Here is a 128948-nt window from a genome sequence, read left to right as displayed (position 1 = left end):
AATATGCAAAGTGCACCAAGTGTTTGAGCAACCTTGATGCTGGTAACCAGATTATTAGACATTAGCCGTGTGTGTACATTATCTTCTCTTCCATCTGTATGGAGCAGTGTGTTGGTCTATCAGACAAATATGTCAAAGTATGCAAATGGCAGTAGGATGTGATAACTAAAAGCTGAGGCACAGTTAGACCAACGACATCAGGGAAATAAAAAAAATTTAAAAAAACAGAACTTGATGATGGAGGTGAACGTTATTGTGAGGAAAATAATCACTAGGCAAAGTCGTGGCATAATTTTTAATGAAATTACGCTATGAATTTGTGCGCAGCCAAAATGTGTCTTTACTCATTGGACTAAATCTGATCAAACGGTGGCGGTTTGACAGTTTCTCATGCCCACCTTGTTCAGTGGATCAGTTACCATCCACGTTCTTATCTAAACATTACTCTTTGAAGGAAACTACTTCTGACTAGGTTTCACATTTTCCAGCTGCAGCAGTGCAGTCTGTTGGGGCTGCACAAACATGCCAACAAATTTTCAGTGGATCTTGCAGCATCAGTGAAGCAGTGCGGCCTGGAACCCCATAGCTTGCAGAAACCCTTCAGCAGGTGAACGCATTCCTATCATGGGATAGTTCAAGGTGTGGTTTGAAAACTTTTTGTCTTCACAGTATTGATTATATCCAGGAACTGGCCCAACCCAGAAAAAAACAGGACTGGACTAAAGCTTGTTTGCTACCATTACATTTACTTGACATAGTTTCTTTGCTTCAGGAATTCACAAACTTAAATTAACCTTATACTCGGAAAAAGAAAATGAGTGATTGAACTTTTTTAGGATCTGGGGCTTTTAGTTGCTCTAATAAGGATGTCTGTCTCAACACACAGAAATACAAGATAACTTTCCAGAATAGTTCAGATTAACTTCAGAATTAGATTTCTTCTTGGATTCTTACTTAAATTGTGTCCACACAGAAGCTTTGTATACAAACCAGTCTGCTGCAGGTAACTTGAGCTCGGAGGAGCGGCCTTTTTAAGACAGCCAGAGCATTGGCTGTGAGCCTCTCCACTTCTCCGTAGCAACAGCCCGGCCCCCTGATATAAATAAAGCAACAGTTTCTGGGAAGTCAGCTGACGCACAAGTTTATCTTTAACAGGAGTGCTGTGCTGAAAGTTACACGCTTAGAAGTTGTCAATACGCAGAATTCTCCCCCCGAGATGCCAAGATAGAAACCGAGTCTTTGCAGTTTGAAGTAGCACTGTGCTTTTTAAAAATTAAAAACCGACTATAGGTGTTTGCACGTCTTACTTGTGGGGAAAACCTTCCCCAAAAGGACCAACCACTTCATTACCACTAGAGCTGCTCCAGCCGCAGTGAATTAGAGACCTGCAGACTTTGAGCTTCAGAGAGAGAGTCCTTTAATTAAACCTTAGCCTGCAGTCGGTCCCGGCTATTTGAATATATGCTCGTTAATGTATTCGTGCAGACTTCCCTGAGGGCGTCTGCTCAGCTCGTACTTCTATCGGAAAGAAGTGCTTTTGAGCAAAACATGTCTAAATGTGTCCCAAGGAACTGCTGGAAACCAGCACTGTTGTTGGGGGCTGAATGTCGTTTCCATGTTAGGTGCCAAGCTTCTCGCTGTGTGGTCACTTGTGCTCCTGCACCTCACTTCACAGGGTCCACTTGTTGCTCAGCGTAGACTGTGAAGTCAATGTTTGTTTGTTTTTAAGTTATCTCTTCAATTTTATCCTTAAGTAGGTCCTTCTTTATTAAATTTCCCCACATCTGTCGCCGCCATAACCTCAAAATCCCAAATTCTTGTTTTCTTTACAAAACTTAGATTCTGCAACTTTAATCTTCAAAACGACCACTTCTCGGGGCCGTGAGAAGCCATTTTTGTTCAACACAACATCCATTTCACTTGATGCAAAATGCAGAAATGAGCGAATGCAGTCCCTCTGGTGGTTTATGCACCAGCCTTCCACTCATTCCCACAAGTCGATATAAATGACAACCTGTGTAATCTTGTCGGAATGTAAAGCAGACGCGTTCCATCGCTGGTCCTGCTAATGTCCTTGTAAAGGCACCGAAGCAGCTTTTTGAGTTGATAAGCTCAGTATGTGCTTAGCAATAACATCCGACCGACTTCCTGCACGTGCGATCAAACTGATGGCCTGTGTGTCATTTGCACATTAGGCTGCTGTGTACTTAGGAAAAACATATGCATAACCTATTTGCTTGCTGTGAAATACATTCATGCTTGTTGCGAGCACGTTTTTTTACACATGTCTGTAAATGGTCGTATAAGCAGAATGTGAGACTGTCTTTAAAATTGAGATTCGACGGGCAGAAAGCGGCGGGGTTTGCAGGGTTATTTGTCTCAGCCCAGGCTCTGTAAATTGAAAACAAAAACAACACGCAACGGACGTGCCAGCAACGGACGTGCCAGCAACGGACGTGCCAGCAACTCAGGGGTTTTGGCCTCGTGGTTAGAGTGTCAGTCTCCCATACCCGAGGCTGCAGACTCGACCCCCCGACCAGTGCAACATCAATTTGGACGTTCAAACTGTAATGACCTGTTCAAATACAAAACATACAAGTGCACGAGACCGTCTGAAATATTTTGACCTCGCGAGCCAGCACCGAAGCATCTGGGAAGCGAAGCGCGGGAGGACTCGGGGCTCTTCACCATAGATGGCGAAGTAACGAACAAAGACGAGGCGGGTTGTCCACTTCGGTTCACACCGAATTTCAAAGCCAATATCTTGTGTTGTGTTACTCATGCTTGTTTGGCCCTAACCCTAACATTTTATTGCTTTAAGTTCAGTAAATGAACGGTCGAAAATATTGTTAGAATATATTGGAACAAAGTGCGAGACAAGTGACAGCCCTAGTTCTTTGTGCGTCGGCTCTGTTCATACCAATGACTGCCGCTGCATAGCTCTCTATCCAACGCCTTCATGAGCTGGTCACTGTTGAACAGTGTTGTGTATTGTTACAATATGCGGAGGTTTTTAAAAAAAAAGGAGGCTTTAAATAGAGATGTAAATATAGCCTTAGATCATAGGTCATCAGAGCTGAACTTTAAGCTCTTTGCGGTCAGTGGATACTTATATCCCAGATCAAACTGATTCCGCCGTGCGATGTGTCATATTCCAGTCATCCTGTCATCCTTTATTCTTTGACCGATGACCAAAGTGCAGTATTAATACACCATGTTGGCAGTAGTGTCATGCAGGCCCCCATGCTCCTGCAGCTGCTGGTCCTTTTTGTGTTGTTGCTTAAACTGATCGTACTGTTCCAGACTTTTCTTAAACTGAAAATGTTTCAGAACTCGTCTATTTCAACGGTGACTCTTCTTCCTTTTACAGAATATTTCCCATGTGCGACATTTTCTTTTGTTCTGAATGTGTCTCCGGAACATTGATAAGCACACATGGCTGTCAAAAACTACTCAACCAATTTCCTTGAAACTTGTGAGAAGGATGGGTCACGGACCAAGAAAGAACGTTGCGGATAAAAGGACGGATGCAGGACTTTTATTATCACACACAGGTTTTTATTTTCACCAAATTCCCTGTTAGCAATTCAATGAATCTACAGGACTATAATCATATCTATGAGTTGTGCAAAATCTCTCGGACTGAAATGTGGGACTGGTGCCTGCCTTGGCGATTATCTTCTGATTGTTTGGTCCAATTGTGTAAAATGTCGCTCGAGTTTCCCAAACCCAAAGATACATCAGACACATCAGAGATATTTAGTTCACTGTCATGGATGTGCAAAGAAACCAGACAATATTCACATTTAAGAAGCTGAAATCCGATAATTAAAAAAAAAAATTGAACTGATTAATCAGTTTTCAAAATGGTTGCCGATTAATTTAGTAGTTGATTCTTAATCGATTAACTGTTGCAGTTCTAATGTATTCTGTGTGCAATTCTTGTTTTCATGATTGATTAATCTGAAAATGTCTTTTTTATTTATGAATGAATCATAACTATAACACATCTGAAAACAGGGACACGTGTTCATCGCTCCAAAGTGACCTCCAACCAACAAGGCACATTCCAAAGATTTTCAGTTTGCAAAACAGAAGGATCCTCTGACTGAAGAAACTGGACACAGAATGGTTGGAGGCTTTATTGATGGTACGTCTTAATTTCACTTGCAGTCTGTGTGTGTGTAATCACTTTGGGGCTTTTTCTTCATCCCCTGGTGTTATGTAACATTGCATGTGCGAATATGTATGAATGCCTTTCTCTCTTGCCAACTCGCTCTGGCTGCTGTGAGACGGCGGCTACGTGCCGTTTCTTTGCTCGGGCAGGAGTTGCTGCAACCGTCTCTCCCTCGGCACACTGTGTACTCAACAACAGGTCGCTGGAGGCTTTCCATGTTTGGTTTGAACCGCAGAGGACAGAGCAGTCCAGCAACAAGGCCGGTGTTCTGTGGAAGGGGGCGTGACGTTCCCAGCAAAGCTCCCCAGCTCATTACAGAGGGGAAGGAAGTAGCAGGACATTTAGTCTAAGAATAAATACCCAGCGCACCCAGTGTATACATGTTCACCTCCTCAATCCAATCACTGTTTATCTTCCTCATTTTTCGACTTCTCTTCCTTCTCATCAATTCTTATAATTACTTCCTACAGTTTGCTGAGAGGCGAAACTTAGTCCGCGTTGACATTACTGATAATAATCCTCAAGGAGTCGCATTCTCTTTGAACGGCTCTTTATTTGGGAGAACGTACCGTGTGTGTACAATATGGTTAACTCATGTAACAATATGATATAACTAGATTTTGACACAGAGCCAAGATGCAGATACACGATTACTTCCTGCCTCTGCTGATATACTATTTTAATGATACATTGACATTTACATGACCAACATAACTGCAACAGCAGTCTGGTGTGGTGAGAAGGGAAACATCATCGCCAGCAGCTGTGCTCCCATCCAAAGGAACCAGTCCAGACCAGTCCCTGCGCCCAAACTGAAACCACATTTAAAAACGAGTCTAAACTAGAATCGCATTCATTCGAGTATAAAGGAGTGCGTGTACCTGTTGGTTGCAGCTAGTGGGTTCTGCTCCCTACGCGGACCGTCGGGTTCTTTGTGTTGAGCACCTGTGAGGCCGCTACCGACCTCGATCGCCCTGTCGGTGCATTTTTTTCTGATCGAGATTCATCAAACCTCAGCTCAGAGTTGACTCAACAAAAGATCATCAGAGACCGATCAACGCTGAGCCGAGCCGGCTGCCTCAGACCGAGAAGGTGCTGCGGGCCTTTTTCACACAGCATGTTGGTGTTGCAGTCAAAGCTTGGCTTGTTATAACGCCCCCAAATACTTTTTGAGACTCAACAATATCTGTACCTTGACCAGTTACTGTGATCATAACCAGAGCCGCGGGAACGTATTTTGACTTGGGGGTTCGCAGACTTGACAGTGGAGTACAGAGTGACGTCATCGCGGAGAGGTCTCTGCCCTGGCAGTCAGACAGGCCACGTAAGGGAACTGCACTGGCTTACCTTATCGGTATCTCCTGACTGATCTTGGACCCGATTCGCTGACAATAACTGCAGTAAGTTTGCGTTTATGCCGACCCCTTGAGGCGGGTGCGCACTTCCCGCGGCCCTGGTCAAAACAGGAGTCGTCCAGAATCAATGCACGTATCCGTTGTCTCGGCGTGTGTGCACCAAATCGCACGCGCTCGGAGATATCAGTACCCCGAATGTGTCTGCTTTGATTCCATCTAGATCCACCAGTCATTCTGATGGAACTTGGTGAAAATATCACCAAGTCCCGGACCAAAAAGATAAAAATGTATAAGAATCAAACCTATCGAGCTGAATAATATCTCGCCTCGCATTTACAGTACTTCAGCTTTGAGTCTGGAAGAAACCCGATTCCCGAACTCTATTTCCTGCTTTTCAAACCTGCTCTCTCCCGTTAAGCGGAGCCTTCTGCACATGTAAACGTACAGCAGCAGACAAACTCATTCCGGCTTCGAAATGATCCTGACAACACAAACGTGAAGACGACAGGCGACCAAAGGGGGAAAAAAAAGGATCTCCACTTTTTCAGGACTTTTGGAGCATTCGTTGATGGCACAGTTCCATAACCAGTGACGCTGCGCAAGAAACCGCGTGACAGACATGTGAGAAGTAGGTCACCCATTTCCTTTATCAGCACTGAACTCCGTTGAACTCTGACAAGAAGACGCATCGTGTTTGCAGAAGCATTGTAACTTAGGTGCGAGGCGTCGCTTTCCATCGACCTGCGGTACTTCAGGGTCAAACTGTGACAGGCCCGGGCTTGTTTGACCCGAGTGCTCCAAGGTGTGATGTTGTTATGTCTGGATAGACCCTCAGGTGGGTCGAGGGGTCAGCCGGTCGGTGTCGGTTACAGCTCGCCCCTCTTTGGTGCGCGAAACCACGTTTGCCGGCCGTTGGTGGTGCTGCTGTCGGCGTCTGCGGCCTCCTACGGCGTCGGGGCTCAGTGTTGAACCCGAACTGGATGAGAGGCACCGCGCTTTACCGAAACAACAGTTCTGCTGAGAGTCATCCGTTCCTGTATTCATCTGGGGAGGCTCAGCGTGTGGCTGCGCCTAATTCACACGGCCGCTCATCGTTTTTGCCACGGCAAACGGGGAGTCGTGCCCCTCTGGATCCATTCAGACTCATCCAGTCAGCACTCGCTGAACGGATGAGTCTGTTGAAATCGCTCGTTTCAGCTGGGAGACGACTTGAGGACAAGCTCAAGAGATGACTTCATCTTGAGGGGGATAATTATATAAACCCCCGTCCCCCCCTTCCCCCCTCATGTGAAGCTGGGATCAGCACTTGGTCAGCAAAAAACTAAACGAAAGACTGAAAACAGGCCAGAAACATGGCTGTGCAAATCCCAAAAGTTACAACTCGTGCGAAACCACAAATTGAAGGTGGCCAGGCAAAAATCGCTGCTGTCGGGAGGACTAACATGATGACTCATATCCTTAATGATGTCTGCAAAGTGAACAACATGAGTCCGTTTGGACTAGTCTGGGAAGTAACTTAAGAGTCGGCAGATAAAGGCCACATGCAGATACACTGTTTTTTGACCTGCACCATGTTGGGTTTTTTTGCAACCGGATGTAGAGTTGGGGGTGTGGTCTGACGGAGAGCTCGTCCACTGCTGTCAATCACGCTGTGTCCACGCTACGGTGCTTTATGGTATATTTGACACTAAATGGGCCATAACGTACGAAATGAACAGCGACATGTATTGAAGAGGACTTGAAACTAGAGATTAGACCATAAACTCCTCAGGAAGATGTTTACTGACGTTATGAATCAAGCGAGGATTAGTCATTTTCTCATAGAGTCGCCCTCTGCTGGTCAGTACACAGAATGCAGGCTTCAGACACTTCTGCATTGGCTTCATTTTCTGGACGTCCATTTCTCTATACATTCTATGGTTTTAATCATGACGCAGAATTTGTGACGTTTGGAAAGGATGACGCCGTCACCCCCGCATTCACATCCTGTCCGGCTCTTATTGCAACTACCAGCAGTCACGGGCGGCGCAAGGATTTTTTTCACTGCTGTTTATTTTTAGTTGCTGTATGCCAGCATGGTGTTGCTGGTTAACTGTCAAGGCGGTGTACGGGCTGCGATGATGAAATGTGGCTAATTGTCTTGATCAGGGGAACCTCAGCAGTGAACAGTGACGGGAGAGAGCAGGACTTTGTTCCTAGTCCACATTTGATCCTGCGGCTCCAGGTCCTGACCCAGGACGTGTCACGTGACACTCGGCGCAGACTGTTTAAGCTGCGAGTGTGATCGGCAGACAATGAAATGACCCGTTGTCAGAATCGTAGGTTTTGTTCCCAACTCTGATAAACGTTTCACTAACCAGATGAAAATCCCCCTCAGAGCGAACCTACGCTCCTATAAAAAACAACAAAAAAACACTAATGAGGGACTTTATTATAAGCTTTGCTATTGTTTTGTCTCTCAAGGTCTTTCTGTGAATCGGGGTCAGGGCTGGAGTCTTTCATCCTCCCCCATGGGTGACGACTGGAAGGATTACAGCAGAGACAAAATAAGCGCTCAGCTGATAACCAAACACACAAAGAGGTTTGGCAGCTCCAGCCTGTCGCCGTCACATTACACCGAGAGAGAGGGAGAGAGAGAGGGCTGTTTGGTAAAGTGTTGTTAGTCTGTCATTTCACAGAGACAAAGAAAAGGTCGATAAACGCGTTGCTATTTGAAACGATAATCCCCTCATGCCGATCGGATTCATTTCAGAATGATCATAAATATTTGCCATTGTGTTTTTTTGGCGCTGACCGCCAACGGCTTAATCCAGAGTTTTAGGATCCAAAACCTATTGAACTGGAATTCAATCATAGTTCCTTTAGAGCAGCAAAGAGGTTTAGCTGTTCCACAAAAGGTCAGCGTCGTGTTCGGAGTTCCTTTGACAAACACCTAAAGGAAGGGTTGAATTAGGTAGGCAGATAGATAGATAGATAAAAAGCTGCACAAAGGAGTATAAAATGGGAATGTGAGATCAGAACTCAAGTAGTAAAAAAAACCAAGAATATTTGCACATGCATAAGGGAAAGTAAGAATAAAAAACAAAAGTAAAGAGCATGTTGAGATAGATATATTAGTAGTTTCAAAAAAAAAGGGGGGGGGGGGTGGTAACAGCCAGGAAATGTCTGAATATATTTTTTATTGAATATTCTTTATTTGTCACAGAAAACCAACCATCCAACAATGATTAAACACCAAATGAGCCGCACGTGTTCCTCCGTTTCCATTACCATGAACACTCACACTTACGAGGGTTCATTTTGACTCTGTGTTAAGCCTGCTCCCCAACCAATCCTCTTTTCGCTCTCTGAGTGATGTTTACTTTAAACTGCAGTGCCCAGATGTTTCAGTCAACGATTTGAGCTTTTCTTTAAATCAATGAAAGCACTCATATTCTCGAGCCCTGTACGTGGCAACTCGCCGTGACCTCGCCTAGGCCTAGGTTCTCTGGTTTTGAGTTTAGCGTCGCGTTCAGCGCCATCTTGTTTGTCTTTTTTTAAAACCTGATGTTACCATATTTGGAGGAGCGGGGGTGTGGCCTGACTGAGTGGTCGAGGCCAATGCGCCTACACCTGCACTTGCGAACTGCACCCATTGGACGGTACCAGCTGTCAGTCACGCTGTATCCTCCCTCCAATACATCCAGGGGTTTATGGTCTATGTGACTGTAAATTAACCATGGTGTACAAAATGAACATCAAGCTGTATTAAGGGAGACGTGAAACTAGAGATTTAACCATAAACTCCTCAGGAAAATGTCTACTGACGTTATAAACCAAGTGAGAAGTAGAGTCATATCTCATAGTCGCCCCCTGCTGGTCAGTACACAGAATACAGGCTTCAGGCACTATACAGTCTAAGGTAGGAGTTGTGAAAACAATTTTCTTACTGTGTTTTGATAAGGGTTTTACAGTACAAATAACATTAATAAACTATTGCTTTTATTGTTTAACTGCAGGACATTTTAACTGAAAATAGTTAATGATTCATGAATGCTGTTAATTTCCTCATACTTGTAAAAGGTGAACAGTAACTATCAGAAAGATCCACCATAAGCTACACTGTGTTGGGTATGAAAAGAATGGGACCGGAATTCCGGAATTTAATGAATGACAAATTATCTTTAATCCTCGTGGAACGGAATTAACTATGAAAACGTACAAATTGGGTGCAAGTACATTTGCATTCCTTCGCGTTGGCCGAGGACAAATATGCAGCATTAGCAAGAAACCGTCAGCTTAAATCTGATATGGGAATATTTTTTTTCTAAATGAAGCTTATCAAGGCTATAAATCATGTTGATATGCATAGCAATTATGGTGGTTTAGTATCGGTTAACTAATTAGATTATTGAAATGCTTCTTGGATTATTGGCTGTCTTATGTACAGTTTTTTTTCTTAGCCTTACAAAATATATATTTATATATTTATTTTATTGAAACCCTCTGTTGATTGGGAAACTAAACCTGGAAATTATTGACTTAAATCTTTTTTCGTGCATCTGCCTCTCTGCAGCACATGCAGCATGAAATCCCGTTGCGTAGCTGCTGAAGTAAGACAAAAAGTAGATGCATTTTTTTTGCAGTGTATTTTGATGTGACATAAGACAAAAGCACCTGTGAGTCAGGGTTTGCTTTCCATGCTTTCGGAAGCACCGGAAGCACCTGACCAGCTCATTTCACTTTTGTATTAAATGAACAATAGTAAAGTCTCTGCAAAAACACTGGAGCTGCCAGGTGCTGACCGGTAAACAGTAGCGTGATATGTGCATTGTATGCACGCAGTATGTTTTTGTCTTGGGCCTTAACATCCATCTGATCTGAGATTTGAGTGCATTTGCGCAGGAGCTGCTGTTTGCATTTACACCAATTTTTTTTAAAGGTCTGAGCAAAAGCTTTTCATATGCATGTCCTTTGACACCGGAGGAGGAGCTCCTTCTGTTCTGCACACTGAATTGATTTAGCATAATTGCTAATGCTCTTACTCAATGTTCTCAGGGTTCACGTGTCCAATGCCCGAGGAATTACAGAGTCAATAGAATGAAATGAAACCCACTTATCTGGGTGCGTTGACGGACGTCTTGGCAGCACACTCAAAGTCCTGTACAAATAAGAAGATCTGAAGGGAATGTGTTTTCATGTGACTCTTACGGACTGATGACCGTGTCTTCGCGTGCCAGTCATGAGTTGCAGAGGGGAAACGGCAAACACAGAATAAATCATCATAATTCCGCCTCAGACCACAGCAAAGACCGGGGGGACCCTCTGGCCCGCGACACAGAAAATCAAATCCTACACGACACCAACAAAGGGAATTCTCGCACTGTTTACTGGTTGCCGCTGCGTGTCGGAAATAGGCTATAAACAGCCTTCTACTCATGGCTGCACCTGAATAGAACCCTCACAAACACCCGAACACACAAAGAGTGACATACGCTTCAGGGAAACAGGAAGACAACATCACACTTCACAAGCCTGTGGCGTCAGCCCTCCGTTCAGCTCATCTATTTCAACATTTTATGAGCAGGAACAAGTGTAGAGACCACACAGCCGGAACTGTTAACAAGTGCATACCACACTTTCAGACTGTAGACTCTACTCTAGACTAAAATATACATGTACGCACGCATAAGACTTGTTTTATATATCACTATGTAACTAAACAGCATGTTCTAATAAACCCTTAGCGTTGGAGTTTTCTGTGCAGTTTGTCCTGTGACCTCGGTCGCATCTGACTTGATGGCATATTCGGCAGATAAATGAGAGATTGGTTATCTGACCTCTGTGAGAACACACTGCCACTCTGAGTCTGTTTGATCTTGAACGTGCTACGTGGTGCACAAACTGATTGTCGTTGAAATGCACATAATAACCATGTAGTGGCCACGGTTGGAATTGCAGGGCATGTGACACTTACTCACCTTTGTCCTTACCCAATCACAGGAAATGGCTGTAAAACTATCATTGTTTTTTAAATAATGTATTGCATACACCCCCGAAAATAACTCTGCATAAGAACTTTGCACCATCAGAATTTGATCCATTGGGTCCAGTTGTATTTGTAAACTTTTTTCATGACATCGGCGTGTGCAGGTATTCACAGGTGTAAAGAAGCCTAGAAAAATTTGGCGTTAACGCCCATAGAGAAAATCGGTGTATGGGACATTATTAATTATTATAATAATTATCATTTTAAAATTTGCCTTGTTTTCCTTACCAAATCGAATTGGCTAACCTGGAGGTTTGTTGACACCCCATGTTTCTTTGCGTGTTGGACTTTTTAAAGTAGAGTTGCCTCATTCCCAGGTCACATAGCTTTGTTAAAGTTTATGACTCTGTGTTCTTTTTCCACTGTTTTGCCAAATCCTGAGCCTTTCAACCAATCGCAAAACTCTGGACTGTGATTGTGGTGATGGGCTCCTGCCGTAAATTCTGACACAGTCACACCGAGTGTCTTTGTCCGTTATCCGAGGTTTTCCTCCACTTTCTTGGCTTAACGTACGAATCCATGCTGAACATATTCGTCAGTCTTGTTGACTTTAGTGCGGCATTCGAACCAGGCACAAAGATCAGCTTTGACCAATCATACTGTATGTCCGAAGGTCACCGATCAATGAGAAAGGCCCGTCTTTGATACTTTATCTCCTGGCAAGATATTTGTGATAAGGTCTTACTTGATTTTTAAAAAAGGGGAGAGGATCTTCGGGAGCAGGTCAACAAGCCCCCCGAGCCTCCAAACCAAAATATGATCCAGGTTGAACATTATGAATTGAGGAAAAAGGTGTTGACTGAAACTGTATCAGGGTCTGTTGATGAAACACGATATGCGTGAGACGGCGGGGTAGAAGCGTTCCTGAGAGAACTCCCCCACGTGACGACATGGTGCAACACGCACTGATTAATAATAGAGATAAGTATCTGTTCTCAGGCCCGTGGCGGCACGTGACCAAGGTCAAGGAGAAGCCCTGCTCAGAGCTGAAGTCATCATGCCCCCAAAACAAACGAAAAATACTCATTCTAAACCTCCTGTTTTTCTGGTTTCCTATTTCCTCCACACACGTTATATGCACAGAGGCTAAGATGACTGGACCAGCTCAGACAGATAATGTATTTGTCGAGCTGCAGAGATTCAACATTTCCCAGCCTTTTTGCATGGAAAAGCATTTTAAACCATTACTGAAAACCTGAGCTCGCCACTGAAACTGAACAAATAGTTTTAGGTGCAGGCGCACGTGGAAGCTTGAGGTGGAGAAACTCGTTACGCCTGCATGTCATCGACCGTGAGAAACCCCGCTAAAAGATGGAACTGTGATCTCTCAGCATTTGATTCAGTGCCGTCATCATGTCAAAAAATATTTCACTCCATGACCAGATACCTGCAGAACTAGGTCGTAGCCTACACGAGTGGCCCACACGAGTGGCCCACACGGATGCGAGCATTTCTACTTATGAGTTGGTGTATTTGAGTCGCTCTGCAGCTACGCTTCCAAAACGCTAGTTGGCAACAGAGTTTATAAACTGTTACTGTTACTTCAAACAACAGTAACGGAAACTGAATGGATCATGTTGGTGTCGAAGCTAATGAACTTTAAACAACAGTTAAAGTGTGTAATTTTTGTAATTTTCTGGCGACATCTGGTGGTAAAGTTGCAAACCCGCAAACAACTGAGCAGCCGACAGGGGACACCTTATGGGGGCGCACCGCTAACTCCATTTCCGGTTTCCGGCAGCTCTGACAATTCAACGCGAATGCTTGAAATCTGGAGCGTTTTGCGCAACCGCATTCAACGCAACGCTGCAAACATGGAGACTAACACGGAGGTCGGGTCCACCTTGAAATGGAATTGATGGAGTGGATGATGAATCAGGAAGACGGAAACCGTTGATGTCTAAAGAAGAAGTATTTAGTATGAGAGCCCAATATTGAGGCGACATCCGGTTCGCCGCACAGATCAACAGGTTCACAGTGTTTGGAGTCCCATGACAGTCTCCCCAGCTCTGGTGTCTGTAGAGTATTTGGCTTTGAGCAATGTCGTCATCTCCCTGTGACTATGACACCTCGAGTGAGACATCAGCTGCTCAAGGATTGTTTTGGCTCGCCATAGATAAGACGACCTCCCTTGGTGCCTGAGAAGACTCATCTTCTGAGTTGCTCAGGGGAGGATAGAGGAAAATTCCTCAACACACCTCATGTAACTATATTTAACTCATTTAAAGTTGACGCAAACACATTGGTTCTTTGTTGCAGGTGATTATACATACCCATAGTAATGGACAATATAGTCAATTTCTGTGAATAATTTCCTATAAATATTACACACTGTAGCTTTAATTTTAATGACAAAACTGTAGCACAGTTGTCGGAGGAGATTTTGTGTACGACCACACTTGTCTGGTCACTGAGCGACGTGGACGACACATGCTAACAATCACAGTTGTTGCGGTCTGCGTCGCCGTGACCCGTAGGTGCACGTCAGGATACAGCGTTGTCTACGACCCAGGGTAGGCGGCTACGCCCGACCTACGCGGTTGTCAGAGTTGGAGTCCATTCATTTTTCTGTTGTTCTACACCGTGTGTCACTTCTGCATTCCTTAACTTGTGTGGATTGTCATGTCGTCGATGTAGGACGCTTGAGTCCCCGCAGATATTTTCTCCCTCTGGAAAAAGCCTCGAACCCGACCTGTTGGAATAACAGAGCAGTCTGCAGGCGCTGCAGGTGTGTAAACCCACCTCAGGTCTCTGTGGCCTGGATTTCACCTGACAAGCTCATGGTGGTCACAATGCGGGCAGGCTGAAGCACACAAAAACGGCACTGCATTAGCTCAGTGATCCGAGGCGTTTTCAGGCTTCAATAGCGTCCGGCCATGCCCCCGTGAGTCCAGAACAACAAGAGCGTAGCGCAAAGGAATGCAGCGAGCCCTTCGCCGGACCCCGAAGAAGGTCAACGGCCTACATGGAGAGAGGAGGAACAGTGTTGTGTTGCTCTGACGCACTTCGCCCTGTCTGACATGTTTGCATTTGCTTTGTTACTGCACCTCTGGCAAATAGTTACCCGATAGCCTGAAGTGGAGCGAGAAAAAGAAACAAGACAGACCTTCTTTTACCAAATATCAGATCCAAACCTTGAAAACCGTCAGAACGCGGCCTGAATCTGCCAAGCCATCTGTGCTGGGTGGAGAGCACCCATCAAATGTCAGAGGCTTCGGCCAACGCCATTTCTCAAGCACAAGGTATGCGCCTCAGGCTGCCAACATTTAAATAGAAGCCATTTGAGATGATTTGTTTACCAGTCTGAACATATTTTGTCTCTGTGGTATCACGCTTTCTTAAGGCACTGTCATTTCCTCATTGTGGCCTCGAGTCATATCCAGAGAGGCGTGTTGTTCAAGCAGCTTTCCTGTAAGACTGTGTGCTTTGTCGGCGCCCACGGGAAAATGTCCCTGCTTCACCTGCACAAATTTCACACCTCTCAGTTTTTTTGAGTGAGGTTTTGGCTTTTGCCTCCCACGCACACACACACACACACACACACACGTCTGACATAATGAGAGGACTCTACACTGGAGCCTGTGGATGGGGGAAATACACATCTGCGTTTGGAAGATGTGATGTGCTGTTTCTCTTCCCACATTCTTTCACTCGCCCACGCTCTCTTAAAGAAACAGCGCTCCAGTGTCACGTTGCACAGAGCGACACTCTCAGCTGACAAGAGCGGCTGTGGTAAAGGGATATTCCTTTTTTAACACGAAACACTCTGCCACGTCCAACACTGTTGAAAGTTCAGTTTTAGTTTCTACACGTAGAACAGAATGTGTGAGGAGAAATATTTGTTTCTTTAGAATAAAAGATTGGAAAAACTCCAAAAAAATACACAAGACCGGTTCCAAATACCTCAGTCTCTGCACTGCTACTCTTTCCAACTGCCGTTGTTTATTTCTGGAGCATCCTGCTGCCAGTGTTGCTGTTCTCTCTTTGGTCCTGCCACCTAACTGATCGGGTCCAGTTATCTTCAGGTGCATCAGGGTTTTTTCGAACTTTTTGACATCTTTTTTTGGGATTATATACCAATCATACCTCGAAATAGTCATCGCGAACTTTACTTTCTTGTAATTGAGTAACCGACAATAACCTACAGGATTGCTAAGTAAATTTAAGCATTGCATGAGATGAGAATGTGTAAATTGAATGTAAGGTGACTGTACACGGCCTGACAGATCCCCAAAGTGAGGCCAAAAGGTATTGATCGCCCCCGGTGGCTGGCTGCAGTATAGGTTATAAAGCCCGCCTTCTCCATGTTTGCAAAGGAACACACTGATGTGTTTATGATTTTGATAGGGTTTTTTTTAACTCTGTATTTGATGCTAGGTGGTATAGCTCAGTCGGACACACCACTGACTTTGGTTCTGGTTGGTTCGATTCCTGGTCAGGGCGTGGCTAACAGAATACGGTGTAGACCAGCAGGCAAGGCCCTTAACGCTACCTGCCTACCTCAGATATGGCTGGAACCCAATGTAATAGTCAAAAACTTCTAATGGTATGTCGCTTTGAAAATAGGCGGCAGCGAAATTAATGTAATGTAATGTAATTGGAGTGAAAGCTCATGATTGGCTGCTGAGGCTCACTCTCGATTGGTCGAGCCTGTGTATCAGTGGGACCTCGATACCGCGGCTCTACACCATCATCACATGACTCCACATACCGTCCCCAGACCATACCGGAGATATTTTGGCTTCATTTTTTGTACAGTGGGAGGAAGTCGAGACGCGTCATCCATCGTTGTTTTCAGTCTACCCCTTTCATTGGTTGCAACTTCTCTATAACGGGCCTGACAGGGCCACTTCTGGCCCTTTGATTGGTCTAAATTTCTTAGGTGTTTGCAGCCAATGGGTGATCTGGGACAGAGCAGGTCAATAGGGCAAGCCAATTCACAAGGCCGTGTTTGAATTTGTTTCTAGTTGCACTGTTGTGACTACACGCCACACGCTTCTGTGCACGTACACAGAGACCTGACTTGTTCCGGGTAAAGTTTAACCCTAAAGACAAACTTGTGATTCACCTTCTTCATTGTCACTGGTTGAGGATGAGACGTGTCAACTGCATCCCTCTCACGCTCATTGAAATTTCTCAATCTTGTCCTGTGGTCAAGTGACCACGGTGAATCACATTAGTCTGCTGCGGAGAACGTGACTGAATAATGCAGGCGGTGACCCGGTCTGCGCAGGAAGCGGATGACCTCATGCGTGAGTTATATCCGTCGGGTCCCTCACACATTCTCAGAAGGGCAGGTTTTTTTCTTCTTTCTTTTCTGCAGTTTACGGACTCCTGACCTTTCCCCTTCATTGTCATCTGCTTTTCCAGGCAACAGCACAAACCTCTGACCACAGTCACGCTGTTTTTTTGTCCTTTTTGTTTTTTCGCCCGGGTTCCAATTTTATTTCACCCCCCCAAAAAAAACCTTGATGTCATTTACAGCGTGTCAGGACGTCCTCCAAAGTGGCTTGTGCGTTTTTTTATTTTCTCCCTCTGCCTTTTTTTTTTTTTCCCGGCCTGACTATCAGCTGACGTTGTTTGCTTCCTCCTAAAGTAAATTTATTCAGTGATGCGTTTGAAAGCAGACTCACAAGAGCAGGCTTGTCTTTGGCAAAGCCATATACCTGTAAATGCATGTCAGCCCGACAGCCGGCCCTCTCATTCCTACTGTTTCAGCTTTGCCCTTTTTTTGGGGGGGGGTTTACTTCTTTGCCCTCTCCTCACTGCACTTTATGTCTTATTGTGCAGAGCTTTGGTATGTCAGCTGCAAAACCTTCTCAAAGTACAGAGAGGAGGAGGTCTTTGTGGCTGTTCGGGAGGAATGGGAGGAATGAAGATTAGGAGAGAGGCGGGGGGGCGGAGGGGGTTCTCGGAACATTAAGTACGAATAACTCATATACTTGATCAGGGTGTGTCCTACTGGGACTGGATCTCCTGGGTAAAATGAAAAGGGGGGATTGTGTGTTTGTTTGGAGGCTATTCGAAGCCGGGATGGTTAAACAGGAACAGTGAGAGCCTCGACTTCAGCTGCGATTCATCAAAGGCCCTGGCCTTTGTCCCTGCTTTGAATAGCAAGGTACACTTTGATGCACTGTCCTGAAAAAGACAATTGAAAGCCAACCGACCCAACAGCTGGCAACATAACTGCCGTTGGCGTCTGTCAAGATCCAACCTGCTCTCCCTCCTCAGTCACCCACAGTTTGGTTTTACCTGTTTTCCTTTTGTTTTGGGTACACTGTGTGTGTGTGTGTGTGTGTGTGTGTGTGTGTGTGTGTGTGTGTGTGTGTGCGCGCGTGCGCGCGTGCGTGTGTCACGTGCAACCCTGAGGCAACAGCCAGTTCACTGCAGAGCTCCAGTCAATAATGTTCCCACGCATTTCTCCTGAAAAAACGTGGCTCACAAGTGAGCGCCGGCGAGACAAACAGCGTCAGCTGACGGCGGAGGCAAAGCAGCAGCTCAAAGGGAGAGCGACGGCGTCGGCGCGCACATAACACACGTCGGCCTCCAGTTCGAGACGGTGTTTACATCCAGGATTAACTTTCCCCTGCACGTGTGTGCTCAAGCGCGACAGGCAAAATATGTTTTCGTTTGGAGTGAACATGATTTCTTCACTCTACTGCTCATTTTTACTGCTGTAGTTGCAAATGAGGAAAACATAGGAGTTAACTGGAATGGCGCCACATTGAATCTGCTCCATCCAAATTTGAGACACCCATAGATATCGGTCACGAACTGTTTCCATAATCATAGATCGATTCTTAATATTATACATTTGTCCCTCTCCTCCGGTTCTGTGCCCTCAGCTTTGAAAACCGCTGTCATCAAACTGCTGCTATCAAAACTAAATACTGACCCCCAAGTTCTGCATTCATGTACTACTACGCCAACTCGCGCCGGTGCAGAGCAGCAGCAGCGTACCACTCCGCAGATCTTCTTCCGTGTACTCTGGTTCATAAAGGGTATCCTCTTACGTCCACAGAGGATGGCATGTCTTCGCCGCTTTCATAATCACTCATTTTTGTTTCCTTGTGTCACTTGGATCCGCCGCGGTAGCTCTGAGTCGAACAGCTGATCTGCTGCTGTGCACCGGCGCCATGTGGTGTATTAATACGTGTCCGAAGTACGCTTGAAAAAAAGTGCAAAAATAAACGTCTGACTGGCGGCAAACTAAAGCAGTGAAAAAATACATTCTTTGTCGTACAATTGCACCGATAAGGATTTAAAAATTTGCCCTCTGCAACAGTGGGACTCTGACTTTCGCTACATCCGCTTCTCCTCCAAGCTGCGTAAAAAAATGCCAGCGCTGATCACCATCTCCACAAGGTAACATGTTAACTATGCATAAGTAACTCGTACAACCCCACTTCCGTCTGGTTCCTATGTCAGTCTCTAACTGTGCCGGCGGCTTTGCAGGTAGTGTGCAGCAGCGTTTCTTTTACTGCTTCTCCTCTGAAGACGGCTGCCCGCTGCGGCCGATGGCGGCGCCACGAGAGCGCAGTGGACGAACCAGAACAGGAACGCTGTGTGTTTGTGTGTGTGTGTGTGATTTGTAAAAAATAAAAAAAATAAATAGTGGTGGAAACATGTGCACTGGGTCGAACCCACGCGCTTCCCACAGTCTGTATCCATGCTGGTATCTTATCGCTGAATTATGAGGAAGTGATTCATCTTTCAACACTGGCCCTTTGTGCGGCCGGTTTATAAGTTCGGTTAACAGTCAGAAAACTGTGAGTATAAATAGAAACAGCTGACGTTCCTCACACTGTTTTAATAGTAATGATTACCTAGAATAACAACGCAAGGGCACCTCATGCGATATGGCGATCGGACTTCTCAAAACCCTCTGAGGTGTGTGGAGTGTTTCAGACAGAGGCTGAAAGAGGTGCTGCAGGAAACCGATGGGTTTACTGATCGTTAGAGCATGTGAACCTTTTTCGAGGTGACGGGAGGGAGTCACAAAGATATAGGCTACCCAACAAAGACACATCAACCTCCCAGGAAAACCCCAATGATCCCCCCCAACAGTGTTCGTACAAGGGTAAAAACGGCTCTCAGGGAGACAGTGACGACAAAGAAAATTGTGAACAATGACTAAATACTACATGCCATGTTTATGTATTTCCAAAAAAAAGGCACATTTAAACTAAAGACCTGCTCATCTGTGAAGTCAAGCGCTGCAGAGCGTTTGAGTCGGCTGGTTGTGTTGAATATGTTTCGATTTCAGCACCACAGAAAGTGTCGGGGCGGAGCGCCGGGGCTGTTTAGTGGCCCATATCCACGGCTGGTTTTTAGTTGTTTTTTTTCAGCCGAGTGGAAAGTACCCAAATGTTGCTTTCGTTTACAAAAAACCCCAGAGAGAACTGTTGACCGATTCTGAATTGATATATTTGACTGACGAATGATGAAGCTGAGCGTGCCGCAGCTGTTGCCTGAAAGATTGTTTGGCTGCGTTCGGGGTTTGTTATCATCTGAGGTGTGTTGCTTCCTGTAAGCAAATTGAGTAAAAAGAGAGAGAGAGAAAGGAAGGGAGGGATGAAAGAGAGCTGTGTTCATGGTTATACAGGACTATGAAAAGCATCTTTGTATTTTCGTGTTGCTAAATCAATTCGATTTTATTTGTGCAGCACCAAATCGTGAGATGCGTCTTCTCAAGGCTCTTTACATAGTGAGGTCGACACCTCACAATTTTACAGCTAAAACACCACAGTTCCCACAATGAGCAGCTCTGAGACTCTGGAGTGAAAAAAGTGATCTATTGGTATAATATGGAGCTAAGAGCTCTGTGAGATGTGATGGAGCCAGATTATTAAGGGCTTTGTAGGTGAGGAGCAGGAAGCCAATGCAGAGATGCTAACACTGGAGAAATATGATCTATACTTCTAGTTCCTCTCAGAACTCGTGCTGCAGCATTTTGGATTAACTGGAGGCTTTTCACAGACTTATTGGGGAAACATCCTAGCAGTAATGAATTACAGTAGTCCAGTTTAGAAGTGACAAATGCATGGACTCGTTTTTCAGCATCCTTTTGAGATAGGATGTTTCTAATGTTCTTGATATTGCGCAGGTGAAAGAAGGCTGTCTGTCCCAGAGACTTGTTTCATGTGCGAGTCAAAGGACATGTCCTGGTCCAAGGTAACTCCAAGGTTTCTCTCGGTAATGCTGGAGGCCAAGGTTATGACATCCAGGGTAACAATATGATCAGATCATGTTTCTCTGAGCTGTTAAGGGCCGAGCACAATGACCTCAGTTTTGCCTGAATTTAGAAGTAAATAATTATAAGTCATCCAGGCCTTTATGTCGTTAAGACAGTCCCGACGTTTTTCTGCCTGATTAGTTTCATCTGGCTTTATAGATTAATACAGCCGGGTGTCATATGCGAAGCAATGGAAATGTATGCAGTGCTTTCTTATAATATTGCCCAAAGGCAGCATATATAAAGTGAAAAGTATCGGTCCCAGCACAGAACCCTGTTGAACTCCGTGACTAACTTAGGGATTAGCTCAGTGTTCATTGCTGTGGTGTCTCCACGGTGCACCTGTCAATCAGACCGTGTGTGTGTGTATGCAGTGTGACGTCCATTCCCCTGCATTTTCATACGATAAAATCTGGGTGTTGCAGGTGGAAAATATAGAACGTACCACAACACATTACTTCCGGTTAATCTAGAAGATTTCCCCGACCTAGAGACAGTGTCAGCAATTTGCTTCGCACTCACAGTGGGGTAGGCCAGCCGACCAATCAGGGCACACTGCGCTTTTTAGGAGGTGGGCCCAGAGCTAAAACAAAGTATTTCAGACGGCGTACTGTACTAGACAAATGAAGCAACACCAAAGACCTCCTGTTTCAGCCTTTTCATAAAATCAGCTACTTGTGAAAAACCAAAGGTATTTTTTTTACTGTAATTACCTGTAATGACACCACTCATCAGTCCTTCGCCAGCACCTATAGACACAAGTCACGGTTAATCGGGGGTCTGCCGTGTGTCACTGCGGAGGCCGGCGGCTGAGGAGGATCAGGGCTCTGGGTGACAGCATGCCCTCTCATCTCACCAGGAACCGCGCGCTAAAGACCACTTGTGTGAATCGTTGGCCGTCATCGTGTTCCCTTCGACATTTTTGCCCTGCGCGACCGTGCCTCGACTGTCAGCTCCGTGTGGTTTCAAAGGAAACGCAGGGTTTGTCTGCCAATAGCGTTTGTTTTCTGCACGCGGCCCCGGTCAGTGCAGCCGTCGGGGGAACATTTCAAACACGACCAGGCCAAGCGTGTCCGAGGCGCAGTCCGTGTGCAGAGCTGTAAATACAAGAACGTATTAGACAGCGTGTCCGGTGCTGATTTACGATCGTCACACCCCGCGCCGCTGAGCAGCTGACAGAGCGGAGGTGCGTTCTGCCCCGTGAGCGGCGCTCAGGGTCAAGGTTGGTGCCTTCGGACCCGGATGTTTACAGGCCGGATCGGCAGGTTTCTGTTTTTTTCTTTTCATCCTGGTTGCGCCAAACACTGGAGGTGGCAATAGAACACACCTATAACCTCCTTTCAACCTGCAGTTGGTGAATCATTTCTTTTTCTCCCTCCAGCCACTTTTATAAGCCATCATCAATTTCATTCCAATCAAATGTCTGCAGGTATTCTTGTGTGACAGGTGATGACCGCTGGGTTTCCGGGTTTCCGCCGAGGATCCGTGCGATAACTTCTGATTTCGTTCTTTTCGAAAAGGCTCCTGTGGTAACGACGGTCTGCGGCGCCGAAATGAAAATGTCACCTGGAAGAAAAATGAAGAACTGTGACCGTCCACTCTCTGACTGAACACTGTGATTCTACGTTTGGTCCATTAACCAGAACGAAGCCCCCCATGTTCTGAAACTCACACCTTTAGGTACTTTGTCTCGTTCACCCCCGGTTTTTCTGAACAAACATGCACTTGAGCCTATTTGAATGCATCTTTACCTACTTTCCCCTGTTCTCTCCTGCATTTTGCACTGATTTTGCACCTTCTGGTCACTTTTCTCACACAATGGCATCTCACCATTCGGAGATGTTTGGGTTTTAATTGCTTGGGCTTTTGAATATTATGCCTCTGCCCCAGCACTGGATATGGAGAGGGAAATGTGTTTGCGGACATAAAAAATATAAAAATCATCCCTAAACAATGTCCTCGTTCACTGGGGATGATTCACATGTCAGCCTTTTTCACTGGAACTACTTTCTGCTGAAGAAATAGTCCCTGTTAAAGTAAGGAGTAATCAACGGAACACTTGCTGTTGTTTGGTGTGTGTGGTTTTATTGGGGTTTTTTTAAGGATCTTTTTCTACTTTTGGGAGCTTTAAAATATGCAAATGAAATTCAACACATCTCGACGCACATCTTTCATGACCATTTCCGGACGTGCTGTACGTGAGAGTGAGAGCATGTGAGAGTACAGCGGGAAAATGTCGGCGTTCTTCAAAGTACAACAGCAAACGCCAGAAAACGCCCGCACCCTATTTTAGTACATGTCTGAAAGCAGATTGAGATTTCCTTATTTTGTGCTCCAACGCTGTAAAGAAATATTCAATCAACAGTCCTTTAAAGGGTGGTTGTTGAAGAGAGAAGAGAAACATGCAGTATTCAGCAGTATTTCGTTTTATTCAAATTATATCCTTTATTTAAACGGATTAAAAGTCTCATTGAGAGAAAAAAAATCGAATGACTAATGAATAATGATTTTTTATTTTATTCAATATGATTATATCTTATTTGTTTTGATTATTGGCACAATGTTTGTGCACACCGTTCAGACGGCACTTCATATTCATTAACACATGCAATTGTACTTTTTATTTTAAATGATGCTTATTTTTGTTGTGGTGGATGAACAAACAACATATTTAAGATCGATAATCTCAAATATCGGACCGATTCGAATGTTTCAGTTGAAAACCACAATTGTTCTTTGAATATGTTGCATATCACTACGTGGAAATGTTTTTCTGTTCGCACTGCTCTTTATTTTATGGTTTTATTATTATAATGCACTTTATTTTTTCTTTACAGGAGGATTGCTGAGGCCTGAGGAAGAAAAACATATTAAAGTAAATGTTTTATTTTATATTATATTTTGTTCTTTTGATCATCTTGGTGGATTTCATTTGACTGAAGGTTTGAAACCACTAATTAAAAAAGCTCAAACACCAAATGTAGTCTCCTGAAAGGGTCGGGTTACTTTCTGTTTCCATATATTGAAATTGAGAAACAAATTATTCAAATATTGTATTTTTCTCCACTGATGTGAAGATGAATATCTTGGATTTAGTTGTTTGTTTTCATCTCGTATCAAAGCAGCTGTGAAATAGTTTGCGAGTGGAGGCAGGTCCCCGTCAGAAGAAGTGCCATCGCCTGGTTTCACCAACTGCGCCTTTAATTTCACATCCGTGTAGGTGGATGTCCCTTTGTTCCCACGGATGTGTCCATACAAATGTAAATCATCTCTTATCCTCCACTGTGTCGTACCCTTCTTACCAACATTCAATCCCTCCCGACGTCCCAAAGCTGTGATTTTGGAATCAGACATTTTTGGCCCAAAGGTTTTTCTACCTCTTCAAATTCTTTCAATAGAAACCAAAAGCCTGTGGGCGGGTGGAATGATCCTGCTTCTTTCTCTCCTCCTCCTCTTCTCCCCCGACAGTTGTTGAATGTGTCTGGGGAGTCTGCTGGATTACGAGGGGATTTCTGTTGGATTTCAGTGAAATAAAGACGCCTGTTATGCTCTTGACCGCCGAAGGGCTCTTGTATTGCATCAACCAATCCCAGAGCCCGCAGACCTGACGTAGCCTTAAGTGCTGTTTACATGCATTTTTAACAGTAGACCTCTCAGAGTATAAGCTGTGTATAATGGAGTGTTGCGTCACTGAAGTGGAACCAGAATGTCTGTGAGGGAAAATAAGCCTTTTTAAAACGGCCGTGGCCTACTTTGTTATCCGAACGCACAGTGTCACACGATCTACGGGCTTCTGTTGTCCGTGCTGGGGTCGGCAACAGGAGGCGGACGGTGCCGCCGGGCGACCCCAATGACCTTTGAGACACTTACTCTCTTAGTTTAAAAGAAAAAAAATTGAAAATTTGGCGAAATGAAAAGAGACTAAAATCCTCCAGCCACACAAGCATTATGTGAGGCGGTAGCTAAACGCTAACATGCCTATGTTAAGTCTGTAATGTGAAAAGTCAAGGGATCATTAAAGGGATAGTTCAGTGATAATGAAGTGGGGTTGTATGAGTTACCTCTGCACAGTTAACATGTTACCTTCTGGAGATGGGGATCAGCGATGTCATTTTATGGATTTGGGAGAAGCGGAAGAAGCGAAAGTCTGAGTCCCACTGTTGCAGAGGGGACCACCGAATAACGTCTTTTTTGCTTTTTTGAGTTGGCGTCCAAAAAAAACACATCCTTTAGCGTGCAATTGAACGGATAGCTTCTTTTAGGTAAGCATTTCAAAATGTGGGGGAAAAGATGTTTTTCGGTGGACTCAGACTTTCGCTTCTTCCACTTCTCCTCCAACCTCCATAAATGACATCGCTGCTCACCATCTCCATAAGGAAACGTAGTAACTATGCAAAAGTAACTCATACAACCCCACTTCAAAATCACTGAACTATCCCTTTAATGTCTCACTAATGCACCTGATAGTTATTATCGACCTCAACCTAAAACCTTTACTGTATCATAAGATATTTCTGTATGAAGCAAAGTGATGGAAAAACATTACCATTCCCTTTTGCTAAATATTTAGTTTGAATACATTTACACGAAGCAACAAATCGCAACGTGCATCATCTATAAGCACTTTACTACAAGGTAAAGTCAGCTCCTAATATAATAGAGAGAGACAGCCCAACAGTTCCCACAATGAGCAACCACTTGACTTTATAGTTTACAGCAAGAAACCACCAACAGAACCAGACTGAGGGTGTCGGCGGCCGCTTGTCTGCCTCCAAACAAGTTGGTTGTGCAGAAACCAGGGGCAGGAAAGAGGCGACGAACTAATCACTGGCCACAGCGCTGCGTGGACACGGTGGGAGAAGTTGTTTTGGAAGCCCCCCCCCCCGACATTCCTCAGGAGTGCTGCGTCAGTCTGTGGGAACATCTTGTCCTGAATCTGAGGACGGCGCACCGAGGCGGATTCCTGCACTGGACTGAAATGACTTTGTCTTAAAAGTACATGTCCGGACTTGCCAAGGGTTACGCAAGTGCTGGCTGTGATACGTTCAGACGGGACTTGGCTTTACAGTAACATGGACGGAGGTGAGTTGCCGGTGACTGATGGCACACCACGGCAAGAAGACGAGAGGAGCGGCTGCGCTGTTTAACCTAGAATTCATATTGGTAATTGGAAATTCTGCCAATGGAGGTTATGTTTTCTTTAAATTTCCCATAAGATCTGATGCAAGGGAGCAGCCATGGCAAACAAAGAACCTGTCAAAGTTTTGAGCACATCCGGATTGAAGGGGCGGGTCCAGGGCGGTTTCTCTCTGACCCCGTTGACGTTGTGACACGGGGCAAAGGGATTTCCGTCAATTTCTTGAAAACAAAATAACTTTTCTCCACAAACTCTATTGTAAGGGCGCAGTTATCGTAAAGAAGGAACAAGTTGGCTTTTTTTTTAGCTACTTAGCTTAGGCAAAGGTATGCGCTCTAGTTATCTTCTGTTTTATTATTTATTTCCTTCAATCATTTCCGGTGTTGTTTTTGTTGTTCATTTACCTCATTTACTCAGTACAAAGCACCTAGTTAAGATTTTGTGGTACCTGCACTTTACGTGAGCGGCTCCATTATAACTTGTCAGCCACACTTATTTTGCAGACATAGATTTTAGATGCAAAACATATTATGATCTTAAAAAAAATCTATGACATATTGCTATGGAATAAACTGCCAATGAAATACTTAAAATCCTACTATCAAATGGGGCTTACGCTATTAATGTACATATAGTAGTATATACTAGTAGTATTTATAATTTTAAAACAAATAGCAGAAAACACATAATTAGAGCCCAACTGATGTGAATTTTTGGGCCAGATTCAATTAAGTTATTAGGGATTTAAAATTTTCAAACCAATATATCAGCCAATATGTAGATTAAAAAAATGATTCAAAAGATCTTTATCAAACACTGAAATGTTATTTTAGGCTTATGTATTTTTGAATTTTACATTGCGGTGTATATATGACCTTTACATCTACAAACCAGATGAGTCGTTGAAACTAATGCAAAGAAAATACTTCTTGTGTTTTAGGCTGTCTGAATTGGCACAACAAAAAATTATAAAATTATAAAATATAACTTTTTGATATGCCACACCTATGTACGGGATTGGATTCAATGTGCAAAGGTAAAACAAAGTGTAACATCTTAGAGATTTTGGACCTGATAAAAATAAAAGACATTTTTTGGATACGGCCCGAAAAATATACCGTGAGGATTTTTCTGTTTTCAGAAGCAATATTAACAACTAAACTATTCACGTCCGACCAAATACCAAATATCCTTGTATCGGTCTAACCAGCCCCTGTTGAGGTTAGAGGTTGAGAAACTCTGGAGAAACCAATGCATGTTTGACAGCTAACTCCTCTGTCATTCCTTTCGGGCACGTCAAACTGGGCGAGGGCCTGGTGTCTCATCGCTGTTTAATTCATGAGAACATCGTGTCCCAGGCGGGACGACGTTCATTGGATCAGCTGATGAAAAGATGACACGCCTGTGGACAGTAGGGTATGGTTGAGATGCTTTTATTTTGATGATTCTGTTGTTAGGTGTCGCTGAGTGTGACTAGCGTTTGGGTTGTTTCTGTCGATGTGACGTCATCATAGTTCCCTCTCTCATGTTTGTAAGAATCATAGCAAGACATATTTGACTTGCTCCAACCATCGGGGCTTTTTCTGAGCATTTTCTAACATTGAACTCGGTTCAGGAACATTTTCCCGCTGAGTCTGTTGTCACTGGGTTTTGCCCGAGGATTATATATTAACCTGCGCCCTTGTTTTTTTCCTTCAACAGGCTCCTCCTTTCACTTCTCTTCCACACTTTCTCTTTCATTCTCAATCAGCAGTATTATTTAGTCTGGCAGGCACCATGTTTTTACCCCTGTAAAAGAAACTTTCATTTACTGCATCCAAGCAGGTCAATGTCATCATCAGTACTATGGGACTTTAGGTGTTTGGGTTTTTTTAAGTTTCTGTTTGTGTTTTTGTTTTAAAGAATAATGTTCATAGAAATCCCATGAGACAAATTAAAAAATTTCAAAAATATTGCTGCAAACATAGTGTGAATGTTGTTTGTGTCATTTCATACAAGAACATCTCAAATGTGTTTGTATATAAAGCACATACATAAATAGAAATTGAAAGTAACAAGAAATGTTTAAAAATGTTTGAGAGTTAGTTTTACCTCTCAATTTTTCCACATCTGAGACTCCCCCCGGTATGTTGCACATACCTCAACATTGAGATATGTGCAACATCGCGGCAACAAGATGATGATTAATTATTATTATTATTATTATTAATTGGTAAAGCTAGATTCATCAGGGGGGTCAGGATGAACAGTGTTTGCTAATAAGTAAGTTGCTCTTTAAGGTGGAAAATGTCATTAATCTAGGCAGTGAATATGGAAGTTTACGGAGAAAAGATTGGGACCGAGTACTGAGCCCTGGTGTTCTCCTTAAGTGATTGTACCTGCATATTTGGAGGTGTTTCAAAGCTTGACAGTGGACGTTCTGTTGGTCAAACAGTTTAACATTGCCAGTGAAGCTACCCATTAATGGAATAAAAGATGAATAGACCTAATACAAGGCACTAAAATGTCCATACAAGTAATGATAGAGCCCTGATAGAAGAAATATTGGTTGCAATTGCGCTGAAATATTTTTAAACTGTTGTTTTTTTTCATTTGATGTGTATTTTTATTTTCAAAAACATTTCCCAATCGTCCTAAAAGCTGGCTCAGTGATTACCACAGTCCGACCCCTGTTGAACATGTGGGTATGAAGAGGCGGAAGCTCCCGAACCAATAAAAAAAACTGTCGACTGGCAACTGTCATGGAAATGTGGCAGACAGTGCAGATTTCAAAATGCATGAACTCACACAGGGGGTCGGTGCCCTGTGTCAAAACGAAACCAAAAAACCCAATCAAAGTAAAAGATGAACAAAAGAGGATCATATTAAAACAACGCTTCAGTGCATTGCCACACCTTCCCCTTCTCATGTCAATCTGCGATTTGGGTTCATTTGCTTGCGCCTGATTGCACCTGGCTCTACCTGTTTGAAAGAGTATTGGAGCCTGAACCCTGCAGGTCACGCCTTCTGGCCTTTGACTGACTGAACGAAAAAAAAAGAAAACATGAACATTTGACCTATGTATGTTATTTTTCAGCAGTCGTGTTTGCAAGCTGTCTTGCAGTGTATTCTGAATGTGTCCATATTCCCTCAAACTACACCCAGGCTGCCAGTGAGTCCATTTTCTCTGTCTGACCCCCTCCCTCTCCATCCCCGGCCCTGTGTGTGGCATGTGCTCTGGATCCCTGCCCAAAGGACTATTCGGTGTGGGAGAACAAGGCCCCCCAGTGTGCTCTGTTTTCCACATTCCTCGGCCATGACATCAGCACGGCTGCAGGAAGGACGCTGCCTCAATAGCGAAAACGGCTGTGTGCGGGAAGAGCCCCCCCCCCCCCACACACACACACACACACACACACACGACCCAGGCAGTCTGGCTGGCAGGGTGGGGGCCCCACGCCACCTCTGACAGCAGAAGGCCCCACAACAATGCAATCAAAGGCATGCTTCACATACCACATGTTGTTTTGCCGTATATAAATTAGACGGAGATGTCCAGCGGCCGTTAAGATGGATTATCACCCCCCCAATAGACGGGCTGTATGGAAATGTAGGTCACATGCCGAATGTAAATATTATGGTTTGCAAAACTGCAACGTGAAGGCAACTGAACAGGGAGGTTTTTGTTTGAGGCCTGTTTATCGGCCTGCTGCTCACTCGTATGTATCTGACTCAGTCTGTCAAGGTTGGTGGGTGTTTCATTAAAAACACTTTACTAATCAATAAATAAGTCGAATTGATTAGGGGTATGAATCTATAGAACACTAATGAATGAAATACAATAAAAGCACGAATATTTCTCTTCTTCTTCTTCTACTTAAATCGTTTACGTTCGTGCATGGCACCTCACCTTAAATATCGCTGCCGCAATGAATTGTGGGTCGTCTATTTCTCCATTATTAATTGCAATATTTTGACCTGATGGTGGCGCTAAATAAAGATTCAAGTTCAAGGGGGGAAGGAACATGATCGCCTGGACCAAAGTTCATGGCAACAGTTGTCAGGGTCATTTTGCTCAAAGGCACAAATGTTTAACTGCTGGTGTTTCTAAACTACATCCATTTATATATTCATCCATTTCTACCTTGAGCTTTTGTGGTTGATATGCCCGAATCAAAACAAAGGAATGACCTTGTGTTTTGAAGGATCACTACAGAGTAATCACCAGTTTTTTTCTGTATTTTATCCTCTACTGCAGACGTTCATTTCATTTCATCACTTCAAGACAGACAAAGGCAGTAAAGATACGTGATCACATGTGAATAGAAGAGTAGAGGAGTCATAGAGGGGGGGAAAAAGAACAGAGGAAGCCTATTTCATTAAGTCCCGGTAATTCACATGAACTCACACGATGACCCTGATGTTTTAATCATGCTGAGAGTTGATACGGGGGTTATCTGAGAAGCAGAGCTGCTGTTTGTGGGTAGAAACCGACAAGTAGACAAGTGGTGGTTTGTTCAAAGCAATCATTTGTGCACTTTGAGAAAAGTCCAATCGTGTTTTTGCAATGAACTTTTCCCTTATGAGGTAAACACTGCGCTGCATGGTCGGAATGCACTGATGAAGGTGCTTTACTCTCCTCTTTTTTTTTACTCGGATCATTTTCAGCCACGAGCAGCGCTCTGCAAACGTTCTGTTGGACCCTGCAGCTGAGGGCGTCTCTCCAGGTTTGGTCCCGGGCCTGTTGTGTACATTCATGCTGAATGCTTTCCGCATGCGGTCACACGATGAGGTCGTCTGGCCCGTGGCCATGTGTGCGCCTCCAGATGCTGCCTTGTGTCAGGTTTCCCGTAAGCAAGACCAAGTGTGTGTGTGTGTGTGTGTGTGTGTGTGTGTGTGTGTCGCTGTGTGGGAGGGCGAACGGGTCGGCGGGGGGGATGCAGAGGGAGGAGGCGTGGAAGCGTTGGGGGGGGGAGGAGACATCAAAGACCAGGGGGAAATGGTCTCCCCTCGTTCAGACAAAAGCCGGCCGTGGGGTTCAAGTGAAATGCGATCCGCCGTGTGACCGTGAGCGCCTCGCACGCCGCCCCTGTCTGGCTCCATTCAGCTTTCCGCCCATTCAACTTCATCAGGCCCCCCAACGCCATTTGGAGCAAACTTCAGTTGTCCTCTTTTTTTCCATAATTAGTGTTTTGTGGTTTGTGAGTGTGTTCTACATGATTTTTCATTTTCTGTTTTGTGGTTTTGTTTGTTGAGTCTGTGTGTGTGTGTGTGTGTGTGTGTGTGTGTGTGTGTGTCTCAGAGTTGTTCATGGTTTTCCATTAAGTCAAGTTCATGGTTTCAACCAGACTTTTCCGTTGCTCACATGAAACCCCCTTTTTATCATCTGTCTTTTCGGATCTGAACTGCCTATATCCACCACATTGAGTTTCTCATCCTGTACAATACATATGTATATATATATATATATATATAATGTTTATTACTTATTTTTTACTTCAATCCAAACCGCTGCACATTTTTGCCCTCTTTCACGAGGCAGTACTTGCACTCTTGTTTATATCTATCATAGCTATATATAGCTTTTTATAGACTTTTATAGTTGTTCCTTGTATTTTTATTGTACATTTTGTCGTATTTCTACCTCTTCCCCGTTCCCCTATTTGTGTGGGGCAGTGAATTTCCCTGGCGTGGAATTAATCAAGTCTTATCTCATCTATCTTCAAGGTGAACTGTTTAAGTCTCTCTCATTTGAAAGATATTTGCACCGATGTGACGTTTTCCTTTCCCCGTTCAGTTTGATTCCTCTGCCTCAGTAAAATGGGTTTTGTCATACTGGAGACCCCGACTGGGAAAGAATGACGAATCCTTTCGGTTCAATATGGTGCTGAAAGTCTTCAAAGGCGAACATCTGATCCGTCTCGGAGTTTTGCCAAAACCCTGTGACCTCATTCTGCACAGACACAGCCCACACGCTCCTCGGCGACAGCTCATCACAGATCAAGGAGAGGACGGCAGAGTGAAGTGTCATCGCGATGACGCGATCGTCGAGGTTTGTCTCAACGCGTCTGAGCACCTTCTCCTCCGACCGCTGGCCCACCGCTCCTCGTGACCTTTTCCGTTTCGGCCTCGGACTAATGTGTAATTCTACATGACAGGATCTCGTTGTTTGTTCCTCCTGTTTGGTTTCTGCTCATTGTTTTCAACAGCCTCGGAGACTAAATGCTGAGTCGGCAAATTTTTAGGACCCCTTTGTGGTTTTATGACCTTTTCATGGTTTCATTCTCATTTGAATATATCGAAGGGATCTTCAGGTTTTATTTGTGCCGCCTCGATGGCTCCATGTTTCTCGTTGAGAAAGAAAGAACCGGAAACTCCTCAAATCAGCCGAGCGCCATAACTCCACAACTTGTCCTTGCCCAGTTGCATGATCCAACCACATTACTGTACGGCAGTGACTGGCAGCACAAACAGCTAAGTGCATGAGCAAGGGGAAATTATGCAAATGTGCATTTAGACAGTATTTTTGATAAAAGATGTTTGAAACATACCGAGTTTGAGATTTTTTCATTTCAATCCTGATAAGTATTCAATTCCTTTATTTGCCCAAGTAAAAAAAAAAAGTTTTGTTTTTGTCTAGAAGCTGGTGTAAATAATTCTTTTTAGCTGTTTAGCTCCATCTTTGCATTTTCATATTTCACGTCGAAAAAATTGATTATGTTATCTAATACTGTAATACACGATTCATTCTCATAAATAAACCTCTGATTGTTTCATTCAAACATAAACGGCCACGACCAGGGGCGGCAGAAATGGCGGCGGCACATACGAAGCACAACACGAAAATGTAGAATTGATAACACGTCAGTCGGCATATCTGCAAAAGGATATATCTAAAATATAAAAATGATATGTTATTAAAATATTAAGACACGGGATCCCAACCACAGGAACGCTGAGATGGTGGGTTCCATTGTAGAAAACAATGTCCCCGTGGGAGGGAGTCGACTCTTTCCCTCACAGTTCCGGGGCGGACCCTATGGGGCGGACCTATACCGCAGTAAACTGAAGTTATCAGCTCTGTGTTGACTAATAAAAGCATAAACGCGGAGGTATTCGGAGATTAGAATGTACCGATGTGAGAGTCCAGATGAAGCCGAGAAAGGGCCAGGAAGTAAGTAATCGAGTCGTCAGCTCCACTTTGGCCAACAACAATAAAATGACGCTGGAAATATTTCTTGTAAAATTCAATATAAGACACGTTCTGTATAAGTGTTTGTTTATTGCAGAAGTGGTACTGAAACCTGCATTCAGTGGGGTTTTGTCGGGTCACACACAAAGTTGATATGGTGAATGTTTTAGCCAAAAGTTGCTTATTTACATTATACATCCAGATATTATGGAGCGTCAGTAGCATTCATTTGGAGTCATTTTTCTGGCCGCCTAGCAAGCGTAAGTCCAATTTTCACTCTCTTCAAGCTCCGTTTGGGTCTCCACCAACTCCCCAAGGAATAACTGGCTCTTCAACGACTGAGTGTTCCACCATGTTCCCTGTTTGCTGCTGGGCAGGAAAAGTACAGTGCCTGTTGCATCTGGACACGCGGCTCATGAGAGCGGTGTAACTTAGCCAGTGACGTTATCGGATTTTTCACCGCGACACATTTCTGAATATCAATTACTGTTGCAAAATAAGGGAAAATTGAGAAAAACTAAATGATGAAGTTACCAGTAAAATCCATCTTTCGATTTGTTGTGTGCATTTTTTTGTATTCTATTTTGGCAAATTAACTACAATTAAATTACTATTAAATCCTAGCACCTACCATGTTGGAGCACGAACCAGGTAGTTAGCGCGCCGTTGACGGAATTTTTGTATTCATATGATGTTATCGTATGTTTAGTACGAACATGATGAGCAACAATACCAGAAGATCGTGACACCCCTACTGCAGAACTTAAACCAACACAATGAGCTCAAAGATGCTGAAAAGATATGAAGAACTGCGGCTACACCCATACTGCGAGCGTTCTGCCAAGAACGTTTTTGCCAAGAGCCAAGAACCAAACAGGAAGCGAATGCGGGGCGCCATCGTCAGGTGTAGCGTAGACTGGCAGGCGTAAACTGGGCCGCATTGATGTGTCTCACACTTATACCGACCTTCGTCCAGACGAGCGTTTTGTCGCTCCATCGTCAGTGAGAAGGTGTTCATAAGAGCAACTCTACGTTAAAGGTGTGAACACTTCCGCCACCTCCCCGACTTCAATCATCGAAACGTCACCTTGCACAAAGTACACGGGCCAATAATTAACCTCACGATCGACCTCTGACCTATAAGGCGTATGCTGCACCTGTGGCCACACATGCCTCTGATACGGTATCTTCTCATCAGCTGACGGACACTTTCATCCTCCTCTACACTTCAGTTCCTTCAAATTGTTTAATAACCCAATGTAAAAGAAGAGATGGCACCACACGTCGACAGCGCTCTCTCACTGTACAGCTGCGCCTACGCATAAATCCTCACGAGTGTGTGTGTGTGTGTGTGTGTGTGTGTGTGTGTGTGTGTGTGTGTGTTCACTGGCAGTCAGGATAAGGGCAAATTCCTTGGCTGAGCTAGTCTTGGTTTGGTCTGATGGTGGAATGTTTCTCATGTGGTTCTGTTTGATATATCCTCCCAGTGTGTTTGGTGCCAAGCGGGAAGTTGGAACATTACTAACACGGGGTCAAGTCAGCGAAGGACGGGGCCTGTGTTTGCTGTCAACACAGGCTAATGTACTGCTGTCGTCCTGCTGTGATCACACACACACACACACACACACACACACACACACACACACACACACACACACACAACACACACACACACACACACACAACACACACACACACACACACACACACACACACGCACACACGAGACAAAGCCTTTTGTCTGCTGCTTTCTCGTTTCCTTGTCAACCCCCTCTAGTGGTTGGGGGGGGGAAAACCCACTCATAGTGACGCCTTTACAAGAATTCCATCTATGTATTTCCCCATTTCAGTAAAGGAGGAAGAAGGTATCACTCAGCCTACAGACGGTTTTGTGTTTTGAAGTCATCAGCGGAAGTAATGTCGACGTGCGCGAGTCCAGGGGAAAAGAGCAGCGGGACGGGAACAGAAGAACATTGAATATTTTCGACCAAAAAACAAAAAGGAGAAGAGAGAAGAAGTTGTTGATCAGTTGGTTCCATCCCCAGAGACGGTTCAGTTTGAATACGAGGGGAGAGCCCCACCGACTTCCTGTAAGAGTGGGAGAGCCTCAGCCCGCCTCACCTCGCCTCCCCCCCTTAAAAATTCAAATTCAAATTTAATGTCGAGACCACAACACGTAAAAAACAGTATTTCCAAAAAAAAAGGATGCACTCATTTTTACAACACTATCAACAATATCAGAAACGTAGAACGACACATTTTGCAAAATGAATCCCTTCAAAAATATATTATTACTTCACATTGTATTATTCTGTTGTTGTTGCTGATGAATACATGAAAAATGCAGTAATCCCTCAATGTGGAGCCAATTTCAGATTTATATATATGTGATATATTTTCTTCAAGGTGCTATGTTGATAAACTTGTAGATAGATAGAAATTCTGATTCCGGTATGAATCAGTTTTAGGTAAAGAAATACACGTATGTTGAATATACTATTGTATATTATTGGCTGTAGATTAGATGAGGGGATTGATTCCAGTCTCATGAAGGTGAAGAAGAGGTCTCTTTTCGTCAGAAAACTCTCTGTGTTTTGACGTTCGTCGCTGGAAGTGTTGCTCTGGCCCCTCCCTCTCGTGAGTTGTCTCGCACCCCCCCCCCCCCCTCCCTATTGTGAGTGAGTCATTAACTGGAAACACCCACGCAAGCACGCACGCACAAGCACGCACACACACACACACACAAACACACAAATATTTTTTGTTCTTGTTGAATAAATTCCATTGGCCTAAAAGTTTTTGAACACAGATCAGTCTCTTTTGGGCAGAACACATCGACATAGTGTGGTTATCGTTCTATTTTTGTAGCGCGGTGAAAACGAGAGCAGGGGGGGAAGCCGACCCTGGGGGGGGGGGGGGGTTGTGAAACAATGTGGGTTTGAAGGATTTCATCGAAACATTCCAGCTCTCGCCGTGGACCTCGCCAAACGCCGAGTTTGTCCAAAACCGGTCGGACTCCCAGAGAGTGATTTCGTGTTGCACTGGTCCGGCCTGCGTGACTCTTGTTTTAACTCGGTTGTCAAAGGTTACGGAGTTTGCGCAGCTCCCAGACATGTCGAGCTGAACTGAACGGACACGAGGTTAATGAGAGCAGTGTGACGATGCCAGATTTCCACTACAACATAGAGGTCCACATCGATGTGGCTCTCTATTTACACATACATCACAATAACTCTGCTGCGGATCATGAAACCAAAACAATGAGCTCAAAGAGGCTAAAAAAGCTCCCGAGGCTACATCCATACAACCACTACTTTTGCATAAAACACAATATTGTATATATATATATATATATAAATCAGTCAAAAGTAAATAAATAATACAAGTTTGTGGAATTTATTATAATATAATATTCTCTCTCCTCCTGAGAGTTAGATGAGAGGATTGATACCAGTATCTGTACACCAGGTATTAAGAATTAAGATGAGTCAGAAGATGTTCGCACATGAGTCTTCTAATTTTTCGGTCAGAGTTTCCCAAACTCTCGGTGTTTGCCATTCGTCTTGTTCAAAGAAGAAGACAAAAATGAATGAATGTAATGGAAATGACTATAATATGATGGAGCGGGTGTGAAAATGTGACATCTTTTCCTGTCTAACAGATGTCGAAAATGATGTTGTCATCCGGTTGCACCAAACCTGAAAGCACGTTTATGGAGAAATTAGCGGTTCAAAAAAGGTCACACACGCGCACACACACGCACACACACACACACACACACACACACACACACTCACATCACACACCCAAAAGCCCCAGACCTCTTCACAAGGACTATTGCTTCAGTAGAATGTGAAAGTGGCTCGGGGTATTGTCCAGTTTTCTCCTGAGGAAGAAGCCCCATAGATTAGAATGGAAAATAAAACTATGCGGGGTTAAAAGTGAAACTCCACATTGAGGCCATCTTATCATCATCTTATCATCATCATCATCATCATCATCATCGCTCTCAGACTACCTGGGCTGTGCAAGCATCTGTGTGTTTTTGGTCTCTCAATGTTTCGGCTGGGCTGCCCCTTTAGAAAAATACCACATCATTCCCACACACGAGCTGCAGGTGCGTTGGATCATATCAGGACCAAAAAAAAACCAACAATGTGCAGATTTGCAAAGACAGAGAAAATGGACACACGGCGCGAGTGTTCCTGAAACATATCAACAGAAGCAGCGTGAGAACGTGACACAGTCATGTTGGGATCACACGGGGTAACCAAAGCGAAAATGAAGGAATGCCGAACACACCTCTGTTTGTTCTTGTCGCCGGCGTCTCTACGAACAGTGGACGGGAGAATGCGGTCGGGCGGCATTTTGTCGATGCCGCAATCCGGCGGCGATGTACAGTATGTGACAGATCTGTCAGGTTTCAGAGGTGAAACAATGTCCGGGGGTTTGGTCAGGGCGTGCTATGCAATGAAAGGATTTTTTTGGGCCCACACATCTGTCGCCATCAATGCAAAGAAGCAAGTTGTGATGATCTGGTTGAAGAGAATGCAGCATCACGTGGATGAAATGAATTAATCATCAACGGCATCAAGATTCTTCCAATAATGAGCGCGCTGTTGCTCCCTGCGTGTCTTGTTTTCCCTCATTCATCCCCGTAGCTGATTAATTAAGCCGTGTGCCAAACACTGGAGGGCACTGCACTGACAAGACACAGAGTTGCCTCTTGCAGGGCAATTATTTCCTGAGAACTGCACAGTGGGCTGGGTTGTTTTACTAATTGCTAGTGTCCGCATGCTGCCATCTAGTGGCCGTAGAGAAGGAGTGGTTTGTGCAGAGACTACAGACCGTTCGGGAAGAATTTTAAACATTTGTGGTTTGGAACTGAAATATGTATGTGAAGAGCAAATTGCCGGAGAGTTAATCCAAGGGCAACATTATCTCTGACAAAGCCATAAAGGGTTAAAAAAGGGAGGATTACAGTAAGGGATGCCCCGATCCGAAAATTCCAAATTGGTATCGGGGCAATATTGGCCATAATGACTGGATCGGATACCGGAAGAAATAAGAGGTAAAATCGGATCCGATACATTACAGTAAACATACCAAACACATTCCTATTTACATATCTACTGAGCCTTGAGCGACATTCCGGCATCCTATTTTTATGTTCATTTATTATTATTCAATTAACAGTTTACGGTTCAATTGGTTTTTTGCTTGTTTGAACGGTGCTGACCATAACCTCTGCTGTCCATCTAAAGATAACCAGGGTGTCTGCAGCCATAAACAGGTTAAATGTAGGACTTATAGGTAGCAGGCTGCATGGTGTCATGGGTGCGGTCGACAATGTCCTTCCTATCTAATGTCATGTGGTCACGAAAAGGTGTAAAGGCGGATTCATAGGACGGACAGCACTGCTCAGAGAATCCGACTCGACTTTCACTTCCCTACGTCACCACGCCACGGCGGATGTTATCGATGCGTCTGTCCTGGTGAAACTACAAATTTCTGAAGATGCACGCAGCGGCTCCATCAGCATGTTTCAGTGTCTTACCGCCGTGTGACATCAGATGTAGATGATTCCTATGCAACAGTAACTGACATGATGACGTGCGTCTCTTCTGGGTCATATTCGTGCTCTTCTTCTTCTTCTACTTCCAAATGAATCGTTTACGTCCGTGCATGGCGCGTCACGTTAAATATCGCTGCCGCAATGAATTGTGGGGCGTCTTTATCTAGGAAGGGAAAGGAAGGGTGTGGTCGAATTGACAAATTGGCTCCGGAAGTTTCCTAAATCTCGACGTGACCCGGAAGTATTTGATCCGCAGCCATGATAAGAGCTGCATTTTCTAATAGTCCATCTCCGGAAATGTGTAGTTTGACGGTTTCGCAGACGCACGTCAGTAACATGACGACGTAGTTTAGTGAAAGTCGCTCTGAGCAGCGCTGTCGACTTTTCCTAAGTCCTATGAGTCGTCCTTTACACCTTTCCTTGACCTCATGACGTTTTCCACAGAGGTCAAGGAACAGTAGACAGGAAGGACATTTCGACCGCACCCGGAGCGTTGAAGCTCCTTTCCTATGCATTTAGAGCATCCGACCAGCTCTTATCGTGGCTGCCGATCAACTACTTCCTGGTCACGTCAAGATTCAGGAAGCTTCCTGAGCCAGTGTGACGATGCGACCTCACCCATGGTCGCCATCGACCACCCCTAATTTTCTGTTCCATTTCCTGTTTTATTTTGTCGCACTCGCCTCTCCTCTCGTGCCAGGTCTCCACTTCCTGCTCCTGTGATTGTCTGCCCCCTCCCCGTTGTGTTGTTCACGTGGTGCAATTATCTCCACTCCTCATGTGTGTTTAGTCTGTGTGCGCCCTCGGCTCTTTGCCAATGTCCTCTTTGTATCCATGCAAGCGTGCCAGCGATTTTCTAGTGTGGCCAGTTTTTTTGGGGGGTGGTTTTTGACCATAGCCAGTGTTTTTCACCTCGCCTTTTGGTGCTCACCCTGCGTACCGGACGTTTCAGGACAATTAAAAACGCTTACAAACCGACGAAGAAACGGTTTTCATCCAAAAGCCATAACTGCACTCAACAGTACGGGAATTGTGTCGTGAATGCGTCGCATGTGTGGTATGTTTTTTCTCTTTCTTTTTTAGAATCTTCTGTCTCTTTATTTTCACAGCAACTGACTATCTAATAGTCATTTAGCTGTTTTGCACTTTGTTTCCGAGAATGCACTGATAAGACTGATTCCAATTTCGTTGTGCATGTGCAATGACAATAAAGACCATTCTATTCTATTCTATTAAAGGACATTGCTTTTGCACAGCGATCATCTGTCTCGCGCTTTCGAGTCCACACCATGTGAGCCAACCATCGGAGCTGCTGACATTACATTACATTACATTCATTTAGCATCAGATACGCAAGAACAGCTTCAAGTGCTCATTTAGAAATATTATTATTATATATATTTTTTTTATAAATAATAAACTCAGGCAGTAAGGTGCGGTCTGAACAGGTGAGTTTTCAGTCTGCGACGGAAGAAGTATAACAATGTAAACAGCTAGTAATCTTTCTTTTTAATGTATTTTATTTATGAAATAGGATTTGAGATATTTTCAAATACTTTAAACATTTTTTTAAGATACTTTTTAAAGATCCACTGACGGTTATAGCTCAGGAGCTTCAGTGAGCATTGCAACCATTGAACCAATGTAGTTTTACATATTCATCGTGACCTGTTTCCATTTCCTGGCGTGTTAATCTCCTTTTTTTTAAAAACACAGAACAACAGTTTTGAACAGAGGCTTTGCACAGAATCATGTCGTCCATCTTCTCTTCCTACAGAGCGCCTATCGGTTTTGTCTATATTATATTATTTTTGGCCTTTAGGGGGCAGTAGAGCTCCACAACGCCCCGACACACACCTGACACGAAGATAATGTGATATATTCACATCAGCTCTTATTTCTAGTTTCCATTTCATATCCACATTGTCAGTGTAAGTCCAGTGTGTACCGTCCTTTGAGCTTTGTATCTGAGAAATTAAGTAAACTCTTTAAACCCTTCAGCATGCCTGTCAATAAAAAAAGTCACAAATTCAATACTTTTTGTCATTATATTTCCAAATGACTCCTCCGTTGCCTATTAACGGAGGGGATTAGGCAAATCGCAGTGTCCACGTGCCAGATTAGCAATAAAGAAGAAGCTGAATTTACATCATAATGTGTACATTTTGATAATATTAAATGTGGTTTCTTTCGCTCAATCCATACATTTAAAGGGGCAGTCAGTGATTTTGGGGAAAGCCTCTCTCTGTCTTTGTTGCTGTTGTTGTGATGTCACTGCTCCTGGTCGGGGCTGCGACTCACCCCGAGGCCAAGGCCTCTGAGTCGTAGCATTATACACTAGCGCGTCTCGTAAGGTGTCGGCGGGTGATGGCGCGCGCATGACCACGAGGACACATTCACCGATTTCTCACAGACAGTGTAACGCTTCAGAAACGGCCTGCTGCCAGTGCACCGAGAATTGATTCATACAAAAAAAAGGAGAACTGCGACGAAGTGAACAAACCAATATTGAAAATGATAATTCCGATAGGCTGGCGACCTGTCCAGGGTGAACCCCGCCTCTCGCCCAATGTTAGCTGGGATTGGCTCCAGCGACCCCCCCCCCGCGACCCTTAAATGGATAAAGCGGTAGACGATGAATGAATGAATGAATTCCAGAGAAAAAAAAGGAGAAGATGAAATAGCAAATAAAATATGTCCTGAAGAGAAAAACAGATGCAGAGAGAGTTTCAGGGAGTGAAAGTCAAGCCACCAGATGTCAGCACCTTCTCTGTCTGTCGGATTTCCTTTTGTTTTAATTGAATGACTGATGAGCGTATGAGTTCAGGCCCCATTCACCCCCCCCCCCTCTCTCTCTCTACCACCCCCGCCCCTCACTCCCTCTCAGCCAAAATGATAAAATGCTGACTTCTCAAAGTGCCGTCAGTATGCCTGTCTCGGCATTGCAGCCCTGAACTCAAGAGAGAGGGAGAGAGAGAGAGAGAGAGGAGTCAGGGTGGGGGGTGTCGGAGAGAGAGAGAGAGAGAGAGAAGGAGTTGGGGGGGGGGGAGAAACCTGACTTTCTCTGGTTCCTAACCAGGCTCTGCCCTGCCGAGGGGCTTCAGCACTGCGCTTCTGTGAAGGTAGGTGTGAGGCTGCCCGCTTCGCTCTCTGTTGTTCTGTGTGGGTGTGTTTTTTGGGGGGTTTCCTTCAGGCATGTTGAGCTGATCCCTACTCTAAAGAGGAGGCAGGGGGGGGTGAGGATGAGGGAGTGGGGGGGGGGGGTCTCGTCACCTTTAGGCCAACTCCTCTTGTGTCAAATGTGACACTCTGCGGAGTTGTGGAGCAGGGCGACGGGTGAATTTGTTGCCCAGGGGATCGATCGAGTCGCTGCTCAACTGGACTCCATCAGATTCCAGTGTCCCGACGACTTGCCAGGCTGAGACTCTCAGCGGGGCATCCGGCTGCAGACTGAGACCCTGCCGCTCACACGGAGCTTTCATCGTGGCATGTGGCGGGGTTAAGCCGTCCAGTAGCCGTCCGTCGCCGCGCGGATAACTTCGCCACACGGGATTTGGAGAATTGGTGTCCGACATCTGCATCCCTGTCACGGGATCAGATTGTCTTTCGGGGTCTCCTGGCTCCGTCGTGGTGAAAGACAAAGCGAGGGGCCTCGCTTTTGATGGACATGCGACCTTACCGTAAATTTAGCTCAGTCGCAGTGACAGGAAACGCCGCTGAGGTCTGTGTGTCTTTTCCACACGCTGCTCTTCTACGAAAATCTGCAGCGGTGCTCCGCCAAAGTCGTGCCCCCCCTTCTCCCAAAGTAAAACATGTTGAAAATAATATGAAGCTTTCGGGCCAAGTTTTTTCCTCCGGGCCTCAACATGGTCAATCGGAGGAGAAACCCAAGCCGGGGTCGGGCGCTCGGAACGCCTGGAAGCGGCCGAGTCGTGAGGCTAAAATTAAGCTGGGGGCAGATTTGGAATGTTACACTTGGGCGGTAAGACGCGGAGAAGACGACCCGAGGATGGCGACGAACCTTCTGGCCTCTCAGTGGCAGAATGGCGACCTGCTGCGTGGCCGTTTTTTTAAAAAAAAGCCCCCCGTTGAGCCTGCTACTCTGCAGACCTCTCGTAGGAGCGGAACAGGAAAGCGAAGAGGACTGACTTCAACGTTTATGTTCCGCCTCAATGACAAAAGGAAACTGCGTCCATGAGAGCGTGACCTCTGTCACTGTGAAATCCAAACCCTTGCGATGGCCTTCGGCTTATAAAGCACACTGTCACTCGGATAACGTTGCTCTTTTCCAACTGAGCACACAGTGGATCATGGTCTCGTTGCATCTTCCCTCAAAGTTCTTGTTTTTGCAAAGTCCTTCCCGTCTCTGCTTCTCATTGAAGAAGCTACAGCTGGTGTGCTCCTCAGTGGAGCGCATGTCTCCACCGAGGCCCTGCAGTCAACTGATGAAGCCGAATTTAAATTTGTCAGATCTGGACTTTGGTTTACTTCACTTCCTGTTTTATTTTGTACCTTCACCCGCGTCAGTTTGTTTTACTTCCTGTCTTTGTTCAGGTTCCCGCCAGTGTCTTTCACCACCTGTCGTCATTTCGTCTCGTGTCCCCCCCCCCCCCCCCCGTGATAAAAATAATAGAGGTGGGGATATGAAGACCAGAAGGGGGGGGGGGAATCCCACGCAAATCGCAACCTGTTTGGTCACCTCACATTCGCCAGGGAGGATTCAGATTGTCCGTCCTGTATAATATTCCCTCAATGGACAACGTCATGAGGTGAAGGAAAGGTGTACAGGAGGATTCATAGGACTTGGGAAAGGAAAAGGTGGTCACATTGAGAATGTTTTCTCTCGCTCCTGTCTCCTCACATTTATCTACTCAACTTTTGAGATCTGGCCGCCACACAATGCCAACAAATGGACAGGGGATGCAAACATGGCCTCCTTGGCAGAGGCGATGACGGCGTGATGGACGGAGACGCGTCTTCATAACATCTTCGCGGTTGAATGCGCTTTGGACAAAAGCGTCGGCTAAATGGATGGGATGTGATGTAATGTAAGAGAGAGTCGGAGGACGCGACCGAATCCGAGGACGACCTCAGTGATGAATCCCTCCACAATTTCAATCCGCCACCTGACGCCGAGTTCAACTGTTTTTTGTCTGGCTGTCATATACATATTGCTTGCCACTGTTGAGTTGGAATAATTCTTTCCAACGATATGATTTTCATGCGATCATTTCTGGCGTGGACGGTCCTCTAATCTGTTGAGCTGCATCGGCCCTGCAGACATATGACACACATTCATGTTCTCAGTCATTCTGATGAATAAAGGAATTGTGGGATGCGCGATAAACACTCCGGAGGTCGCGCTGCCGTGAGCAGGGAAACGAAACCTCAGGTATCTGCAAATCTTGGGTCATTTTGCATCATCACTAGCAGGTGACCCGTCGCTGTTGGCAATCGTCATTCATCCGTGTCAGTCTCGTGAGGCAGAGCTGCACTTGGTGCATACGTCTTACAAAGTGGCTTCGGGTAAAAAGGGGAAAACATAGGGAGTGTAACTTGTCTATGATTAACAGGAGCCGCCAAACTAATCTTTTAATTTTTGTAATCCAGTAAAAATGTGCTAAGCATTCAGATCAGATCAGATTTTGCATGTGGCCAAAGTTGAGTTTCAGGTCTAGCGTTGCTTTGGTCCAATGGGATGACGGAAGCTGATCTGCAGCCCCGTCAAAGTGGAGGTGATTCATTTGGACACTAGAGACCATCCGCGGAGGGAATTTTGGTACACAGACTAACAACTGCCTGAAACATAAGTCTCTCCCTGTGTTCAGGATTCATTTTTCCCGACGTTTTAAATCGTGAATGGGCCGTATCTATATAGAGCTTTGTCTTCTGGCGTCCTTGATCACTCAAAGACACATTCGCCCATTCACACGCATTCACACAGCGCTGCCATTGGCCACGCTTTATCTGTCACATTCATACAACGTCAGAAGAGCTGCCAGAGGCAAGTTATAGTGTTAAGTGTCTTGCCCGAGGACACATGGGCATGTGGACTGGGGGCAGCCGGAATCGAACCGCCGACCTCCATTGAGCCACAAGATTAGCCTTCAGGTTTTCTCGCCACTTTCAATGTTTTCGTTTCATCGTGTCTGGTTGTTTTTGCAATAGACAGTTGTAATGATGCCATTTTTCTCAGGAGAATGCCAAGAGCAATTAATTACAATTAGTTACTGTCACGGGACTGGTGAGAAATTCTGTTCTGACATGCTAAGAAGAAGTCCCACGTACGTAACATGTCTCCGGATCTAATTTTGCACAACTTGTTCCTGACCAGGGCAGGAAAAACACAGATGACCTCCGTGAGTTTATCAGATATAACACGGAGACGATTGGGGGCTGTGGCACATTCAGTTACAGTACCGGTACTGTAACTGAATGACAATATACGGCGGCTGTCATGAATCAAATCCCAATCAAATTGCAGACAAACACTCCTGGGCAGGCTCGGCTCGCGTGCGCCGACTTCCGCGCAGGCCGGCCGCTGCGGGTGCAGGAGATGGTTGAGTTTGAAACCTGGAAAATGACAAAAATGCCCGGAGGCCACCGCTCCGCTCCCACTCCCGCTCTGCTTCGGCTCATTCGGAAATCCCGCCGGGACAGATGCACTCTCACCAACGGCCAGGCTGTTTCCAGCATGGTCGTGGGGCATTCCGGAACGCGGAACGTGCCAAATGAAATGTCACTCACAACAAAGGAAAAACACAGCGTCGTGTGTGTGTGTGTGTGTGTGTGTGTGTGTGTGTGTTGTCTGGCGGGCTCGAGTTTAGCTATTATATATTTTACTGCTGACAGATAAACCGGAATAGTCAGTGTAATGGCTTTCATAGCACTGTAGCGCAAAACTATTATGATCTTCAGCTGCAGGCCGCTGGCTGTAACTCCACAATAAGCGGAGCTCAAAGTCGTGACCTGGGCCTTTTACTGGAGCACGACATATGTGAGACTTATGATATAAAACTGGCTTAGAGGGAAATGGACAGTGGAGAATTTTGCAAGACAGTCAAAATTGAGTGTATGTTTTCTGGAGAATTTCAATTTCGTTTTTCGGTCAAAGAGAAACGTCCAATGACGTCGTCTGTGTTTTTGTACTAGGTGCTGAGGTGGAGCGACGGACGTCATGACGGATCCGTTAAAAAGAGACATATTAGCTCAATTTCGGGTTCGTAATCTGCGGGGTATTGTGGCTCCGTTGTCGCACACTTGGTGGAGATGCGTCATCCACCTTTACGTTTGCTCTATTCTTTGTTTGATTTACATCGTTCACGTGCAAAAGTGCGGTACCCTATACCTAGAAATCATCGGCAAATCATTTTATATAATATCCAAATATCCATCAATCATGTTTCAATAGTTTACACCGTTTTCCTCGTCATTGAAATGTGAGTGCCACTGACACTTCATCGGTGAAGGTTGCTTTCAAACAGGAAGCTCCTCAAACATGTGGATGCAAGCAGCATTTACACTCCACAGTGATATGCAGTACCATCCTATCAGTTCGTACGGTATTTTTATGATGAACAAGGGTGGCGTGAATCCACAAGATTCGAAGGCGGTGGGGAAAAGGTCAGACCTTTTGGGTGGATGTTTTCCTCTGGACCTTCCCCTCGTCCTTTCACCCCTTCTTCAGCTCTTCAGCCGCGTGATCCGGTGTTTGTGTCGCCGGCTTTACACATTAGAGCCACGCGGACCCGGCGAGGGGCTCGCAGCCGCTTGCGGCCTCCGTCGTAAAGAAGACGCCTGAGCTTTGCGAGCTCGGAGCTTTCGCGCGTGCCTGCGGCTCGTAATGGCTTGAACCGCGCTGCAGCAGAGGATGTCTGCGCCGCTTTATTTGTTGCAGCGTTCATTTCTAAATCTACACCCCTTCGGGTTGTTGCTGTCAGACACTGTTAAGTTGTAGAAAAAGGCCTATTTCCCCAAAAAGATCAAATGGCATAGAAGTTGCTAAATATCCCTCATATTCATGCCATGACCATGCGGTGAGGCAGACATCATGTAGAAAAAAGCTTTCGCAGTTAACACAGATGTTAATGCTTACTGACACACACGAAAGCGCATTGTGTGACCCCGACTGTGATGGGTTTTCTCTTCGTGGCCAAGTTGGGATGAGATTTGGACTGAAAATAGAAAACACTGACTTCACAAACCCGATCGCTGCATTACTCATAATTTTTTTGGGCCCCTGGGGGGTTCGCGCGTGTTACGGCTGTGGTACGTCCCGCGGAACTGCAAGCCGCTCTCTGCTGTGCCGCGTCCGAGTCGTTAGGTTTTTTCTTTCCATCGTTCGGCTGCAGATATATACGCCTCGGGTGGGTCCACTTCTGTGTGAACGCTGATAAACGAGTGATGGCACTTTCCGGCCCTCTCTCCTCTCTCTCTCTCTCCATTCTGCTATTCTTAGTGTGGTGATCTAAGGGGTTTAGAGTTACCGCGACCTCTCTCTCTCTCTCTCTCTCTCTCTCTCTCTCTCCCTGCTGTCTATCTCTTTCTTTTTCACGTTCTCCTCTTCCTCTTGCTCCTCTGCCTCTTCTCCTCTCAACCTGCAGGGCGTCAGCGGCTGCTCACCTCTCGTGCGTTTTGAGGATGGAAACGTATCCGGCGTAGGCACGTGACCCCGGAGGCCGCTGCGGCATATTTAGACAGACTCCTGAGTACTGCAAATTTATTATTGGAATTGCATCTATTATTATCGTCGTCACATTATTGAAGCGCTCCGGGGAGGGCGGCCGATAATCTCAATGAAGATCATGCAATTGTTTGGCAAGGACCAGTGGTTCGGGAACTGTGTGGCGGGACTCCAGCGAGGGGCTGAGCAGCTCGTCATTTACTATTGTTTTTTGCACATTGCAACACAGGGCAATTTACAGTATACAAGGAACGTTAGATTAAAAAACAAAACGTGTTGTCATTGTATTGCTGAGTGTTGACCATGAGATAAAACATCCCAAAACACTTGGTCTATCAAGTCTCTGTTCATAGGTTCCATCTTATCCACATGCATTGTAAACTGTGTTGTAGTATTTCTTTTTTAAGATATGATACATCGCATTATGATTCCATATAATTTCATATGAACCCAATAAGACATGACGCTATATTTGACAGAAGTGTATAATGGTAGAAGTGTATATACGATACAGGGCAATTCATGTACAGTATGTAAGAAATATGGCACAAAAAAATAAGATTGATCGAATATGACACAATACTGTAGTTGTATGGTGTGACGGTATAAAAAGTACTGAACAATATAAGGCAACAAACAGCTAAGCAAATAGGGAAATATCACTTTACGTTACTTACCAACATGGTTCAGAACGAATGTGATACAATTTATTTGGTATATTGTTGTACATTATGATACGATGCATTATACAATATGACATAATACATATCAGGCAATTCTGTAAATACAAACTGTACAGTATTTTCAATTATAGTACAATATGACATATATATATGTTTGTCGTTGATGCTTTTATATATATATATATATTCATACATACATACATACACACACACATTACAAGTAAACTGAGGTTTTTGGTCAGGGCATTGACATTGGTTCGGCTGCAGGCCACATGGCACCTGGTAACCTGCCTCCCCCCTCTCCCCCCTCCCCTCTCTGCGCAGCGGTGTGTATGAGCGAGTGTGTGAGCGCGTGAGCCCGGTGCCTCAGGAGAGCCATGTCGGACCCCAGGGACATCGACGAGGATGCCATCCTCAAGGGCCTCAGTGCTGAGGAGCTGGATCAGCTGGAGTATGAGCTGCAGGAGATGGACCCCGAGGTACAGTAAGGGAACCGGGAGGTCGGAGCTCCATGGTTGCAAAATCACTTTTTTTTTTCTTGCCCACCGTCGTACTGCATGTCCCAAAATCTGTTTCCACTGTAGCCATTTGTCGCTCTGCTCTTTTGGGAGCACACGTCATGATGAAAGCAGAAATCTCCTGTCCTTATCGGGAGGATTTTATTATTTCTGCTCCGCTGACTGGAGTGAAAATGTACAGACTCTCAGGCCTCCCATGCACATGATCCATCCATCCATCCATCATGTTCTAAGAGTAATAATCATGTTTCTGATATTCATTATCTGGCACGGCAAAATGAAAAAAACTACTGCTAAAGTTGGCAAACGACCCAATGTACATCATATGTACGACTGCAGAAGCATGTGAGGAATTTCAGAGTTTTATTTATTACATGGGCTCCCTTGTTGCTCCAAGAAAAAATTTAAACTAATGCCATTTATTTCCATAATTCTGTCCATCCTTCAAGGTACGAACACATATTGTGATATTTCGAAACATCCTGCTCTTCCACTCTGCTCTCCTTCCATCCGTCCGTCCATTCTCCTCCGCTCCGTCCTCCCGTCTTAATGCCACATCAACATAACATTTGACCTCCTGTTCTCCCAGAATGCCATGCTGCCAGCTGGCTACCGGCAGCGTGACCAGACGAAGAAGAACCCGACGGGGCCATTCGACCGCGACGCCCTGCAGCAGCACCTGGAGAAGCAGGCCCTGGAGCACGAGGACAGGGAGGACCTGGTGCCCTTCACTGGGGAGAAGAAAGGTGGAAGAAACACTTTCTCTTTTCCACAAAACATCACATAATTAATTTCATTTTTGGATGTAGTTTCCCAGTCGAATAAGGTTTTCATGATCACAGCTAAAATGTGTGTCCCTTGTAATTAGGAACCGCAGAGCGTGTAACGTCCCCAACGCGAGAGGTTTTCTACTGTACTCGAGCCGATATTCACAATATTAGACTATAACTCATGAACGCATCTTTATGAAACTCAATATACAAGTTAATATGGATATCGTCTGCACGCAAATACATTTTGGGCCAAATGACCCCAAAAATATATGATCTTCATGGTGAGGTCCAAGTTCCTACAATTTTCATCACATTTGACCATTTTAATCAAAAATGCATTTAGAGGTGAAAGGTCACCAAACAGAATTTGACAGACATTTTCTGAGTTATTCGCATTCAATAGTCCGATGGGTTCATGCAATAAAACCTAAGGCAAACTTTAAAAAAAAAATCTTGGTATTGACGTCAAGGAAAATGATCAAATGTTCTGCCAAATGCCATATTCAACATCACATGGGTGGTTTCTTTTAGTGTAGAAAGCAAAACAAACATAGAATTGGTTAATAATGTTTAAACTTTACTGATTTCCTGTTGAATTGCTAAATTCTAAGTGGAACCGCCAACATGCAGACCCCATGTTGTCTTTAAAACGGCGAAAGCAACAGAAGCGATGTCATTTCACAACTTTCCTTTTTTCCCCGCCAAAGTGATGTAAAGACGGCAACATTCATTTCCATCATCCGATTCTGGCACAGTGCAACCAACTGCGGTGTCAGGCCCATTTTAAGTTGTTGTAGGAAAAAACCAGAACAATCTTAATAATTCTTGGAACGTGTGCAGGGAAGCAGAATGGTGGACATGAAATCAATATAACCTTAATTGTTTTAATTGCACACAATCAGACCTTACAGTTATATGTTTTGTGTACAGAGCACACAGTATTTTTATTGTATGACTGCATTAAATATAGAATCACCATATATCCTGGATTTGTACATAGAAATAGTTCCTTCATACATGTCTCCAGACTGTTGTACAGTACTATCCTTTGTGACGCACCACTGCACAGCGGCTCAGGATCCTACGTTCTACGTCTGTGTGTGGGGTTTTTTACAGCTCGCTGAGTTTCCAGACCTTCACCCACAGGACTTACTGTTGTGCAGTAGTTCACGTGTTGCATAAAATAGTAGAGTAGTGATTCTGAAGTCGTCGTTATTCTTTTAGATTCACAACTGAAATTGTGACGATGGATGAGAAAAGTACAAAGAAAAAGATCAAGCTAAATCTATGAGTTTGTTAGAGGTGGTCTCTGTGATAATCCCTACGCCCACTCGTGTTTCTGGAAACAGAATCATGAAACAACATTAATTGCAGTGATATGCTCAAGCAAAAGATTGGCCCTCTTCTTCTTCGTCCAATCTTTTACTCCTATTGACTCGCTCGTCTGTCTGCTTCTTCACCCTCCTTCTGTCTGCCATCTATTTCCAAAACCACTTTTATCATTCCAGATTGTCTTCCTGTTTTTACAGTACCCCCCCCCCCTTCCTTCCGTTTACCAGGAAAGTCCTTTGTGCCCAAGAAAGCAGCGGAGATTCCCGAGCACGAGCAGGTGATGCTGGAGCCGGAGCTGGAGGAGGCCCTGAAAAATGCCACTGATGCGGAGATGTGTGATATCGCAGGTTAGACAAACACTATGACTACTGCTGCTGGAAGTGAAGGTAGAAGACAAGGTTTGCAACCTTTGGTTGGACATCATTAACAGCGCAACACCAAGTGTCATTCTGTCGGTGGACTAGCAAATTACAGGACAGAAGAAAGGCTGAGGAAGACCTGCACAATCTCTTCACGTCCAGGGGCCAACATATGATTATTATTATTAATTTGAGTGCAGTGGATAGAGTAGACCATTTTTTTAAAATAACAAATAACATTTTAGCCTGAATTTGCTTTTGCATTTACTCCTTAAAGTTCCCTGCGGTTGACCTGTGAGCTGTGCATCGCTCCGTCCGAACGGAGGCCCAGAGATCCACTCAAGAGAGGGGATATGAAACTATATTGAGATGTTTTTGTGTCCTTATTAACCCCACATATATGGATAACGGATATTCAAATTTCCACTAAAACACTGGAAAAATTAAAATAGAATGGGACCTTTAAAAGAAGTGTTGTACATATCTGCACTAATGCACTTCTCCATCTATACATTCTCTAAAGCTGTCAAACATCCACCCAGGACAAACAGTATTTCATACACAAATACTGTAAAAATTAATATTAATTTAAAAATTTATCTCAAAATTATACTGTATTCCTGTTGTCCTCCTGCTATGACAAGTCAAAATTTCTGTAGGTCTGTGAATCTGATTCATTTGGGAGCGATACAAAAAAGAAAAGGAAAATATGTAATCACATATGAATATTACAACGTAAACAGGAAACAAACACTTTGAGTTAGGGGTCCATTTTTCATTTGCACAACCGACACTGAGAAACGTATCCATAGCCTTTTTTCAGTATATTCTAGTATCCCTCAGTATTGGTACGAGTTAATAAGGATGCAGCCGCTTGCTGCATGTCCTTCTGCTGTGATGTGCCGAAGCGTCGGCTGGGAAAAAGGTCTGTTTCTTCCTGCAATGTCATCCGTTTGTGCCGGTGCTTATTAACCCGCTAGCACACAGTGTGACCTCAGTGTTTTCATCACAGTGTCTCTGACCCACATAGTTCTATTCTACAGAACCCACTCATCTCGCTGCTGCTGCTGCCCTCATATTGTTTCCCCCGAAATACTGCGAGAGCTCATGAGGTCCCGGGCTAACAGACATGGCCAGACATGCGATGGGGTCCAATTCGCCACACTCAGCAACACAGAAATAAATACGGCCGGCCCCCGGGCCGCCAGAGGAAGGGCGGGGTGGACGTGAGGATGGTTGGGGGATAAGATACGCTATCTCTTTCAAACAGACAAGTGGGAAGCTACTGTGTCCTCAAGTTTCAAATCAACTGGCTAATGTGCAAGAGCTTGTCTTTTGGAAGAGTTTTTTTTTATTTTTTTTTATTTGGTCTAGGCTGCGTTCCATTACACCTCGGAGTTTGGGGCTCAGAATGACGTCACACCCGAATAACCCGAGTTGCATTCAGTTGTCGAAGAACAACATGGAGGCCTATAAAGCATCAAGTGACATTTCACTAACGCCTCGGTAACAAATTCAATGAGACACAAGTGAGACAGAAGTGCTAATAAACAGTAAAAAACGACAACATTTACTGACTGTCGACTGACAGAGCAGCCATCTTGGATTTCGCAGTCGGGTTTGGTGAGCTTCCGGTTGCAACCGCCGACTCGGAGGTCTCGGGTTCCGAGTTGGAGCAGACATAACTTATTCTTTCATTTGTCTTTTGGTTTTGGAAAGGCAGAAAAATAACACTTGCAGAGTAACGTTCTAAGGGCCAATGAACACCTATTCGGCATAAAGATAAGTTCCAGAATTTTCTATTTCTAATCAATGATTTTGCTGTTTTGAGCACAGGTTTTGCGGAAAGGTAAATTGACCCTGTTGAATGAATAATGAATAAATACATAAAAGACTTTTAGTGGACCTTTTGTAAAAACCTCTACATGTTATGCACTTTATCATTGGCTTCATTTTCCGGACCCGGTGACTACTTTTATATGCAGTCTATGTGCAGAATAGATGATATTTTAGACGAGGTCAAACTGGATGATAAAACTCGTTTTCATTATCGAGTGTTGAACACAGGGATTACCCGACCACACTCCTCCGTGACGGGCCAAACAGGACGGCCGGCCGGCATCCGGAACGGCCTGTTGGAGAGAGAGAGAGAGAGAGAGCGCTCAGGTTTTAACCGTGGACAGAGTCCAACTGAGGATTAAACCTCATTTATCCTCTGTCGCTCTTTTGTTTGGGCTTTTTGGCAAACAGACTAAAAGGGGATGAGTGGCCTGGAGTGGGGGGCCAACAAGTAACCCTGGATGTTTAATGTTCACATTTTATTTCTCATATTAACACGTTGCTATATCCAGCTTTCTAGTCGTCTGCAGTGCAGTGTGTGCTGTAAAGCTACTGTGGGTTATTCTCAGGGCCAAAACAGACACTGACACCCCCTCCCCCCGCCCCCCGACCCGCTGATCAGGCAGCTGTCTCCCTGGCCTCCTTCTCCTCACAAGGCCCTTCCCATGGTTCCCCACACCGGGTCAGGAGACTGATGTGTGGGTGGGAAGCTGGGAGGAGGGGAGAGGGGTGCTGGCGGGTTACAGAAAGCACAGGAAAAGGAGTGGCAGGTCGGCCCCCTCCTGGTCATAAAACAGAACTGCAGGAGAGGAAGAGAAAACTGTCAACCTTTAAGGTTCAACCTATGTTTTCTTTCTCCAAATTGATGAAAATACACTGAACATATATGATAAAAGTCTAAATACTTCATACTATTTTGCAGATTTTGCATTTACCCAGCTGTTGTTGTTGTTGCTTTAGTTTTTCAAATTTCCATTATTCTTCTTTTCTAAAATGTCAGAAGGAACATTTTTTACTTCTTGTAGAAGCGACTTTTGTAAAGAACCAAGATGGCTACCGCTGATGAACGAGCATTGACCAAAAGTACCTGATGTTTTCCAACTGTCTCCCACAAAAACAGCAACACTGGTTGACAGACATTGTGGAATCATCATCACATCATCTCCTCTCTGCTCTGGTCTGTTGACCCCTTCACGTTGCTCAACAGACGTCACATAATCCGTTGCTCTCACTGGTTGTAGGTCTATTTAAACCCGTCTGGGGGCATTTTGCTCTACGTCAGTTGGTTACGTCTCTTGGAAATCAAAAATTAATATAGAGGTAGCAGACAAATAGGTATTTGAGTATTGCCCTGACTATGCCAGGCTAGTAGAATATAATGCAATGCTATAAATTACAATCCCAGCAAACAATGCTGTTTTGAAAACCCATTTTAGCATTAGCATATTAGCATTCTGCAAAACTTTCAATTATTAATACTTAAATCAGCTCTCTTCAGTATTTTTATTTTAAACGTGTATAATGTGAATTCAATTCTTGTATTGATGATCTTTGACATGAGAATCATCGTCCAGCCCTGCACTTCTTCTCAGGGTTTTAGCATTTTTTGACTAACCAAAATTCGAGGCCCACCCCCCTCACTTGTGTGTCAAGTGTGGTATATTTACTACTGGGGGCCCTGGAAACTGTGAGATTACAGCCAGTGACCAAGTTTGCTGCTGAGCTCGACAACAGAATCTTTATCTAGAAACAGACACAACACGGGTCAAGGAAACACCTAACTCAGCTCAGATCTAGATCCAAATCACAAGCATTGCAGCAATTCTATAATTCACATGCACCTGTCTTCTATATATTTGTGCAGGTGACTCATCGGCAGCACGACGAGAGCACAAGCCGAGACGCGTGATCTTTTTCCAATATGCCAGGAGATGTTTTTATCTGAATTGCCTCCCTGACAAGTTTTACTTGTACTTGCAGCCATCCTGGGAATGTACACACTGATGAGCAACAAGCAGTACTACGACGCTCTGGGCACCACAGGCACCATCGCCAACACAGAGGGCATCAACAGTACGTATATCATTTCACTCATACTTTCATCTGCATTTTTCATTGAGCTACTGATACCGAAAGTGATAATAAAGTGACGGCCTCGGCTGCGATGTTGTGTCCCCTCCAGGTGTGGTGAAGCAGGATCCATTCAAGATCTTTCCCGATGAGATGCCCAACCCCACCAACGTGGAGGAAACCCTGGAGAGAATCCACAACAACGACAGCGGCCTGACGGACGTCAACCTCAACAACATCAAGGTCGGACAATGGTTTAGCTTCAGCTTAATTAGCATCAGAGTGTGAAGGATGTCGCGTTGAAGTTGATTTCCCGTCATTCACAAGCTCTTAAAAGCAAACCTCTACGGCAGGAGTTAATTATCTCGAATCATCCGCTGCGTTGATTGGTTAGAATATGAAGAGAAAGCTCGTAAAAAGATGACGTCCCCTTCTTCGTCTTTGCTGCAGGACATTCCCATCCCCACACTGAAAGAGATCTTTGAGGCGATGAAGGGAAACTCTCAAGTTGAGTGTCTGAGCATCGCCGCGACCCGCAGCAACGACCCCGTGGCCTACGTGAGTACAACCCCCCCCCCCCCGTGGACACCCCGCAAACACACCTCACTATTTAATTTATGAATCTATATTCAATGACTGTGAGCAAATGTGTTTTCCGCAGTTTTGGGGTTGATGCATGTTAAGACAATATGCATTTTAGTAATTAGGATTAGACGGTGACTGTCACTGTTTGGTAGAGCAGGACCCAACATGCAGGTTAGCGGGTAACGATACACAGGTGAGGAATCACGAGAAACGTAAAGTAACAGAAAAGCAGACACAGGAGCACAGGAAATTAATTACAAAATAAAACAGGGAATACGAAACTTAGGGTGAACAAAACACGAGGGATCACAAGAAAGTGACTTTACACAGGGAAGGGGAATCACAGGAAACCATATAAAGTCCACAAAGAAACAAAAGTCTATAAAGAGTTCTCAGTCTTTCACAAAAGTCCAAAAGACGCCTTCGTCCATGACAGTTACATCTTCACTTCACCAGTATGTGATGTTACACATGAAATCCGTCAAACTTAACCTTCAACCTATACTTAAGGACAACATATGTCTTTACAAGACCTTTTACAGACCTTTACAAGATATTTTGAAGCTACAGATTGTACATAAAAATGGTCGTAGTCATCGGGTGAAGCTTCAAACTGTATTCTCTGTAATGACAGGCAGGGGTTGACTCGACTGGTTGTTTCTTTAGAAGTCTATAAGAAATAAATCGTCGGTATATAGTACCTGCCGGCCCACAAACTGTGAAAAAAGACCAACAGTGAGGTTCTGCAAGTGAAAATCCCATTCATATTGACACTTGACACTTTGATTATTAGCCATAATGTCATAACCATCCAAGGTCAACTCACCACGAGCTTTAAGGTTGTGAAATGATGGTATATGCACATGTAGAAGCCAGAAGTCAATATTAAATCAATCTTGTTCTAGGAAAAAACATCTTGTATTCAGTCATTGAAAAATACTACACTACCCACAATCCTAATCCTCAACAATATAAACACTACAGGGATGATGATGAAGGTTAAATTCAAGAAGAAGCCAAACTGTCGGTTGGAAGTCGTTGGAAATGTGTAGTTCCTTCGCTCTTAAAATAATTACGTACAGTCTTATACCTTAGCCGTTTTCTTTGCTCCAAATAAAACGTTTTATGATAACGATTCGTCTCATGGTTTATTGTCTTGCTTCCAGGCTTAAAACTCTTTTGATTTTATGAAATGTCAATGGAGTAAATGAATGGGCAATTAACTTCCGGAGCTGGAGCCGTAAAAAATGTGACCGGTCAATGTTGCGCTTCACAGCCTGGCTCTGAACGACTGGTTCAGATTTCTCTCCCACTGTGATGTCACATTTGGACTCTTTTGGGGGTAACCCCGCCTGCAATCTGAGAATCTCCACTTCTTTGGTGAAGGGACGTGACATTTTCTACACATTTTAAAAAGCGGTTGAACAATCACAACAGCCTGGGCCAGCTGGCCAATCAGAGCAGACTGGGGTTTATTGGGAGGCGGAGCTAGAGAAAAATCCAGGCGTTTCAGACAGAGGGTGAAAAGAGGAGCTGCAGGAACGGACAGTATGAGAACACTGATGCCTTTTCTGAACATCAGAGCATGTAAACCTTTTCAAGTGGTGGTTACAAATTAAAAGTACGAACCTGAATATGAGCATAATATGTCACCTTTAAATAGCTTTATTGCATTAGTTGCAAGGAAGGTTGTCATTACATGATGAAACTTTTCTAACTAGAAATTGCAACAACATTGAACGGGTTCTTTCTTGGCCCATGTCTCATCTTGCCACCAGGTTTTGTATAAATCTGTTCAGTAGTTTCTACGTAATCCTGCTGATAAAGAAACAAACTGACCGAGGTGAAAACCTTACTTCAGTATATAATGGATTTTACGCGTATCAACAGTCACGAGATGATGTAATATGTCACACTCGAGTCAATCTCCTAACAAAAAGGTGTTTCCTTAAAATTTAAGCACCTTTGGAATTAAAATAATGTTTTTCATCTGTGTGTGTTTCAGGCGTGTGCTGAGATGCTGCAGGAGAACACCAGCTTGCAGAGTCTTAATATCGAATCCAACTTCATTACGGCCGATGGCATGATGGCGATCATCAAAGCGATGGCCTACAACGCCACACTGGTGGAGCTCAAGATCGACAACCAGGTCTGTGACACAAAACTAGGTCTGAGCGCGCAGGGTAGTCTGGATCTTAATTCTTGTAACTATCTCTAAACGCAAGAATCAAACGAAACGTTTTTCTTCTCTGTGGCACAGAGGCAGAAGCTGGGAGATTCCGTTGAGATGGAGATCGCCTCCATGCTGGAGAACAACTCCAGCATCCTCAAGTTCGGCTACCACTTCACCCAGCAGGGTCCCCGCGCCAGAGCCGCCATGGCCGTCACGCGGAACAACGACATGAGTGAGAAGCGCTCCGACTGCACGCTCAGAACGTCGCTTTTGAACGTGGAGAAAAAATGGGAATAAATTGTGGAGCGCGCAATTTGCAAGATTAGCGTGGGAAACGGAGTTGAATCAGAAGCTGTAATCGCAACGTTGGGAGGGACGGGCGGCCGTTTAAAACCACACAGATTTAAATTGATCCTGAACCACAGCTCAATATATTCATTGTAAATATATCTGACGCAGCTTCAAGCTTCCTTTTGAATTAAAATGTTTTCACGTCTTTTCTCCACATTGCAGTTCGCCAGCAGAGATTGAGATGAAACAGGAAGAACCACCACTCGGGGGCCTGAGACGACGCCAAGAGCTGAATGAATCCTCCCGATGGGTCAGCGCGTATCCACTAACGCAACGTCCACGTCCTGCCATTTCATTTCATTTACCGCAGCCAGCTTTTTTGTAGGCTGCTCAATTCATCATAAAGGCGTGTATAGGTCACAAGCAAAATGTGAAGTGTCTTTTTTTCTTGGTTTTTTTTTTTTGTGCTTTTAGTTTGTGCATCATCCCAAATCAAAAGGTTCATTCATGAAACATTTTCAATGTGGTGCTATCCATGGGAAGAAAACAATCTGTAAATACTTTAAATAAAAAAATATATGTTCAAGTATTTTATTTTTGTAAATGTTTGGCAATTAATTTTTATCATTTCTGCATCTGAGTTCTTATTTGTACTGGATGTATGAATATTATTCTCAACAAATATTCATCCAAATGCTTCAAATGCAGCTCAGACGTTGGCGCATTTCTACATCTAAAGAAGATCTGATTCACAAAAGTCTTCCAGCCCAAAACAAATGACCCTTTTTTTATTTTGTAAAGCTATTAATTCACACATCATATATGGAGGCATAATGTTGTCATGACAACATCACTTGTTTGAATTAGATCAGGTGTTTATTTTTTTACCTGCAGCGTTTCCATCTAAAAAATGAAATGTTTAAAGTGACAGTAACTCCGCAGTAAAATGTGGGACTTTTTACCAAGTGTCAACAGGTTCATTAATTACATGATTATAACAAAATATCGAAAACTGGATTCTCTATGTAGTGAATGATTAATATTAGGTGATTATAGTCTCCAAAATGTGACGTCTTCTGCCAAATTTCAGACATGAACCCTTCTAGTAAGGAGTCATTCCACTTTAATCCAATAGTCTCCTCTGATCCTCCGACTTCCCCCGAGCACCTGAGCTATTTTTACCCCCCCCCCACCCCCACCCTCACCACCACCCACACCCCACCCCAGAACCCCGATGGGAAATGTAACCTAGTCCACTGGGCTTGAGTTACCTTGTTCCAAATATAAGGCCCCACTTGAAGAGGTTTGCACCCATGTTTTGCCCCGCCGAGGTTTACGAGCACAAACAGCTGTTCACCTCTGAGGATTTTCACAGCATTGCTCGGGTTCCTGTCTCCTTCGGCCCATTTCCTTATTTCTGTAAAGCACTGACCGAACATCAAGTGTGACATTACCAACGGCGTAATAAGCCGAATTTTTTAACTCCTCAAAAGGGCACGTCTTTTTTCAAGCGGTGCAGACTTCACTGACATTTGACGACTTGGAATGATTTTAAAGTCGACGGGTCTAGTTTATATTTGCCCTGATGGTTGTTTTGCAGATCCAAAACATGTATTTTTGGATCGTGCATGCCGCCACTGACGTGTTCACCATGGCGTGTTCCATTTGCTCCTTTTGGTCACATTCGCGTCCGACGGATGTGTTGGTTGTAACATTCAAAGGGCAGGCGCCATATTGAAAGGTCATCAGAACTTATAAATCCATACAGCCAAGTCTCCGTGACGAGTGAGATTGATTTTACACGTCAAGTATGTTGAGTGCGTCCTCGCGTGGTGGCGACGCCCCCGAGCTTCGAAATGACAAAGTGAGCCTTCGACGCAAATTAGCAGTGTCATCAGAAAAGTCCCTCTGCCCGCGGCCAACTGACCCGGGTATTATCCAATTCATACCGAGTGTGTCATGAAGAATGTTAACCAGAGGCTCCTCCACCCACGTTATCACCAACACTGAGCATCTGCAGCTGACTCGAATGTAAAGCTGACCTAGGATTAGTTCTTCGAGACAGAAGTGTTCCAACTGTGTGAAATAGACTTTACTCTTTCTGTTTGTGTCAAGAAATTTTCAACTCTCAGCTCTCTGCTGCGACCATGGACAAGATAAAAAGGCCGGCGTTGGTGAGGTCACAGGACACATATTCTGCTTTTTCACTTATTCCCTTTCCTCTTGTGTGTTAGGTAAAGGGATTCCCCCGACAGAAAACACTGCTCCTGTGGCCCCTGAACGACTCGTCAGTAGTCCAGCTGATACTTGACATACCAGGATACATACCAGGTGACATGGTGACATCACAATGTTACGGAAGTAGCCTAGTTTTGTTGGGTGTGTTGTGTTATTTAGTATTAAAGCTACAGTGTGTAATATTTAGAAGAACGTATTCACAGAAATTGAATATTTTGTCCTTAATTGTGTGTTGATATATGTATGATCACCTGCAACCAAGAACCGATGTTTTTTCGTCAACTTCGAATGAGTTAAATTTAATTTCATTAGGGCGACCCGGCATCAATTAAATACGGTTGCAGAAAACGGTCCAGAATACGTCGCATTCCCGTGGAATTTCCAGCGCTGCGGGAAACCCGGAAATGGAATGAGGAGTGCGCCACCATAAAGTGTCCCCTGTCGGATGCTCAGTTGGTTGCGGTTTGCAACTTTACCACCGGATGCCGCCAGAAAAGTAAAAAAATTACACACTGGGGATTTAAGTAATAGATCAAATACAATAATAAATGTAGAACTTCAGGAAATAGCGATCAGATAGTCATCAGATTTGAGGGTTAGAGGTTAATAGTTTGTGTGGACAGTTTGAGTGGATAGTTTAGCCAGGCATGTGAGTTCAAAACAGAACTCTGATAGGCCTTGTTTCTGAGTTTGTGTACGGGGGGGGGGGTATTATCTGGGCTAGGGTTAGTCCCTGGGCTGACCCCTGGGAATAAAACAGGCTAACCAACTTAACCACAGGTTATAGTCTAGGGAGGGGGTATATTTTGGGACGTTACACCAGGAAAGTGAGAGCGGAGACGCCGAGACGTCCTACATGCGGTCGACTGCTCTTTTGTTTTCACTCCAGACTTTGTCGTAGCAACTCTCTCTTTGCTCTGAGATCTCAGAAAAACTACTTCGCTGACCAGTGTTTTCATAACCAAAAGAAATCACGGCAAAAACTATAAAAAACAAATTTAATGTTCTCCCGACATTAGGACACAAGCAGGGCAGGACTGTTTGGGAGTGGACACGGCAATAAGAGATGAGATGTTCAATGCAGTACCACAAATGAGACATTTTCATTTGCTAGGGTCAAAGGAATTTTACATGAGCTTTTTATTTATTTATTTTTCTGGCATTTCCTGTTATCACGTATTTTTTTTAATTGAATGTTGTCCAGACAGAATCAGCCGACTGTGTGAAAAGCACCATGAGTCACAGCTGATGACAGCAGCAGCTTCGCCGCAGATCAACAGATGAAAACCGTGTGACGGAATGTCGGCTGGTCGCGTCGCTGCACGTTGAGCTGTGGCTGCTTCATCATGTCCCACCGTGTTTTCCCACAGTTCTTAGTTCTCGCCGTGGCTCGTGGGAGGGCGGGCGAGCGACGGAGGCTCCTCCTCATCTGAATCGAACTCCACGTTCTCGTCTTTAATCCACTGGCCACTCCGGTCTTTGAGCCACCCATCACTGTGGGGAGAAGACACAGAAATGAGATGGAGGGAAGTTCAGCCAGCGAAGCTCGGCCTCAGCTCGAACAAACCTTTTCAGTTTGAGGTAGTGCTGCAGCTCCCTGCTCCTCTGGGCTGTTCTGGGCTCGGCCTCGCTTCGCACTGGAAGCCGAGACTCTTCTTTATCTGGTGTCGGTTGTAACTCTTGTTCGGAAACAGAAGACAAATCATCCCCGCGGTTACAGCCTCATCGGGCCTTGGCTTCCCTCAAACATCGAGATAAAATAAAAGGTTTCCTGCGACTTTCTTTACCTGCTGTGCTCGGCGCTTCACTTTTCCAACACGTGTTTTCTCGATCAGATGAGGTTTTGCTGGAAGCGTCGTCTCTGAGTCCGGCAGCAACGCTCCCTGGTCCTTTTTCAGATTTTGTGCTTAAAAAAAAATCACAGATAATTTTGAAAGTTGTTTTTTCCCTTCATCAGTTTTCTGATATTTAAAAGTAGAGCCCTAACGATAAGGATTTTTGGAGGCTGATGCCGATATTTGGGAGTAATTCTGCGTTCACACCCAACGCGGAGCAGATTCTTCGCGCAAGGTGATTACATATAAAGTCAATGCAAAGACTCGAGTAGACGCAAATGGTGCATCACTGACTAGAGCTTAAATATTTGAACTCGAGGGAAATATCCGTGTGACGCGATGTCGCAAAGCCAATTAGCGTTGAGATTGTCTCGGCATCACCGACGTCCCACAGAGAACGGCGAAGATCTTCGCGGGTTGATCCTGCAGAGACACTACGACAAAAAGTGCAGAGACCGATATGACTGTGAAAGGCTCATATTGCATTAATCGGTCAGGCTTTCGGCTTTCAAGTTAAATTGTGCTTTGCTGGTATAATGTCTGCTGGAATGTAAAAAGAAAAGTTCAGTGCTATATTAATATTTAGAAATCGTACTTTTGCAATAGATTTTTTTCCTTAAAAAACTAGACAAAAAAGTAAATAGCTAGTTGAGGTTATTTAATTCATGCAATAGTGAAACATTTGGCATAATAATTGAAAAACTGTTATTCGGTTGTTGGGTGTTCGGCCAAGTGTTTAATTTTGTCCGGTTTTGGTTTCGGCCAACAATTTTCATTTGGGTGCATCCCTAACATGAACATCCCCTCACCTGGTGTTTCGATGGCAGCTGTTGTATGGAACAGTCTTCAGCAGAGCGTGGTGTGTGAGCCTCCGGGTTTGTTCCAGTAGAGGAGCTGAACTGGAAGGTTCCTGAAATCCAAACAATAACCTGTTTCATGTGGATCGTAAAAAGTTTCACTCAGTTGTCAACACCCCCAAAAGCTCTGTCGTTAGGCCTGTCACGATAATTACTTTTTGTTGCACAATATATTGTCCCAGAAATTATTTCGATAAACAATATTTTTGTCATTTTTAGTTGTAATGAATCACGTGAGCGTGCAGTTTAGGCCTATTTGTCGTTGCGCGTTCAAGTCGCAGTTGCGCACTTTATCAAAATTTAGGCCTCAGACAAAACAAGCAATTTGAAGACATGGTGCCTTTAGCAAGATACTAAGTAATCCATATTTTCTGAATTTATAGAGACCAAATCAGTGATTTATTAGTCATACGACGAGAACAGACGAGAGGACGGAAGCAGCGAGGTTCGCCGAAGTGTTGTTGACGTTCATTCATATGTCAACAAACACAATGGCTGCTATTGAGGTCAATAAAAATTATTGAGTTCATATCCGTGTATTGTACGGTCAGCCGATAGCGTAATTATCGTGACAGGCCTATCTGTTGTGTTGTTTCTGTTTCCCGCAGCAGTTTGTCAGAGTCATATGATGAGTCACAGTGCTGCCACACACACACACACACTGCAACTTGCCAAAGAACACACACACTAAACACACACACACTGCTGTCAACAGCAGTCAGTTACTGACCTGACTTCTGTCTTCAAGCTGGACGTACTTCTCATGTTGCCTTTTCGCAATTTCATTCTTCAGCCGTGTTTTCCTGCCATAGAATGATTTCAATCCTGAGGAAGCAGAACATAAACATAAAACAAAGCCAACGCCACGATAATTACTGTGACACAACGTTGTTGTCAGCAGTTACAACCCATTATATGTTTACAACTTATCCCTTCAATATCTCTACATCTCAGTGCAGATCAGTGAGCTGGACTGGATATTTATATATAAGATGACACATGTTCACATGGCCCACTCATGGATGTATGAAGTGTTCACAAGTAATTAAGCTGTTGAAAATAAGTCATGATTGTAACTGCATTGAACTGCACGCTGTTAATTTCTATGTTCATCGGGGCTGCGGCTCAGCTAGTAGAGCAGGTAGGATTGTCCACTGAGCAGAAGGTCGGTGGTTCGATCCCAGGCTCCTCCAGTCCGCATACTGAAGTGTCCTTGGGCAAGTCACTGGACCCCAAACTGTAAGAACAGTGTTTGATGGATAAAAAGAGCTGCGTGAAGAAGCATGTCTGATTGGGAGTGTTCACTTCAGTAAGAAAAGTGGTAATATATCTATAGATATATATAAATACAATCCATCTACCATCAATGTGGTTCTTATTCACACAAATGATGGCAGCAGAACCACAACGAAATAATAAACTAAATGAATTTATCAACAGTTTGGATGATGTGTTCACTCTTACGTCATTTTCTATTTAAAGCTAGTGTGTAATATTTAGAAGAACTTATTCACAGAAATTGAATATATCGTCCATTACTATGTGTTCATATATGTATAATCACCTGCAACAAAGAACCAATGTTGTTTTTCTTCAACTTTGAATGAGTTAAATTTAGTTACATGAGGTGGACCCGACCTCCGTGTGAGTCGCCATGTTTGCTACATCGTGTTGAATACGGTTGTTGCACAAAACGGTCCAGAATACGTCGCATTCGCATTGAATTTTCAGACGCTTGCCGGAAACCAGAAATGCAATCAGCGGTGCGCCACCATAAAGAGTCCCCTGTCGGTTGCTCCGTTGGTTGCGTTCTGCGACCTTATCACCAGATGCTGCCATATAAATGTGAATAATTTCGAGGGCTTTAACTGACAATTATTTTCAGAATCGATTAATCTGTCGAATATTTTCTCGATTGCTCTATTAGTTGTCTGGTCCATAAAATGTCGTAAAATTGTGGAAAATTAAGATTGTGTTTCCCAAAACCCCAAGATGATGTTTTGTTATGTCCACGCACCAAAGACATTCATTTTACTGTCATAGAGGAGCAAATAAACATGAAATATTCATATTTAAGGAGCTGAAATCAGCGAATTATGATCTTTCTTCTCAGAAATCTACTTGGACCGATTAATCTATTATCAAAATAGTTGGCGGTTAATTGCGTTGTAGCAGATATTTCACAGTGATATTTTGCAGACAAAGAGGATTGTACAGTGCAGTTGATCGAGACGTGGACAACTGGCAGAGTATGACTTTATAACCCTTAGGGAAAAAATGAATCCGTCACCTTCCAGATGCTTGTTCCCGTTTCTGTGGACCGTCAGCATGTCCACTGTGTCGAACACGGGCCGGTAGGAGCACACGAGGCAGGTGTATCTACACACACACACACACACACACACACAAGCTGATCAACTCCAGCTTTCTGTCATCAGGTCACAACACAAAGTCACGCGACTGAAGATCATTTCTTTTGAACACCGCTCACAAGTTCACCTCACCTTCCATTGCTCATAAGAGCCGCTTCGTCTTCTGGAATAAAATTGGCCAGAAGATCTGCAACACGTCGCTTCTGCGACACCAAAAGACGAAAGAGTTGTTCAGCGACTAAATCTCTTGAGAAGCAACACGCCAGTTTGCCGTTAGCTAGCACGATGCTAACAACAACAACAACAACAACAAGTACAATACCAGCTGTATTTTCTTCTTTTAAAAGCTAAAACAGCCAACTCCTACCTTCAGGATGTTCAGTTGACTCGCGTCGTCACCTTCCCTTTTAAAAGACATATTTATAGCGTTTAATATTTTGTAAAAGGGTTTCGGTGGGAGGTTAGCTAGCTAGTTCGCAGCAACCACAATCTAGTTCCTGGTAACAACGTTGCATTCACAGTCGAACCGGAAAATTGGAAATGCGGACTTCCTGATAAAGGGATAGTTCAGTGATTTTTGTGAAACTTGTGTCTCTTGAATAAGCCGCGGTAGCTCTTGAGTCGAACAGCTGATTTGCGGAGTGATACGCTGCTGCTCGACGAAGAAAAATCACTGAACTATCCCTTTAAGGCAGTAAAATGTTTTGACCTCAAAGTTTTGTCTTAAGCAGAGTCCACACAGTCATTACAGTGTTACAACTGAGCCCGCTTCCTTTTTTCCCGTATATGTTTATTGGCTTTTCAATCATTTGAAGCAATCATAACTTTGCACTGGGTACATGATACAATATACATTTATCAATAAAAAGGTTTGTGAAATACTAAAATAATGTTTTAAATGTCTATCATCTCTGTTTATGCAATAAATGAGACCCAAATTAATAATTTGATTCATTGTTTTTGAACATGTGACTCATTTTATTGTAAATAGGATTGAGTAAATCAATGGGACATTGAGGAGACCGTATTCCAGGACCCAACCACCCGACCGGCAAAAAACTCAAGAAGAAGAAGAAGAAGAAGAAGAAGACGACGACGACGACGACGACGACGATGTTGATGCTGCTGCACAGTTTATTCCGATGGTCTTGAACGCGGCAGCTCCTGAACACGGCAGCCATGGCAACATATGGCAGGAACCAGCTGACTGCAACTTTTCTCAGCAACTTTGAGGGCGTTTGTTTGCCAGATACGGTGAGTTACAGCTGCCACTGAGCGGGTCAGTGCGACTACCTGAGGTAAGGGCCCGAGAGGTGGCGACTGGCGAGACACGATCGAGGAAAACAACGCGCTTCCGCGTTGGTGAAGTTGAAGACTTTAGCCGGCGGGCTAACTAAGCTGCTAGTCGGGCGCAGAGTCAGCCAAAGCATCGTGGCTGCCGGAAGCCGCGTTCCAGCACCGTCTGGTCCGGTTAGCGCGACCGCCGCGTGCCCTCGCGACGACCAATGTCCGCGGGACCAGCGCCTCCTCCGGCCGACGACGACGGCGACGGCCTGCTCCGCGGGAGCCGCGCCAGGTCCTACGGCAGCCTGGTGCGGTCCCCGCTGTCTCCGGTTCGCCAGAGACGCGTCGAACACCAACTCGAGGCCGGAGAGACTCTGCCGGGCCTGGCGCTGAGGTACGGGGTGTCTGTGAGTATCAAACATAATCAAAGTAATGCATATAACTGTTTGTTTTGTTTTGTTGCACGTACACTTCTTTTTACGGTGTCCCCGAAGCATTCTTTTTCACATTGACAATTGCAATGTAATTAAAAAATAAATGCCAAAAAAAGCCATTATTATTGTACAGAACAATTTAAAATATGTCTTATTATATATACATATACATGGAAACAATATTTAGAATTTATCTATTCTATAATTAACTGTGTGTCCCGGAAATCGGGTTCCACCCTGTTAATTTGTGGGGGTGGGGGGGGCTACAATTCCCATGAATCCACATTCAGGAAGTGACATCACTCTTGAGTGGGAATTCTCAGTAGCAAATCGAAAGTGAGCAGCAACTTTCTGTCGATCAAAGTTTTATGATGTGATTTTGTTTGTCCTACTCTTAAATTTCCACCCCGTTGTGACGCAAGTAAACCACATTCAAAAAACAACATAAATATGTTTTAAAATATGTACAAAAATAGTGTTTGTATTTGTTTAAGCTAGCTAGCACACGTTTGCTGTCTCACACAGCGTCTCCTTTGTTTTGGCATCAGTGTTATTTCTACACAGGCCACGCCCCCTTTTCATTGAATTGTCTGAACCTTAACAACATAATTGCACAAACTCAGTAGTTCAATAACATAATACTGAAAACATCACCGGCGGGATGATTGTGTTTTCAGGGGAAAAGGGCCCCTGATCACAATGTCAGTGCAAGGAAAAACAAATTGAATTTGAGTGTTGTCCTTCTTGTGAGTTTAGTCAAATCAAGCCAAACGAATATAAAACCAGCCTTTTTAGAAGTGAGACCAGTTTGCCGAAGGCTGACGATGTCAATCTCTTGCAGATGGAGCAAATCAAAAGAGCCAACAGGCTGTACACCAACGACTCCATATTCCTGAAGAAGTCTTTGTCCATCCCCGTGCTGTCGGACATGGATGGCTGCGCCAACGGGGGGGATGTGACCGGAGAGGACTGCGGAGGAGACAATGCCGGCTGTGCTCCTGCTCACAACAGGAGCACCAGGAGCGCTTCCGCGAACGAGCTCGGCGACGTCAGACAGCGGGCGGCAGACCTCACGCCGGTGGATTTCTTGAAAAGGCTGGATGAGTTGATAAACCAGTCCAAGCAGGCCGCGGTCAGAGGATGCCAGGACGCTGAGAAAAGGTAAGAGTGCACGGGGTGTGTTCCAGGAAGCAGGTTTAACAAACTCTGAACCTAATAGGGGTGTAAGAAAAAATCTATTCACTAGAGTATCACAATATCATGTTTTGTGATACTGTATGGATTCTCAAAAACACTATTGATTTTCAATTATTACTTCTCGTGCAAAGATTCGTGGCAAGCAGTGGTTCATTTTGTGTTGTGTTTATCTCCGACCGTTAGATGGCAGTGTGCAGCCATATGTTGCTAACCTAGCGATAGTTGACCGTGGCGTGCTTTTGTTAGACCGGCTCCCCCGGCATACAGAGCTGAGGAGCCATGCCGTTTGCAAAATGTGCCATGCCAAGGTAAAATACTCGTGGGAACACAACAAATGGAAGGGCACACTTAGCGAGACACCACTCGGATTTACCGCAAGTGTAACAGCAAACGGCCAACAAGGCGATCCCCACGAACCTGACTCGCTCTGGATTTAGACCAAATTCATTGGTCTAAATCATTAGTTACCACCGACCTCAACTCGTGCAACCAAGATAACTCAGTCAATACTATTTCATTTATAAGCACTCTTCTTTTTTTTTATTGATACAGGCAGGTTATTCCCATCTTGTGAGATTTCACAGGATGTGTTTTGGATGTTACAGGGACTATGCATTTTCTTTTGAGAAACTTAAAAAGTGGCATATTGTGAACCTTTAAAGCAGATTGCTCTGATTTTATGCATACGGTGTATTCTTTATACTAAAATAGAGTTGGAGATACGACTTTGTGCTTATGGAGAAAATGAGCACATGCTGAGAAAGTGCAGCATCACAGCTGCAGCTGACAAGGAGAGACAGTTGACGTGGGAGGCAACTGTTACCCGACTAGTCAACGTGTAAGACTGAATGAAACCGTGAATTGATTCAAAACATAATGTTATTTTTTTGCCAGTGTGTCGTTTAAGGCGTTGGTGTAATGGTTAGTGACACTGTCCAGTGCGCAGGTGGCACGTAAAAACGTAGAAACGAATTATAAGAATATAGTGCAGATAGGTAAAGCATTTGGTTTTAGTCAGATTCCACATGTTAAACAAAGAAAACGCCAGTGGCTATTTAAACATGTTGTACAGAAAACTCCCGTGGCAATGCACAGAATTAGTAATTGGTCCGCGATATTAAAATGATGGAAATAAGACTGTAGAATATTGTTCAGATATGTAATGAATAGAAAACCGGGAAAGTTCTACTAAGCAGTCATCGGGGGATGAGAGCATAACGGGTCTCAACATCCTCTCTGACGTGAGCCTACTGAATTAGTTCTGCTTCCATATCGATCAGGTTGACGGGGAAAGGACGCCCTGTTTTTTGACTGACAGATCAGGTTCAGGAAAAGGGAGGAGATCAGGAGAAACTACGTTTTTTAAATTTTTTTAAAGAAAACCTGCCAAGCGAGCAGGTTAGGTTCGTCAGGGTTAACAAACTCAAGAGTTTTAGCATAACCTGCTATCTGGAATACACCCCAGGGCTCTCGCTCCATTCTTGTGTACATTGGCTGCTCAGATGCAGTCACTCTGTTCGTCATCTGTTGTGTGCGTCCTCCATTTTGGAGGAAACTGGTTTTTCTCTTTGTTGTTGTTGTTGTTGTGATTCTGCTGCCCTGGCTGGCCCGCGAACCCGTGACCTCCGGTATGGGTGACCTACGCACTTACCGCTAGGCCAAAACCGCAAGTTTGCAGCACCACCACCCGCCAGTACGTCTCTTAAGGTGTCAACGAGTGATGTCTACAAACTGCACTCGGCACCGTTTTTTGGTTTTCGATTTACAATCAGGACTGTGCTGGAATTTTTTTTTCCAGCGGGTACAGAACCTGACAGCTAGTGGACCGTGAGGAAATATTCAGTGTCTTTTTACAAGAAGGGCTTACTGCCCCTTGAAGTCGTGGCACTTTAGTTGTCACTTTGCTGCGCTTTGGCATTTGTACGTGTCAATATTTTTCACATACTTAAAGCTACAGTGTGTAATATTTAGAAGAATTCATTCACAGAAACTGAATATATTGTCCATAACTTTTTGTTCATATATGTATAATCACAATGTTTTTTTCGTCAACTTTGAATGACTTAAATATAGTAACACGAGGTGGACCCGACCTCCGTGTGAGTCTCCATCTTTGCTACGTCGTGTTGAATGCGGTTGTTGCACAAAATGGTCCAGAAGAAGTCACATTGGTGTTGAATTTCCGGCGCTGATGGAAACCGGAAATGGAATCAGCAGCGTGCCGCCATAAATTTCCGACGCCGGTCGCTCAGTTGCTTGCGGTTTGCAACTTTACCACCAGATGCAGCCAGAAAAGTACAAAGATTACTCACAGGGGCTTTAAAATCTAGAGCCGACCGATTTGTCGGTTAGTTGATAAAAGTCGTCCTTTCACATATCGGCACCAGCGTTAATGCTTGCCAAAAGGGTTTGATATGGAAACTTATTTTACAGAACAAACGACGCATGAAAAGATGTGCATTTATATTTACATTTTACATTCAAAAAGTATATTTTCTTAATTCAGGTGTTATATTTGCCTGTATTTGTGTTTTGTTTTTATTTATGACGATGTTTATAGTTTAACTGTAAAATATAAAGCCTCAGTTACATTTCTCTGTCAAAAAGGTTTCAGGAATCATTGCCAAATAGTTTTTCAAATGTAATAACGCCGAATATATTGGTATCGGAATTTTTAAAAACTTCTTAATGTCGGGGCATCTGCCCCCTCAAATTCATATTGGTCAGGCGCTGCTTATACAATTTTTACCATTTGTTTATTTTTTACGTCCTCAAAAAGACAAACCAGTTGGTTCTGGTTATGGACAATTGTAGGTATGGTTATGGACAATTGTAGGTATAATAAAAGTGGGTATTTGCATAGCGTTGCAGAAATCTTCTTTGTTGTGGTCAACGAGCTTACCTGGAAACTGTGTCTCTTGAGATATTCTGTCCTCATGCCGTTAACATTGCAGAAACACTTTTTGTGGGGCAATGCTTATTCCTCCTGATTCAGTTTTTCTCAGTTATATGTGACTGTATTTCATAAGATGCTGGTTTGATCTCATTCCCTAGAAGCAAGGAGCGGCCGCACATGAACGCCGACTGTGATGTCCGACTTCACTGCAGCTTCTCATCTGTTTGCTCTTTACAGGGTCGCTGCCCTGGAAGCAGCTTGCACCAGGGGCGCGTCAGGCTGGCGGCCTCTTCCCAGGTCCTCTACAGGGCAGCAGCAGCGGGAGGCCGCTCACAGGGCCGTGCCCCTCACCATCACCAAACTCACCATGAATGTGAGGGACAGGGAAGATGACATCTTCGAGCTGTGATGCATTTCTTTGATCGTCAAAGAAAACCATAGTCACTGGATTTAGCTCCCGGGACAATACATCACAGATGAAAGGATAGATTCCTCATGATCCCCGCTGCTGTGTGGACTTCAGAGCTTAAAATTCCATTTCATACTGGGGTATAATATAGAATCACACTGTCTATTAACATGTCTTTGTAAGTGAATATTGCTTCACTGTAGCCCTATTTATTTGTTGATATATAGGTCATGAAAATCTTCATATGGCCCATAGCTGTGTTTTGGGTTTTCTATATATATTTGTTTTTTTTATTTTTTTAAACAGTGCTTGTTCTCACACGCAGAAAATAAAAGCATGAAATGTTAAAAATGAGCGTTAACAGTCACATGTTGGTTTGACCATATGACTGCTCACATGGTCAACTCAGCGCGTGGTTGTGTGTAATTCTACCTCTCAGCCTCATAATGCAAAGATGTCCCAAGGTTTCCCACTATATATCCCACTCGAGTCAATCTCGATATATATATATATATATATATATATATATATATATATATATATATTGGAGAGAGAGCTAATACATAATGCTGATATAGGAATATTAACACATTCCTGTGCATATATGTGTATGTGTGTGTATGTATACGTATGCGTGTATATGTATACATATAGACATATGTGTAGATTGTTTTTAGCAATGAAAAGTGCACTAAAACTGGGAGCACAAAATTTAAACATAAATGGATCTTTGTCTGTCACTACTGAAGAACTGAAATTACAAACTAACCAAAGTTTAAAAAAGGACAATATTATCCAGAACATATTTTCACAGCAGAAATGTTTTTTATTCATGGAAAAGTTTTTGATTCACTTTTTATATTTTCTTCTTAAAGACAAAAGTGTTGATCCCCTGTTTTGGTTCAGATCTAACTTTATTTAGTCGTTTAAATGTTTGGGCTCGGTTGGAAACTGCAGTCTGTCATGACCTCTTCATCTTTCAAAAACGTCCTGTTCGCTTTTTTGTACCTTGACTTCTCTCCACGTTATTGCTTAAGCAATAGGATAATCCTATGTATGTGCAGTAAAACACTAAATTACAACATTTGACTGTTACATGAGGTGGAATGTCCGTTCAGGATGTTGAAAATCAAATGTTTTTGTCATGGAAAACCGAAGAATAACAACCGCCTTAATCTCGGTCAATGACTGCAACACATTATTCAGGAAAACATGAATTATGGGATTTGGACTGAAGCTCGTGCCGTCAACACCCTGTGAGAGCAGTGATGCTTGTAACTGCAGAGTAACGCTGGGAGTTATCGTCCACTGTGAGGTTATCTGCTGTATTATTGGCTGCACTGTCTTCTGGACGCCCGAGTAAAGAAACTGAACAGTACGTTGCGTTGCATCACTTTGACCACCAGATGGCAGTGCTGCACTACAGTGGCAATGTTCCCTGACTTGTTTTCTTTATGCACTCTGTCCAGCTGTTTTCACTCCTCCTCTCCGCAATGCATAACAATATCAGTAGTAACTTTTAAAATATCAAAAATCAGATGACGTTTCATCATCTAAAAAAAAAAACTGTAAAAGATTTTATATTCAAGTTGTCTGTGGATATATATCACCTTTAAACTTAAAAAAAAAAGGAATGACTGAACCACCTCTCATTTTTATCCCACATGTTCTTTGATGGTACAGCAGATTTTGTTCTGACGTAACTCGTCTTACGTCGCCGGTCCTCAGCGGCAGCTTCAGACCGGTTTTGTCCAGCAGTTCAGAGTCTCAAGGTGAGTCCGCCTGTAGCGCTCCCAGTGTCCGACCGACGCCTGTTGTCTCTGTCATATCGTGCCCTCGTCCACAAGTTTGTTTAGTCCCTTGCAGATCCTGGTGAGGTGGGGTCGAAAGGGGCCACTGGGGTCGTACAGCTTGGTCAGGAGCTCCGGGTCAGAGTAATGGTTGAAGACGTGGTTGATGCGACCGTGCGATTTAGGGGTGAGGTGGGTGTTGACCAGCTTCAGCAGCAGGTCCCTGCAGTTTGTCAGCAGCTCTTCCATCACTGCCTTGTCGAAGGTGAAGTCCACCTGCGTCGGTGAGGAAACACCTTTTTGTTAGGAGATTGACTCGAGTGTGACATTTTACATCATCTCGTGATTGTCGATACACGTAAAATCAATTATATACTGAAGTAAGGTTTTCACCTCGGTCGGGTTGTTTCTTTATCAGCAGGATTACGCAGAAACTACTGAACAGATTTATACAAAACTCGGTGGAAAGATGAGACATTGGCCAAGAAAGAACCCGTTCAATGTTCTTGCAATTTCTAGTTAGTAAAGTTTCATCATGTAATGACGACCTTCCTTGCAACTAATGCAATAAAGCTATTTAAAGGTGACATATTGTGCTCATATTCAGGTTCATACTTTTAATTTGTGTTACCACTTGAAAAAGTTAACATGCTTCTAATGTTCAGAAAAGGCATCAGTGTTCTCATACTGCCCATTCCTGCAGCTCCTCTTTTTACTCTCGTTCTCAAACGCCTGGATTTCTTTTAGCTCCGCCCTCCCTACAAACCCCAGTCTGCTCGGATTGGCCAGCTGGCCCAGTCTGTTGTGATTTGGTTAACCGATTTCAAAATATATAGGAAATGTCACGCCCCTTCACTGGAGAAGGTGAGAAGAAAAATCCTATAATGTTTTGGTTTGGATCCAGAAGTGTTTCTACTTCAACATTGCAACTTTTCTTATCTTTTTTTGGGGGGGGGGAATTTTTACTGATTTCCCAGGCTATAATTCATGAAGCTTAATGAAAACAATCAGGCATATTCAGGGGACTGATGTCTCTGAGTGTGGGCAATTTGATGTGATGCAAATAAAAATCCGGATCTCGCGAAAAATCCAATGTAGTTGCGCGAGAAGACTGTTGGGCCTTGGCGGAGGTATGCGATTCTAAATCTTCTAATATTTATTTTACCGTATTAAATTGGAAATATTTTTGACAGTTAATTACATACGTTTCAAATTGCTTAAGCCAACATCTGGCTTCATGAAAGGTTGCACATGTCCTTCTCTATTACGGAGCTCATATGTGAAAACGTACCTCGTAGAAGCTGATGGCCGTCATCGCCCCTTGATGCAGCTTCTTCTTAAACTCCTGGGCCACTCCCAGCTCCTCGGTGCTGAAGCGGTTGTTTCTGAACAGCACGCCCATCTTCACCGCGATCTTGATGAGGTTTTTGATCACCTTCTGAGCTTCCGACTTGTTTCCCGAGTACTCTTTGGAGATGCGGTACAGATCGTCCAGGATCTCGCTGGTGGTGTCGTCGATGAACATTTGCACAGAGCTCTTGCTGGCCATGGAGCTGAGGATCTTCTTCTGGGCCTTCATGGCCATGTCCTTGGAGCTGAAGGCGTCCATGGTTGGCTGAAATGTCAACGGAGGGCAAAGGGCGCAGGGTGATTAAAACAGTGGTTTCCAACAGTGGTGAATGCTAAAACATAAGGACATTGTGTCCATAAATCATTCAACAGGACATCAGGGGCCTGTACTACGAAGCAGGATTTGTGGTTATCGAGATTCCCTACACTTTAACTCTGGGTTTTCCGTCCTACGAAGCCGGTTCTCTTCTTATCGGCATAAATCAACATGGTAACTCATGCTGAACGGCTAACCTGCTCAGGAGCAGGTTATGTTCCTGATACGAGATCGAAACCTGTCAACAGCCCCACTACTAACCTATCAGATCACTGGAAACTGGAAGCGTCATCATTCACAGGATCCTGTCAGGATCAAAGCAGTAACGTGACAAATAATAAAGCGCAGCAGATATTTATGAACGAGTGGAATCATGTTGCTGTTCCAGACTTTTCATGTGTCCACTCTACTACTACTTGTAATAAACAGAGGGAACGATAATCACACCAAATAAATACATAGACACATTAACATTAGAGCTTAATTTGAATTTAATAAAGATGATTTGAGTCCCGTCAGATTCTTTTGCAGCTCGGAACAACACAAGGAGATTGTGGAAATAAATAGTAACTAAAACTAGATACGATCTTGTATATTAGAACGATGATCCTTGATCCATGATCATAGTTTGACGTGAAAGGGCTTAACGTCACTTAATGTGCTAAAGCAGCGATCAATAATCACCACATTTCTCTGAGATATGCTTCGTCCGAAATCCTATAATTATGGACGGTATCCTACATTAAGCATTTTCCCGATAGAAGAAGGAAAAGGCTTCATGTAATGTAAGATAACGTCCATAATTATTGGATTTCGGGTCAGATATTTTCCACAGGTGTAAGTCTTTTTTTTATTTTAGTTGTTTGATTATATTATATTTTCATTTCACTTTGTGGAATGTCACTTTTACATGTTGCTTAAACCAAATCGGCCTGCGCGTCTCAGCGCATCTTTTTCGCATCATGTGAAAAACTTAACTTAAGGTTCTGACGACGGCGCTTGCAAATGCCCTGGGCAACGGAAAGGAAAACCCGGGGTCGACTGAGGACAGCTGCTATCCAGCTTCGTAGTACAGGTCATCAGGATGGTCAGTGTTAGGTTAAGTCAATCCAGACAACGAAAAAACAGACCCTGGATATGTTCAACTCGCTTCGTCGTACAGGCCCCCTGTAAACTGCACCTGATCCTCGGATACGAAAAGCAATTAAACCCCTGAACAACTCTTGCTTTTTGTCCCCGTCGCTGCCCACACCGGACACCAGGTCACAGCAAATCATCGCGCATCAGCATCGGCTTCATTTTCTCCACAACAAAGGTGCTAAATGTGAAATGAGTGCGTGTTCGAATTTTTAAAAAGAAAAGGAGGTCTTTAACCTTTAAGAGAAGGGCGCTTTCACACCTTGCCATTCGGCACAGCTTCATTCTTTGTGCCGCCAGACACCGAGGAGCTCCAGTGGAGCCTAGGTCGGAGGTCGAGTGCTGTGTTCAAGGGCAAACCGTTTGTTGTTGTGGAGGCTGGGTGGGGGTAACACCCAGACCATCGGGGGATTTCAACCGGCGACTCCCCAGTCGTCTATGCCGCCCTCTAACCTCCGGATCGTCGTCACACCTCGTCATCGAAGCACATTTGGCCGTCGCCAATATTAATAATTTGAGTTTAAACTGTTATTGAAAAATGAAATCGATATCCCCACAGTGCTAAATCGACAACACCCAATCAGAAGCCCTGCTTCTCATGTGAGGTTAGCTGCAGTGTTTGTTTTTGTATCTGACATGCACATATGATGCCGAGAGGGAAAAGTACCAGGGAGGAGACTCCCCAGAGGCTTTTATTGTCCCCACTGGGATTTTCAACCACATCTAGCATCCATCACAGAGAACACGACCCCTCCGGGACGCCATCATCATCACGCAATACAGCACACGACGACAGGACTACCAAACCCACCGTTTATCTTCGGTTGTCGAAGCAGATTTAAGGAACTCCTTTTTAATTGAGTTTAATTTCTCCGTAATCTCTAACAGGAAAGCAGCTAGACCCGGAGATGATTGTTAAAAGAGGAAAAAAAAGCGAACGTCAGCGCTGGCCAAGCACAGGGAGGTTAAATCCCCGCATCATCCCAACGACATAGAAAGGATCGGAGCAATATGACTTTTCATGGACGAAACGGATACTTTTACTTGTAGAACACTGAACTCACGCTTGAGGGATTCATGTCTCCAATACCACAACACCTCAACCTAATCCAGATTATTTACTACAGTGAGACATACGGTGTCTTTAACATGCATCAGTGCCACGGAGACTCCCGGTGTTATTTGCCGTGTCTTTTTTTACACACTCCCCCGTTGAAAGAGCGCTTACTGAGCGTTTTTCAGCGAAACGGGTTTTTTTGCACTGAATCCCACCCGTGTGGCTTGTGCGGACAAGCATTTGAGAGGAGCAGGTAGGCTGCATAGCTGAGGCAGGCCCGTGCCTGCTGTGCACAGATTGCATCACTTGCGGGCCAAGACAAGAGGCGGCGAGCGAAACCGCGAGCGGCGCCGTGTCACTTTTGCCGCGCGGCAGCGCCCTCTGCGGCCGTTTCGCGCGCTCGGCGTTTCACGTGGAGGGAAACGAAGCCCAGCAATCCGTCGGCCTGGAGCTCGGGCGCGCGTGGTCCCGCTCGCTGGACTGACACACAGCCTGAACGGTGGACGTTCCTCATGATCCCGGCCTCCGGAACCGCCGGAACAAATACACCAAACTCTTTAGAAGTGTCCTAGTTTCCCGAATACTGGAGATAGTCCAGTGGCTTTTAATGACTTCTTCTCAGTCATTTTTACTGATCCACAGTTCGACTTTACTATTGAACTTGCTGGGCCCCATTCTGGCAATTAAATCTGCGACCATCAGCCATTAGGCAGATCGTGCCAAGTCGCCAAAGTGGCATAAGGTGCTTTCGGACCAGAAGGGGCTGTATGCGAGACGGCCACCGTCGCTCCGGACATAGTCCAGAACCTTTCCCGCCAGCCCGCTGTCCGAGTGAGCCCATGGGAGGATACAGCCGGAACATTCCCGGAGACTGCTCTGCCCGGAAGCCACAGAACGTTGCGTTCTTCGCGTGTGAACGTCAAAACTCCCCAGGACGTCCGGACGGGTCAGTCGGAGTGGTGTCTGGAAACAGCCGCAGTGTCAAAGCAGGCGTGTGGGGGAGGGGGAGGGGGAGCGTCAGAATTTTTTTTTCACGGTAGAGAACATCCACTGAAAGATCCTGTGCGTCAGCAACAGCATACCGCCCGTAAACTCTCAGTTAAGTGTCTGATGTGTGACTTTCACGGCCGTTTGCGCTTATTTGAAATGACGGTATTCCCATTGTCCCGATGCTTTAGTGATTCTTCAGTCTGCACTTTGAGCTAATGACTCCGCGTATAAAGGAAAAAAGTGGTTCAGGCGCGTTAATGATCACATCACGCACATAGGCGGCACTTTGCTGTGACTGCACCCATGCACCCCCAGTCCCAGCTGCAAGATTTCTACTGGATATCTGATTCGGCTCTGTTCCACACGCTCAGCCATTCATTTGGAACAAGTGTGACATTTCCAAAGGCTTTGTCGCGAAAGCGCCGGGTTCCCCGTTGGGAATTTAAGAGCGTTCATTAGATTAATTTCCCTTAATGGCGATAATGGAAGTGGAGCGGCGGGATAGCTATTTCAGATCCGTGCTTCTGTCTCATTTATTCGCTAAAAAAAACCCGACGGGGATTTGAGGGACGTGCACAGTGGGCCAGTCGTCAGCCAGAAGAACCGCACGCGGCTGTTTATTTAATGTAGATCTATTGGGAGTTTTTTTGGGGGGCGTAATGGACGTCTTACAGTCGGTCAAATCGAGGGCTCTTTCAGTGTTGAGCATCCATTTTCTGGTCCGGATGGACTGGAGAGGCCCCTCTGAATGTCCGTTTTGTTGCTGACCGCATCGAACTTTGAAATGGTTTGTTTGCTCCTTCTGGAGAGGGCACCCGTGCGCTCTCGTTAGATCGACCACGATCAAAATCGTGGTCGATTGCCCAATGGCTGTCCATTGGGCAATGTTCGCCCAATGGACAGCCAGAGACGGGACGGAGAGAGGGAGCTGATCGGTGGATGCATGCAGGCAGGAGAGGTAAATATTTAGCATTCCTCAGATGACTCCAGCCTCAGTGTTGGTGTGCATGTAGGAACTTGCGCACATTTCTGAGTCAAAGTTCTTGTGCGTTTCTTTCGCCAATCAAAGAACGTAACGAGCTTTTATGGCGAATTTGTGTCCTTGAGTACGCGACACGAGTCATAACCTCTCACGGGGCGCGGGAGAGGGGGATTTCCTGAAGCCCTTCTTCACAGTTGAGATCTTTCCAGGTTGTGTGTTGCACTCCTTGTGCATCTCAAAGTTGGCGTCATATTCATTTCACCAAGTACCTTCTTCATTCAACCAATCTTTTTTGGTCATTTTTTTTTGATTATAGGTCAATGGAGACATTTTGAAATCCCGCAATAGAACATATTGCGGGTTTATTTTCTCTGTCGACATTGCACAACTCTTCTGAGCTGCCGTTTCCCGGGCGCTGCCACCCGTCCGCGGTGCCTCGACGGGGGAAGCGAAACCGGGGTGGGGGGGGGGTGTCATCAGGCCCGCAAAGCGCTGCAGCACAAGCGAGAGCAACCGTCTCAACCCTTCGCCGTCTTCTGGCTCGGGCTTCCGGTTCGACGGCAGGCCGGGGAGAGAGTCCCCCCCCGCCTGGAGATTGGGGTTGAGCAACTTGGCCTGTGCAAGCGCAAAAAAAATGCTGCGAGCTCCACATCTGCGCGTGTCACCGCGCTTGTTCCAGCATGACCGCGAGCGTACATGCACATCTCCCAACTCGGGCCCCCCCCCAAGATGGGGAAGTGGAAGAGAGTCGACACAAATTTTTGTTCCAATCATCCCTCAGAGTCCGCCGTTGCCGGGCGCCAACGAGAAATACTCGACTAAAGCACAACAGGAGACAACACTAATCTGGGCCCCGGAGGATCCGCTTACTGGCACATGAACGAGACAGAAGGGTCTTACCTTTCTTTTTGGCCTGTGTGTGTCTGTCTGTGTGTGTGTGTGTGATGTGGGTCCTCCTCCCTCCTCTTCTCTGTCAGATCTCTCTCTCTCTCTCTGTCTCTCTCTCCCTCTCTCTTCCTCTCTGTGTGTTTGACAGCACCGGCCGGACGACTTTAACGAGATCCCTCCATCTTCACCGCGAGCGGAACCAGAACCCGGGAGAAACGGCCCTCCCGCAGCGCCTCGCTCACTAACCACACCGTCTCGAGATAGTGTTGAGTTGTACTTCCTTGAGGAACTAAGTTGCTATGACACACCCCTCAGCCTGTGTGTGTGCGTCTCACTCACACACACACACACACACACACTCTCTCTCTCTTTCTCTCTCTCAGTCTCTCTCTCTCTCTCTCTCTCTCTCTCTCTTGCGTTTGCCTCCGAATGTCAAATTCAAACTCTTCGAAACCAGTGTATTCCTCTCTTGCCCTCACTCATCACTCTCTGACTCCCCTTTTGAATCTCTCTCTCTCTCCCCCTCTCTCTCTGTGTGTATTGCTGACGTTCTGCCTCTGCTTGTTCTGACAAGTGAAAACCCCAGAAAGAATTTAGCAGTAATCCAGGGATGCAGCCAGTTGAAAGGGGAGCGGCTTAACCCCCTTTTTGTTGTTCACCTGCGCTGGAATGCCGCTCCTGTCAGTGCCGCCGAGCACACTGTCACCTTCCCCCGTGTGTGTGTGTGTGTGTGTGTGTGTGTGTGTGTGTGTGTGTGCGTGTGTGTGTGCGTGTGTGCGTGCGTGTGTGTCATTCGAGGGTGGAGTCAAAAACAATCGCTGTCCAGTAGTGTGTCTCGGTCTGAGACGCACGTGTTCAAAGTTGAACTGAAAACGAAACACGTTCACCAACCTGCGTTGGTTTAGAGTTTATGGACATAAATATCAATACCGTCGGTGCTGTGTCTGTGTGTGTGTGTGTGTGTGTGTGTTATCTGCCTCTCGTATCTGCCTGTAAAACTATATTGCACTTTGAATGTTCAGCCTGTGGCTGTAAAGTTACAACAATGCGTTTGCACCACTTTCACGTTTTTAAATCTTGGTGGAAAAAAAGAAAGATCCTACTTAATTTCAACTCCTTTTTAGTTGTTGTTCTTGTTGAAATGTCAAACTTGATCGCACTGACTAAATCTGCCCCGCTGGACATGACAGAGGTGTCATTTGTCGCAGTTTGTCCTTGATAAATAATTTATCACGGTGAGAAAATACACTCCATAAAGTAATTCCCCTCTGATTGTACTGTAGTCCACGTATAAGATAATAAAAAAACAAAGGCCAATATCCAGTTATTGAATTAAGCTTTGTTTGAGCCGGTTGCCATAAAAACCTGTCAGCCCTCCAAAGGTCTAAGCTGTGAGTGAGTGAGTGAAATATAAAAACAAGCGTAATGTAGGATAATAACCCGGAGTAACCAATATCATAACAACTGGGCCGCTGCAGCAAACATGTCGGCCAGACTCGAGTCATGAATTCGATGATTCATTGAGAACCAGGAAGTGTTTTTTTTCCCCGATTCCAAAGCCGTGTGTTTATCTGAATGGAGAGCAGCTGCTGGCTGTACCCCCCCCCCCCCCCCCCCCCCCCCCCCCCCGAGTGCTCGTGAACGTTAATTGTTGTCAGATGGTGGGTCAAAGGTCAGACCTGGCTGGACTAAAGGTGTGCCTGCACAGGACATCGGCCCACCAGAGTGCAGTGGAGACGCACACACACACACACACACACACACACACACACACACACACACACACACACACACCTGCCCCCACCCCGCCCCTTGTTGCAAGAAATCAGCTTGAGTAAAGTCATGGTAGACTTTGAAACTGCAGGGGAAAAAAAGAGGGTCCGTCGCCGTGGCAACATACAGGAAGTAGTGCTTAAGCGGTTTCCTGATAGCTTCCTCTTTATCGTGTAATGACATCTCAGAAGGAAACATCAGCGAGGGAGCAACGCGGCTGAATATCCGCATGCGAGCGCAGTGCATACTCGCATGTGTTTGTGCACACGAGTGAGCGCTGGCCGTGCGTGCGTGTGTGTAAGTGTGTGTGTGTGTGCGTGTGTGACGGAGCCCGTACCTGCCTCTACCTCTTTGTACTGTACACTGCTTACGCATTTGCCTCTTTTGGTTATGAGATAATAAGAGGCACTTCAATTATGTCACTTATCTTTCATTAAAAGATCACACACACACACACACACACACTCGATAATGGCAGTGTGTTCTCACCCAGATGACTAAGAGGGGAACGAGCGACCTCATAACCACTAAGGTCAGGGAATTGCACCTGAAGATTCGGAGGCCGGAGTAGGACGGGGGATTTGCTGAGGTCAGGTGACCCCTGCGCTCGCGGCGTCATTGGGCGAGCGCGGGTCGGGATGAACAGACGCCGGTTCACGGGTGGCCACAAGATTTCATTTGATCAGTCGGCAGCTAACAGCGATTCATTTCCCCCCCCCCCCCCCCCCCCCGTGGCACGATCAGATATAGAGCCCTCCCGTCTCACTTGCTCCTTCAGACATGAGGAACCGGCACGGATCTAGAAATCAAGCCACTTATTGTTCGCAGTCCCTGATTCATGAACTAATCCATTTACTCTTGAGCTTTTTGGTTCTGCAGTGTGACAGCGTGATGCCTTTTTTCTCCTTGAAGCTTTCACACGATTGTTTGCTTGCTTAACTATTTCGGCAGGATAACGCAAAAACTTCCACACTGATTTCCCACCAAACTTGGGCCCTGGGCCTGGGACGAACCCATTAAAAATTGGTGCGGATGCAGATTAGTTCTTTTTTTTTTTTTATTCCTACCCTCTAAGAATTAGACAATCGTTTAGGATTGTTCAGATTTAGCTCGATCAATTAGTAATTTTTATGTAATTTCATGTTATTAATGATAAAAAATCTTAAAATTATCTGATTAATGTGAATAGTTTATGGTTTCTTTGCTCCTCTGTGACAGGAAACTGATTATCGTTGGTGCGTGGTGCGTACAAAACGTCATCTTGGTGTTTTGGGAAACGCGATCGACATTTTGCGAGGGAATGACAGACAGATTAAACGCTTTATGAAAAATAACCATCAGCCGCAGCCCCAGTATGCGCGCGACTTTATTTGAGGTCACACCTGGTGAGTAAACTGTGGGCAAAAGTTTTATTTTTTTTCCCCTTTTATTGTGACCTGATTACAAAAAAAAAATTGAAAACATGACATTTAATCGTGGCTGTACATACAGATCTGTATAAATAGACACTATAATACAGTGGGAACAAAAATGCAGTCGTTTACATACAGAAAGAAGAACCAGAACTCATCAAGACAATGTTGTTAAATACCGCACGTCTATGTTTCAAGTCAAATGAAATACAACCTATCATGTCTACTCAAGTGAAATTCAAATGAAGCGTCCGTTGAGTTAGTGCTTCTGTCCACGTGGAGGCTCGCCGCCTCGCTTTGGCACAGCGCGAGCCCTCGTCGCGACATTGGCTCGCTTCTAATTTTCCCAAAACGTCACGTAATTTGTGGCCGTTGTACATTTGAACGTTACTCCTGCAGCAGTTATAGCAGTGACTCCATGACATTTCTTATAGAGTTGAAAACCAACACAAAAAAAACAGGAAGTAGCATAAAGAAAATCTGAATCGTGGCTGTTGTAACCCGTGGTGCAAAGTTCTGTTACTCTGCATGTGTTTTTTTGTGAAGAGGACGTTGTACTTCCCGTTTTTTTTTTGTTTTTTTTGTCGACAAAAGGAAGGGGGTGGTGAAACCTGTGACTTCTCAGTACTCAAGCTGGTGATATGAATGAAACAAAGGAACAACACGCAGGTTTAATCCATTTTCAGTATAGAGGCTCTCTCTTTTTTAAATAATCATGCACTTTCTGCCATTAATGTTGCAATAACTCATCTGTACAGGTGGACATAAGTGGGACATGTTGAAAAGTTAGCGTTGACCTGTAGTTAAAGTTGCGAGATAGATCTTTGAATCAGCCCGAAACGTCACGACAGCGTTTATCTGTCACAGCCTCTCGACGTGACGTCAAAATGGCCGCTTTGTCTGGCCCCCCGGAATTAAACGTCACGCCCTCGTCACATGTTTTGCAATTTGACCTCCCTCTCACAGAATGGTGCAGGCGTTGCTGCGCAAGGGCAGGTTGGCGGGCAGCTTGGCGTACTGCTGCCGGAAGCTGTTCCTCTTGTTGTTGAGAAACGGGCCGGGGTTCTCCAGCCCGTCGGCGAGCGGCAGCGACTCCGGCATTGCGTTCCCCTGGGGCACGTCCAACTTGTCCACCTTGTTGTTCTTAGTCTTTTTGGCCTTCTCCTTCTCCGGAGGCTCGGCGGAAAGGGAGGGGGGCTCGTTGGCGGCCTCTGGCGGCGGCAGGGTGTCCAGGGGGAGGTCGCTGGGGCTCGGCTTCCCCTCCGCCTGCTCCTCGCTGCTGGCGATGTTGAGGTTGGAGGCCATGCGTTTGGCATTGGTGCTCGTGGAGCTAGTTGCAATTACACACATTAGACATTAGATGAATTCACAACGATTCTCACGAGACATAAAAGATCACGCGCTTATCATCTCGCGCGCGCAATCTGAAATCGTACATTTTTTTTTTTTTACATTTACTGTGGGATACACTGCAAACTGTTCTGTGTTTGCCAATATTTAAAATCTAAGATTTGGAAATATGAGATTCATTATCTTGTCTTTAAAAAAGGTCATTCACTTCATGGTGTATTCTTGAATTGATCATGAAAATGTCTTCATCCAAAATGCCTCGTCAAGTCAAATTATCTGGCGTGGACGGATCATTTCAGGTTCTCTTCTGCCGCACATTTTCTCACAATACATTTATTTATTTTTTTTCAAATTCTTCGACAGTCGGTTAATTTGCTACCGGCGCGCTCATCTTCTCTTTTTGCTCTTGAGATCTTCAAGACTGACGTACAGAAGCATCTAGAACAGTTTGCCTGCTGCTGCTTGGGCCAATGAGCACAGCTCGGGTTGAATCAGCAGGGGGCGTCCCGACTCCACGCCGAGGACAGAGGAGACCTCGGACAGCTCTAGGCTCAGACCTCCTCAGACCTCTGGTCTACTCACCCGTTGGAGCTCTTGTCCTCGGAGTCCTTCTGCTCGCTGCTGTAGCGCAGCTCTGCCGGGGTCTTGAACGACAGATCCTTCTTTCCCTTCAGCCAGTAGGTCTTCATGTAGCCCTTACCCTGTGTGATATTCAGAATTGAACATTGGGGAAGAAGAGGATTCATGAGTAGAAGAGGATTTTCATAATGACTCATCGGAGAGTCTCCCAGCAAGGGAAGGTGTCACTTTTTGATTTTTTTTTTAATAATAATACACTTCTTCTCGGAACAAAGTGCTTCAAGTATTGCAGCAACAAGCCGGACACTGCCTGACATGGAAGGGATTCAAATTGCTGGCGAGATGAGCGAACAGCATTGTTAGCCTCTCACCTTTACAAAGATTTTGCCCCTCTCCTCGATGATGTAGGGCTCGTGTTCCAGGTGGTCTTTGGTGGTCTGACTGATGTGTATCTGCATGCCCTGCTCAGACGGACACGCGCAGAAAAATTCAAAGCTGAGCATCCAAAATACCTTCAATCTGCAAACGTTTAGCCGACTGGAATCGAGCACTCACTACGTCCTTGTCGGTTTTAGCATGTGTTCATAGGACCGAGTCCCCACGCATGTTACTGTTAGTAATGGAGGGCAATTGAAGTGATCAGCCTGTTCCCCTGACTTGAAGGCAACACGCACAGTGGCGCCGGTAAACATTAAAATGGTTTCCCACGGTAATGACTCTGACTGAGGGAAATTGTGGCTGTTTATTGCGGTTATAATAAACACCCACGAAACGCCCATTATTCTACTGCCGCGGGGGTTATTTAGCGCACTCAGCTGGGCACTGGGTCGTGAACATTTTTTCTCGGTGTATAGTCACCACGCCGTTGCTCTCCATCCGCGAGGCCGTGTTCACGGTGTCGCCAAACAGGCAGTAGCGAGGCATCTTCAGACCCACGACGCCGGCCACCACCATCCCTGAGTGAATACCTGCGAGGGGGGGGGGGGGGTGGGGAGAAAGCCAGGGGCTGATTTATTCATAAACATGCTGCAACCACGTTTTATTGCTCCTGCGTATTTCCTTAATTGAAGGAAAACCGGTTCGCGTTTAGGTTAATTCATTTGCACTCATCACTCGACACTTTGCCGAGGTTGTCGAAAGCGGCCAGTAGTGACGGTAGTCGGGTCACAACTTCAGCCATCTTTAGTCTGTGAAAAATGTCATTGAATCATGACTCACTGCACAAGCGAAGCTTTATATTTTCCCACTGTCACTGTCTTTTGACAAAACCACAATAGAAACCAAAGATCTATTCACTGATACAAATGCTACATGTTGTCCTCATGTCTTCAGCATTGAGACTGGCGATCTGTCAAAGGTCGACCATGCTGGGGTTTTTTTTAGTTTTTTTTTAGCTCAATGCATGCTGGGAATCAGCAGTTCAAAAAAGAGATGGGGTGAGGTCGAAATGTCCTTCCTATCTACTATTCCTATCTTCTATTCCTTGACCTCGGTGGAAAACGTCACGAGGTCAAGGAAAGGTGTAAAGGAGGACTGACAGGACTAAGGAAGAGCCGACAGCGCTGCTCAGAGAATCCGAACCCATGGCGGATGTTATCGACGTGCGTCTCCCGTGGCGAAACTACAAATTTCTGAAGATGAACTACAAAAACCTCAGCGGCTCCATCAGCATGTTTCCGTGTTTAACCACCGTGTGACATCAGATGTAAATGATTCACATGTAACAGTAACTTACATGATGACATGGATCTCTTCTGGGTCATATTCATACTCTTCTACTTCTTTTTCTTCTACTTCAGATTGAATCGTTTACGTCCGCGCATGGCGCGTCACGTTAAATATCGCTGCCGCAATGAATTGTGGGGCGTCTATATCTCCTGACTCTCACATAGGAAGCTCCAGTTTACCCTATGCTAGAGGCTAGAAGCATTGAAGCTCCTCTCGTATGCATGTAGAGAATCCGAACAGCTCTCATCATGGCTGCAGATGAAATACTTCCGGGTCACGTCATGATTTAGGAAACTTCCTAAGCCAATTTGACAAATCGACCGTACCCATGGATCCGTCAGTGCTTTTTCAATTCCTAATGTCTGGTCATTTTCAGGCCGCTTGGTGGCCAAATATTTTATACCAAATTTAAAAAATGTATCCTTTATTCAGGCAACGTCTCCCCTTTGAAAGTGTACTACTTATTATCCGTCACTTTTGGACTTAACGTGCCTCAAGAAATTGATATTTTACAATTCTTCATATTGTAAACTGACGAAATTCCCTAAAGCAAGTTTGGTGCTTTTTAAATTCCAGATATTAAGATGCAATGTTCTGTTCCCGTTCAGACGAGTAAAGGCTGGCGCAAACCGCGCCGCAGCCGTGTTATAGTCGGCCTAATAAAGTCACGATCATGATCACTACATGTTAAAAAGCGAAAGAATATACCTAAAAAAGCTCTCACCATCTCTTTATATATCTCTGTAGCTATTGCTTCAACTGCCTGTGTACGATTCCACCGCCAATGGGCATAAAGTGCACGGCACAGAGCATAACACAGACCCGACGGTGCATTGCATTATAAAACTTAAACATTATTGTTTAGAGGGTTTTAGCAACATATTGACAGCTGTTTATTGCATTACAGTATGGAACTAGTACCCCCTGTAAATTCCGAAGGACACCTGGGTGGGGGCTGAACTGGGGATTCCCAGATTTGTGACAGGGCTATAGACCCGGTTAGCCCCCGCGTAGCGCTGTCATTGACTGGCAGGGATATTCAAACTATATGAACACGATCCTTATTGTGGAAAATTCTGTTTCGCTACGTCGGCTCGCATCAACTCCAGACCAGCGACCCCTTGTGGCGGTGGGGAGTCGATGTCTTAATCTGTGTATTTACCTGCACATACCCGCAAAATCTCAAGATCACACATTTTTTGGGGCCGTTACTGAAAGAATCTTAACCTGCAAGTAACTGAAGTTCAAGTAAGCAGCTCCTTATAGGCATTAACAGTGAAACACCCAGGCTTCGAAATGAATACTCGACACCCCAGAGAGCTGCGCTGCTCACCGACTCTGATCTGGATGTTGTCCCCGGTGGACGGGTCTTTGAGGTGGTCGATGGAGCTCAGCATGTCCAGAGCCATGTCACAGATGTGGTGCGCGTGGAAGGTGGTCTTGTTCGGCACGCCCGCCACCACCATGTAGGCGTCGCGGATGGTCTCCACCTGCGCAGAAGGGGGGAGATGCGAGTCACCGACGGGGCGGCGCGCAGACACAGCCGCGGCCGCGTCACCCTCTGGGGCGTACCTTGTAGACGTTGTGCTTCTCGCTCAGCGTGTCGAACACGATGTAGATCTCGTTGAGCATGTCCACCACCTGCATGGGCGTGATGTGGATGCAGATCTCGTTGAACTTGACCACGTCGCTGAACAGGATGGTCACATCTGGGAAGACCTGGAAACACAACGTAATAGTGAATACACTGACTCTGTATTTGCTCAATAGCATCTACTCCCGAGAGCGATGACAGCCAGTGGTACCTTACATCTGTCACAGGTTCCTTGTTCCTTAATTAGATATTCTTTTTCTTTTTTTGGGCATTTCCTGTGAAAATTCCTTATCGTGAGACAGTTTGTACCGTTTGTGGCTTAAAGGGCGTTTTTCACACCACGCAGTGAGAACCGAGGTTCGTGTCTTTCTCACATTGTAAACATTCGATCCGGTTGGTTTTGGTTTCGCATTGCAATCTACGTGGCGCACTACGGAATTTTCACTTTCATGTGAACTTTTAATGACATTGGTACGTCCTGTTATCACCTACGTGGGCTGCTTCTACCCCTACTTAACGCTGATTGGTTTGTAGACAGACGTTTGTCAATGGTCAATGGTCAATTAATAGTCTTTTCCGTGTTAATGGAGGAAATTAAATAAACTGTTCATTTCTTTAATTTGTAATTTCACTATAATGTAATTATGGCTTTACCAACAGCATCAACGACAATCCTGCGAAAATGGCAATTGAATATTTTGTCTCCTACTCCCCCCATCTGATACCATGGCTCATTTTTGCTTCTCTTCCAATTCTTTTTCTTCTTTTTTTAATGCTGTCTTGCTTGAGCGTTGAGAAATGAGTGTTTTCACAGTGCACGTGAGATACTGCTGCAGCCGTGTCGTAGGGCTACAGTGCGATAAGTGATCGCGACGTGATTGGCTGTACAGTAGACTCCGTATTTCCGTCGCCTCCGACAGTGGCAGATATTAAAATATAGCGGAACCTACGTTGACGTTCTAAAGATTTGTTTTTGAAACCAGCATATTCTTCATTTTTAATCGGTCGAGGAGAAGTTGTCGCTTAATGTTCACTCTAATCTGCAACGACAGCTAACCCGAATGGAGTTAAACGTAGCATTGAAATGAGTATGAAAGCGCCGTCCTTTGACTTCCAGGAGAAGCGCGACGACACGCATGTGCAGGCGGCGAGCCAATCCTCATCGTGCTGTCGGTACTGTGTTGTCGGCCTCAGGCATACCGCCCATGTGTTGTAGGATCGTAGGTGACCGCAGTGGAGTCAGTTGACTGTTTAAAAAGTACTGAGCAAGACGCACGGACGCGCCTCCGAGCCAATCATATCAACTCGGACAGCGGGATTCCAAGGAGTATAAACAGAGCAGTTCAAAATGTCAGAGTGGCGTTGGAGAAGCCCTCTCGCTCGCTCCTTGTGCAGAGGCTCGTACCTGGCACGTCTCCAGTGCAGTGATCCCCTTCCGGAGGCGGTCGGCCACAGCTTTAGGGATCATGGCGTACAGCAGCGAGTCTCCTCTCTTCTTCTCTTCGTCCAGCTTCTTGATGATTTCCTGCAGCTGGGCATATTTTTGTTGCTCCTGGAGGATTAGAAATGGGACACGGGAGTCGACAGTTACAGTCCCACCTCTCATAAAGCTGGAGAGAGAAGAAAAAAACAACCTCCTTTGCCTTCTCTAATCCTCTTAATCCACATCTCTCCTGCTTGACTGGAGGGGATTTAATGGGGGAAATCAATAGGGAAGTGGAGCTTTCACCTGGGCTCACCTAGTCGACTGCTTCATAGAGAGAACTGGCACTTCTTACATCCTGTGCACTCAGCGTAGCATATCATAGTGAGCGGGTCTGAATCATACAGGTATTACAACAATACATGACCACTGCCCTCCTGGTCCACGGGTCCGCAGGATTAAGTTCCGCCTGTTAGACACCGGGCTGCTTTGTTAATGAGATTCTCTGCATCATGAGACCGAAGGATTCTGGGGGGTTTTCTCGGTCCTCCCACCTGATCGAGGGCCAGCTGCAGCTCAGCCGATTGCTGTGTCCCGGCCAAAATCAGCTCCCTGCTGGAGTCGTGCAGGTTCAGATCGTTCACGTATACACCCATCTTTATCATGTCCTCCACCGTCTCTATGCTGCAAGGACAAATTGGAAATGAAGATATTAGCTGTAAAATGAAAAGGACAGGAAGAGAGTGTGTGCGACAATTATCGGCTCACTGAATTCCAATCTGTAATCCAAACGATTAAACACATTTTTGCAATGTTTAGCATTGAATAGCTTAGATGTCTACACAAAAGGAAGTGTATGGAATTGTCTGTTACGCTGCCTTGTTTTTATCAATTTATCAAAAATAAACGCTTATACGATGTGGTTGATTGTGTGTGTGTGTAATATAGTTTTCTTTAAGCACCGCTGGTGGGGGCATTCGCAATTCCATTGTATGCATTGTAATACAAAAACAATAAAGGCTTTGTATCTTAATACTTCAAAAGTCACCAACGACCTTCTCATGGCCTCAGACTGTGGACAGTCTACCCATATATTATTATATTCTTTATATATTCTTTATATATTATTTATATCCTCGTCCTGTTAGATCTAAGTGCTGCATTTGACACCATTGATCACAGCATTCTGTTACAGAGACGAGAACACATTATTGGGATTAAAGGAACAGCAGTAGAATGGTTTATCTACCATTTTGTTAACGTTAACAACAAATCTTCCGTTCGTACATAGTTAGTCATGGAGTTCCACATGGTTCTGTGCTGGGACCGATACTTTTCACTTTATATATGCTTCCCTTAGGTGAAATTATCATCTCCAGCTCTACTGTGAGGAACCTTGGAGTTACCTTGGACCAGGACATGTCCTTTGACTCACACATGAAACAAGTCTCTGGGACAGACAGCCTTCTTTCACCTGCGCAATATCAAGAACATTAGAAACATCCTATCTCAAAAGGATGCTGAAAAACTAGTCCATGCATTTGTCACTTCTAGACTGGACTACTGTAATTCATTACTGTTAGGATGTTTCCCCAATAAGTCTGTGAAAAGCCTCCAGTTGATCCAAAATGCTGCATCACGAGTTCTGACAGGAACTAGAAATATGGATCATATTTCTCAAGTGTTGGCATCTCTGCATTGGCTTCCTGCTCCTCACCTACAAAGCCCTTAATAATCTGGCTCCATCTTATCTCACAGAGCTCATAGTTCCATATTATCCGAGTAGATCGCTTGTCTCTGTAAACTCAGGACTACTTGTGTTTCCCAGAGTGTGTAGAAGCAGAATGGGAGGCAGAGCCTTCAGCCACCGGGCTCCTCTCCTCTGGAACCAGGGAGACAGACGACATCTCCACATTTAAAGTTAGACATAAAACCTTCCTCTTTGATAAAGATTACATTTAGAGCTGCTCAGGTGTTCACTGAACAATCTCTTAGTAATGCTACTATAGGCCTAGACTGCTGGGGGACCTCCCATCATGCATCTCTCTCTCTCTCTCTCTCTGCACCATATTTACTCTGATAGAGCGAGCTTAAAGCAACGGTTATACAACTCTTCTCTCTCTCTCCTCTCACCAACCGGTCTCAGCAGATGTTCTGGTTCTGTTAGAGATTTCTTCCTGTTAAAAGAGTTGTTTTTTCTCTCCACAGTCTCAGAGCTCCTCATTGTGGGAACTGTTGCGTTTCTCTGTAATGCTGTGAGGTGTCGACCTCACTATGTAAAGAGCCTTGAGATGATGTATGATATGATTTGGCGCTATACAAATGAAATTGAATTGAATTGTCGTGAGTATTAGCTGGGATAAATGGCCTGTTAAACTTCTGTAATGACTTACGTTAAAAGAGCATATCTCACAAATGTATTACACAAAAATGAATTCCATCATTACAAGAACAACATGCAGTAATCACGCTATAACTCGTGAGATTCTGTTTTCATCAGAAATACAGCTCTCATGTTCTTTGATTCTGCTTATTACATATTGCCATGTTCTTTTAATAGTGGAGAATTTTACATTCTTGCACTAATATTACATACATTCTTCATATTTATATTCCTTATACTTGTATAGTTTTGTGCTTCTTATATACTTATATTTGTATTTGTTATACAGTAGATTTATGTGGAATATGTGCATGATACCTTGCATACATACAGTAGTACAATATATCTAAAAAAATGTTTTAATCCAATTAAGCAGATGTCAATGACATCTAACATTTGCCTTGTTTCATAAGAAAGGGCTGTAAATAGAAGTCGGGGTGCGGTCAAAATGTCCGTCCTATCTCCTATTCCTATTTACTATTCATTGAACTCAGTGGAAAAAGTCATGAGGTCAAGGAAAGGTGTAAAGGAAGACTGATAGGACTCAGGAAAAGCCGACACTGAACTACGTCATCATGCGACGCGGCTGTTACTGACGTGCGTCTGCCGTGGAGAAACTACAAATTTCTGAAGATGAACTACAAAAAACGCAGCGGCTCCATCAGCATGTTTCAGTGTTTTACCACCGCGATGACGTGCGTCTCTTCTGGGTCATATTCATACTCTCCTACTTCTTCTACTTCTACTTCGGATTGAATCCTTGACGTTCTTGCATGGTGCGTCACGTTAAATATCGCCGCCGCAATGAATTGTGGTGCGTCTATATCTCCTTTTCTTTAGCATAGGAAGATCCAGTGTACCCTATGCTAAAGGAGATAGGAAAGGAAGCTTTGAAGCTCCGTCCATGTGCATTTAGAGAATCCGAACAGCTCCTATCATGGCTGCTGATCAAATACTTCCGGGTGACTTCAAGATTAAGGGAACTTCCTGAGCCAATTTGACAATTTCGACCTCACCCCGGACCTCCCTAGTCGCAGTGGAACCGGAACGCAGCACAACCCGAGGACAGCACGACGTAGCCCACATGGAGACACGGAGGTCGGGTCCACCTCATGTAACTATATTCAACTCATTCAAAGTTGACGAAAAAACATTGTGATTAAACATATATGAACACAAGTTCAAAAAATATATATTTTTTAATAAATATAATTTGGACTCTAGTGCCCAGATGTGAAGGCCTCGTGTCCCGTGTCCACACCATTTGAAAACATAGTCAAAGCAGCTCACTGTGGCCTTACATGGGTGTCCCCAGGAAGATGAGGGAGTCCCACTGGGGGACATACTTCATCTGTCCCTTCAGATGGAGAGGCTTCTTAGGAGGCTCCCGCATGTCTTCGAAGATGGTCTCGCTACACTTTCCTGAGAACAACGACGGTGAAGAAGAAAACGTTGCCGGGGATTCGTGGCGAAATGAAAAAAGCTTGTGGTCAGGAAGCAAAGTTTACAGACTACAGCAACCAACTATCAAACCAACAAGCTCGGTTTGCAAAGGCCGAAGGGCAAAATGTTCTGACCGGTGACGGTCTGGAAAGCCAGCAGCTCTATGTCTTCCCCTCCGGAGTTGGCAGAGCTGTTGTACTGGGTGAGGGCGCTGCTGTATTCTTGGTCTGTGCCCTTCATCTCCTCCACTGCCTTTGGCTCTGATGGACACGAGAGCAGAAGTGTCAATATATGTCAAATTCATCGCCGCGTTTTAAATTCTGTTCCCATGTATCAAAATCAAAATACAAATCAAATTCATTCTTAAATTTCAAGAAAAAATAATAATGGGATTGTCATACCCTCTTGAAATAATGACATCTTTAGCAATGAGTTTCTAATCATGCTCCAGACCTTTTTGCAAAAGATGTGATCACATTCTTAAAGATGGTTACATTTTGGCTCGACATATCCGTGTGATATTAATTTTTGTCTGGATGTTATGAATGTTTTTATTTTGCTCTGCTCAAAAAAATTAACCGTGGAGATAAGGAGGGAGTTACTTGTGATCGCAACCATTTGTAATCCACTTTTTTATGCATATGAATAGAAAAAAAAGTGGAAAGACGGGAACCTCTTTCTTCTTCCCTCTTTGTTTTCTCGCTCTCTTCCTTCTCCTCTGGCTCCTCCTTGCTCAGCTTTGGGATGTTGACCTTCTGCTTGCTCTCCACCACCGCTTTGGACAGCAGCTCAAACACATTGTTCAAGTGGGTGTAGATCTGATAAGGGAGGGAAGAGGTTTTGCAGTATTTTAGGGGAGGGATGACAAACAAAGACGAATGGTTTGGAAGAGTTCTCTTGTCGGTTTTAGGCCAAATGATAAGTTTTAAAAATGAGGGAAATTTGCTAAATCCTCCTGAACTCACGTTGTCCCAGCTGAACTCCAGCATGGGTCGGACCAGAGTGAACTCTTCGTTGACCTTCTTGCCCTGGAGGTCGGAGAAGACCTCCTTGAGGCCGTCGCCAATGCGGTACATGGTCATGTCGCGGCGGAAGATGACACTGAAGGGGAACATGTCGAAAAAGATGCCGCGCTTCATCGGCAGCTTCTCATAGCTCGGCGCCGTCTTCTGCTGGGGCATGCGGTGCTTGAAGGCCGCGTTGTCAAAGTTCATCTTATAAACCTGGACAAGTGGGGAAAAGTAACCGAGCCATAGGAAATATAAGTCGTGTGGTTTAAATATTTTTGTGGTGATTTTGGGATATTTAATTGCATTACAAAAAACGAAAGATAGAATTAAGTTCTGCACGTCTCTGAGGCGTCTTTCATCTTCCTTATTGTCAATAATGAAAACAACAGCCCTAAGGGAAGCTTAGCTTCCATTGGTACGAGTATTAGGGCCAGTCATAAGAAGAAGAACAATGAGGGGGATTTTTTTAACATTTGCGGAATAAAGTCAAGATGTCGAGAATAAAGTCGAAATGTCGAGAATAAAGTTGAAATACGATACTGTCGAAAATTGGACATTGAACAACCGGATGTTGCTGGCCAATGTGCTAGCTAACGCTAGCTGCTAACCAAGTTGTAAAGTAGTGATATTATTAAATTACAGGCTGAATCTTGAAGAAACGATGCGAAACGGGTGTTTGCACATGAACGTCAACGTGTGTCCGGACACAATAACGTTCAATTGCAAACAAACGTTAGTGAATTTTGAGAGGCGTGTAGGTTACTGAAGCTAGCGTAGCTTGGCTAACGTTAGTTCACGTGGATGTGTGACAGCTGAACTGGTGCCACAACACGGACGTTTAGGGCTATTTGGACTTGAATCTCGACATTTCAACTTTATTCTCGATATTCTGACTTTATTGTCAAATTAAATTTAAAGTAACTTCCCCCTCATTTTTTTCTTCTTATGCCTGGCCATAGTACTCTTGCCTACATTGGCCCCAGCTGACCTACGGCCCTCAAATGAACAGTGGTGTAGAGGATGGATGGATGAAATTCTAAATCAAGACCACTGAGGCTAGTTTGAATATATATTACATTTTTCTCAGCCGAAACACTCTGTGAAATGAAAGCTCCCTGTTGGTCAGCAGCTGATAAAACAGCTTTAATCCCGATGCTGTGCGACAGTGTGATCACCTCCTTCATCTTTTGTTCTCTATGTTAAGATATTCTATTCTGTTAAATTCTTTATTTTAGATATTTCTTTCTCTACTTAAGATATTGAATATTTATTTAACTGTGTTTGGAATCACAATTTAATACATCCTCCATCCTTTCCAGGTGTCTGTCGCTACATCTGATAGTAAATCACCCAAAACATTGTTGATTCAAATGGCTTATTAGTTTTTTACATTATTAATGTTAATTTATAGACTGTATATAAAAATCTGCCTGAAGCCTGTGTTCTCTGTACTGACCAGCAGAGGGCGTCTCTGAGAAAAGGACTCTGCTTCTCACATGATTTATAATAATAATAATAGTCCGTAAAACATTTTCCTGAAGAGTTTATGGTTCAATCTCTAGTTTCAAGTGTTTTTCAAAACATGATATTCATTTTGTAACATTATGGTTCATTTACAGTCAAATAGACGATAAAGAACCGGATGTATTGGCGTGATTGACAGCTGGTACGACCAATGGTTGCATGTGTTGGTGGCCAACTAACTAACATGGCGCTGGTGGTTTTTGATGTAGATAGAGAATGACTTTGAGCGTGACACTGAGCTGATGCTAGGCCGTATGACAACCGCTATGCAAGGTTCCACATTCCATATTTTTTTCTGTTGTAAATTCAGAGTTTACCCAGAGTCCCAGGCCAATAAACACTTATCTCCACCCAATAAACACTTGGGGCTTGGAGTGCAGACAAGAACTCCGCCCGGTGTCGCCACTGGAGGGGACGGGATCATTTCCGCGCAGATGGAAGGCGACACAGGCGCAAGGTCAGACGCTCGGAACAAGCTCGACGGATACTTGACCTGCGCCTGAGAACGTACCACATACGTCATTTTCTCGGTTTCCTCTTTAGACAGGATTTCCACCTCGATGTCCGTGTTGTAGAACTGCCGTCCCACCTGAGAGAGCTGCCCTGCGGGAGTCAACGACACACACTGGTCACGGATGAGGTGGAGGTCAACTTGGCTTATGAGCAATTGAGTGAGCGCGTGCTCGTGTGAGTTTAATTTCTGAGCAAACCAAGTAGAATCACTGCTTAGTTCTGAGTCGGGGACTTTGCCGACTTTGTCAATTGTTTGACTTCTCAACAGTGGACGTTGTACATGTGCTCCACATTGTTCAGATACTGTATATCTGTATTTTTCCCCAAGTGTCACGAAAAGACTAACATTTTTCAAAGCAGAGAATACAGAATTCTTTTGGAATCCTACACTGCAAAAAAAAAAAAAAAGGGAAAGCTAAAATAGAAGAAAGAAACACTGAATTTGAGGAGAAAATGGACTTAACGCAAGTGAAATGATATGTCTTGATGCATCAAGATCATTTTATCGGACAAGGATTCTTGAAGTGAGACGTTTCATTCTGGGAACAAGTGGGCTCTGGCAAGTTCAAAGATTGAAACAAGTCTATAACTTTTAAAATCTCACATTTCAAAATCTTGGCAAGCACAGAACATTTTGCAGTGTAAATAACAGGCAAAACAAAAAAAGGTACGTTTGAAGTAAAGCTAAATGTGATTAGCTTTAAATATACTGTATATTAAAGTCATTTTCCTTTATTTAAGTTCATTCCCTTTTCACTGACGGTTGCATTTTAAAGCACAATCTAGTGTTCTGAATGTTTTCTAGCCTGTTCGGTTTTGCTACAGGTTTCATTCGATTTCACAAAAGGGCCTTTTATTAAATCTGCCCAGATGAAGTTGAGTCACATTTTCCAGCACTGTGGACATCATTTTTACTGTCGGTGGTAAATGTGATGGTAAAGCTGCCTGGATAATATCATGTTAAGTAGAAGGAGATAACAGTTTTACGCGCTCAATCATGTTCAGTCCGTGGCATATCCCGTCATGCGATGGGCGGGGCGGAGGCGGAGGCGGGGCGCGAGGTTACCTTTGACGAACTGGGTGAAGCCCTTGCGGGTGCTGCGGTAGTGCAGCGTGAGGCTCGTCTCACACTCCTCCTCCACGCAGAAGCTCGGCGGCTGCACCTTGGGGAAGGAGAAGCGGAAGTACTCGTGCAGGTTGTCCAGCTCGTTGATGAAGTCGCGCACGTTCCGCCCCAGCACCTGGAAAGGATGGAGGACGTATTACAGAAACGATGAAAACGGGCCACATAATATCAGAAATGATTTATTATTAAGTGGGATGCTACTGAATCCAGCAGTTACTCGACATGGAGGCGAGCTGCTGAATATGCAGGGAACCATTTTCTTTGATTTTCCAATGGCGTTTCCAATTTTAATTGATTTGAGAAACCTTTATTTACCCTTATGAGATTTGATTTGCGCAGATGTTTGAAGATAGGCTTGTGGTCAGTTGTATTTAGAACCACTTGAACCATTTCCAATTATTCAGAAAAATCTAAATCACACGACTTCCCATCTGCCAGGGGGCAATTGTTCCTGGGAAATATACCTGCAAAGCAGGTGCGCACGTACTGAAATATTCATGTACCACCGGTCATATTAAATCAGCGTTCATCGTCTAAAGCCAGTCACAGAGGGGATCACCTTCAGGATCCGCTCGTATCCGTAGTTTCCGATCCTCTTCACCATGTAGACCCCGAAGGCGTACATCAGCTCATCGTGGGTCTTTCCCAGAACCTCGCCAGCGGCCTTCGCCAGCCGAAGGATCAGGTTGTCACTACAAATAAAAGTTCGTTTTTTAAAAAAAAACAACAATTTTTTTACTTGGTCTTGCTTAGCGGGTCAAGGTCTCCTTACATTGTACAGCTGTCGCAGTGAGAGTGCACCGTCATAGTTAAACTACGTCAACTGTCACTAGTCAAAAGCTAACAATGTTAGATTCCTGAATAGAGCTTGGTCTAAACCAGTGGTTTTAATATTCATGCAATATTGGAATTTTTTTGTGGTTTAATGTCCTAGTTATTACAGTTCTATCACATATCTGTTGCTGTTCAGGTTAAGGTCAATTTATGTATTAACCTTCAGTATATCTATATCGATATCTATATATATATAGAGATATAGATATCAATCTCCATTGTATATAATTGTTCTTATGTGTTTTTAACTATTCCTCCAGACAACTGCTAAAACAGTCTCACTTGGTCCTGATCTCCACATAGATAAGCTGTGGGGGCTTCTCCAACTGCTCTTATAAAAAAAAACCTCCATATAAGGAATATTCTTTCCTTTTATTGCCATCTATATAATATGTGAGAGACCCTCTCCTCTTTTATCTGTCTCTTCTGCTGCATCCAGTGTGCATGCAGAACAGAGAGATCCTCTGCGCAGAGCTAAATTTATACTTTGCGAATAAACCGATCGACAACTTGCAAGAATCTTTAGTTCGTTCATCTCATCTAGGATCAATGGATTTTCCACCCCATTCAAGCGTCGAAAACCAGGACATGTTTTTCAGCCCGGTCCAGGAGCGACCTACTTGTACATCTGATGCCTGACAAACTTGAGGTGGGGAATCTCCGCGCGGTTCTCGATCAGTCGCCACACATCCTCCCCGTAGGATTCGTTAATGTAATCGTTCACCGCTTCCAAATACAGGCCGTACATCTTCAGAGGGTCGGGAAACCTCCAGGCTGGTGCCCAAGTTAGCTGCTTCACTGAGGTGAGACCAGGGGAGATATTGGTCTGAAGGTCAGGGAGGGTCGCCATCTCTGCTCTGGTCAACACTTTTAAAAAAATTAATATCTCTGAAAATCCATTCTCCCTTGGAAAAAAAAGCAAAAAAAAAACCAGACCTTCGGCGGTGTCCTCAAATGAGATTTAAAGAAGACAATGTTTTCCCAAATTTAAAGTTCGGTGCTGATGCAGAGAAGGGAATAGTCTTTTACCTGTGTCACGCACAACCTCATGAAAGCTCAGGTTACCTCCTCAGACACCAGCTACATCTGAGAAAAGAATCAGAGGGGGTGGGGGGAATTAAAAAAAAGCCCATCAAGTACAGCTGTGAGAGCAAATCTTACACTTTCTGTAGAAATGTCCCCACTGTGGCAAATACAGGCTACCGAAAAGAACATCTGAGGTAAATCAAGGGGTTACAAAATCCTCCCAGCCAATCGGGTCGACTGCAATGAAAAACATTTCAAACAGAACCCCAAAAAACCCAACAAGGGAGCAAAGGTGACAAGAGAAGCGGCCCTCACCTGCAGTCCCCGCGGCGCTGTGTTCTCCCGGCTCCTGTGTGGCAGCCAGCGCCAGCGCCGCCCGCTGAGGGGGCCTCCATCTGCGGCTGACAGGCGCGCTCGCCCCCTGACACTTGGCTGTCAGGTCAACAGGTGACCCGCGGGCCAAAATAGCAGCAAGCGAGGCGTGTTTGTGGCAGGTAGCACAGACGAGCGCGGGGGGTTTAGGGATTGTGATCTCGGTCTCTCAGCTGCGCCGACTGGCAACACACACACACACACACGAACACACACACACACACACACACTAATTTGTCTGTAATTTGTGAGGTGCGTGCGTGGAGAGGATGTATGTGGAGTGGCTGCTACTGGACCGGGAATCCCTTCACTAAGTGTTGTGTAGAACCAAGCTCATTATCCCACAACTGGACTGCATTCTCTCTCTCTCTCTCTCTCCCTCTCTCTTGCAACATCTCATTAAGGTGCCGCCGGGCTCTCTTGGCTAATCACCTCCGATTTGCATAATCACAGCCGGGCAAACACTCAACTGACAGCACTGTGTTGAGGTCGCGCGTTGGCCTCCGTGGCGCCGAGCGCGCAATGGAGCCGTCGGCTCCCGACCACTCGGCGCTTTTGACCGCCGCCATTTTCTGTTTTGAATGTTGGTGCATTTTAAACGACGACTTGTCTAACCCGCTCCTCTTTTAGGATGAGAGAATCTATTGTTTGACGAGAGAAGAGCACACAGGGCAAGGTGCGCGCTCTCCACGTCCACCAGGGGGCACTGTCACAACACCCTTGATTTATTGCCAATTTATCCAGCAACTTCCACTAAAGGCAATTAGATTTCAAACTGATGGAAACAGTGACTCTGGCCTTGTGGTGGGGGCCAGACAGGAAAGAAGGGGAATTTTTGTCATCCTCCTGACATCCGTGGCCTTTTATTTCTGTCCTTCCACAAAAATATACACATCTGATTCATTTGCTCCATTAAAAAAAAAAACCCAGATTCAGCTCTCGGAAGAAGAAAAAAAGACACCATTCTTTCCTCTTTTTAAAAAAAAAAAGAAAATAAATTCTGACCTGGAAGGTGAGGAGCCTCGCACATATCATGTAAAGGTTTAATTAAGAAAACACTTTCAGCAGGAATCATTTTATCCAGCCGCCGCTTTTTCCCCGCTCACACCTCCGGTCCAGCCGGGAGCCAGGGGTGCAGCGACGGCGGGCCTAGAACACCGGCTCTGAGTGATAATGAGCTCCATGACTTCCATTACTTGTGTGGTGTCCCGCCCCCCCCCCATTTCCTTTGTCTCCCCTGGTGCCGCTGTCTGTCTTTAATGGGCTCTCTAGTGCGACGGTGCCACACGTGACCTGGGAGGTCCGCCGCCGCCTCTTAGCCGAGGAACAGGCGGAGATAACAATGTGCTGATGGTGCCAACCACTACTCCACACAGGCGCTTTCATTAGAGACAGTGTGACTCATCTTCTCCCGGCCTGCCAATATTAAACCCCTCCTCCGCTCCTTCCTTCCTTTCCCCACAAAGACAGAGGTGCCGCCGTCCCGTTGCTTGGTGTGATGACCGACACGAACGCACGCACGCTTGGACAAATCAACACACGGCCCTGTTTTCCCGCTCCCTCTCCGCCACACACACCCAGGTGGAATCTCTCTCCCCTCTACCTGTGCACGTTCCCTTTTTCCGTCCCCGCCTGTTATCTGTTAAAGCGGTTATCAGGCTCAGCCAGCCTAACAGAGCCATGATCCAATTTCTGGGGCGGGGGGGGGGGGTGTATCGGGGCCACTGGAAGCAGCCGTGCACAGTCGGGCCTTTTTTCCGGCGCGCGGCTGATATGGTTTTTTCGTGTCGTCGGAGCGGGAACAGAGCTCGCCCATTCAAACGCGGGGCGTTGATTAAAGCACCAGCGCGCAGCACAAACGGGTTATTGGAGCCTGTTTTTTCCGACTCCGAAGTTATTGGGCGGCAAATACACGCCGCTGCTCATTGTCTGCCCCCGGCATCCCCTCCATCCCATACAATTGTAAATTCCCTCCGGTGCAGCCGGGGGACGAGTCCGTGGCATAATGGAAATGTGCGGAAGGAGCGGTAGCGCCCGTGACCCCGTGGATGAATACTAGTATACGAGTCTATCTGTATCCCCCCCTGCTGCAAAAATGATGTGCCGTATTTCTTCTCCGCCTCGATCCCATGACACCGCCCTCTTATTGGTTTCACTGTAGACACAGTGGGAGGCAGGCTGTAGAGCTGCACGAGCTGCATGCAAACCACGTCGGCGGTGCAACTTCTCGCGGCCTCTCCGGCGGTATTTATAGCTCCTCTGTGTTCCTCCTCCCTCTCCGTCTCCTTTCACTTTCACCTGTCAGCATCTCTATCTCCCCCCGCCCCCCCCCCCCCCCCCCCCCCCCACCCCAGCGTCTTTTACTCCAGCTCCCGCTCCTTGTCCCTCCAGCCTTCCGTCATCATTCAATGCAGCACTTTGGCGATATCAGTCCGCATTGTTGTTACAGTTTGTCTCATGGCCGCGCAGCCGCATCCTGCCTCTCTGTCTCGCCCTCGCTGCATTAGCCTGATTGAATTTTCCACTGCTTTTTTTCTTTTTCTTTTTTGAAATGCGATGTGATGCGGGGGGTCGACCGTTGCTGCTCCTTTTAGCGTCGATTTCTGCGGCACGGAGCGATGCAGCCAATAGCACCCGACCGAACGCTGCTCGCATCCACTCTGTCTCTCTCGCCAGGCCCTTTCAACTGTAGCTGATGGAAATGCTCTCGGGGGTGTAAAAATAGTGTCAAATCCTAACAAAGGCAATTCTCGAAACGAGCGATAGGAGAAGCGTGGTTTGAGTGAGTGGAGTGGGAGGTGGGGGGGAGGGGGGAGGGGCGGGCCACGCTGCTCGGAAAAGAAAGGAAATTCAGGGTTCCACAGTCTGCATATAAATATTCCATTAACTTCAGCCGGCTCCATAACAGCACGGCGGGGCGGTTTTGCATTCAGTGCCTGGAATCTGAAATGAAATTATTGCACATTGAGCAGGAGGAGCGAAGTAGCAGTGGTGCTGGTGCTGGTGGCGGCGGCGGCGGTGCAATAGCCGTTTCCTTTCTTCCAATTTTCTCGCCTTCCCTCCTCCGCCCCGTCGCCTTATCGCAGGTGACACTAATCTCATTTCGGCTCTAACGTGGTTATGTGTGCCGATTTCCGGCCCCGCGTGCGCACTCGCACACACTCGTGTACACTGCGCAAGGTCACGTACAGTATCGTATCGGGCTCGTAATGTATGTTCAGAGTTGCACGGTTACGCTCGTTCACACACACACACACACACGCGCGCTAAACCCCACATATCCAACCCTGTCTGCACACAATTGGAGGTGACCTTATTTAAATTTTTGGCTCATAGCATTAACTAAAAGACCTTTGGAAAAGCTCTGCAGCAACACATCTTTCTAAAACCCCTTATTTCCGCACTATAATCCACATGCAGTATGCTACGGCATTTATCAATGCTCAAAAATGTTCATTCACAGAACCTTAAAAGCGTAATCATATTGCTCAGGGTAAATGGCAAAAATGTTTTTTTTTTGTGAGTGTTTTGTTGCAAGTAGTTGTGTCCTCAAGGTGACGAAGGAATCCCTGTTTCCATTTTTATCCCATCAAATAATGAATCCTCAGTTGAAGTTTTTACTATCCCTCTGCAATTTGGAGTTGGTGTAGCAACAGATCAGTCAGTCGGCCTCCTCACCAACAACTGGACGAAAGGAGAAGTGGTGACCTAAAAGTTTGGAGGATTGAGCTTGCGACTGGAAGGGCGCTGGTCCGAGCCCCGGATATTCAACCCAGGAAACGTGAACGAGCAGCACTCATCGACACCACCACGGTGCCCTTGAGGAAGTGCTCCAGTAGAGCTGCTCATTGTTCTGCAGATCAAGCTGTGGTCGTACTTCGACAGCCTCCCGGTGTGAAGTGTGCGTGACTGTGTGAAGAGAGGTCGCCTCTCCCAGCTCTTTTCCACGTCACCCGTTGGATGGTGAGCCGCCATTTTGACGCACTGAGTTTTTCGCGCTTTGACCAGCGCCATGTTGGGATTTTTGAAACCGGACTTGACGCACCAGCTGTCAATCACGCTATTGATTGAACCGTAAACTCCTCAGTAAAATGTAAACAGAAATCAAGTGAGAAGTTGAGTCATTTTCTCATAGAGTCGCCCTCTGCTGGTCAGCACAGAGAATGCAGGCTTTGGGCACTTCTGCATCGGCTTCATTTTTCCGAGCCCGGCGACTACGACTATCGACTACGTCAATTTTTATTTACGGTCGGCGGTCTAATGCATGATGGGAGCTCTTTCCAGCCTGTGGAATATAACAACTCCCACTGCCATCATCAATGGTTTCCACTGGAAAACCTGCTAACTTATTTGTTCCGGCAGGAGCAATAACATTTTGGATTGAAATGTTGTATATGGTCCAAAATTTGGTGCGTAAAACAGAAGGTAACCAGTTACATGGTGGTGAGAGAGAGAGCAGAGGTTATTGAACATAAGTGGAAAACATAAAAATCTAATATTGTTTAATTACATCTGGAGTGAACTCACAGCTGCGTTTCCGTTGCTCATATTGGTAGAAAGAGGTTTTATTGGTTATAAGATAAATCTGAGTCTTTCCATTTACTCCAAACAAAGCATGGCTTTATTGCATCAGTCTCTTGGAGCACGGTTGGAGAAAATTAGTCTCTGTGCGGCTCCCATGATGGATTTCTCCCTGTTTGATTATTGAATGTTGCTGCAGAGTCGAGAGATTAGTAATTAGCCCGTGGCTGTTTGATTATGAGTGACTGACACCAAAGCCAGATTTTTTTGCCATTGATGTTTTAGAAATGTCATTGTAGTGGCTGCAAATGAGAATCACACTGAACAGAAATGGAATAAATGCAGGTTTTCCCAAATAGCCCTTTTTTTTAAAGTCTTAAATTTGGGACACAAATTCTCAAATCAATCTCCTCAACTTTTGTTCAGATGATTCCTGCCCTTTAGTGACCCCTCATGAGGAGGAGGAGCGGGTGGAAGGATCGGTCATCAAAGCCTGTGCGTTGTTAGCATATGGTTACTAAAACGTAACCATAGCAGCGGAAGATCAAAAAGTGCTTACATTGATCGTTTCACCGAAAGTAGCAAACGGATGACGTTGACTAGCTGTCAGGTCAACAGACGAATTGGTAACAAGGAAAACGGGGATATGTTAATTATCCTTTCCGTAGGAAAGCGTAGTCGCGCATTTTAAGCTCATTTCACAGACGCAAACGAGGCAGAAGGCTTGTACTCGACCAGAAGACATTTTGAATCTTTTATTTCCGGAGTGTTGAGAGTTGAATCTGTGTCCATGCAATCGCTTCATACAGGCAGTGGAGTACATGACAGAATCGAACACATGGTTAATAGGCTCACGTAGTAACTGACCATTGAAAATGGCAATTGCACAGTATCAAAATGAAGATATTAGCTAATAAAAGGTGTTGGGTCGCATTCGGTATGAATGCACCAGAAGATTGCTAGTTCAGTGTTTGACCTACATGCATTCAGTTTCATTTCTTTTATGCGAGGAGATTGGGCTCCGTCTCATCGATGGATGGGAACAGAAACCTAGTATTAAACGGACCCCGGGGCTAAACTATGAAAGACCCTAGTATCAGTAAGCTGCAACATTATCAGTGCTGCTGGCGGTATTGAAAAAATCTTCGGAATCTTTTCGCAATTCCCATTGCACACATTCATACACTGCCTGAAGTGCCACCAGAGGCAATTTAGGGTTAGGTGTTGTTTTATTTTTTTTTTACACTTTTATCTGTTGTCAATATGTAATCTGTCATCGTACCGACACTGATTTCTCTTTTTGTCTCGCTATGGGCCAAATGGCCCGAGACTAGACCGAATGAAACCAAAAAGCAGATCATTGAGTCCATTGTTGGAAACAATTCTGTCCAGATTCAAAGATAAAATCAGGATGTAACATCACGTGTAATTTCATAAATGACAACCATTTGGCCCCTTTCACATGGGACGATTTCTATAGATCATTTCACAACATTCATTTGTAAAGTCCGAAGCTCCGAAGAACGACCTTAGGCCTATAGTTTCAGTCGTGGATGAACTTCGGCTCCTGTGAACTGGCAGACAATGAGTAAATACTTTTGTTTGTCTTTTTGTTAATTTAGATTTCTCTTTCACACTCAACCCACGTTCATGTACCCTTCAGCGCACATTCCCCAAGTGTCCGCTGGGAATTGTTCAATTGTGGGGGTTTTTTCCTCTCCATAAAGTAGCGGCTTTGGGGGGGGGGGAATTGCATCAGAAAGTGGTAATTTAAAACAGGGTGGCGGGCTGCGGTGGTCCTGCTCACACGTGTGTCTTTGAGTGTGTGCGTGCGGCATATTCTTTTAAAAACACAAGCTTCCACTGGTGAAGCTGCGGCTTTTGTGATTTTTCGGGTCCGGGAAACCCAGATACCATCAGCCAAATATTGGATCATCTTACTTAAAATATTTGACTTATGTGGTTCGATGAGTTTGACTGGAACTCTTCTGAATCCCTTTAACGCTTAACAGCTACAGTGTGTAAATATTTAGAAGAACTTATTCAAAGAAATTGCACATATTGTCCATAACTATGTGTTCATATGTGTATAATCACCTGCAACAAAGAAGCCGATGTTTTTTTCGTCGACTTTGAATGAGTTAAATGTAGTTACGTGAGGTGGACCCGGCCTCCGTGTGAGTCGCCATGTTTGCTACGTCGTGTTGAATACGGTTGCACAACCCACTGAGCACTCTGTCGTTTGCAACATTACCACCAGATGCCACCAGAAAATTAAGAAAGAAAACAGATTTGGTTCTTTCCGGGCTGAGGTTGTTGGTTTATTGCTGTAGAGAGACAAAAGAGACCAGGGCTCAATCCCATTGCTACTTTCAGAATTTTTCTTTTAATGCTACGCAGTCAAACAGAGAGAAATATACTGGACACGGGCAAGAAGACCAATTTCTACACGCACAATACACCTAGTAGACCAGAATACATTGCAGGCCATAAGGTAATAGGCAATCCTTATTTTCCCTGTATCGCAGTTATTGGTGTCATTATATCCTCCCCGACGCACAGCTACTGTAAATGGCTCCAGGTACTTTGCCTCAAGATGGACGGTCACAAGCAATTCTGGGAAACTGACACAAATGTGGGAGTTGCGGTTGAGAGAAAGGAGTAAATCACAGCACTTGATCACAGAACAAACAGGATACATTGAGCATCAGAGGTAAGACAAGCACAAGTGGGAATTGTTCTTTAATCCCGAGGCTGCAGCGCAGGACAGGCCATCTGGCAAACAATGAATCCCAGAAGCTCTCGTACATGTGAAGAGCTAGTTAAACAGCCCGTGCTGGATTAACAAGCGCAGCGCTTCAGTCCGAAAGCTCTTGAAATGGTCCGAGGCCTCTGCAGACCCACTTCCCAGCACAGTGGTCGGCGGTGGAGCCCATCAGCGCGAGCTGGGACAGGATCCATAATCCTCTGTCTCTCGGATGACGCTTGTGGAGAGCAGATGATCACGCTGTCCCGCTGCAGTGTGAGGTCTCCTTATCCTTCACGACAGTGTAGCAGCATCTGCTGGGGGCAGTTGGCAACGCCGCTTCTCAGCAATGTCACTCTTGTTTAACAAGTTTGTGTTTTAGCAGCTTTGCCCTAAAAAACAGGGATAACCAAGCGTGACATCACCCGTTGGTTTGTGAGCCGCCGTTTTGAAGCCGCTTCGCATTTTGGCCAGCGCCATCCTGTTTTTTTCGCAACCAGATGTAGGAGCGGTGATGGGTCTGACTGAGAGCACGTCCACTGCGCGTCCACCTACACCTGCACCGATTGGAGAGGACCGGCTGTCAATCACACTGTATCCACGCTCCAATACACCCGGTTCTTTATCGTCTATTTGACTGTAAATGGACCATAATGTACAAAATGAACATCATGTATTGAAGACAATTTGTGATTGAACTACAAGCTCCTCAGGAAAAAGTTAACTGACGTTATAAATCAAGAGAGAAGTAGTCATTTTCTCATAGGGTCGCCCTCCGCTGGTTAGTACAGAGATTACATGCTTCAGGCACTTCAGCATTGGCTTCACTTTTCGGACCTGGTGACTACGTCCATTTTGATATACTATGAAGGAAACCATAGCATTGTTTTTAAGTTAAATTTCATTCACATACAATATATCCATAGATTTTTAAGAAAAGCAATATCTCTCTATAAATGTACTTCTGGGTGTGGGACTGAAACTGAAAACTACAGCTATCGTGGTTTTTGAGGGCGAATCGCTAAATGTAAAGATTAAATGTAAATATATATATATATAAATGAGTCAATTAGTTATATAAATAAATAGGTTTTAGTTCTATTTACTTCAGGGTACTTTTATTACATAAGTCCACATTTATTTATTTATCAAATTGACTTATTTATATATTTATATTTACATTTTATTTATACATTTTTTATTGCCTCATTCATTTATTTCAGGATGTATTTCATAGACATATTAATTTATTAATTTATTTAATATTGGCTAAAACGGCATTCAATAGGATGGGCCCCGCGAAGCACGCTGTACAAATTCCACAGTGTGTGAACAATGGTTTCCTGCGATCCATCAAAAATGTTGTTGCTTCAAAGAAATCCATGCTAACTGTCTACGAATGGTAAATATAGTGCGATATATGATAAATCTATATGGCGCTTTTCTACCACTCAAATTGCTTTACAGGACAAGTCACATTCGTACACATTCATACAGTTTACAGCACTTTTTTGTGACTTTCATACATTCAGAAGGGCCGTCAGTTCAGGGTTGAGTGTCTCGCCCAAGGACACATCGGCATGTGGACTGGGGGAACCGCCAACCTTTGGGTTAGAGGACGACCGACTCTTCCTCCTGAGCTTCAGCCGCCCTGTAAGAATTGGTCTGACATTTTCGTATTATCTTTATTTGTTGCATGTGCTCAGTTTCATGTCATTATAAAGCATGGATCGGCTTCAAGAAGCCACGTGAGATGAATCAAGATCAAATGCAGATGTTATTTTGTTGTAGAATTCAAATCCAAACCGTGTGATACCGAGTATGTCAGCTCAGATAATGTGTGGGTTTGTTGTTGTGCCAGTGTAGATAAGACGCTGCTGTGAGTTTTGCCAGTGTGTTCAGTGTGTCACTGTGCGGCTGCTGTGGATGCTGAGAGGCCAGGCCTCTGCCAAGTGATTGGGTCTTAGCGGGAATCTCCACACAGGAGGTAAATGGAAACCAGATTGTTGGTTTCATACGTTAAACTCATTAATGGGGTGCCTGCCAAAGTGCCGACATGCTTTTCTGTGCACAATCTCCATATGAAATGTGATAGTAAATGATAAATGAATACGCTGATGTTACACATTTTTTCACGCGCTATTATCCCTTATTGATTTCTCATTTTAAACCCGAGGCCTGCTCTTCACAAGCAGATGCGATTACAATAATATTTTGCACATGTACCGAGGATCGCATGCAATCACTGATGTTTGCTGTGCAGTACATGAGAGATCACAACATTTTAGTCACAGACTTTGTCTGTTGTTGTACTGGGAGTTACATGAGAAAAACATATTCTCCATTTAACAGAAACAAAATGTAGCCGGTCATTAGCCTGTCTCAGTACAGACTTATGCGGGCTTTACACCCCAAGCGATTTCCGTCGTTGCAAATTTCCATTGTCGGTATGAAATCATGAGAGTTTTGCTCGAGTTGAGGCGCGCTCCCGTCATCTCCATAGTTTGGTGTAAGGTGGTGATCTGAGCTGTTTTATGTCAGTCTTCTTCTCGTCTTGACGTTCCAATAAAATCAACCGAAGTTTTTAGTCTTCGCTCACGCAGATGGTGACGTGAACATTGTCTACAACCAATAGGTGAGCATGAACACATGCTCCAACATCACATGGACACTCCGGTGAAGCCTCGAAATGCGGCGGTTTTCAAAAAAAACTACCAAAACTAAAACTCAAATTGTCTTTAGATGTGAGAGGGTGTCCGACTAAAGTCTTTTCAGTGTCTCCTCAAAGTCGTCTAGTGTATGGGAGGCATAAGGAAGCAGAAAGAAATCAGCTAGCCTCTGCCAAAAGATAGACACTTTCCATCGACCCACAAACTGTCTTTTTAACGGTAAATGTATATTTTGAACCAGCAAGCAAGAGATCAACTATGTATGGATGCGATCAGGATTCACCATGACTTTTATATTTAGACTTAGAGAGTGTGAAAAGAGTTAAACATCCCTTTGTGGACAAGGAGACATTTTCCTGAACTTCTCTGGAGGGGCTGTAAGTGACGACGCAAATGCTGCTCCGGGTATTTTCCTGAACTTTACCTCGTAAAAGTTTCGCAAAATGTCAGAGCGAGCCAGCGTGAGAATATGGCAAGAAAATCACAGTGGGCACCCCTCGACTCGGGTGTGCGGGGGCAAAGTCCGGACAGATTCCGTAGCATTTTTTTGTGGACATTTTTCTGATTTCAAGTCTGAAAACAGTTTAGGTCACCCTGATCGTTCTCCAGTAAATGGTTCTCTGCCAGTGAGAGTAAACGGTTCCAATGCACAAGTGCAAATTGGATATGCCGAATTTAGCATTTTCTGATAAAGACATGGAAAAATTAGCTGGAAAGCCTGGAATTTAATTTGTGTCATACGTCGATTGAAAATTGGCTGAATACATTGGTTTACAAACTGAACTATGTATTTCAAAAAATAGTGGTGTGTTCTCTGAGGGCCCTCTCACCCCTTACAAAAGACACAAAATGGTTTAGTCCGTCCATCACGACTCGGCATGAGAATCTGTCGGCTAATCTTCTTCATGTCTTTCCTCAAAAAAGTAAAGTTTGGGTCCCAGAGGAGAGAAGAGAAAAACTAAGTTGTTATATATCTTAGCTTTGAGATGTTTTTTGCCTTGTCTAATACCGCAGGAATACTTGAAACATGAAGAAAATAATATTCTTTTCAGTATGATACTCTTAAGCAAACCTCATTTAACCGTATAAGTACTTGTGATGGGTTGCGGACACAAACTGAGAACACAATGAACAGCTTTCTGCAAACCTTGCAGAACAATAAGTGTGAACAATAGGAGCAGTAGTTTGAGAAGCTGGGGCATACCTACATAAGGCATTATGTTAGAACGGGCATATGTCATGGTGGAGTTTTATGTTACTGTAATCAGAGTACACACAGTGTCTTTTTGGAATAAGCAAAATACAGAAAACGTAGTGTTTGTCCAGCTCCCTCTTTCTACGCAGAGTTGTTGGAGGGCGTCTTCTCATAGCCAAGGACTAAACCGGACTGAATGCACCACGGGGCGACCTCAAACTGAGCACACTGAGACGAAATTGAAATCAATCCTCTCATTCTGCAACCGCTGCTGAGCCAGAGAGCAGGTGAATGTCCCGAAATGTTGGAGTTTAACTTTAATAACATGCTACATTAGGCAGTTTGCAGGTGCGAAACACTTTTCACGTTGGTAGATATTTCCACGCTGCGAGCTTCCGCTGTAATGAGATTTGTCGCAATGGGGAAAGGAATATGGCAGACGCGGGAGGGATGAGAGCGCTGGGCTGTGTTTTCTCTGTGTTGCTGTGTGTAAAACACGAGAGGGAGTACGACTCCTGCTTCCCACTGGCTGATCCTCCATATCTTTAAGTACGGAGCTGTAAGTGTTATCGTTGTATCTGGGCATCCGTTTTCTCTGTCTCTCTAGCTTCTATCTGTCTCATAATAGCAGAACAAGTATTCAGATCTTATCGGAGTAAAATATTAGCATTGGCAGGCCTTGAACTCTTTCTAATTCAAAGTGGTCTCAGACTTTCCCATTCAATTGACTTATGGCCTCCACTTTTTATAAAGATAATTCAAAAGGAAATTTTATAAAAGCTCATAAATACTGAAGTTATAACAAATTATAATTACATTTATGAAGACAATAAAGTAAAATGTAATAAATAAAGCTAATACAAAATAAATAGTCATGTATAATGATGATACTACTACTAATAATAATAATAAAAGAGACAGGACATTGTTAAGATTAGGCCATGTTGTTAAAGGGATAGTTCGGTGATTTTGAAGTGGGGTTGTATGAGTTACTTATGTTGTAAATGTGTTACCTTGCGGAGATGGTGATCAGCGATGTCATTTTACGGAGTTTGGAGGAGATGTGGAAGTAGCCAAAAAGTCACAGTCCCACTGTTACAGAGGGGACTTAGACTCTACAAAATGAAGCATTGCTGATCACCATATCCATAAGGTAACATATTAACTATACATAAGTAACTCATACTACCCCACTTCAAAATCACTGGACTATCGCTTTAAGGTGAGTCAGTGCAGGTTGCAGAGAGCAGGTTTTCCAGGGAGTTATTTAGGGATGTAGAAGGTGGAGATCATTTTAGGAACACTGTCACTTGTGGGTTTCTTAGTAAGTATCGTACTCTATAAATCACCTAGTAACTACAGTTTCCTTAAAGGACCAATGTTTAGGATCTAGTGATGATGCTACGTATTGCAACCAAATTAATATCCCACTCCACTCTCACCAATCTAAAAGAACCTTTGGTGGCCTTCAGGTCACATGGCAATACATATTAATGATGAAGAATTAAGACCGATAGTTATCAAACACAATGTATTACTGTAATCTCTCACAAACATTTAAACATTGACACTGAATGTCTGTATTTCATGAAATCTCTTCCAAAGGAAAACATGCAAAGATCACGTAAAAAGATTATTGGAATCAAGGCAGCTACCTTTACCAATCAACCACTATGGCAAAAATTAAATATAACACTAAACAAAAAGGTCATCAAATGGAAAACAATGGAATCACTTAGCTCTATCACATATTCTCTAAAAGCTGTTTTAAGACTTTAAATGATATAGTCACTGATTATGATCTCAAAAGGTGAATATTTAAATTACACTTAACCCTTTACTTACAGTATTCCATTAAAGAGAGTATTCCCATATACAATTTGAATGTTGCCACACACAAATTTGAAAACATACTGTCACAAATTGACAGTAAACAATATTGTTTAAAAGTTCTGTACAGTATTAATTATTATTACTACCAATGACATATTTAAGAGCTGTGCAATGAAATGGACTAGTAACCTCAATAAGCTAGAAGACAATATTTCCTGGAATGAGATATGGAAAAATGCAAACCAGATTATATCCTATATAATTACATCCTGTTACACCCCATCACAGCTACCTAAATGGGTACGGGACGACAGTACATGTATCAAATGTGGTACTGTTGAAGGAACTCTGCTTCACCTGTTGTGGGACTGCAAGCAATTTAAAGTGTTTTGGTTTGGCATCACTAAGCAAATCATTATCCATAACAATATAGACATTCCATCACACCACAATCATGTACATCAGGAGACTTACATGAATTGAATGTATCCACAAGGAAATAAGAATCTTCCTAACATTGTGCAAGGTCACAAAAAAGGTTATCATGAAAAACTGGATTGCAACAAACACACCAAGTCAGGGACAATGGATCACTGAAGCAATGGAAATGGTTGAGTTGGAAAATATAGCTTTTAGATTGCAAAATAACGAGAAGGAATACACAGAAACATTGGCACCTGTGGAAAATGATCTAATCTTGCAAACATTTTTTATTATTATACTTCCTTTCTGTCTTCTTCATTGTTTTTTTTAAATGCATGTACTTATGTGTTTGTATATATGTTCATATGTATGTGTGTGTATTTAAATATATACAGTAATCATTTTTATCATTTCTTTTATTTAAAAGGAAGGGAAACAATATGTGTAGGAATTTTTGGTGTCCTTCTTATGTTAATATTTAGAATCAATTCCCATGTTACCTATGATGTAAGATGAAAGTATTGTGGTTAGATTGTTTGAGGGTCTGATTTAGAGTTGTAAATTGTTTTGGAAGGGGCTAGAAATTGTAAGACTCCGTATTGACAATAACATTTAATTAAAAAAATGTAATAAAAAAAGGTCACGTGAAAATGCGAAAGACCCTCTGTGTAACATGGCACTGCAGTGATAGATATAAAGGCCTTGTTCGGAGGAAACGCAAACACATCAATTCTAAGTTTCAAGTGGTTTTACACAAATGAAAACATAATTATTGATATTATATAATAAAACTGCAATACTTGTGGAGTACAAGTACAAAGTAACATAAAAAGGAATTTATTTAAGCAATTTATTGGCTTTTAAAGTATTTAGTCATATTTACCCATGCATACAGTGATAGGCTTAAGTGTGTTGCCCGAGGACACTTCGGCATGCTGACTGGGAATCGTGGGGATCGGACCACCGACTTTCCAGTTTGTGGACGACCCCTCTATCTCCTAAGCCACAACCACCCACTATTTATAAGTACCCACTGTGCTTTAGTATCTGTTCTTTTTAGCACTCAATTACGTTATCCCCATGTGGAAAGGTCACTTATCTGTGGCCTTGTAGATCCATTCAAAGATTTAAACATTTTCTCTTCAGAGCTCATTCAGAGGGGCGAAAACAGCTAATTTGTTTTCTGCCTTTTGAGCTTTTGAAACTTGGTAATAACAACATCGCAGCTATCTGCAATTGAAGACCATGAAAACTGTTCTGTAATTACAGTCATTACACCCACATGCCCCGCAAGACCAAGATGAACCATAGAGCGGCTCCCGCTCGGTGTACAACTTCATCAATTCATTCAAGGGAGGGGGCTGCGCTACAGGAGTAACGTTTCCATCTTGTCAACAGAACCTCTCATTTACTGCCACTACAACTCTCCTCTATACTTCACTTGTGCATGACCACCCAGTCCTGCCTGACACAGTCGGCACTGGGATGAGATTACCATAAACGTTTCGCCGTTCACATTCACGGAACAAAGAAAGAGGCTCCCGCAGTGAGGGAACACACAGGCTGGATTCTCCAACCTGCCCTATTGTTTGCCCGGATGCTGGGTGGTGAGATAAACCGAATGTAGTGGAGGGGTTTTCGTCAGTGATGAGGGCTGTAATGGTGTTGTGGGGATGCGCGTTCTTCCTGCCGTCGGTGCCAAATGCTTGCTGTGTGCCAAAGACAGCCACGTCCCACCACCACCACCAACCCTCCCCTCCGGCCTTTGCCAGCTTGACTCAACCATCTGCGCCGTCTCTTGGCAGCCTCTCCTTCCAGTCGGTTTACATTGTTGCACGTTTCTCATCCCCTCTCCCGTTCGAGCCCTCCAGGGAACGTGTAAAGGTGCTGGAGTCCAAGAAGTCCCTTGAGGATACCTGGAAATGAGCTCAGCAATTTGCAATTTCTAAACTCTACCCCGAGCACTCTGTATTCTATTAACATGTATTCAAGCATATCAAAAGGCCCTGAGAGGAAGTACTGTGAAAAGTATGTTGTTAGGTATTTTTGTAAATGCTGTGCACTGATAGGATTTTCAGGAGCAGCACCATATACCTTCATCCCAAGTTCGACACGACCTGGAGTCGAAGTTGGCCTGTTTCTTTTTTTGTGCTTGAAGTGTGATTACATTTTCTGCGAGAACCACAGATTGACTCATTCCATTCTGGTCTTCGAGAAAATGTATCTGTGTAGAAATAGGCCTTTTGTTCATTTCATTTTTCCCCCCATCCCTGTAGAAATTGAGGTACAGTTGGACAATCTTTGCCACTGTAAGGGCGAAGTGCAACATAAGAGAAGAATTCAGAGAGAAAAACCAACAGATGGCGAGGCGTACGGAGCGGGAGGGAAGGCGCGGCATATTGTTTTTTGTGTTAGATGAAATTTAGAGGCAATAAAGGAAATATAATCCGAGCTGATCCTTGATCACACGGTATCTCTTAACTCTCTCGTTGTGTCTCCCCTCCTGCCACGCCTCATTGTCTTTCACATCCCAATTAATGCCGTTTCAAATTGCTCAAGTGGTTTTTATTGCCAGTCAGATAGTCATCGTGCCCCGGAGGTCTCTGTTTAATATTTTATCCACAGCTGTGTGGATATCATCATAAGAGATTCCCCTCGTTTCATTTTAAGCTTTCATTTAAACGCTCAGAATAGAGGCATCAAAACGCTGTCTAAAAAAGCGATGATGACATTTACATAACCAATTGATGCTATGGTACCGTCCCGCCTTGTTCTTTCGAAAACACACAAGTAATGGAAAGCGCTATGATGTAGCGATCAGAATCATACGGATTTAGAATGTTGTTGGCCGGGAGATATTGAATATGCTGACTCGATTTCGTGCCTGTTCTTTCATGCTGTTATTTTTATTACTGTAAAGGGGCAGTAAGCGATTCTAAAGCAATACACGTTTTGTAAAAATCTGGGAATATTTCCTCATAGTTCGCTAGCTGTCGGCTCTGTATGTGCAATGGGAAGAAAAAAGGGTTTTTCGGGCTCAGCCCAGACTCTGTAAATCAAAAACAAAAAAATGCCTCAGACACACAACACTGTGTGCAGTTCAGCTCCTCAAGAGACATACTAGCAGGTGGCGCTGTAACTCCCTGGTTTTAGCCTCGTGGTAAGGATGTCTGTCTCCCATACCTGATGCCGAGGGTTCGCGGGCCGGCCACAGCAGTAACATCATAACATTTCCAAAATTGCTTACTGCTCCTTTAAGGGAGTAAGTGATTCAAGTGCAGAAACCAAAATGTTTTCTAATTTTATATTCTTCACTGTGTCACTTAGAATCCAAGTGCTTTGTTTTGTACGCTTGTGTGAAATCATTCACTTCAGTCCATTGTCTCAGGTAATCGCGTACTTGAGGCTGAACATTCTCAAAAAGTCATGAAACTTCACACATGCTGCAATCATACCTGGTGAAAAATGTCATCTCTTATGGGTCTCAGGATTGGGTGTGACAAAATGGCTCCATAGCGCTCCCCTACAATACCAAACGACGCAGTCCCTGGGGCATATTTAACCAAAACTGTTTCAGACAAAATTGGGACTGGACATTTTACAGAGTTTGCCTTTCACATATCTGCATGAATTTTGGTAGGCTCATGTAACAGTATGCCAGTATGCTATTTTTAATTTAGCATGCAATTTTGGCCAAATTTTCGTACAGAAGATTCCTGTCCTAAATAATCTATCTACTTGCCAATAATCAATGATGGTCATAGCACCACCTACTGGCAACAGGATGTAGACCATAATTTGGGTCCTCCTTTCCTTGACCTCATGACGTTTTCAAGTGAGGTCAAGGAATAGAAGATGGGAAAAGACGATAGGAAGGACAATCCCAATCCTCGTTCGAATTGTCAAATTTGCTTAGGAAGTTTCCTAAATCTTGGAAGTGACCTGGAAGTATTTCATGGGCAGCCACGAGTATGAATATGACCCAGAAAAGACACACGTCATCATATAAGTTACTGTTACATATGAATCATTTACATCTGATGTCACATGGTGGTAATAGACGCTGAGGAATTATGGACGGAGCTGCAGCGTTTTTTGTAGTCCATCTTCGGAAAATTGTAGCTTCATCACAGCAGACGCACTTCAATAACATCCGCCGTCGCATAATGACGTGGTTTAGTGTCAGTGGAGTCAGATTCTTTTCCAAAGTCCTATGAATCCTCCTTTACACCTTTCCTTGACCTTGTGACGTTTCTCCATTGAGGTCATCGAATAGTAGATAGTAATGAGACAATAGAAAGGACAATCTGAATCCACCCCGGCGCTATGTTTGGTGCAATCTCTAGTGACACATAGTGGACACAGGAAGTGAAAGAAAATGTGCAACGCATCATGTCGGCTTCCAAGCGCACATTGCATCAGCCGTGTCAAGCCTTTAACTTGCTTTATTGTCTATTTTCACAGTAATTACCTTGAATCATGTTTCTCCGCCCCCCCCCCCCCCCCCCCCCCCCCCCCCCCGACAACAGCACTCTCGGTTTGAACAAAAGTGGGTCGGTCAGCGCGGGTCATTCGTCAGCCGCAGCTTCTCTAACCAAGTGCGATCTGTCCCTATTATTCTTACAGCTCACGAGCTGTGACGAGCATAAAAGGACAACAATGAGAGTTTTACAGAACGTGAGAGAAGCAGTCGAAACGCAAGCAGCGGATCAAAAGTTTGAAGAAAAAGGCCAAGCGTCAATTATGGTCTTCAGTGAAGACAGTTGAAAAAGTTGTGAACCTCTAAACAGTGAGTCACTGAGCGCTGTACAGTTGCGGGGGGAAGAAACTGTTCTTCCTGTGAATTCTTTGAAAAGCTTTGCACTGTACCTGGTGGCTCCAGTTGCTGGTGAGCCGGCAGATGAGACCACAGCTTTCTGTGAGGCTGCAGGTTATATCTGTGGTTTTGACCTGTTTTTTTATTCATACATTTTTTAATAAACGCCACTATTTTCAGGGACGCTTAAGATTTCTTCAACATCCACCAGACGGATCACTAACATTCATTTTGAGCCACGTTTCTGTCATCCTGTCAAACTCATATTCACCTTTATAGTCTCTTTCCAGCCTCGTCTTCTTCGACTCCTGAGAAATGTACTTGACTCTTTGGCAGCTAAATGCTCAAGTGCTCTACCTGCCGAGCAGCCATTGGGTTTTAGTCAGGTAGCATGCTGTGTGGGGAAGTTTTTTAAAATATGCTTTAGGGTTAATCAGAGCCTTCCTGATGCAGCTGGAAATGGGGAAGATAGAGACCAAAGTTCGGCAGAAAAATCTCAACACTGAGCCAAACGAGGCTAAAACACACAGGAGAGGTCTGGTTTCATCACAATGAGCGACGCCTCTTATATCAAACACGGCTGGTGCAGCTTTAACCTTTAAAGTGGTCACTTTCCTAAACGTATACTTACCGGAGCGTTACCAGATCAGATAAAGCTTGTTCCCGGTAGATAGATGGATGGATGGATGGATGGATGGATGGATGGATAGATAGATAGATAGATAGATGGATGGATGGATGGATGGATGGATGGTAGGAAGGTTATCCCAAGCTGGGAAATTCCAGATATCTACTGTATCTATCTAAACGACGGTAGGTAGGTATGTAAAGTACCAGTCAAAAGTTTGGACACGCTTTCCCATTCAAGTGAATAACAAAGCGTTTCCAAACTTTTGACTGGTACTGTAGGTAGGTAGGTAGGTAGGTAGGTAGGTAGGTAAATCGAATGGAACTTTCAAACCAAGTATTTTACCGACTGTAAGATGCAGTTTGAGGTATCAGGAAAACACCTGCTGTGTGAACTATGTCTAGGTTTTACATGTGCTCTCATGGTTAGGAGATGGAAACGAGAGGTGAGTGTGTTTTGATGTTGAATGCGTCTGATTGCCTCCATCAGCTGCAGCGGCTGCTCTCGGTGCGAGTGGAGGCCAGTCGGAGGAAAATTGTCACGTTTTCTCAGGTCCTCATGAAACGCAAAGTGAATTTTGGTGCAAAAGCTTTTAGTTCAAACCAAACATGTTAATGAAAACTCAACAGGGTGTCTTCTAAAGCAAACGCACTTCAATCAGGCGCTGATTGGCCAAAAGCAGAGATGTTAAGTTACGCCGGCTCCCCGGCGAAGCAGGGATGAAGCAAGCATGTGTGCTCAGCGAAGCTTCTCTGACTGGATGTAAAACGTGAGAACTTCTTAGTTTCCTACCTGGATGAGAGCTCCGTGAAAAGCCACCGTTAGTCAGAGTTGTCGAAGCACTTCCTGACGCCCGCTGAGGTATTTGTTGATGTTTCTGGCACTTCATTAGAGAAGTTGATGTTGCCTCTGAAATTCGGTGATAAAGCGTTGATGGCTGCTATTCGCATGTAGCTTTCTCACAAGCCTGGGCACACTGCAGTCATTTCCCCTCGGCCGACTGGCTGGTGTGTGATCCAGCTCGGCAGGCGGGGACAGCGTCGTTTTACGGTCTTTAAAGTTATCTTATATCACATCATAGAGCGTTCAGGATGGCAAACATCACAGTCTTCTCTTTCTTTCTATCTCTACATATTAATATATATATAACATGATGTGCTTCTCGTACTTTATCCAGCCTCCTCTAGGATAACTCCCACCCAGCACGACCTCGACGTTTCTCACTATTTACACTTGTAACGGTATTGATTTACATGTAAACAGAATTTGGCTCTCATTTTCCCATGGTGCAGCTTCACCTTAACTCATACGTCAATATGCCAATGCTCTCCTGCCAGACTTCCGCAGTCCACACACACAAATTGATATCCAGCATAGGCAAAATCGACACCTATTAAAGTAAATGCACACACACACACACGTGAATGTACAGTGCATGTGCACAAACTAAAGCGTTCAGAGCGCCTCCTGTTCGGTCGCTCTGCGGCCGAAGGGAGTTTCACTTCTCAGCAGTGTTTTGACGCAGTTTGTTCAGTTTGCGGAACAAGAGCTACAATCAAATGAAATCAAAGAATTACTTATTGTTACAGAGTGGAGAGTTCTTTTAAATAAGTGGTTAAAATTCATTAGAAAACTATTTATGCGCGACTACTGCTTGTGGATGAGTCCATTTACAGTTACACTTCATTTATTGATTTTGTTTATCAGGAACAACCCACGTTAATTAACATCATTGTGATGTCGTTGTGTTAAATAGCTGACAAAGTGACATCATAGTGCATATAAGAGAATAACTTTGTTGAGGAACGTTTCCGTAAAAAGACTTTTGACTGGCGCCACCTGTTGGTAAAGTTAAAATGACCAGAATATATAACGGTAATAAGTAGGAAAAATATTGGATTTTGCATTTTGAGAATAAAGTCAAAATGTTGAAAATAAAGTTGAACTATACCAGAGGAGGAAAATTATTTTTCAAATTTTTATTCAGTCTCTAACCAGATTTCATGGACCAGATGAGGTGCAATATTGTCCACAATCTCAATTTATCCAAAAAATGCATTAATTTGACTTTGTTGTCCATTTCAACGTTAAATACATTTCGAATTTACTCTGGAAATGCAAAAAATGAATACATTTTTCTTATTTTGACTTTATTCTCCATATTTCAATTTTATTCTTGAAATTAAAAATCCCCCACATTTTCTTTTATCATGTCTCGCCCTAATATTCTGTAAATGCACATTGCTACTGATTTTTTTTTTACCCAGATACTTTTTCTACAAATAAATATCTATGGTATCAGAATAAATTATGTTATTATCATATTCAATTTCTACACGTTTGGGTGATGAGTACGATCATAGAAAAACAGTAATTCTAATTATTTTCTGAATACAACAAAACTTTGCATTCAAAACACAGTGCTGTTGTGCGCTACATTACACATTATAGTCATGTGATTACTTTTTCAGCTGCAAGTTGTGTACAGGATTAAAATGTATACATGTAGTAATTACATTACAGTTACAGAAAACCGCAGGTCTGCTACAACTCTCAGATCTTTTAAATCAAGACGGTAGACTTTCCTGTTTGCCGCTACCTTTCAGTAAATAAACTATCTATACATTTCAGTACTGCACTGTAATTTTTATCACCTGTCTTATTCTACTTTAGCATTTTTTCATTTCCTTTATTGATTGTATTTTAATGTCATTTCATGTGTTTTTGCCCAATGCTTTTAATGTTTTATGTAAAGCACTTGTTGTTAAAATGTGCTGTACAAATCAACTTGCCTTGCTAATCCCAGTAACGCTCCAGTACTTTGACATTTGGGGGGGGGGGGGTTGCTGGAGGATTCATGTGTGTTTGGTTCCCTGTGTTCACGCTGGTCTTGATGTGTTTGAGGTGCAGGGTCGGCGGCAGTTTCTAGGAAGACACTCAGTTACTTGTTGTGTGTTCTTTGCTAATGTGGCAATGTGGAGTTGCTTCTTTTTTACAGTTGGAGGTAATGTAACCGTTCTTCTGTGGCTTCCGAGGCTCAGCCAGCTGCTGGATGGTCAGTAAATACAAAAGAGTTGTTTAAAGGCACCCAGAGCTCGTAAAGTAGCACCAAAGAGTATCGCAGTTGCTTTCCCCAATGAGTTTTATGTATATTAAAGGGCCCATATTGTACACATTTCTGGTGTTTTATTTGAAGTTTTGATATCCTTAAGAAGATATATTTGTTTTGTGTAGTACCAAAAAACATCTCAATATGGTTTTATAGCTCTTTTCTCATGAGCTCTGCAAAGAAACAGGTCGATTTTGGCCTTTCTACTTAATATACATGAGCCTCTCTTCTGATTGGCCAAGTGTTTTCTGAGTGACGCACGGCCAGGCCAACCACCTCCTCTGTTCACCGTGCTGTCCTTTCTGCCTTGGAGAAACTATCTCCCTGCTCCCCGACTAGCAGCCTGTGTAGTCACAGCGGCCAGTCCGCTCGCCCCCTGACCGTCCATAAGCGCCGGTGTTTTTGTCCCAGCAGCAGCTCCACATTGCGGCTCGTGGGCGACACCGGTAACCGATGAATTTTGCAAAGGTAAAATAATTCTGAGTAAGTTCTGGTCTCTCTGCATTAAACAATTTCCGAGCAATTCGACGAAAATGTTAACGTATCTGCTGATCTGCAAACACTGAGCTCAACCTCTCGCTTGCCGCGCTCGGGCGCAGTAATCGTGTTCATCACACAGTCTCACAAAAGTCTGTCGTAGCTCCATTCTGCACTCACAGGCTCCAGCTCAGAGACCACGCCCACTGGCAGTTTGGAGCTTTTTTTAAACGTCTTATTTTCACACTAAAAAAGGTGGATTGTGTGCATTATATGCATTATTCACATTCTAATATTGTGGCGCCATTACAAACCTTTCCTCGGTACCCCATCCACACTCTCTCTCTCTCGCCTCGCGGTGATGAAATATGCGCATACTGTTTACAGCCTCATAAATTGAGGATGCAGACTCAGACATAAAAGATTACATAAAGCAATTCCTTGTGGTTATATTTTCTCGCCTCACTCTCCGCACATGGAAATTAACTGCAGAATTTCCCCCGGTGTGACTGCATGAACCTCCGACTCGCCCGCCGTGCCGCGGCAGAAGCAGCAGCAGCAGTGTGAGGAGCCGTGGGCAGGGAAGCCTGTTTTCCATCCTGTGTGAGGAGAAGTGCTGAACAGTAGCCTTGTAACTGGAGGCCTTGGAAGTCTCAATGCGAGAGGAACACTTGACTTTTTGACCACAATCTATTATTAACCAGCAGCTCAAAGCTGAGGGGAAGATGTGGACACATGCAGGAGCGTTGGGCTCAACAGAATCCAACTCGGTGGCTTGCAAGTACTGAGGATATAAAAAGCAGCATAGAGGGACTGATGCTCTGAACTTATGTGATGTGGAGTTTTAGTTTATGGCCTGTGTGGCAGCAAAAAAGCAACTTCTCGCAACTTTGTAGCTCAAAAACAAGCACAGTGGCTCCACTGAGTCAAAGCAAGTTGATGTGTTTCACAATACTCTGCTCTGCAGTTTTTCTCCTTTCGTCCAGTGTGTTATAGTTTTTTGTGTATAAAAAAAATAAATAATTATATACTTCGGCCATAGCTTACTACGCCAACTCGCACCGGTGCAGAGCAGCAGCGTACCACTCCGCAGTTCTTCTTTTGTGTACTCTGGTTCATGAAGGTATCCTCTTACGTCCACAGAGGATGGCATGTCTTCCTCGCTTTCACAATAACTTAACATAATAATAATTTGTTTTCTTACGTCTCTTGAATCAGCCGCGGTAGCTCCGAGTCGAGTTGCTTCAAAATCCCTGAACTATCCCTTTACACTCCTCGCCAGTCGTCTGACGTCGTGAGGAGTGCATGAGACATGTCCGTTCGTCTCTCACGCCCCAACCAAGCCAGGTAGCGCGAGAGCGAGAGAACTTGAGGCTTGTCTGAGACCGACAACACGATATGAATGAGCTCGTTCATTGGTTCACCGCTTGCGCGCGCTTATTGTCACGTCTTCTGGTATTCTCTGATTTTACATTTTAAAGCATTTAAATGCCGCGTTTACCTACAATCGGTTTAGGTTGAGGATTTGTTGTTGCAGACTAAAGTGAACATCGAACGATAACTTTTTCCTGTCAATGTAGGTTCCTTTCGTTTTTTCCGCTTTCCTGTCACATTTTACTATCTACCACTGTCAGAGGAAAGGGAAGGTGCCGATAATGAGCCTGTTACGCTGGTCGCCAACCGCTGTAAAGTACCGAAGACGGGTAGACAACCGATCACGTTGCCATCTCTTATCGTGTTGTGGCCCTGCAACATGGCCCCAACTATAGCTCCAGAACTTCCAACAAGGTCTGGAAGCGGTTGACCAATCACAACAGAGTGGGGCCAGCTGGCCAATCAGAGCAGACTGGGCTTCAGTGGGAGGGAGGGGCCTTAAAGAGACAGGCGGGTAAAAGTGGAGCTGCAGGAATCCAATGTGTTTACTGAACATTAGAGCATGTGAACCGTTTCATGTAACAACACAAATTAACATTTACGAACCTGAATTTGAGCAGAATATGTCTTCTTTAAACCAAGGCAGACCCTTTTTTATATACAAAAGAGGATCTATCTGAATTAAAGCTGCTGCCTTCACATAAGAGAATTATGGAAGTAATGTACCAGAGCAATATTTAGATGTTTCATAAATTCAAAAACCAAACAAGCTGCACAGCAGTTCAGCTCCAAATGTGAGCACTTGCAGAGAGTGCGGAGAAGAAAAAAAAGAAAAAAGAGAAAAGATGAAATTAAATAAAACTGTCGACATAGCGAGCCTCCAGCAGCAAGCCGAGCGTCTCCTGATTTGCATTCACTCTGAAAGCCAGATTCTTTAGTACGATGCGCTTTTGTGGCAAAGAAACTACACGATATTATTCCAGTATGATGGAGGAATAGAAATGAATTGTTAAGATGGAAGGTGAAATATGTGAAAGTGCATGGAGTATGTCATCGCAGGTTGATTGTATGAGCTCCGGATAAACAGATTGAGCGGTTTTACTGATAACTGCAGATGGAGCTGCTTTCATAAATAAATAAATAAAAATACATTTTGGTGGCTTTGGCTGTGTACAAATTCAGTTTGTCTGGGATGATTGGTTTTTATTTTCTTTGCGAGCCTTGGGAAAAAAAGAGAAAGGAACAGATTGCTAGTGCCAAGAACAATGACATCAATAAGAAATAGACATCAGAAAGTCTGTACGCTGCTTCCAGCTTTCTGCATGAAACATCTGGCCAACACCTGTAACTGTGCCGCGCTGCTTTGCCGTAATAATCCACAGAGAAAAAGTCTTCATCTCCGTTACAAGCTTTGGAACGAGGTGCAGAAGCTGTGCCCTGGCTGGTGACCTGCCAGGAAAGATGAATCCGCAATTTTGATCTTTTCCTTGCCTCCTCTGAGGTAAAATATCAATTTTTGCTTATTTCATTTCAGATTATTTCTTGTGAGAGTCCTGCCAATATTCCATTCCAGGAAGGACAACATGCGGCCGCTTTATGAGCATATTTTTGCAGTAAAACACAAGTTTTGTTTCCTTTTACTGCCAGGCATAGTGTCTCCTCATCGGCTGCATAGTTAATAGGGCGGATGTGCAGAGAGACGGTGCGCTCGGCGGTAACCTTTACACTTCCCGTGTTGACATAAATGGATCGATAAGTTAATACAAAATACTGGAAATGTAAGGGCAAGAAGTCACACTCCACCTGCCGGTAACCTTTTAAAAGAAATGCAGGAACGCCTGGTGCTGCCTCTCAATGCCGGGTGAGCATGTAACAGGGAGGAATCAGGTTGAAGCAGGACAACAAAGTGTTGCATCACAGAGCCTGTGGTTTGTGTGCCGGGGGTCCTGTCAGGGGCTCTGATGTCATTAATATTTGATGGCGCTCGATGGAGGTAACCTTTAAGGCATCCCACCGCTCCACGCTCCCAGGTGACCTTTTCGTTTTCAGCTGGACTCGGTCCTTCAGAACCGACTTGTCCTGGCGCAGGCCTTGACACGTGTTTTCTTTTACCTTGACCTAAACATGTGCAGAAATGATCTGTAGAATGAAATCTGCCTTTTACACACAAGAAAAACCTATTTGTTTGGTTCATTTCCACAGGGAAGACAAATGTATCAACAGTTTCTGAATAATTAAATGAAAGTTAAATATTACATGTTATGTTTTGCTTATTTTTATGAAATCACAGTGAGGTTTTCAACTCCATATTTTATATTATTACCATTCATTTTCCAAATAACACCATAGGATTGCCACCAGTTGCCACTGGTTCTGACTTGTTTCATTCAATGTTAAAAAAAAAACTTGAAGGACTTTTCTATGTCAATAAAGGTCATATAGTTTTGTTTTTTTAAAATAGCCATGTTACATGACTGAAACTGCTCTTCCTGGGGTTGTGTTCATGTGTTCATGGGTGTTCCAACCCAGTGTTTCCCCTAGGTTTACTGGTTTGGGGGGTGCGTTAGGGTTAGGGTTAAATTTCACAAATCACGTTAAGTTTCATACAGGAATGAGGAAAAAGGTGGTTTTTTTTATTAAAATCAATAGACATTTCAGGGGGGACGGGGGTTCCCATTGGGGGGGGCGGGGGCCCTCCAATATCAATGGTAGGGGAAACACTACAATAGAAATAGAAATGGAAATAAATACATAAAGTAGAAAAAAATGGTTGACGACGATGGATTACCATTCTCATGTTATGAAATATTCACACGTCAGGCTTTCTATGAATGAATTATCCTTTTTTAAATTTTTGTTGTATGTACTTAAAATGTGGTCACGGGCTCTATCAAGTCATTTTGGCATGCTAAATATGAATCGAGAGCCCTAAAATATCAATATTTTCACAGATTCTGATTCTCATTCCTGAGAGCATTGGTAGATATAGCAAGGGGGAATGTGGTACGGAGCTTTATTGAGTTATTTATCAATTATCACCGGTTCTGATGCATGTGCAAATTTTTTCGGGAAGTTCAGAGCATGTTTAATGCCTCAAAGTAGCGATTTATTTGCTGAATAATATTAAGTCAGATGAATGTCCCATATCATGGAGCAACATCATGTGCCTTTGATCAGGAGAAACTTCCTGTTTCACGGTAAAGGCTGGAAAATCACCACGTCTCCTCCATGTTGTCACAGGCACGGGGCTCTGACGAAAATTCAAGCTTTGAGTATGGTTTGATCCCATGGGTCTTGAGATGACACCAAATTTGAAGTTGCTGGTGTGAGAGTCTGTCGGAGGAGTTCGTTAATGTATGACGTGCGAAGACCAAATTTGCACAATAAAATCGAAATGATCAACTTCCTGTTTGTTTGGAGGTAATGGCGACCTCCTATTTTTTTGTAGTTCTTGATGTGATACACGTGCCTACCAAATTTCGTTTATCTACGTCAAATGTAAAGCAAGGGGGAATGTGGTAAGGGGCTTTATTGAGTTAATTTGACACGCCCATGCCAGAGATCCCTAAAATGTTTTGGGGAGGTCGGAGCACGTTAAGTGCCTCAAATTAGCGCTGAATTTGTCAGGGGAGCTCGGGCCCTAATAATAATAGCTCCACAATTAAGGAAAGAAAATATTCATAACTGACCTTTATGTGACCATGTTGAATGTATTTTCACCTCTATCTTCCACTGGTTGTTTACAAAAACTCATTATTATAGCATGACATTGTCTGTTCCCTATATGTGGGAGTTACGTCACATGATGACAGCTATACAGAACATGCACAGACAGTTTGGACTTGGTAATTCAGGTAGTGACTGTTTACGTTCATGCTTTTTAGACTGGTGCACTTTTTTTACTCCATTTTGTTTGCTGTGACGGCAAAGTTTTTTTTCATACACATATTTTTAGATTGTAAAAAGTGTGTTTTGAAATATTCAATATTTGAGATCCTTTGTTTTTATCTCACTTCAACAAGATGACGCTCTCCTCTGCATCAGCAGAGTCTCCGTTTGATTTCCCAAGAGACGCTCCGCGGCTTACCGACTGATGTGAACCCAATTACTTTGAGATTAATGTCACGAAAACAAAGACGACATCACGGCACTCAGCTGAGATGTTTCCACACTTCTACCCCCCACCCACCACCACCACCACCAGGCTGTACAGCAACAATATTTTGCAGAATGAGGTGCAATGCCAACAAAATCATATCATTTAAAGCTCAATCGTTCAAGATTTTTAGATGAATAACAAATCAAATGGGAGGAAAGTGCAACACTGACACTCGTCGTTCAGTCCTGAGATGCAGATGTCAGCAGTTGGACACTGGTGAGATTCCCTGGTGATTCCTGCTGGGGTAACTTTCAGTCTCATTCAGTTAATGCAAATTTTGGACTTTTTTTGAACACCACTTTACCTCAATTAGAAAACAGCCAGTGTTGGCATAGGTTGTAACTTGCCAGCCGCATAGTTATGCCTGTTGTACCAACTAGGCTTAAGAATTCACCTTGATATTAGATGGCATGTGAGGCGGAGCAGTTCAAATTTAATATTAATTCAATCAGTCAAAGGGATCATTGTCTGTCGCCACACAATTGGGAGTTTATACATGAATGAGCATCGAAGACCAGGCGTCGGTTGCATTAACCAAATTGCAGTTCATTCTAAAGGCTGGTCTTAGCAGTTAAGACCAGTCTTAGTAAAGACCAGTCGTTGCAACCGTCCCCTGCTGAATACAGTTCAAGCTCTGATAAGATGTGCTCATGTATTACAGTTCTTACTGCAGGCCCTACTGTGGTACCTGTCGCCCCTAAATGTACATCACAGCCCACACGTCCAACATTTCAGATTCGACTCTGTTCTGCTTTCGCGTTTCGAAAGTGTTTTCCAAAAAAGAACATCGGTCTCCCTAAACAGGTCAATGGATGTTGCTCTTTACACCGTGTGAGATTCTGGAGACGGATGTGTATGAAATGGCTCAGAGAGCTGCTGGATAATGATTTTA

The 128948-nt window shown here is 44.3% G+C and overlaps 5 protein-coding genes across 8 annotated transcripts; 2 read left to right on the top strand and 3 right to left on the bottom strand.

Moving 5' to 3' along the window:
- Window positions 1–41643: 41643 nt before the first annotated feature.
- On the top strand, window positions 41644–58570 carry tmod4 (tropomodulin 4 (muscle)). The gene is made up of 10 exons (XM_035608717.2): window positions 41644–41800; window positions 48369–48523; window positions 49152–49308; window positions 50895–51014; window positions 54846–54938; window positions 55048–55178; window positions 55386–55493; window positions 57526–57669; window positions 57781–57925; window positions 58207–58570. The coding sequence occupies exons 2-10, from the start codon at window positions 48422–48424 to the stop codon at window positions 58227–58229; spliced, it is 1023 nt and encodes a 340-aa protein (XP_035464610.1). The 5' UTR covers window positions 41644–41800; window positions 48369–48421; the 3' UTR covers window positions 58230–58570.
- Window positions 58571–61203: 2633 nt separating this feature from the next.
- On the bottom strand, window positions 61204–65854 carry scnm1 (sodium channel modifier 1). Its single transcript, XM_035607759.2, has 8 exons — window positions 65654–65854; window positions 65419–65489; window positions 65205–65293; window positions 63645–63739; window positions 62867–62967; window positions 62010–62128; window positions 61790–61901; window positions 61204–61716 (listed from the first exon to the last, which is right to left on the bottom strand). The coding sequence occupies exons 1-8, from the start codon at window positions 65702–65704 to the stop codon at window positions 61596–61598; spliced, it is 759 nt and encodes a 252-aa protein (XP_035463652.1). The 5' UTR covers window positions 65705–65854; the 3' UTR covers window positions 61204–61595.
- A 573-nt stretch (window positions 65855–66427) lies between these two features.
- lysmd1 (LysM, putative peptidoglycan-binding, domain containing 1) lies at window positions 66428–71857 on the top strand. 2 transcript variants are annotated; one of them, XM_035607760.2, is made up of 3 exons: window positions 66428–66977; window positions 67846–68165; window positions 71335–71857. In XM_035607760.2, the coding sequence occupies exons 1-3, from the start codon at window positions 66792–66794 to the stop codon at window positions 71504–71506; spliced, it is 678 nt and encodes a 225-aa protein (XP_035463653.1). In that variant the 5' UTR covers window positions 66428–66791; the 3' UTR covers window positions 71507–71857. The 2 variants fall into 2 exon arrangements, with proteins under 2 accessions (XP_035463653.1, XP_047190822.1); XM_047334866.1 differs by having other exon boundaries at window positions 66831–66964.
- A 452-nt stretch (window positions 71858–72309) lies between these two features.
- Window positions 72310–80405, bottom strand: tnfaip8l2b (tumor necrosis factor, alpha-induced protein 8-like 2b). Of its 2 annotated transcripts, none has more exons than XM_035607761.2 (3): window positions 80029–80405; window positions 74588–74911; window positions 72310–73572 (listed from the first exon to the last, which is right to left on the bottom strand). In XM_035607761.2, the coding sequence occupies exons 2-3, from the start codon at window positions 74903–74905 to the stop codon at window positions 73330–73332; spliced, it is 561 nt and encodes a 186-aa protein (XP_035463654.1). In that variant the 5' UTR covers window positions 74906–74911; window positions 80029–80405; the 3' UTR covers window positions 72310–73329. The 2 variants fall into 2 exon arrangements, with proteins under 2 accessions (XP_035463654.1, XP_035463655.1); XM_035607762.2 differs by lacking the exon at window positions 80029–80405 and adding an exon at window positions 75073–75436.
- Window positions 80406–83196: 2791 nt separating this feature from the next.
- Window positions 83197–100107, bottom strand: LOC118285475 (soluble guanylate cyclase 88E-like). 2 transcript variants are annotated; one of them, XM_035609151.2, is made up of 17 exons: window positions 100050–100107; window positions 99329–99794; window positions 98434–98566; window positions 97815–97989; window positions 96747–96838; window positions 94667–94924; window positions 94375–94519; window positions 93836–93961; window positions 93560–93680; window positions 90430–90559; window positions 89858–90004; window positions 88431–88577; window positions 88192–88348; window positions 85989–86098; window positions 85502–85591; window positions 85134–85252; window positions 83197–84531 (listed from the first exon to the last, which is right to left on the bottom strand). In XM_035609151.2, the coding sequence occupies exons 2-17, from the start codon at window positions 99556–99558 to the stop codon at window positions 84162–84164; spliced, it is 2550 nt and encodes an 849-aa protein (XP_035465044.1). In that variant the 5' UTR covers window positions 99559–99794; window positions 100050–100107; the 3' UTR covers window positions 83197–84161. The 2 variants fall into 2 exon arrangements, with proteins under 2 accessions (XP_035465044.1, XP_035465043.1); XM_035609150.2 differs by lacking the exon at window positions 100050–100107 and having other exon boundaries at window positions 99329–99575; window positions 99738–99794.
- Between the last annotated feature and the right edge of the window lie 28841 nt (window positions 100108–128948).

This window comes from Scophthalmus maximus, chromosome 10 (genome assembly GCF_022379125.1).
Source record: "Scophthalmus maximus strain ysfricsl-2021 chromosome 10, ASM2237912v1, whole genome shotgun sequence".
NCBI classification, from domain to species: Eukaryota; Metazoa; Chordata; class Actinopteri; order Pleuronectiformes; family Scophthalmidae; genus Scophthalmus; species Scophthalmus maximus.
This window is presented reverse-complemented; position numbering and strand designations above follow the sequence as displayed.

Excerpts from the sequence above, each read along its gene's own strand:
- scnm1 (XM_035607759.2), bottom strand. The coding sequence starts at position 65,704 with ATGTCTTTTAAAAGGGAAGGTGACGACGCGAGTCAACTGAACATCCTG. Across the intron at positions 62,968-63,644 it reads AGCTTGAAGACAGAAGTCAG|GAACCTTCCAGTTCAGCTCC; the intron begins GTCAGTAACTGA and ends TTTGGATTTCAG. Across the intron at positions 61,902-62,009 it reads TGAAGCGCCGAGCACAGCAG|AGTTACAACCGACACCAGAT; the intron begins GTAAAGAAAGTC and ends TTTCCGAACAAG.
- tmod4 (XM_035608717.2), top strand. The coding sequence starts at position 48,422 with ATGTCGGACCCCAGGGACATCGACGAGGATGCCATCCTCAAGGGCCTC. Across the intron at positions 55,179-55,385 it reads TCAACCTCAACAACATCAAG|GACATTCCCATCCCCACACT; the intron begins GTCGGACAATGG and ends TCTTTGCTGCAG. Across the intron at positions 57,926-58,206 it reads CACGCGGAACAACGACATGA|TTCGCCAGCAGAGATTGAGA; the intron begins GTGAGAAGCGCT and ends TCCACATTGCAG.
- lysmd1 (XM_035607760.2), top strand. The coding sequence starts at position 66,792 with ATGTCCGCGGGACCAGCGCCTCCTCCGGCCGACGACGACGGCGACGGC. Across the intron at positions 66,978-67,845 it reads CGCTGAGGTACGGGGTGTCT|ATGGAGCAAATCAAAAGAGC; the intron begins GTGAGTATCAAA and ends AATCTCTTGCAG. Across the intron at positions 68,166-71,334 it reads TGCCAGGACGCTGAGAAAAG|GGTCGCTGCCCTGGAAGCAG; the intron begins GTAAGAGTGCAC and ends TGCTCTTTACAG.
- tnfaip8l2b (XM_035607761.2), bottom strand. The coding sequence starts at position 74,905 with ATGGACGCCTTCAGCTCCAAGGACATGGCCATGAAGGCCCAGAAGAAG. Across the intron at positions 73,573-74,587 it reads CGGCCATCAGCTTCTACGAG|GTGGACTTCACCTTCGACAA; the intron begins GTACGTTTTCAC and ends TCACCGACGCAG.
- LOC118285475 (XM_035609151.2), bottom strand. The coding sequence starts at position 99,558 with ATGGCGACCCTCCCTGACCTTCAGACCAATATCTCCCCTGGTCTCACC. Across the intron at positions 90,005-90,429 it reads TGCAGCTGGCCCTCGATCAG|GAGCAACAAAAATATGCCCA; the intron begins GTGGGAGGACCG and ends CTAATCCTCCAG. Across the intron at positions 84,532-85,133 it reads GAGGACAAGAGCTCCAACGG|CTCCACGAGCACCAATGCCA; the intron begins GTGAGTAGACCA and ends AATTGCAACTAG.